General features: G+C 41.3%; 3 protein-coding genes across 11 annotated transcripts; all 3 read right to left on the bottom strand.

The window, feature by feature from the left end:
* Positions 1–8,736: 8,736 nt before the first annotated feature.
* On the bottom strand, positions 8,737–69,195 carry RHOT1 (ras homolog family member T1). 5 transcript variants are annotated; one of them, XM_069482270.1, is made up of 21 exons: positions 68,945–69,195; positions 50,545–50,603; positions 48,094–48,175; positions 45,887–45,930; positions 45,492–45,545; positions 45,286–45,338; positions 41,206–41,314; positions 40,786–40,887; positions 35,274–35,372; positions 34,621–34,729; positions 33,742–33,862; positions 31,498–31,582; positions 30,981–31,126; positions 29,884–29,984; positions 28,170–28,300; positions 27,401–27,484; positions 26,295–26,414; positions 24,726–24,928; positions 23,575–23,670; positions 21,792–21,914; positions 8,737–9,848 (listed from the first exon to the last, which is right to left on the bottom strand). In XM_069482270.1, exons 1-21 carry the CDS (start codon positions 69,018–69,020, stop codon positions 9,731–9,733), a joined length of 2,115 nt encoding a protein of 704 aa, XP_069338371.1. In that variant the 5' UTR covers positions 69,021–69,195; the 3' UTR covers positions 8,737–9,730. The 5 variants fall into 5 exon arrangements, with proteins under 5 accessions (XP_069338371.1, XP_069338374.1, XP_069338373.1 ...); XM_069482273.1 differs by lacking the exon at positions 21,792–21,914; XM_069482272.1 differs by lacking the exon at positions 23,575–23,670.
* A 9,975-nt stretch (positions 69,196–79,170) lies between these two features.
* Positions 79,171–92,357, bottom strand: RNF135 (ring finger protein 135). Of its 2 annotated transcripts, XM_069481003.1 has the most exons (5): positions 92,007–92,357; positions 86,202–86,345; positions 82,462–82,624; positions 81,536–81,625; positions 79,171–80,549 (listed from the first exon to the last, which is right to left on the bottom strand). In XM_069481003.1, the coding sequence occupies exons 1-5, from the start codon at positions 92,355–92,357 to the stop codon at positions 80,020–80,022; spliced, it is 1,278 nt and encodes a 425-aa protein (XP_069337104.1). In that variant the 3' UTR covers positions 79,171–80,019. The 2 variants fall into 2 exon arrangements, with proteins under 2 accessions (XP_069337104.1, XP_069337105.1); XM_069481004.1 differs by lacking the exon at positions 82,462–82,624 and having other exon boundaries at positions 80,414–80,549.
* A 10,713-nt stretch (positions 92,358–103,070) lies between these two features.
* Positions 103,071–125,856, bottom strand: ADAP2 (ArfGAP with dual PH domains 2). 4 transcript variants are annotated; one of them, XM_069482265.1, is made up of 11 exons: positions 125,683–125,856; positions 124,655–124,795; positions 123,238–123,346; positions 120,340–120,419; positions 119,257–119,369; positions 114,825–114,971; positions 109,913–109,996; positions 107,402–107,464; positions 106,088–106,165; positions 105,139–105,367; positions 103,071–104,133 (listed from the first exon to the last, which is right to left on the bottom strand). In XM_069482265.1, the coding sequence occupies exons 1-11, from the start codon at positions 125,774–125,776 to the stop codon at positions 104,099–104,101; spliced, it is 1,173 nt and encodes a 390-aa protein (XP_069338366.1). In that variant the 5' UTR covers positions 125,777–125,856; the 3' UTR covers positions 103,071–104,098. The 4 variants fall into 4 exon arrangements, with proteins under 4 accessions (XP_069338366.1, XP_069338367.1, XP_069338369.1 ...); XM_069482266.1 differs by having other exon boundaries at positions 123,238–123,329; positions 124,665–124,795; XM_069482268.1 differs by having other exon boundaries at positions 105,217–105,367; positions 123,238–123,329; positions 124,665–124,795.
* Positions 125,857–128,454: the final 2,598 nt, after the last annotated feature.

The following is a 128,454-nucleotide window of genomic DNA, read 5'->3' as shown; positions in this document are numbered from 1 at the left end:
CAGACCAGCCTGAGCAAGAGCTGAGACCCCGTCTCTACTAAAAATAGAAAGAAATTATCTGGCCAACTAAAATATATATAGGAAAAAATTAGCCGGGCATGGTGGTGCATGCCTGTAGTCCCAGCTACTCGGGAGGCTGAGGCAGTAGGATCACTTAAGCCCAGGAGTTTGAGGTTGCTGTGAGCTAGGCTGACGCCACGGCACTCACTCTAGCCAGGGCAACAACTCAAAAAAAAGAAAAAAAAAAAAAAGAAATTCCCCAAAGAGACAAATCCTGTTATTATTTTTGCAACTTTGTTTTCAATATTTCAAATTTTTCAACATAAAAAGTTAAAAAAATAAAATGAAGGTGCTGCATGAGATCACCTAGAGACAAAGTATAGATAGAAATGAAAAGGAAACTCAGAAAACTAGAGAACCTTGGCGTACTCTCACATTTTAGAGGTTGAGCAGAGGTCAAACAGCCAGTAAGAGGCTGAGAAGGCAACAAACGAGAGAGACAGGAAACTCAGCTGTTTGAGCTGCCTCCCAAGAGACTAAGGGCGAGGGACATTTAGTTGGTCCCTGCTATGGTCTGAATGTGTCCCCCAAATTCATATGTTGAAATCCTAACCCCAAGGCGATAATATTTGGAGGTGGGGCCTTCTGGGAGGTGATTAGGCCATGAGGACAAAGCCCTCATGAACGGGATTAGTGCCCTTATAAAACAGGCCCAAGGGAGCTTGTTCTCCCCTCCCATCATGTTGAGGACACAGTGAGAAGGCACAGTCTATGAACCAGGAGACGGAAATTCACCAGACACTAAATCTGCCAATGCCTTGACCTTAGACTCCACGCCCTCCAGAACTGTGAGAAATAAATTTCTGCTGTTTATAAGCTACCCACTTTATGGTATTTTGTTATCTTATTATAGCAATCCAAATAGACGAAGACAGCTCTAATTAATACTCAAAAGAATCAAGACATTTCTCAAATACATGCAGAACAAGCACTGGCTGTCACCCAGGCCTCTCCAGCTCACTCGGATGCAGTGGCTCAGCTCTGCCCAAGCGCAGAAAGAGGGGCAGGGGCTTGGTGCCGGGGACGCAGATCCACTCTCCCGGGGAAAAGAGGTGAAATAACACCCGTCAAGGACGGATCTCCGTGAATGTGCACAACGACCCTCATCTTCCTTTTGTAGGGGGAGAAAGAGAATCAGAAAGCTCAAGTAATTTGCACAAGGAACGTGGCAAAGTTGGGATTTAAACTCAGGTCTTAGCTCTTAAGTCGATGCTTTTCTACTCTCCCATCCACAACCTAGTGAATCCCCAATATCGCTAAGAGATCGTTTAGCTTCCAGGGCTGCTGGTCAGTATTTCCACGAGGGCTCAGTGACTGAGTAAAGTTGCTTCTCAAGCAAAGGTTGTGCAGATCAAGAAAACTAAGTTAGACACGGTACTCCCTCAATACGTTAAGAGTAGGCAGGCGCGTGGTTTGCAGGCGCAAAGATCCAGGAGCCAGTTCAGTGCCAGCAGGGCATGGGTGGCAGGATGGAGATGGGTTAGCTTCCCCAGAGCCAGTTCCTCAGGGACGGGGAAAGAGCAATTTGCTGAGACCTGACTGGTGTATCACTCCCCTGCTTAAAATTCTTTAATGGAATCTCTAGAAAGGATAGGAGAGAATCCTCTGGACAAGGCACAGGTGAGGGCAGGGGTGCCATACTGTGAACAGGGGGGTGAAGTGGAGAGAAGCACCCTAAATGCCAAGACTCATCTCCTGGACGCTGGCAGCCAGGCCTCGGGCCACCTGAGACCTAAAAGATGAAGAGCTGGGAGGACAGGGTTCTAGACAGAGGGAGCATTTTGCCAAGGGCCCAAAAGAGAATGAGCAACGTGCATTCTTAGAACTCAAAGAAGTATCTATGGCTAGGGTGTAGCTGGATCAGGGGAAGGCAGATTTGGCTACAAAGGTATGGGGCCAGGTCTGCAGGGACTTGGAAGCCACCTTAAGATCTGAATTTTATTCTAAGGGAAAGAAGGAAAGGGTTCTTTCTATTTTTAAGTCAAAATTATACCTATGCATAATTTAATTGTCTAAAAAATTTAACCACTGTACTGCTAGGAAATTTATAACTTAGTTGCCCAAACAGATTTGTAACCTCTTTGACTTCTTCAACATCTAGTGCAGCAGCTTTCAAACCTTAACACGCACCAGAATCATGGGGCAGGGGTGGGCAGAGCTGGTTACTAACACAGATTTTTGCTGGGTGCTATACTCCAAGTTTCTGATTCAGCAGGTCTGGGGGAGAGGGGATGAAAATTGTATTCCTTACAAGTTCCCAGGTGATGTGATCACACTTTGAGAATCTGGGAGAAAGGTTAAGAGATCTGAGACGGAGTCAGTAAAAATTGTGGATGTGCGAAGACACATTCAGCCACTTACGCTCTAGATAGTATATAGATAGAAGTGGCTGGGATGGAGGAGGCTGGAATTAGAGAAATCCCAGAGGCAGATTACAGAATCAAAGATGAAAACAGTTAAGTTAGGAACAAAATTTTATTCTAGGACTTTCCCCCCCATTAAAGCCCCTGACACAGGTACTTTTCCATTTATAAAATGTGAATAAATAAGAAGCAAGAGCTGGGCATGGTGGTTTATGCCTATGATCCCAGCACTTTGGGAAGCGAGGCAGTTTTGAACCTAGGAGTTTGAGACCAGCCTGGGCAACATAGTAAGACCCTTTCTCTACAAAAAAGGCCAAATTAGCCAGGCATGGTGGCGCATGCCTGTAGTCCCAGCTACCCAGGAGGCTGAGGCAGGAGGATCATTTGAGCCCAGGAGTTTGAGGTTGCTGTGAACTATGAGGACACCACTGCACTACAGCCTGGGTGGCAGAGCGAAACCCTGTCTCAAAAAAATTTTTTTTTTTTTTGGTTTGCCAACTTTAACCCTTTTTAGTAGTAATATAAATGTCAAAACTCTTTTGGGGTTTTTTTCTTCTTTTCTTCTCCCCTTAGGTCTGGTTTTTGAAATAGAATACACTACAGATTTCCTACAGGTAGAAAACAAAGCCAGGTCATTAAAGGCCGGCCCCTACAGAGAAAACAGTACTGAACTGGGAATCAGAACACCGGGCTCCGGTCCTAGCTCAGGGACAAAGTAATAGTGTGGCTTGCATAAGTCACTTTCACTCTTTGTGCTCAGTGTATGCTAAAAAAGGATGGAGTTGGACAGATGACTTTTATGGTATTTAAAGCTATTTATCCTCTGAAATTTTGACTTTAAAATCTAAAGAAATAAGAAACATTATCACATGGTCATAAACTCCTCAGATAACTAGAGTTCAAACTAAACATTCTCATGGGATTCTTTTACCTTCCCTATGTGCCATTACACAACTGGACAAATTGAAAACAAATGTGTGTAAACTAAAAATAAAATCCTAAGCTGTCCCGCCACCTCCAACTGAACGGATCTCCTCTTGGCCAAGGGGACCCCAGAATAACCTTAAGGCTGAGTTCTCCACCAGGAAGGGAATGAAGGTCGGACATGCCTCCTAATACTCCCCGCCTTTTGGAGTTTAGACTAATTGTAAACTGGACCTAAGGGCATACAAGGCAAAGGTTCAGTCATGCCTGCAGGCCATCAATTTACTTAACAGATCACTTGGAGTATTCTGATTCTATTATATCTTAACCCAATATTCCTGTCTACTGACTCCAAGTTTTCAGACAAAGCTTTCTTTCTTTCTTTCTTTTTCTTTTTCTTTTGTTTTTTTGAGATAGAGTCTCGCTCTGTAGCCCAGGCTAGAGTGCCGTGGCGTCAGCCTAGCTCACAGCAATCTCAAACTCCTGGGCTCAAGCAATTCAACTGCCTCAGCCTCCCAAGTAGCTGGGACTACAGGCATGCACCACCATGCCCGGCTAATTTTTTCTATATATTTTTAGTTGTCCAGCTAATTTCTTTCTATTTTTAATAGAGACAGGGTCTTGCTCTTGCTCAGGCTGGTCTTGAACTCCTGACCTTGAGCAATCCTCCAGCCTCAGCCTCCCAGAGTGCTAGGATTACAGGCATGAGCCACCACACCTGGCCAAAGCTTTATTTCTTTAACCAATAATAAATCAAAGAATCTCTGAACCCACTCATAACTTGTAAGCACCCCCTTCAAGATGTCCCACCTTTTCGGGCCAAACCAATGCATACCTTCCATGAACTGATTTATGATTTTACCTGCAATTCCCCTCTTCCTAAATTGTATAAAACCAAACTGTAACCTGACCTCAAGACCACTTGCTCAAGTGTTCTTGGATTTGTGGATCAAGAGCCATGGTCACTCAAAGAGACTCAGAGTAAACCACTTTAATTTATTTTATAGAGGTTCTTCCCTCCATTAAAACATAAAGTAACAAAAGAATAGCCCCATGTGAGTGCTCAGAAGTGGAACTGATGCTCCCTTTACCTTCTGAGTGTTAAACTGCCCTCTGAAGTTGGCCCCAGCATGGCCAGAGCACCATGATGTTGTGAACAACATGATCAGTAAAAGTGAAAAAAATCAAACACCTACTGCATGTCCAATCTTAGTTTCCATATAAACAAAACATGACTACAGTATTTTTAAGTTCTTCCTAGTATTGAAACTTCTCAAATCCTAAAACAATCAGGTAATTTTCTTTAACAATGAGTAACTGCTGCTGTGCATTTACTACTATATTCTCATCAGTTACACCAGGCATTGATCAAATCTGGCTGTCAGTTTTCGTATCATCTGTGAGCTAAGCATAGTTTCTTTTTAAAAAAAAAATAATATTTTAATTTAATTTTGTTTTTTAGAGATAGGGTCTTACTGTGATCACAGCTCACTGTAACCTCCAACTCGTGGGCTCAAGCAATCTCCTGCCTCAGCCTCCTGAGTAGCTGGGACTACAGTCATGCATCACCATGCCTGGCTAATTTTTAAATGTTTAAAAAGTTTTTCATTTTCATTTTATTTATTTATTTATTTATTTATTTTTTTGTAGAGTCAGGGCCTCTCAATGTTGCCCAGGCTGGTCTTCAACTGCTGGTCTCCAGTGAACCTCCTGCCTCATCCTCCCAAAGTGCTGGGATTACAGGCCTGAGCCACTGTGCTAGGCCTGGCTTCTACATTTTTAAATGGTTAAGAAAAAATCAAAATAAGAATATTTTGTGGGCTAGGTGCAGTGGCTCATACCCTACACTACTCTACAAAAAGTGGAAAAATTAGCCAGGCGTCATGGTACACTCCTGTAGTCCCAGCTACTTGGGAGGTTGAGGCAGGAGGATCACTAGAGCCCAGGAGTTGGAGGCTATGATGATGCCACTGCACTCTACCCAGCATGACAGAGTGAGACTCTGTCTCAAAAAAAAAAAAAAATTTTTTTTGGCACATAAAAATGATATGAAATACAAATTTCAGTGTCCATAAAGTTTTATTAGAATACAGTCATATTTATTTGTTTATATATTGTCTACGACTGCTTTCATGCTATGACATAGTTGAGTAGTTGCAAAAGTCTCCAATATTTACCATCGACCTTTTACAGAAAAAAATGTGTGACTCTAAACTACAGCATATGTACTCATACCATTCTAATAACAAATACTTCCAAGGGTTCTTTGATTATAAAACACTTATATGTAAACTATGAACAGAAAAATGCTGAAAAACAGCATTATTGTGGAATCTGGATTTTCCACTGGATGAAGACAATACTGGCAATGCCTCCCTGTGTATATGCAGCTGACACTCAGCTTTTAAACCCAGAAGGAATTACAATCTCTCAGTTTCACTGTTGGACCTCTGCAACTGTCTGCCAAAGAGGAAGATACAATCTACAGAGCAAAATACTATCATTAGGAAACACAGTCAGGAAACAGAATGGCACTATGAAGTTAGGAAGTGTTTCTTAATGATATCAAAAATCTCACCTTCTAGTAAGGTGTCCTTACTTTCTGAACCCAAAATAACTGGGACAAATGGTCTGACAAGTCTGAGTGTGTCACCAGAGCAAGGAAACACTTTTTGAAATTGGGACATACTAGAGAAATCTGAGGTACACAGCTGTGATACTCAGAGGTCAGAGACTTCCACAAAGCTGAGGGCCAAACAGGTTAACAGACACTCACTCTCACTGATAGTGACTTTTGATAAATACAGTTAAAAAGACAACTACTTGCAGCCTTAGGGGTTTATACAAGTGTGTTATTGGGCTGTGAAACTGGGGAGGAAGGCATTTGAATGGTCAGGCTACCTGTGTGGAACATTCTCATACTGTGAACATTAAATTTAGCGTCTTGAGGCCGAGGTGGGAGGATCACTCGAAGTCAGGCATTCGAGACCTGCCTGAGCAAGAGCGAGACCCTGTCTCTACTAAAAAATAGAAAAAAATTAACCGGACAACTAAAAATATATAGAAAAAGTTAGCCAGGCATGGTGGCGCATGCCTGTAGTCCCAGCTACTCGGGAGGCTGAGGCAGAAGGATTGCTTGAGCCCAGGAGTTTGAGGTTGCTGTGAGCTAGGCTGATGCCATGGCACTCTAGCCTGGGCAACAGAGCGAGACTCTGTCTCAAAAAATAAATAAATTTAGCATCTTGATGAGTGTTATTTCTCAGAAAGTATCTGGTCCCAAATCAGCTTCCAGGACACACACACTGTGTGTATGTATGTGTGTATATATATATATATATTTATATAAGTATTTTTTTTTTTTTTTTTTGAGACAGGGTCTTATTCTGTTACCCAGGCTGGAGTGAAGCAGCATGATCATAGCTCAGTATAACCTCAAACTCCTGGGTTCAAGTGATCCTCCCACCTCAGCCTCCAAAGTAGCTAGGACCACAGGCGTGTGCCACCACAAGGGTTGATTTTTAAAATTTTTGTTGTAGAGATGGGGTCTTGCTACGTTGCTCAGGCTGGTCTCGAACTCTTAGGATCAAGCGATCCTCCTGCCTTGGCCTCCCAAGGTGCTGAGATTACAGGAGTGTGCCATTGTGCCTGGGCTGGCCTGTTAAATATTAAAGTATAGTGTGGTGGCACAGGCCTGTGACCTCAGCTACTCAAGAAGCTGAGGTAAGAGGATTGCTTGAGCCCAGGAGTTCAAGGTCATAGTGAGCCCAGATTGTGCTGCTGCACTCCAGCCTGGGTGACACAGTGAGATCCTCTGAAAAATATAAAAATAATAAAGTATTATGCCAAATAAATAAACATGTTAATGAGAACCAGTTCACACACTTATTTTTAAGCTCTGCACATATAAAGACATCTATATTGACCCTTATCAGTGCAATTCAGACAAAGCTAACCCCAGTTGTCAAGACTGGCTCTTCAGTATATTTCTTCTTTGGTGCTTTCTCCTGACATCTAGGGGCAGGTGTGCACAGAAATCCACAGCCCCTCCTACTTCTCCTCTCATGGGCCATTTCGGAATGGTTATGTGCTCCCCAAACTGCTCCAACATTAGAGCCCACTCCTACTGCAGTATTGTTATCACCAACAACAATGTGGGGAATTTCTCATTTTTTGATCAAATGTGAAAGACACGAAGGGCAAGAAGCAACAGGCCCTTGATGTGCTAAGTCCGGCTAAGTTACTACATTATGCCACAGGACTACACACCTTCAAAGTGATGTTTCTTCACACGACTGCTTTATTATTCACTGAAGCCCTGTAGCAGCCTCAGAAGTGTCCATTTAAAAGATAATGCAATTGGTACAAAGTGAAAGATTTCCTTTCAATCCTCCAGTTCCTATTTTTCTCATTTTTCCTCAGTACTCTTACAGCTTGCATCTCCTGAGCAAACTGTAAAAGCCAGAAGAAACCTATTACTGTACTCACGTATTTTCCCACATTCATCTCTAAAGTGGACGTGAAATAAAGAAAAATAGCCATACGTGCCTGTGGGTTAAAGAGGAGAAAGCAGCGAGCTCTCCTTCTGCTAACCCGCCCCGCCCCGAGGGACAGAGGAAGGCAGCTGGGCTTGGCGAGGGGGTGCGCCCTGCCCTGGGGTAGGTGCAAGACAGGGCGCTGCCCCCTGCCTTCCTGTGAGAACTCAAGCCTATAAACACACCACTTCTCAGCTCCTGGTAAACAACCTTCTTTCCTCTGTTTCTCAAAATCATAACAGTCTATAAGGTATATTCATTTAAAGGAATATTTCAGTCAAAACAGAAAAGAACTTGGAAGGAAAGAATTAACTGTCATTGAAAGCTATACGACTAACAAATTTATTTGGTAAATGGGAAATTCTGAGAAAATAATAAAAATGAAGAGTAACCAGATTTCTGCTTCATTTTCCTTTTCCTCAAATATAGAAAGGAAATGGGGGGGAGAGGGGAGAGACAGGGAATATACAAGTAAATATGGCAAATATTATTTTACAAGCTTATAGCTGGTAAGTCACCCTGTTACTAGTTGCTCAAGAAGTGTGATCTTGCAAGAAAATGTCCCTCAGAACAACAAAGAGGAAAACTCACGTTAAAGGAGAAAATGAACTTGCACATTACGGCAGAAACCACATCAATCAGGTATGTGTAGGGGAAAACAATCGGCCTTTTCTAAGAATAGATTTCCCTACAACGTTTAAATAGATTTCCTCTTACATATATAAATCATACTTGACTTCTTTCCAGTATTACCTTTGTATGTAAAAAATAATTTTCAATGTAAGAAAGATAGAAACCAGAGGACTTTACTCACATCTATACAGTAATATTTACTTTGTATGACAAAAAACTCAAGGTCACAGTACACAGTAGTTATTTATTTAAATACTTGAAAAGGTTGATGATGGAAAAAATAGGTTTATCGTGAGAGTTTATATTCATTAGATTTATTTTATCATTAAAAAAAGTGCTGCCTCTAGGTTATCCTAGCCAGATAGAGAACACACTTCATGACACATGCAGCTACTGCAATCTACTGTAACAGACACAGCCATTATAGAATGATTTACACTTTGGGAGGAAATTCAACAGTAGTAGGGGTGACTCTTTATTTAAACTAAAAACATTGATAATATACAAATTGTTTTTCTCATTTGATTGAAAGGGCTATAAAATTCAACATACTGACAAAGGAAGCAACATAATCACATAGATAACACCTCTGCTAATTGCTTTTACCTTACTTCTTTCTTAAAAGAATCTTGCACTCAGCTATACAATTCTCTAGACTGAAGGATGGCTTCAAGGCTGGCCTACCAGAAGTGACTGAAAGAAAGTCATGTTGGTAAGCTGACACTGGCATGTGTATTTTCAAAAATGGAGAGAAAATGGCAAATTGTGCCTCATGTACTTATAGAACCCAAAGGATCATTCTGAGTAAATGTGAAATAAATAAGTGATCCATGAGTAAATACAATCTCTGGGCTGACTTAGAACTAGGAGATTGAGCCAAGTGAGCACTAATAATACCATGTAGAAACGTCTAGAAACGTCATTTCTAGTACTCAGTTTGGGAGACCATATCTTGCTTGAGTATGTACATTATTTACAAAATATTCCCTTTTGGCCTCTGAAATTTAGCCATTTTAGTTTGGCTGTTAGCTGTTTTCTTTCCATATGCTAGCCAATACTGCAGTTATAACTATCATTAAAATACTCTTATGCATGAATTACAAATATTAATAAAGTAACTCTGCATGTATAAATATCTCAATATTTCTAGCAGAATTTAAAGCATTCAGAATGTACATAAAAGTATTTGTTTTTGGTAGGGCCAGTATTTTTTTTTAATCATCGTTGTTTCAATAATGCTTTGTACATAGCAAAGCCCAAAACTGCAAAAACAGTAGCACCAAAACTTGCTCGAAGCCAAAATGTGGAGCTCTTGAGGTCAGCTTGTGTCACGTGCCTGTAGTCAGAAAATATAATTAATATTTAAAACATGATTAGTATGAAAATCTTACACCACTTATGTAACAGTCTACTTTAGGGAAGTATCAGCACACTTGTCAGGCTAATTGCATACAGTAATGCTTACCAAAAACATTTACCAATATAGCCATGTATACATTGCTTAATCATTACCTTAAGAAAATGATATAATGCAGATATTACTAAAGACAAATGTCTTTGCAATTAGCTATTACTTGGGAGTAGACATCTAAAATTTTACACATTTTCTTCACATGGGAAATGAAGATGTTAGACAAATCAACCTACCACTTTTTACTACCACCATGGTCCTTCATAATGAGTTCTCACAATTTTGAGGGTCTATTTATGGAACTTGGGTAATATGCAATCTCCTGTCCCCATAAACTGAAAGCTATTTTGTAAGCAGTTAAGCGACAAGTGATAATACTTTTCTAAGAGCAACAATTAAAGTTAACTTTGGAAATATTGAGCCCCATAAAAATTTACCAAAAAAATCCCAAAGTGGGAGGAAAAGGTTTATCAGTTTGCATTAATTTGGTTACTGCTAATTAAAGAGAAAAAAAACCAAACCCTGGTGTTAGTCAGACAGACAGTGATAATGGTGCCAACTAAAGGACATGATGTAACACGATGGATTGAAAGGTAATGACATAAAAGAAGCCAAATTATGCATGACAAGAACAGGGGCAGCCTGTACCACACACTGAGTTGTGAGCATGCTCAGTTAATAACACTGCTAAGCACCCTCAAGAGTCTCAAGTATGACAGCTTACCACCAAGAGGATAAAGCTTTAAAGCAAAGATTGGAACATTTTATTCAAATTGTCACTGATGTCTTAGATAAATGAACACAATTGAGGTGATGTAGAAAACTTACAGAATTAAGACCTTAGAGAGGCTGTCTAGTTTAGGTTATTTTACAACTAAGTTGAACAAACAGATTTGAAGCAAAAGTCAGACGTCATTAAAAGACCACGACACTGACACATGCAAGAGTTAAGAGCCAAGAATTCAAACTGCATAAAACTACTTTGCCTCAGTAATAGTCACAGAATGATGAGATTAGTTATCACAAAATTCAGTCTGTACAACCCTAGAAACAAATCTATTACACAACACAAGCCAGAGTGCTCCATGCTTATCACCCATGGCAAAGCAACACACAACACTCCAATTTCTTATCCTTACCAGTCTCTATTAAAGAAAAAAAAAATCACTCCTCACACAATTATTTTTAACAAAGCAAAGTGGTAACTCCTACCTTGCAAGTTAGTTCTTCTAACAGGCAATGTTTTATTAAAAAAAAAAAAAAGTTAGAGGAGAGAATACTTAGGTTTTTTTTTTCCAGTTGGAAAAACACCAACAAGGCCAACCCATTGGTTGTGGGAAATGTTACCTGGCTTCAAGAAAAAGTGGACCATGGGATGACTCCATGAAGATGGAATCTTCTACAGAGCTGACGGCGTGCACCTGATGAGTAATACTGCCTTCGTCGTCTGCTAACAGCATGGCACCCCACTCAGCTACCCGGGCTCTTAACCTTTTATACACATGCACACAGTTTGCGGTTCACAGCAGAGCTCACAAAAGAAGGGGACTCAAAATAACATCTCTCAATTATATATCCCACAGATAAATTGAGTTGCCACCCTATATGATGCATCTTATGCTTTCTATATTTAAAATAAATGTATTCTACAGCAAATTGCCAAACTTAAAAGAAATTCTATCTATATGTACTCTTTTAAAACATTCACACACCAGACAAGGAAACCTAAAGCTGTTATATACATTCTCTAAATATCCCTCTGAGGCTGGTCTTGATGTATCTAAAACACTAAGAGAAGTCCTTGAAACCAATACCATAGGCAGTACCCTACATGTGGTAAACCGTAAGTATTCATTTGAAATGAGGGTAACAACTGCTAGTCATGAAGTTTATAGATGCTTATAATTTCAAACTATCAAAAACTACAAATATATGTCTGTGAAAAATTGAGTCCAAAATCCCAAACTCAGACCAATATGGACCCTGAAGAAAGTAACCAAGGTTACAACTTCAAGTCAACAGAGATGTGTAGAATTTAAAGTGAGAACACAGGTTGGGAGCGGTGGCTCACGCCTGTAATCCTAGCACTCTGGGAGGCTGAGGCAGGAGGATCGCTCAAGGTCAGGAGTTCAAGACCAGCCTGAGCAAGAGCAGACCCCATCTCTACTAAAAATAGAAAGAAATTATCTGGACAGCTAAAATTATATATATAGAAAAAAATTAGCCGGGCACGGTGGCGCATGCCTGTAGTCCCAGCTACTCGGGAGGCTGAGGCAGAAGGATTGCTTGAGCCCAGGAGTTTGAGGTTGCTGTGAGCTTGATGCCACGGCACTCTAGCCCGGGCAACAGAGCAAGACTCTGTCTCAAAAAAAGAGTATAAAGTGAGAACACAGCCTAAAAGTACTAAGAGCTTTTGCTTCAGTTTTGGTCTCCCTTTGATTATCATGTATCTTCGTTGCTGGAGATTTTTCGTTTTGTTTTTGAATTTTTACTTTTTTAATCTTAGGGGGAGAAAGGAATTAGGATTTAAGCTAGCTGTAATCATCTTCAAATGAGTCAAAATGATTTCTCATAGTCTCCAAGTATGGATATTTGTTTCACACAACTCCCTTTGTTGTGTTTTAAAATGTATTATCATTCATGAACTAGTATATTCTGACTGACTTTATTGCTTAGTTTTCTTTAGCATTTCAAGATCAATCTAGATACATGTTCAAGATACAGCTAGTTTAAAACTTAAAGTAATTATTAACTCAAAATATATTCCAATGGCTCCATCAATGTTACAGTAGTTAGTTGTTTAAGACACTTTTAGACATAGAAAGCTACTTAGAGAACTATTTTATGCCTTTATCACGTGCATTTAAAAGCTGCGCTACCAGACTCTATTTATAAAAGAGAAAGCATTTATAATGGATGTCACACTTGTCATTGCTTAGCTAACTGACACCACCTGAATAGAGAATAATGTGATCCTAACTGTAACCCATGAGTATCAAAAATGGATTCATGTTTGTCATTTCAGTTCTCAAACAGAGGCAGAGTAACAGTTTTATAAAGCTGCTTTCCGGTTCATTTCTAAACTTAAGCAGAAATAATTCTTCCACAATTCAAAAGCATAATTCTTACAAAATGACAAACAAAATATCATCTTTGAGTAAATCATATTATTGCATAGTTTTTCTTTCTTTGTAAAGTTTACTGTCTTTTCAAATACAAAAAAGATAATATATACTTCTTAGAAAATTTATGGAAAAAAAGCAAAGTAAGAAGAGAAAGAAAATCACCAAGTCTTATCACCCAGGGCAACTAATTAAAATTTCAGTATTTCCTTTAGGCTTTTTCTATGTAGTTTTTACATAGCTGCAAACATAATGTGTGTAATTTATATATTGTTTTCCAAATTTGCTATATTGTAAGGACTTTTCCATCAATTATGGAAACTTTTTTTTTTTTTTTGAGACAGGGTCTTGCTCTGTTGCCCAGGCTAGAGTGCAGTGGCATGATCATAGCTCACTGCAGCTTCAAACTCCTGGGCCTAAGTGATCCTCCTCCCTTAGCCTCAGCCTCCCAAGAAGCTGGGACAACTGGCGCATACTACTATGCCTGGTTGATTTTTAAACTTTTTGAAGAGAGAGGGTCTTTCTATATTGCTCAGACTGGTTTCGAACTCCTGGCCTCAAGTGATCCTCCCACTTCAGCCTCCCAAAGTGCTAAGATTATAGGTATGAGCTACTGCACCCAGCCTGATTATGGAAACATTTTAAATAGCTGAATTATATTCCGTTCTCCTATTGTAGGCTATCTCCATTTATTGATGACTAGTAAAAAAGTGATGGAATATCTTTCTACATAAGATTTTTCTCTATATTTGGGATATTTTCCTTAGGATAAACTTCAGAAATGAATATTACAGGGTCAAAAATGTGTATTTCTGTGTATATGTGTAGAAGTTCTCTTTTTTACCTAGTAATGTATAGGAATCATCAAATTTTCCTATTCTATGTGGAATAAGATCATTTAATTCAGTAATATCTCTTTTTAGAATGTAAGAAATAGTGACTAAATGCTGGAATATAACACTAACTAATCATTTGCAACTTGTCAGAGTTATCAAGTTTTTAGGTGGAAAATTCCTGTGTCTGGGATGCTGGCCTTCTGGCTTAGAAGTGCTGAGGGCGCATACATATATCAGCCATCAAGATCTCCTTGACACAGGTGTGGGAGCCAACCGACATGTTTGGACTTGGTATTACTAAGGCTGCTGCTTAATAATGGTGAGAGAAGAAAATGTTTCAAAATTCAGCCAATAAAGAAGTAAATGAAGAATTGTTTGTGTGAATAGTCATACAAGGCATATGTAGGGTGACCAAAATTGCTGTGTACCTTTGCACCAAATACTTTAAAAAAGGCTTTTGATTAATTTTATAATTTATGGTGAATATAAGAACATGCATTAAAACCTTTATTGGCTTTATGTATTTAACCAATAAATAAAGCAAATGTTATCAATTGTAATATTTAGAAATGTAAAGTATCAAATCCTAAAGGGTTCAGGGAATTAAATCCATTCTAGTTATTCCCAAATAGGGTATTTTTAATACTCTAGTTGAAATTGTTTTTTATAATCTGTCACATGACTTTACATGTGAGGTATAAAAACTATATTGTAGAGATCTAAAAGTCTATAAAAATTAGAACTTGAAGAAGGGAAAGAATTCAGAAAGGTCCAGATATCAATTAACCTTATCTTAGACTGCAAGCAATTATAAAGAGGAAAAAAAACATAGAACTCAACAGCACCAAAGCTAAGAGACTTTCCTCAGAGTGGCTCCAGCCAAATAGTCACTTTTATCAGTCTTCCCATGTAACTTCTGAGAAATGAATTTGAATTTCCTATTTTTCATCCCTCTCATCTTGCCATGTTATCCTTTCCAATCAACTAAGAGATACACAAATGCACTAATATGAATTGTCTCCTAATTTTATAACTCTATCCGTATAAAAATCTCGGGTATAAACTTCTAAGATAATACTCTGAAACAGCCGATATAACTGTAATACATGTGTACCTAAAGTTACCGGGGCACAGAACTATCACATACAGGTCGCTCTTATTTGCAATTACATAACTCAAGTTGAAAACTGTACTGAGGTCATCAAAACTATAGTTAAGTTTTCTGTCTTTAAATATTCCATTTTTAAAAAACATCTTCTGGACCTCCCTGCTTTTTTATTCCTCTAAATGTTTCTATCTGGTAAAGTATTTTCTATTTTTTATTTCTAATAATAATACCACTACTGCTAGTAATAATTTTTATAATGACAATTTTCCTAATTGAACTAGTAGGCATGAATATTTTAATAAGATATTTCTCAAAATAGGCTAAGAAATCTATATACAGCATTTAGCAAAGATGAACTGCAACACAAATCATAAGCAAGCTGTTAACTGAGCATGCCTAAATAGTAACACACGTTGGAAAAGAACATAGGTGTGCACCAATGTCAAGGAATGCTTTACCAAGCATTAGGAAAATCTGAAATTATAGATAATAAAAGATACATAGAAAATGCTCTAATATCTGTATGTTAACTAGTGATGCTTAAAGATCAGATTAGGCAAACTCCACCCTCTCATGTCCTTTAATATACCAACCAGATAGCAAAAATTTAAAACTTATAAGCAGCAGCAGCTTACTTAATGAGAATCTATAAAAGAAACTCTTATATAATTTTAAATTTATGACTATGTATACAAATTCAAAGAACAGCCTTATAAGGACTTCCATACAAGGGAACATGGAAGTTTCATAAGAAATTAAAACAGGACTTCCTTGATACAATTATTTTACTATAACATAATATCCTAAGAACTCTTAGATTCTAAATACCTAACAACATTAAGATTCCCAGGACACTAACCTCTTCATAAGACAATACTACGAAAAAGCTGTTCTTTTTGGTCTGACAATAATAAAATCCTTTTTTCAAAAAAGGGCTCCTATATTAAGCAGCATGAGTTCAAAATGCATAAAGAAGGAACTTGGGTGACGAATGCAAGGGTACATGAAGTGCCTTAAAATAAATGTACATATATTCAATTAAAAATACATTAAAACAGGGTAAAAATTACAATGGGTACAATGACTGTCCATCATCCCTTTGAGTCTCTGTAAAAATTCAGTATGAATTATACACTTGGTTACCAAAGTAAAATGCTGCTACCAAACTTAAGAAGTAACATGAATATACAACTTATACAGTTAATGCAAATAATAAAATGGAATGTTAGAAATCCTAAAATCAAATATGCACCAAAGGAAATCACACCAAAATAGTAAATTATAAATAAATAATTTTAATTAAATTATAGGTTAGAAGAAGTGATGGGGTTACACACAGAAACCTAGCTGGGAAAGAGGTCGAGAGGATTAAAAAAGTGACCAAGTGGCACATACAAACAAATGAAAACAAACACCTAAAGGAAAGGACAAATTAAAGTTCACGGCACACTAAAATATAGTTAACATTCTCATGCAAAGTAGGAGTGTTCTCAAGTCAGAGTAATAAATACTTAATAAATAAAAATCCTGGGTAGTTCAAACCAACAATCAAGCTCATTCCTACATAATCGTTTTATCACTTTCAGATTTAAAAGGTATTCAAAAATTAAAATATATTGAAAAGGTATTTTCCCCCCAGTAACATGATTTATACCATTTGAAATGAAAGTATTCCCAAAGATTAAAATCATCTGACCACATTAATCATCCTCCAACTGAATTTAAATTCAAATAATTCCAATTATTCATAAATTATTCTAAAGAAAAACATAAACCTATCCAGATCTAAGAGTGAAACCATAATTAGCAAAGTACAAAGTTACATGTCAGACAGATGTGTGTTTAGTCTAACACTACTCTCACATGTTGAAATCAATATACATTCAATTAAATTGGAAAGAAAAAAAATATTAGTACAGACTTAAAATATGTAGTGTCAGTAAATAAACTCAAGAAAAGGCTTAATTTTTTCCAGCAAAAGAGTAAAAACAGTTTCAGAAATTAACCCATTGAAACTACCTAAACTCATGATCAGGTTACAGCACTTTTTTTTTTAGCATGGGGGACTAAGGTCACTGAAAATGTAACCACAGTTAGAAAAAAATTTTTTAGTGACATTATTTAGAAGGGCATTTAAAGGCAGGTATCATATCTTCTTCATCTTCAAAGTTTGTCTCAGTTCACAGCAAGGAGGTTCTTATCCAAAGTGGGTACTTAAATAGGTACTTAAATATTCTGAATGAATAAATCAAGGAGGGGGTTAGGGGCAGTAGGGTAGCAGGAGAATGTAGCCTCAAACATGTATTATATCCGGTAGAAACTTCTATTTCAGCAACCATAATTTTTACAAGCATACTAAAACAATGCATTAATTTGGGACAAGCATGCATCAATTTTTGTCTACTAATTTAATTCTTTTCAGATATTTAATGAAACTTTTTACTTAAAAATGGCAAACCTTTTAGAACTGCTCTTTCACAGTTGTAAATCAAACACTAAGCAAGGTAGTTCTGATTTCTAGAAACAAAGGCTTACAACTTATTGTTAAATTGGAACCCTCTCTATTGAATGAAGTACAGTGAAAAATTCCTTACTTAGCTAATCAATCTTTCTTCTGCTCATTTAACATTAAGATATGTCTAACATGGCAAACCAATAGTGACCAATCACCAAAGGGTGCCAAAACTTGAGAAGTAATAGGGAAAATTAGTTCCATTTTCACCCTACCACTCAATAATTTTTTCAAATTTTTCATGGGAAAGGAGAAAAATATTGGTGGGGGGGAAGCAGAGACATTTTCATTCCATAGGTGTTCTTTTTCAGGCCTCCACTGCCATGACTCTAGGCCATACCCTAAGACTGAGGTTGCAAACTGGTGGCCTATAAACATGCTTTGTTCTGATTAGTATTTTTTTTTTTTTTTGAGACAGAGACTCTGTTGCCTGGGCTAGAGTGCTGTGGCGTCAGCCTAGCTCACAGCAACCTCAAACTCCTGGGCTTAAGTGATCCTCCTGCCTCAGCCTCCCGAGTAGCTGGGACTACAGGCATGCGCCACCCACCATGCCCCGCTAATTTTTTCTATATTTTCAGTTGTCTAGCTAATTTCTATTTTTAGTAGAGACGGGGTCTCGCTCTTGCTCAGGCTGGTCTCGAACTCCTGACCTCGAGCGATCCTCGCGCCTTCGGCCTCCCAGAGTGCTAGGATTACAGGCATGAGCCACCGCGCCCGGCCCTGATTAGTACTTTTAAATAATTTTTAAAATTAATTGCTATTTCCTAAATATCAGGAAATTTCACATAAAAATCTTGATCTGCAGTCCTTGTAAAGTCAGAAAACCTGGCAACAGCAGGCCTGCACAAGAACACAACACCAGAGCTGGGTGGTGGCGGTGTCTTTTAGACCAGGCCTGTCACAGTCCCTCCCTCTCCTTCTTTCTTTAAGTTGGCCACTTTCATTCATTTACATTATCCATCCAGGCCCTGTGGGCACTGAGGTCTTGGCTCCCACCCATCTTTCATCAACTAGAAGAAACTTCAATATAGAACCCCTAAAATTCCACTGTACTTCTACTAAATAAATGATTGAAATACTCACAGGGATAAGGAAGGAGTTTTTTGAAAGGTACACTGGTTTCCCTACTCATCTTTTTCATTCTTTCTATTCTTGATTACCAGATATCAGTGATGTGTGCTGACACTACCATTAAATTATCTCTAGTTTATAAATAGGTATGACAAAATGTACTGACTTCTCTTTGAGGATCACTGTATAGAATAATTTACTATGAGCAAGCACATCTATTTAACACATTAACTGCCATGTGAGTTGTATTTAACTCATGCTAGCTTTGAGCCTGGGGCCTCATGAAGCATATGTAACTCACATGTCTCTTTACCTTGGGGAGCTACATAGTGCGTAGGCAAATCACGCTGCCATGCTATAGCATACGTGTTATACGATGGCTGGCCCCCTGGGCAAAACCCCACAGTTGGTTCATGAAAATCTTACTTGTTGATGTTCTCGTTACAATTAATATTGACAATTTAACTGCATATAATTCACATACAGAAAACAATAAAAAATGACAAATTTTTCATTAAATTAAAAAGGATTGTTTTGTTTTCAAAGTTTTTATTTTATTTTCTTAATAAAACACATTGGCCCCAAGGAAAAAATTTTTCTAGTGTGGCAGTCAATGTGTTAATGCACATCCACCCTATTTCATTTGGAAGCTGACTAAACTGACCTAGGAATAAAATTTTCACCAGAGATGCAGACAATGAATCAAGCTGTAATTACAGATAATCAAGAGCTTCTAGACTAGATAATAAAATAGGTGGTTTGTTATCAGCAATTACTGGGAGCCAAGGTGAGTTCACCAATAAGACATCAAATAGTATGACTTCCTATTTAAATAATGACTATACTGGTAGATCAGAGGAATGTGGTAGAAATCATATACTGGTTTTAGAAAAATCCTTCATGACATCTCTGATAAGACCTGAAGATAAAATGTGGGCTGGATAATACTATATTTTTAATTGACTGAAAAATCCTTCCCTAAGAATTCTGAACCTGACATTCGGAAGAGTTCTCTAATGGAATACTAAAGGACTTAACTTGCTTTAGCGCTCTTTCCTTCTCTCCAACTGCTGGGTATTCAACATTATTTTTTTTATCAGTAACTTGAAAGATAAGACATATCTACCAAATTTGCAAATAACACAATGCTGAGAGAGATATATAATGGGACAAATGACAGAAATAATGTTTGAAATGACTGATCTAGAACAAATGGATCAAAAAGAATATGACATTTAATAGAGATATATATGTATCTGTATTTAGATGCAAAGCGTCAACTAAAAATGTCAAATACATGATTAGAAAGGAGGGGACATCTCCCTCAGTTAACCCCAAGATAATATATGTTAACAGCGAGATGGGGCTGCTAAGTTAATTCATACACTGGACAGGTGCTGTCCTAACTGTGGAACACGATTGCCCACTGTTCTGGACTAGTCAGACCACATTTGGAGCACTGTTATTCATTCTCAGTGGTACCTGTTAAGAGGTACTCTGAAAACCTAAGGGGCTTTCAGATAAGGACAACCAGGAATGATGAGGTCACTAAACCATCTAATTTAAGAAAAGGCTGAAAGAAATGGGGAAGTTCTACCTGGAGAAGAGAAAATTAGGGGAGACATGATGGCCGTCTTCAAAAGTCTGAAGGATTGCTATGTTGAAGAGGGAGTAGAATAGTCGTATGTTGTTCTAAAGGGCAGAACTAAAACTAAAGGAGAGAAAGTTATAGGGAAAACATTTTAGTTAAAAAAAATAAAAGCAAAAGCAAAAACCCTCTCAAGTGAGGAAAGCCATGAGCAGACAAACAGCACTCTCTCAGGAAAGCTTGCAGGAAGGCATTCTAACAGGAGGTTAGGCCAGATGAATTCTAGAATCCCTTCCACTAATATTCCCGATGCTGGAGCTCCTGAACGTTGTTTGGTTTGAACTAGCCTTGCATTTTCTCAGTCAGTCATCATGAGGGAATCTGTCTGGGTTACTACTTTACAAGATGCCACTCGAAGGACAGAGGGAGAACTTTACCACCAAATGAATGTGGTGATTCCTTCAAAGCACTCACCTGAGAGGCTGCATTCTTATTCCAGAGCTGCTAGCACTCAAAACATCACTGAAACTCTCAGAATACCTTCAAAATCTGTTTCTGACTCACATAAGAAATAGACTCACTGTATCATAGACACATCTACCATAGTGCTGGTAGACACAAACTGTGTCATCACTTGATACAGTTGGAGTCTGGCCCTCAGTGAGTGTCCAATGGTGAACCAAATAACTGACCTATTTCTAACCAAAATCTATTATTTAGCTTGATCATCCATTTTAATCAAGCCCAGTTCCCAATGACTTTTAAAAGATTTTAAAAATCTAATTCATCCTTAGACACATACAAATTTGATGTCAGATATAAATTAATATTACATAGGCTCTTAAATGATCAAAAATGTAAAACTGATTTAACAAAGGTAGCATGAACAGAATAAGAATATAACCTTCCAAGTTCATTGCTTTGAGGGAATGTATATATCCTTTTTTTCTCTTTCTTTTTAAAAAGCATATTACTTTATAGGAATGTTTTTGGCTCAATTATGAAGACCTCAAAAGCCAGCAGTACAGATCTTTTTTTCTTTTCCATATTCCTGTGAGTCTTTAAAGTTACTATCTTCATTTCTAGAAACCATGTTCTTTCAAATAAACAGTCCAGGTACTTAAAAGTAGAAGTACGATTATGATTATAAATGGTTTCAAGAATAGCAATTTTTTTCAAACCCGAAATACTATTCATATTACTATGGTTTTAATAAGATATATTAATTGACTATAAGCTGAGTATAGTATAACACAATATCTTTTATTTGGGATCAGTGTGTCTTTTCCTTACTACAAAAGTCCTAATCTATTTTTACTACTCACAGCAAAAAGATTTTTATCTCCCTATACATATTATCATCTAATAATAAAAATACTCCATCTTCCTTATGAAAAAAAATCCAAAATCTTCTTTTATAGTCCTTTAAATATACCTATTAATTTAAAAACATTATTAAGGATGCTTCCAAAACTAAACATTGTCATCACAGTGAGAATTTTAGTGGAAATTAGTTGGGCATCAGTCAGCTTGTTGTCTCTGTAGTGAGCATCTGTATAATAAATAGTTATCCATTTTTTTCTTTTGTATTTTAACAGAATGCCTGGTACCCAGTAAATAAAGTTAAGAACCTGTTAAGAACTGCAGTGAAGATTTTGTTCTTTACAGATTGCAGCAAGTCTGAGTTGAGGAAGTTCTGACAGATGCAAAATGTACACCTGTTGCAGGTGCACATACAGCGTAACCGGGCATGGCTGCGAAAACACACAGAAGGACAGGAGTTGAGTTCTTACTTACAAATATGGCACAAGTCGGGGTGTGCCAACTTAAAAAAAAAATATTTAGGCATAAGCAACACTCTTTGTAGAAAGAAAAAGGACAGTGTGGGGCATGCTAAAGTTGTGCAGAATTCCACATTTACCAAAAACATAATAAAAAGTAACAGCTTCCTCCTCCCTCCCTATAGAAAAATCTAGGGAAAATTAGCTAACGCTTTTGCTTTTTTTGGAGGGGGGATGGAATTATTTTTACATGAGTTTTAGTGGAATAAATATGCACAGCAATAGATGGCACCCTCATCTAAATTAATAAAAAGAAAAACTGAGTAAGCCATAGCACCCGCCAAAAGGACAAAGTTTGCTAGCATTTAAAATAATATTCCCTCCTCCTCCTCCTCCTCCCTCAGCATATACACATGCCTGAAAACCAGGAAGGAGAAGAATGATAATACACAAAAGAGTCAAAAGACGAGTATATTCAACCCTAAGAAGATATGAACAACATCGTCTTTAATTCATCAAGCACCCTGGCTCCCAAAGGAAATCAAGATGCTTCATAAATTTCTCCTCGAACAAAATATAGGGTTAATTTCATCTGCTACCAAAACACAGCAGCTAAGTATGACAGTATGAAACTCTGGGTAAGGATGTAAAAATCAACAATGGATCCAATTGAAATTGGGTATGAAATTTGGGAAGGCTTTCTGACTCCTTTCTGGTTGAGTGGAGTTGCACTAGTTGGTGCAGGCACATGGACAACCCATTTCACCTCAGCTCTAACTACCAAAGTAGGGCGTCTCCAGTGACTGTTCAGTGGTCAGAGCCACTCATTCATACAAAGCCATCACACCACCCATGAAGAGATACTGGCGCAGAACCCACTCAGAAGAGCGCCACCTGATGAATCAATGCCATCACTTCCTGTAACACCTGAACATTTTTACAGGCTTCTCAGTCAAAGGACTGGCCCAATCTGACTTGGCTTAGCTTGTGAGATCTGATGAGACCACAGCACACGGTGGCATGGTTGTGGAGATTAGCAGCATCCCAATAATGCCTAATTCCCAACATGAAGAAAAACAAGAATTAATTTTTTTAAAAAACTTTTATAGGCTCAAGACATTCCTTTTTAAAATTTGACTTGTGATGATGAACATATCACTGCTACTAAGTCACTGCCAGCTGTCATACTGGAATCCATCTGTTATTTTATAGATTGAATCTGACTCTTCAACATACACCAGGCTCCACCCACCAAAAAGGAGAGATGCAAAGTATGCTTAGCAACAGGGAGATGCTTCATGAGAAGTAGTTTGGGATTAACCATATAAACAAGTGTCCATGTATGTACATTTATCATATACACACACACACACAAACACACACAAAGAATTAGAGTCAAATGTTCTTAAAGATGCAGATCTAAAAACATAGTTGCAGTTATTTACGAGATTTTAAAAGTACATTTACATAGCAAAGAAGACACCATAATATATAGTTAGGCAGTAAGCCTGACCAAGCAGTGCGTTTCTAGATGATTATTAAATGTTAATTATGGCAAGAAAGGAGATTTGGTCATCCTATAAGAAAACGTCAACAAAATCCCCACAGAAGTCATAAAGAAAAAGCAACTTACAAAGCAGTTTTTAGAAAGACCCAGATTTTTCTCAAATTCTCTATTCTATCAGTGTTGCCCGTGTCTCGGGAGAGTCTGTCTCTGTAATGATCCTCTCTGCAGATAACATACATGAGAGTTTTAAAGCAAAGGTAAAACATAAATAAGGTTTTGCTTATCTTATAGTAATAGGAATGACTTGTCTTCCAGTACAAATACAAATTCAAGGATTTGTTGCCTATTCTAAAAGTATTAGTTAATAGAAGAGCAGTAAAGTTAACTTTGATTTTAAAAATCTATACAAATTAATACCTTTCTTAAAAACTTCAGTGTTGGTTTATAGCAATGTTTATTACTCTATTTTATACTGTGGTTTTCATAAGAAGAAAAATAATTTAGAGATTAACATAAGAATAAATAGAATAAGCTATAAAGTCCTGAGAAACGCACTGCCTGAAAAACTATTAATATTTTGTTACAAAACAGATTTTATACAAACAAGCTACTTGAGGAGAATGCCATAAGAACCATGCAATTTTAAGGCAGTTAGTAAACTACAAAGATGACCACAGTTATGTGCTTGTGCATATGCATGTATAGATATATAATAAATGTACATGAAATTTGTGGCTCATAACACTTAATGCAAAACATTTACATAGTGGAAATTACAAATTACAACTACTTTTTACAGTACTTAAAAAAGACATACTGAACTCAAACATACCCATAATTTCCACATAAATTCATTAAAGATTTTAGAAACCTTCACATACCCAAGGTCAATTAATCAACAGAAAAATATAAAAACAAACTTTTTGTTCATATTGAAATGCTTTATAAGCATAAAGCAACATGATGACAAACCCACTTACTGTAGTAAGACTTTTTATGTTTGGTGGGGGGCTGTGTTTTATTGTACTATCCTTATTAAGATAGTTACAGCCTGCTCAAAAATATACAAATGTCATCAGAAGTATTGTTTACATAATTTTATTATGATAGCCAAACCAAACTTGCATTTACTCAAATTTGTACCTTCTCATTACAAAGTCTCTTTCTGTTGCTGAACAACTTCTATGTGACAAAGAATTCCCCCTCATGGCTAATAATGGCATGCAATGTTATTATGAACCATGCAACATGAAAATGAAGACAGAGCAAGTACTTACGGGTACATGGCCATTGTTGTCAATTTAACAAAGATATCCTTACTGGGTGCATCAGCAGTATTGCAAGTGAAGGCTTGTGGTGGAGGCATTTTATGTTTCCTGCAGAAATCAGTGGGTGAAATACTATATTCTTGTTTAACTTCATGCAGGTCTGACTTTGCAGCTATGATTAAGCAGGGTATTCTGCTGTCCATAAAATGTTGCTATGGAATTAAAAAATGAAATCAAAATCTGATAACAAGTTTAAAGACTACTATTAAATTAAAGTGAAAAAATTTTTCTCTGGATAGGCAAAGAAACAATAGTTTCAAAGAGAGAAAATGAACCAAAAGGCAAAGAATGGCAGTGGTCTAGGTCAGTATCATATAATAAATAAGACCAGGACCATTTTTCTAATGCTGATAACAAAATGGACCAATATTGATTCTTTAGATTATCTACAATTTTTAAAAATATACTTTTTAATTAAAAAGATACATTAAACATTTTGAAATATTAAAAAATCCATCTAAATTCTTCTAATGAAGACTACTTTCATGTTTTCATATTACCTCTAGTCCTTGAGCATATATATTTATACGTATGTCTATATAAATGCAGTCATACCAGATATAACCATTTAAAAATGCAATACCATATCTTCCATGTTCTTCAGAACCCAAAACTATTATTTTTAATGGCTGCTTAACATTCCACTAGATTATTTTATCTTACTTCAGTAAATCATCCTATTGTTAGCCATCTAGATTATTTCTAGTTTTTTGCTATTAAAAGCTATGCTAGGGCCGGGCGCGGTGGCTCACGCCTGTAATCCTAGCACTCTGGGAGGCCGAGGTGGGCGGATCGTTTGAGCTCAGGAGTTCGAGACCAGCCTGAGCAAGAGCGAGACCCCACCTCTACTAAAAATAGAAAGAAATTATATGGACAGCTAAAAATATATATAGAAAAAATTAGCCGGGCATGGTGGCGCATGCCTGTAGTCCCAGCTACTCGGGAGGCTGAGGCAGTAGGATCGCTTAAGCCCAGGAGTCTGAGGTTGCTGTGAGCTAAGCTGACGCCACGGCACTCACTCTAGCCTGGGCAACAGAGTGAGACTCTGTCTCAAAAAAAAAAAAAAAAAAAAAAAAGCTATGCTAGAATAAATACCTTTGTACATATAGCTCTGTACTCCTACTAAATCTTGTTGATAATCTCTAAGTGACTGGGTAGACTTTGCAAGTTTCTGGTTTATCCCCTTACTATGGCTGTAATTCTTGGTATAACTGGCAATATACAATCCATATGCATTTCTAACAGGCAAGAAGACCCTCCATTAATACAAAAGTTCTTAACCAGCAATGCACACCAGAATCATGTGGAAAATTTTTTTTAGAAATATATGTCTGGGACTCTACCACTTCAGAACAAAACTAGAACCTTTAGGGATAGGGTAGAGATGTATTTAATATATATTTTTAAAAAGCTCCACAAATGATTTTGTTGCATTTTTATGGTTAGGAAAGACCACACTGCAATTCCATTAAAACTACATATTTTATATTTAGTCTATAATCTGTAAGAGCAACAAACCTTAAAAATCCTGGCACAGTATTCAAAGGATTTGGGATTACTGACATCATATACCAGGCACACAACATCACAAATGATCTCAGCCTCAGTTAGAAATTCAGATTCTGAGATATCATGCAACTTGTAAAAAGAAAAAGATAATGAGAAATGTAAGTATCATAATATTGATGTGTAAAGCCATGATGTTTTATTACTTGCTCAACTGGACTTCCTAATAAACTTGTACTAGTTAAGCGTAACTTTCAGACCATTGTTAGGAGCAGAAAGTATGGATAAACAAGTATCTTCTGATTCTGTAGATTAAAAATGGTGATTAAGATTCTACAGATGCTAACATTTAGTGAGTGGCTCATTTGTGGCGATGGGCCCTTTGCATGCATCCTCTACATTCTACAGATAAAGATTCAGGCTAGAAGGATAAAGTCAACTGCCCATCTAATGACATCTAAGAAGTCATCAGACCAAAATCTGAACTCAGATGATCCCAAGTCTATTTTCGTTCTACCACACTACCTTTTCTCCCCACTAACTGAAAACACAAAGCAAATACATCTTTACACTAAAGTCATTTTGTTCTACTTCACTGCCTACTTTTTTCAATGTTTATTATAAAACCTCTTAAATATCCCATCTGTGATATGATAATGATCCAACAAGAGTAAAACTCAGTACTGAGTTATATAAGAGAGTGTGTCTTTGTTGAGAAGATAAAAGGGGACATGTAGAGTCAGAAATGACTCAATATATTCCAAATAAAACACTACTATAGCATGCATAGTCAGAGACATCAAACATATGAATTTGTAAAGAATAATGTGAGAATAAGAAAACAGGAAAACAGGCACCTGGCCTTAATTTTGTTTTTTTACTTTCTTATGGTGTAGCTAACATACAAGTAAGTGCACAAATAGATGAACTTTTACTTATATCTTTACCCATGTAATCACCACACAGATCAAAAGAATTAGAATTCCAATGTATAAACAAGGTGAAAAAAAAATACACAAGTTCTATGTATACCCATTAATTTAAAACCAATTTGTTTTCAGAGTCCTTAAAAATATACCCAATAATTAATAATCCTTTTATGCCATAGAATTTCTTACCAACAAGTATTTCTCTTGTCCATATACATACACAGTGTTAATCGCATAGTAGGATTTATGATCATCACGAATTTTCTTCTGCCTCTGAAAACAGAACCAAAAATCTCAATATTTACAGTAACTGGTTTTCATCAACACATACAGCTCTGTGTGTATATGTGGGTGTGTTATAAATAAAAGGGCATTCTTTCCTACACTATGTACTATTTACCAGTACAAAGGAGATATTGATTTTATGTTTCTTAGTTCTTAAGATCTAAGACAAAAGATGTATTTGTTCTGCATAAAGTGCAAGCAGTAGCTGACAGGGAAGGAAGCTATATGCATTATTGAAAATGTATTCTAGAGCCACCTACTGGCAATCCTCATTATACTCTAATTTGGTATGATATCAAACTAATCTGGAAACACATTAGTCTTCTTACTCAAGGAAGTAGTTAGAACTACTTATCAGTATTCAGTTCGAAATATTTACTGTGCATTTACTTCATGCCAAGGACTGTGTTAGGTGCTTTCACATGTGTAGTCATTTAATCCCCATCTAGACACTGGTTAAAAAAAAAAAAGACAAATGATAGCTAATACCAATGAAACAAAGATAAGACAGTTCAACAAGATTATTGTTACATTTAGATTGTACTTTACTAACATACTGCAGGCCACTGAGTTCTAGAAATCATCTAAAAATGTTAATAGCTATGAAAATATTATGTAAATTTGTGACTATAAAAATTTGTTGGACATAGTTCTATTTTCTGAGACCTCTTACCATTAAGTTTCTTCCAAGAAGAGCCTGAAGAACTCCACTTTTCCCACAGTTTTTCATTCCAATTACATTACATCTGAACACATTTCTTTGAGTCTGTTTTTTCTGCAGGTCTATTTTTTTATCTCTTGTTACTAAAAAGAAAAAAACCCACTAAATATGTACCACTTAGATTCACTGAACCTCTCTATTCTACCTTTTGCAAAATAGGGTATTGCTATGTATAACTTTCGTGGAGTGTCTGATCTATAAACAAACATATTGTACAATAGTTAAGCTGCATGTGAATAAAGTACTAAATATAATGTAGAAGGGCCTAACTTAGTAGAAAAGATGCATTTCTGAAAGTTGACTGTAAAGTGAATTTCTAGTAACCAAATATTTATATCACCATAAATAAAATATCCTATAAGTGAATGAAAATTACAATGAATATATCCAACATTATATCTCATCTAATTTCTTCTGTGATAAATTATTATAAATTACAAACTAAAAGAGGCCATTTCAAATCTGTACTCTCTTGGAGCCATATCTACGTATGGGAAAGAGACATACACTCTGGGTTAAACGGCCTTTCAAATGTAAACTGTAGAAGAGGCCAAAAAACAATGCTGTTATCAGGACAATGTGGCATCTCTTCCTGAGATAAAGAGACCTCCTTAAGTTATACTCAAAGACTCAACTACAACAGTCCTCACCAGAGGCTCTACTGATAGTAGCAAAAACTGAAAGTGATACAATATCTGTATAATGATACAGTATCTAACATTAAGATATATAAAAGTATACTTATTGATATAGAAAGATGTTCACGATACGTTTTTGAGTGAATGAACCTCACTGCTGGCTAGTGATTAGTTTCTTACCCTCTGATGCTAAATTAAATACTGTCTAATTGGTTAAGTACTTTAAAGCAGCGGTCCCCAACCTTTTTGGCACCAGGAACCAGTTTCATGGAAGACAATTTTTCCACGAGGTGGGGTGGGAGGTGGTGGAGCTCAGGCAGTGATGCAAGTGATGGGGAGCAGCTGTAAATACAGATGAAGCTTCCCTCACTCACAGATGGGGTGGGTAGGAGGAGCTCAGGCACTGATGCATGGCCTGGGGGTTGAGGGCTGCAGCTTTAAAGGGTATTTGCTCTGTCAATTTAAGAAAGGCTATTTTCTTGTGCTAGAGCTTCCTAATCAGATATGACAGATTTTCCACCAATTGGGATATAAGAAACTCTTGAAATGATCAGCTCCTTAATTTGTTATTTCCATACCCATGGGTTTTCTTTAAGTGAAGCACATTGCTTAGCAAGAATGCCTGGTTTACATTACAAGATCTGTGAAAGATTTATTAATATAGAAAAAGGTTATAAAGCTGAGAGAAGTACAATTAATTAAAGATCAGGATCACGTGTTAACAGGCTTGTTTGAAAAAAATTAAAATACAAGATAGACTGGTAAATCCTTAATAGCTGATAGTCCTCATTTTCATCAGTGGAGGACTGCCAGGGAGTAGACGGGAAGCAGAATATCCACTCTCTCTTTTTTGATAAACAATAAAATCAAGCATCTCAACTCAAAAGAAATTACTAAATCACAAGGAAAATGAATAGAGTATAAATGGAAGGCAAGAGGATGAGTTTATTGTTATTCTTCATTAGATTCGAAACTGGAATCTTAAAAAATGTCACCCATCATAAGGTGAATAGTATCCAGATACTGACCTGTAATGGCTGAAGCTTGAGACTCTTGTTCAGTCAATATTGAATAGCCTAGATAGCCCAAATACTCCAGGCACCGCTGTACATCTAAATACGTTGTGAGTCTATGAAAGGAATGAGTTTAAAATGTGAAAACTTCCTGAATGAACATCTACAAGGAAAAAAGTGCCAATAGCTCAAAATATTTTGTGCATCAGACCTGGAAAATTTTTGTCAGACTGCTTTAATTTCCTATGTGCCCAGCCATGGCTTTTCCTACACTGCCATTCTTAAGGCAGAGAAGAAAGGCAGGAGAATGCAAGGGGTAGGGGGCTGGAATTCCTTTATCTACTCCACCTGCCCAAAAAGCAAGGCCACACTGATGAGCAGTGAGTGGCAGGTAAAATCTAGAGTGGAAATATTTTATATAATCTGCTTCCCAAGTTAATATCCCACAAATATTGGCTAGTTGAGGACTTTAGTGATAATTAAACACATCTGAAAAGGTTTGACAAAGGCACAAAATAACTGACAGGCACGTGAAATTAATTAGCCTTTCTCATGTATTTCAAAAAAGAAAAGATCCTAATGATGAGAAAGTCTCACCAAGGCTAAAGCAATTATGTCATTTTGCAAGATCAGAGGATTCCCTTAATACCCTAGGAATAATGTTAACGATGCTATAACTAGGTTTGTAGACAAATCCTAAGTCTTATTAAGAATTCACTAAAAACAGTAACAAAAAATGCAAAATAAGTCTTCGGTTCCAAGTAAAATATGCTTCTTCCCATATTTTGAAGGAATAAGAACTGTGCAATAGCAATGACATTTCCAATTCCCTTAGTCAAACTAAAAAGTACTAAAATTTAGTACAGTTTTGATGTAAGACTTATTATTTTTTCCCTGTATGTCACCCAAAAGAAAACAATCCCTACTGGATAAATTTATAGAACATCTATAGTTCATCTTAGACATAGCAGCAGCACAATAAATCCTGCTTAGAGGCAGCTATGATCGAAGCATTTTATAAGATCTGATAAGCTTACAAAGTGACAAATGTAATACACCACGATTTTAAACCAGTTGTAACTCCAGAGGAAAGAGGTGAGCTCTATACTCACGTCCACTGGGAAAGGAATCCCTGGTACGTTATCCAGCCTCTTTCATTGGTACAAACTGTGTTATTCACATCTGGCCCCCATGGTATGTAAGGGAAAACTTTAAATAAATCTTTAAGCTCATCAGGGGACAAAGCACAGTCTCTATCCTGAAGATACACAAGGAAGCATACATAATATTTAGACACCAAAGAGAATAATTCCCAAACACAAAAGCCCCTCTAATCTAGTAAAGCCGTGCTTCTAAAAATTAACAAATGACAAGAAATATTATATTTTATCAAGAAAATTCCACACATGTATATAAGAAAACCTATGAAAGAATCTATCAGATACTAGACTTTTTTATCATGAGAAAACAAAAAAAGTAGATAGCAAAAAAAAAATGTTGCTAGTTTAAGAGAGTTTGAGTAATTTTTGGTGATATGACATAAGCATCCCATAGCTAAGAGAACAGAGTTAAATCATTCACAGAAAAATATTTGCCACATATCATGGAAAATTACAGCTAAATGCTTACCAAATCATGTTTGTCAAAGGTGCTTTGGAGAAACAAATATGCATGATGATTTAACTCAGTAGTGCAATCAGGAGGTATTTTTAGCCTGTTGATAAAAAAAAATTTAGGAGTAAAATAAATCATTAATCAAATATTAAAATTTAATTTAAAAATGAATATAAAATTCCAATGAGTCTTTCTGTGGGATGACATCATTTACAAAAATGTCTTCATTGGCACTATTTAGACTTCCCCAGGGAAAGTCTCTGGAGTGGTTACGGAACTCCTCCGAAGAGTCATAATAATGCTCATTCCAAAGTGACACATGATGTTTTCTTAATTATCAGAAGAGCAGGTTGAAATAAAAATTTTACCAATAATACCGATTAAACGGTAATGGGTTTGTTCTTCCTATGTATAAATTATAAGTCATAATTATGAGCTTTATATTAATTCCAACATTGTAATGAGTTGCAAATGATGTGAAGAGATGTAATTTTTACCCAATTTGACCTTCTAACCCACCTTAAATTCGGTTCAATAAACATTAACCAAATGCACTGAGCTAGGTACTCTGGAAACAAAAACAAGACAGGCTCCCCACTTCTAAGGAACCACATTCAGGTGGTTCAACAGAATGAAGCATATGCTAAGAATTGGTAAGCTAAGGACGGCAGGGGAGCCCACATGAACAGGGAGCCTGGGGATGGGAAGGCATCAACACTGCTGAAACACGGTCACTTGAATTGAAACTTGAAGGATGAAAGGCATTTATTAGGTTGGGGGAAGAGGGAGGGAGAGAGTGAAAATAGCATGGGCAAAACCCTGGAGTAGGAAACAACATATGTTTGGTGGACTATAAATAGTTCGATATTTACTTCCAGAATGAAGGCAGAGAGTGAGCATGAGCAGAACAGATCATGAATGACCTCGTACACCCATGTTAAGAAGCTTGGGCTTTATCCTGTGTCTTGAAGGGAAGTGACAGGGCCAAATCTGTATTTATCTATCTACTAATCTAGCAGCACTGTGAAGGACAGAGGCAGAGAGTTTAATAAGAAGACTAGAGAGATTCAAGTGGTGGCTACAGGGGGCTATTTTGCAGAAAATTAAAGGCAGAGAGCACAAAGAAACTGAAAGAGATGATTAGTGTAAGCCACAATGCCATAAGAGATGTAGTTTCCTAAATGTTATACTTAAGAAAGCAGTAAGAAACCTCCTGTAGAATTTATCTATTCACATAAACAGGACAGAAAAGAAAACTAGATGAAAGGGCCCTGGGACAAATTCGTTCATTCAGTACATATTTATTGAAAAATCTGGGAAATTAACTTGAGCCAAGATATGGTAACTTAGTCGAGGGAAATTTCAATTTAGAACTCATTAATGGACTAGGAATCTAATCAGAAAGAACTTTGCTTCCTCCATGATGGAGAAAGAAAAACAACAAAGTATTTCTCAACCATTACATAGCTAGCTGGAGGCGCTACGCTGAAAGAAAAAAGGATACAGGTAATGTACAACTGAAAATGTGAAGAAGAGAAGCTGAAGACTCCAAGGCCAGATCTTGGCAAATCACCATCCCTGAAAAGCCTGCTTCCCATGGATATAGAAGAGGCAGCCTGTGGCAAGTCAGTCTCCTGTTTGTGGGTGGCAGTAGGTCTGTTTTTAAACAAACAGAACTTAAACATAGCATTATCAAAGGAAATAACCACAAATAGACTGGTTGTTTAAGAAAAATACTTATTTCATCCTAAGAACAGGCTATAACACTGAGGGAGGAGAGGAACTGATGAAAGGAAAGAAAAAATGATAACCAACATATTTCTGATCTCTTTATTCCAAAACTAAGTTTGTCTAGCATCTTTTTCTCCTTCTTTAGTAAAATGCAATTTTAAAAGATACTAGTATTCTCCATGAAAAGAGGAAAAGTTTCAGCCATACTATAAAACAGTGGCTCTCAACTGATTTTGCTTTTAAGGGACATTTAGCAATTTCTGGAGACAGTTACACCTAATAGCCTCTGGGGGAGGAGGTGTTACTGGCACTAAGGTTGTGCCAAACATCCTACAATGCACAGGACAGGCTCCACAACAAAGAATTACCTGGTCCAAAATGTCAACAGTGCTAAGGTTGAGAAACTTTGCTAACGTCTGCTATAATTCCAAATTATTTCTGGGTAGCTTGAAGCCTACTTATCTATGTACTAAATAAACTTAAAAATACTTAGAAACTAAAATAAATTAGAAAACAAAAAGTACATACAGGGGGAATAAATATTCAGGTGTCAAATCCAGATCATCATCATAACCAAATCGTCGAAGCACAGTCCAAGTAGTTTCGTGTCTCCCTCTCTGGATAAAAAGTGTATGTAAAAAGAGAAAACCTGAAAATAAAGTAAATTAGTAAATACAGTTGATGTGAAGAAGGGTACAGAGTCACATGGGAGAAAAGCACATCACATAATGGCAAGAGCTAGATTTGTGAACATATATATGCTAGTTTTGCACAGTCAAGGTCAAAACAAAGTTCACAAGTGACTCAATGAAACAGAGCTGATTTCAGAGTCGTTTTACAAATACACCCAGCTCAGCAAGAGAGAGCTCTGGAGGAAAGGGCCAACATTACACCCCAAGGAATATACCCACATTCACAAAGTTATATGACAGAAACAAATGACAATGTTTTATAAATCTTTGAGCTTATTTCTATAATGGAAAATTCTAGTTTTCAATTTCATTTCTTATCTCACCGTGTCTCTGTAATATATTCCACAGGGAATATTCTATACTTGGTAAATTTGACTCAGACAAAATTCCCTAAAAATAGGTACTATTTAAAGGCTGTTTTTAAGTAGGAAGAATTTTAAGACATATTTGTTTATCCCAGATATCTCTTTACCTCAGATGGACCCTGCATCCCTGAGATCCAATTTCCCTACCTCTAATTTATACTGACAGTAAAGGATGATAATCCCCAACGATGGCCTATCTCTTCCAACTCTTCAATATCCAAGTCACATTTTAGGCATATTAGTAAATACTAACATTTCCTTAAAGTATAAATAATGCAATAAAGACCTTCACCTTCTGCCAAATTTTGAAAGTAGTAAGTTCAAAAGGGGGAAAAACACCATTCACCTACCTTTCAGTGTCAATCCACTGTCAGCCACACCATCGCTTATATGTTTTCTGACTACATTCTTGACATCTTCCAGAGCTTGCGGTGCTAATGGAGTGTTGAAACAAATTCTCTAGCAAAAAACATAAAAATAAATTTAAAAACAAAGCAGCATTAAAACCACAAATAATATAAAATAATCTACAGCTTTAAATCAAAAATTTGTAACCAAAAGAAACAAATTCTACATTCGGATAGTCTCCACTTTGTATTATGTATGTAAAACATGTCATACTTAGAAAGAAACTTTCCTAACTTCCCCCATCCTATTTCTAAAACATAGGGTTCTTTGTGTAGCTATGTTATATAAAACCCAGAAAGCAAATATAATTCAGGGTTCAGATTTCAAGCCATCCTTAACACATCCACTTTTATCACTTTATACCATGGAATGAAACCATCAAAAACTCCCCTCAATTCCTAAGCATACGAGAGTTTTATAGCTTAAGTAAAGGCTATTTAAGCTACTTAAGCTTGATGTGAAAGCTAGTTTTACATGAAACAGACATATGTTTCTCAATATATTATTTTTGTTGTTTACACCAATAAATTTTTTATAGCTTTTATCAGCAAAAAAGACAAAGATATACAAACATCTGAAATAAAAAGACAGCTACCTGAAAGAAGTTGAGTTCAGCATCATTGAGGGTACCATCATTATCTTGATCAGATATTTTAAATATTCGAGTAAGGGCTTTTATACAGGCTGGTTTCATCTATAAATCAATGAGCAAGGAAACAAGTGTTTTAATTAAACTAGGATTTTAAAATGTGATTTTCATAAGCAATGCTGGGAATATTATGATTGTTTTGACATAACATTAAATACACCCAACAGGAAAAATGAACTAAAGCAAAGCCATTTACTTTTATGCTCAAGCCTTTTTAAGTAAATTAGGCAATTTTTACTTGCACTGGTATTTGGAATGGTCAAACTCTCCTCTCATGACCACAAATCCTCTAAGGATGGGCAAAAGAGAAGTTCATCTTTAGGAGAGATTCATTCTTTCAGTCACATAAAGAAGAACTATTTATTTACTTATGTCCTCCCTCACTCCATAAAGAATTTGAGCTGAATTATAAAACTACTAAGGGCTTTTTCCTTCCCAATTTCTGGTTTCTGAGCATCAACCTTCTGGTAGCAGAATGGGACTTGTTTTGACCTGTCTCTTGTGTGTATATATTAAAGTTGGTATATAAAATGTGCTTATTTACTAATAAGTGGCAAAATATCACTGGCTATTAGGTGTAAAAGACTTTTATTACCTTCCTATTATAAGAATTATTTACATTTTTAAAAAGAGGCTTGCCTTTTATGACTCTAAAGCTTTTATAAGTAAATGCTGCTGGAAATACATTTGCCAACTTCCTTAATTTTTGTTTTAGGATTTATAATGGATAGAATGTTTCATTATTTAAAAATAAGGTCCACATGCTTCTACTCTGTATAACCACTATAGGGTAATCACTGCGAACAATTCTGAGAATAAAACTTTCAGGAATGTTTGATCTAAAAAACTTTCTTCATGGTGTCTGGGAGCTTAAAATAATGAGATCTTTGAACTTTGTGTAAGCTTGCAGGTAGATCTCTTACAGACCTATCTAAATCAGAGAAAGGAGATGGCAAGGTGAGGAAATGTGTCCTTATGAACTAAGAACTTCAGTCATATGGCCATCCGGAGCAGAACGGTAAGGACGACAGCTTTGATCATGCTTTCTAACTCAAACGCAGAAAAGAAATTCTTTAAAAAATAGGAAAGGAAATTGTTACTTTCCAAACATTTTTTGTTTGTTTGTTTTAAATGGGGTCTCTGGGAGAGCAATTTGATATAGTGAGAAAAAGGTAAAATGTAAGATATGAGATTAGAAGGAAATGAGAAAAAGAAGTCAAATATTTAGAGAGGATTTGACAGGGCCTCCTTTGCAAGAGTACTAAATGGAATATAACCTACAACATCTACAATCATGGTTATTTATATTTAAAAATAATGAATGGTAAGATATCACTTCTATAAATGTGATCCTTCTATTAGACATTCCAGATTGATTATATTCTTATATTTTACTTGCTCTAAAAAAGCCCATTATATAATAATCTAAATGTTTCCAAAAGTAGTAATAGCTAGAATGATGTAAAAAACAGAACCTAAAAATAACCTTTTATTTTATTTTTCCTCATATAATAAAAAGCTACATTAAAGAAAAATATTTGGAGACAGAAAAATAAACAGTGATGTATTTTTCATTAAAGCTTGATATGAATCAGCAGCTAAAGTGGTCTAAGGTATTGGCTCAATCTGATATTTAAATACTAATCACCTTAAAATATAACACCAAAAAATTACCACTATTAAAAAATTATACTCAATAAAGCTACAAAAATTTTTATAGTAATAAATTAAAAATATGTATATGAGTAATCTAAACCCTCACACAGGAAGCACAATTATTATATAACAGTCACATCTTTTTCATTAGTAGGTAAGCTGAGGGCACCATGGGTCACACAGAGTTCATCATCACTGGAAACATATTTATAGCTCAGGCTTTAATTTTGAATATGATCTTTTTGATGATTCCTCCTCAAATCCATATTAAAAGCTTATTATTGCAAAGATTCTGGTTTAAGCTTAGATTTAAAGTTTGTACTTCTTTGGTCCCCAACCCCTGGTACTTGTCCCTATGGCCTGTTAGGAACCAGGCTACACAGCAGGTGAGTGGTGGGCTGGTAAGGGAAGCTTCCCGTGTATTTACAGCTGCCCCCCATTGCTTGCATCACCGCCTGAGCTCTGCCTCCCCGCCCCACCCTCCCCCTGGTTCCGTGGAAAAATTGTCTTCCATGAAACCAGTCCTTGGTGCCAAAAAGGTTGGGGACCACCGTTGTACTTATGTAAAACAAAGTACAGTGTAAAAGTTTTTTTTTATTTTTAATGATGTCAGATAGATGTAAAAGTTGATAATTTTTACCTAAGAAATGAGTAACAGATGGTGGCAGATGTTTTACTCTTGTGGGACTGGGGGAGGGGAAGAAGGATTAGCAGATTAGCAGAACTAATAATAGGGCTGAGAACAAAGTAGCAATTAAAAAGTTGAGAACTAATAGAGGAGATTTAATATACTGCTAGGCTAAGGCCTCAGAGGTAAATCCTTACAGTCTAAGACTGTTTCCCAAATTTCCTTGATCACAAAATAAAATACCTGGCTGAATCAGAATAGACTCTATGTTTTTAACAGGTACCCCTGTTAAGAGGTGACCATTATAATGAGGCAGGTTTCAGAAATACTGGATTAAGAGAAAATTAGAAAGAAGTATCCTAATTAAGGAATAAGAGTAAAACAGGGTCAGATTAAGGGATAATTCAGATTAACTACTTATATCAGCAGTTGGCACTTTTTCTGTAAAGGACCAGGCAGTGAGTATTTAGGCTTTGGGGCCAACAGGCCAAATCAAGGATATCACGTAGGTACTTATATAGCAAGAAAGAAATAAAATTTCCACCAAATTTTTATTGACAAAATTCAAAGTATAATAACTGAGTATAACTCTACAATACAGATCTAGTAATGAGAAGAATGGAATTCTTTTTGGAAGGATAACATTTTGTTTAACGGGTTCAAAGTTAGTGTTCTCTATCATGACAATTAATTGCAATTGTTTATATGTTAATGCTGATCTAAAAAAACATTTTACATGTTTCATCTATGAAAATGTCTTTTTGCACAAATATATACTACCAATACTGATACATATCTACAAAACTATGAATTTAACAAAGTACATTCATTGCTTGGAAGGCATTTATAAAATTACATTAGATTCTTGATGTTTGCCTTTTAGCATGTTATTATACTGCAGATTAATCAGTTTCAACTGAGAGTTAGGTGGAAACTCAGCTACATAGTTAACTATGAAACTCAGTTTCATAGTTTCTTTATGAAATAAAGAAATTTTCTTTGGGCTTGCATCAAGGTCCAAAAAAATGATGCTGGAACTGTAGTTTGAGCTTGGAAAACATATCTGCTTTCCTATCTAAAAATCCACTTTTTTCTTTTCTTTTTTTTGGCATGATTGGTGTGCACTGAAAATAAATAAAATGTCAGGGCACAGTGATACACATGATGCTTGAAATGCTGTCAAGTCATAACTGTGTCAGTACAATTAGGAGTGCACTGAGCAGCAGTGAGAAGAGATGAGAGTACCACATATGAGCTATCTTGAAAATACTCAATTCTGTTTTTATAGCATGAAAACAGCCATAGACAGACAAATGAGCATGGTTGTGTTACAATAAAACTTTATGAAATGATAAAATTTGAATGCAATATAATATTCACATATCACAAAATATTTCTTTTCGTGTTTTTTCAATAATTTAAAAAATGTTAAAATGTAGGTGTGGTGGCTCATACCTGTATTCCCAGCTACTGAGGTGGCTGAAGCAGGAGGATCACTTGAGCATAGGAGTTGGAGAGCTGCAATGAGCTATGATTACGCCACTGCAGCCTGGGCGACAGAGTGAGACCCTGTCTCTTAAAAAAAAATGTAAACTGTATTTTTAGCCTATAGGCTATACAAAAATAGGTGGCATGCCAAGTTGGGTCATAGTTTGCCAACCATTCATGTGTACTATAAACATCTCTTGAAAGAAATCTGCAACTTTTTATTTCTTAAAAACAAAACCTCAAGCTGGGTGCAGTGGCACACTTCTGGAGTCCCTGATACTCAGGAGGCTGAGGCAGGAGGATTGCGTTAGCCCAGGAACCTGAGCAACAGTCTGGTATTAAAAAAAAAAAAAAAAAATCAAATAATAAAAAGACAAATAACCCAATTAAAAACTGGGCAAAGGACCTGAATAGACATTTCTCTAAAGAGGATATAAGCACATGAAAAATGTGCAATGTCATTAGTTATCAGGGAAATGCAAATCAAAACTAGATACCAATCACATCCACTAGGATGGCCATAATAAACCAAAAAAAAAAAAAAAAGGAAAACAACAAGTGTTGACAAAGACGTGAAGGAACTGGAGCCTTGATACATTGCTAGTGGGAATGTAAAATGGTTCAGTCATTGTGGAAAACAGTTGGTGGTTCCTCAATAAGTTAAAAATACAATTACCATGGGACTCAGCAATTCCACTACTAAACATATACTCAAAAGAACTGAAGACAGGTGTTCAAACAAAAACTTGTATATGAATGTTGACGGAAGTTTATTCTTAATAACCAAAAAGTAGAAACTGCCCAAATGTCCATCAACAGTTAAGGGGATAAACAAAATGTACTGTATCTATACAATAAAGTATTATTTGGCCACGAGAAGAAATGAAACGCTAACACATGCTAAAATGTGGCTGCATCTTGAAAACATTATGCTAGGTGAAAGAAGCCAGAAACAAAAGGTCACATATTCCATTTATATGAAATGACCATAAGAGGCAAATCCATAGAGGCAGAAAGTAGATTAGTGCTTGCTAGGCGCTGGGCAAAGGGAAGAATGGGGAGTGACTGCTAATGGATACAGGGTTTCTCTCTGGGGTGATGAAATATTCTAAAATTAGTGGTGATGGTTGAATAACTTTGTGAATATACTAAAAATCCCTGAATTGTATACTTCAAAGGGATTGATTTTATGGTACTTGAGTTGTATCTCAATAAATTTAGTTTTTAAAGTCTATGGCAAAATATTAAATTTTAGATATTTCAATAAGGAAGTATTGTGTTTCTTAGCTATAAAACAAAAGGGAGCATTCAAGTTGTATTACATGTTGTACCTATCTCAAAAAGTACGCAAATTTTTTGTTTGTGTTTTTAAGTTTGTATTTTATAAGAACAAAGCAGGTAGACCATTAGCTAAGCCTTTGAATTTTTTTGTTATTGTTGTCTATTCTTCTGTTTACTTTAATGGCACTTCCTGCAATAGTATTTGATGTGGAAAATAGTCTAAGTATTTAATGTGAATGTCATTGAAGAAAAGTATCTTGAAAATGTAACCATTTAGAGTAAGCAATAAATTTAAATTTCAACAGTTTCATCTTCACAAAAATACTTAAAAGTTAATAAATCACTCTCATACTAGAGTTACTACCTACACATTCTAGCCCCTATAAATACAACTTGGGAGGTTACCTCCTTCTCCTCTGGGCAGTACAGGGGCCCTGTAGGATGAAGAACAGCTTTCTGTGCATAATAAAAGAGCTCTGATATGTTCTTCAGGTTTTTTGCTGAACACTGAAAAATAAAGTTTAAATTTTACACTCAGAAGTCAATTACGACAGCTAAAAACAATTTTCAAACTATCAACATAAGGTAATAGTAAAATTTCTGGAAGAAAATGAAAAATGCATTTTTCTTTGTAGACATCACAATGTGAATGTCTACGAAGAACTCAGACGCCAGCTCCAAGTTCCCTGTTTTATTTGGTTTACAGGACTTCACAAAGAAAAGGAAATTTATTCTATCCCACCTTGTCCCCCCACTCCTATTCAGAATCTTAATTTAGTGAGAATTCACCAAAAATAAATTTTCAAATCAAATGATGAGGCATACCTCCACACAGGTTTCTATTTCTGTATACTGGTTCATAATAGGAAGGATGGTCTCCATACTACTATATTCCACCAAATCAGATTTGTTCCCAACCAATATTAAAGGCAGCCTGAAATAAACAGGGAACATTGTAATGAGGAAGGCGAAAGACATTAGGTTTACACTGTTATTTACATAGTAACCCATTCTTCCCACTGTAAAATGGGAAGCCATTGAATGGTTTTAAGTAGGGGGTTAACATTTTTAAGAGCAGTGATTTGTTATCTTTCAGGGATATATACTGAAATATTTATAGCATGATATAATATCTCAATTTGCTTCAAAATGGTACATATGGGATGGGTAATAGATGAAATAAGACTGGACATTAGTTAATAATTGTTAAAGCTAGATGACAAATACACAGGGATTCATTATACTATTCTCTCCACCTTAGTATATGTTTCTTTTTCTTTCCCTTTGGATCATTTACAACAAGATCTACCTTGGTACATTTTTTTATTAGGAAAAAAATTCTTTAAATGTGGTGACTTGACTTTAAATTCTTTAAGTACAGTGACAGTGAAGACAGAAAATATTCAGATTTGAGATGTATTTTAGAAGAACTGATAGGAACAGTTGGTAGATTAGATGTGAAGATTGAGGGAAAGGCAGAAATTAAGAAAAATATACAGGTTTTAGCTGAACAAAATGGGCAGATCTCCTAAGACTGAGAAGATTGAGAGGGATTTTTTTTTCCCTTTGGCAGCAGGTAGGCAGGGAATTAAAAATTTTGTTTCACACAAGTTAAATCTGAGAAGCCCATGGGGAAATTGGGAATATAAAGAAGGACCAGCCTAACAGAGAACTGATGTGAATCCTGCAAGAGAGCTTGGAGGGGAAGCAGATCATCTTGCTTGAACTCCAGACTGCAACAGAAAGACCTGAACGCATTTAGCTTACCTAACCCTTGGTGTGACCATTATGCTTAAAAGGACTGACTCACCATATGCCCCAAATAGAGAATTTTTTTTTTTTTTTTTTTTTTGAGACAGGGTCTTACTTTGTCACCCAGGCTAAGTGCAGGATGACAGCTCACTACAACCTCAAACCCCTGGGCTCAACAATCTTCCTTCTTTCAGCCTTCGGAATAGTTGGAACTACAGGCGTGTTCCAACCACACCCAGCAAATTTTTGTATTTTTTGTAGAGACAGGGTCTCGTTATGTTGCCCGGGTTGGTCTCTAACTCTTGAACTCAAACAATTCTCCTGCCTCGGCATCCCAAAGTACTAGGATTACAGGCATGAATCACTATGCCCAGCCCCTAAATATAGATTCTTAACAGAACCAAGAGGTTTTCCAAAAATGTAGTGGTTTGTAACCAAAGGTATACAACCAGGATAATTTATGGAGCTTAAAAATATATACATATATATACACACACACATCCAAGTCCTAAACCTAAACCTGCTGATTTTAAAATTCTAGGAGTGGAGGCCAGGCACAGTGGTTCATCTTGTAATCCTAGCACTTTGCGAGGTGGAGGCAGGAGGATTGCTTGAGGCCAGGAGTTTGAGGTTGCAGTGAGCTATGATGATGCCACTGTACTCTGGCCAGGGCAAAAGACAAGACCTTGCCTCAAGAAAATAAAAATAAAAAATAAATAAAATACCAGGGGTGGGACAAAGGCATCTATATTTTTTTGAAAGTGCCTCCTGTGATTATGATGGGTATGCCTGATAAAGAACCACTGTGACAGCTGGGCGTGTACCTACAGTCCCAGCTATTTGGGAGGCTGAGACAGGAGGATCACTTCAGCCCAGAAGTTCAAATCCAGCCTGGACAACATAGTGAGACTCTGTCTCTTAAAATAAAAAAAATTAAAATAAATAAATAGATTGATTAACGTTCTGAAGCTGAGATGACCTTTAAAAACAAAACAAAAAATAAAAAAAAAAAAAAAAAAGTAAACTGGGGCTGGGCTCAGTGGCTCATGCTTATAATCCTAACACTTTGGGACGCCAAGGCAGGAGGATTGCTTGAGGCCAGGAGGTCCAGATCAGCCTGAGCAAGAGTGAAACCTTATGCCTACAAAAAATAAAAAAATAAGCCAGGCACGGTGGTATGCACCTGTAGTCCCAGCTACTCGGGAGGCTGAGGCAAGAGGATGGCTTGAGCCCAAGGGTTTGAGGTTACAGTGAGCTATGATGCCACCACTGCACTCTAGCCAGGGAAAAAGAGCAAGATCCTGTCTCAATCAATCAATCAATACTGAAGGTATGAGGCCTGGGGAAGAAGGTATTGGAAGTATAAGGTTCACATACTAAAAAAATATATTACCTTGGGAAAAGTCAACAAGAAAAATAAGTACGCTCATGTGATTCAGGGATGGAAAAATGAAAGTCCAGGGATAAGCTGGAGCATGACTATGGACCACAGCCACACCTGAGAATGCTAAATTAGATTTTCAAGTGTCAAAAGTCATTTCCAGATGGTACTGAAAGGGCCACCAAACAAGCCAGAGCATTTTAGGAAGCTGTTATAGTAAAGCCAAAATTTCTTGATTTGGTGGCCGAAGATGGTGCTTAATAGAGCCTGGCAAAACTACCTTCTCTGAAGCGTCCCTCCCAGAAATGCCTCAAGCAATGGGTGTTTGATCCTCCAAGGCAACTCTGTTTAATACAACATTCTGTGGTGGTGGAAATGCTCTTTGTCTGTACCATCCATTATTGTAACCACTCCATGTTGCTACCAAGCACTTGAAATGCAGCTAAGTGTATCTGAGGAACTGAATTTTTGGTTTTATAATATTTAATTTTAATTTAAAGTTAAATCGCCAAAACTGATTAGACGCTACTGCACTGGACAGCATAGCTCCAGAGGGTCATTCTCTCCTTTCCACCTTGTCAATAAGCCAACACAGAGTTCAAACCACCATGAAGAGGAGACCTAGGAACTGCAAGGCACAGCACACACAATGCTTCCATAAATATGTAAGGCAGAGGGTATATGACCATAGTCATCTGTTTAGAACCAGATCTTTGGAGTTTCAAGGCACAAAAATGCCTAACTAAAAGAGAAACCTAAAACATTGAGTAAAGGACCAAATGCATACAATACATAGATATTAGTCTGATTTTCCTAACATATAAAAAGACTCAAATACTTTGTAAATAATTTATTTTTGATTAAATAATATTGCAAGAAAAATGTTTTGTTTCCATTTTGATTTAACTCTAGCCTGGGCAACAGAGTGAGATCCTGTCCAACAACAACAACAATAAAAAACACCAAAAACTAAAACCTCAAAACATTAAAACCTAGTACTGCCATTCTGCTCAGAAAAGTACAGAATATGTTTTCTCTTGTTTTTTCTCTATCACACATGTATTTCTTTCGAAGAACTGCAAAGAAATTTCTCTGCATGAATTCCTAAATGAAGATCTCTACAGAGTCTTTTAGAGAACTTAAGTGCTTACACATGTATTATTTCATTTGCTTCTCAAAACAGCCACATGTAGCCAAGACAGGTATTATCCTCATCTTCACATACAGATGAGGAGACTAAGAAGCCAAAGGAAATTGAAGTCATAAGTGGAAAACTAGATTTCAAAGGTTGTTCATTTTTCTCCAAGTCTGTGCCCTCACACAGGCCGCACTGTGAACAATCAATGACAATGGGGAAGAAGACTATACCTCATCAAAGGGGCATCTCAAGAGAGAGGCACATACAATACAGGTGGAAGACGTATTTGAAAGATGAGAGACTAAGCAGTTTGAGTTTCTCTTACATTTGAAAAAAAAATATAAGATTTATGATCAAAATATTTAATGTTCGAAGTGAATCATTATAGTATCAGAGCTCTGTTTCCTGCTTTAGTCATGAATATATTTATTACCTCAAATGATTCCCTCGAAAAAGGTGTGTGTGGGTATGTGTGAACAGGAAGATAAACCAACAGATAAAGCAAATGTGGCAAAATGTTAACAACTGCTGGATCTATGTGAAAGGTTTACAGAAGTTCAATGTACTATTTCTTGTACCTTTTCTGTAAGTTTGGAATTTTTCAATACACAAAGTTTGAGGGAGGAAAAAATACCTGCTGTCTTTGTCCGTTCTTTCATTTATGAGAGGAATCCATCGACTTGTTACCTAAAATGAAAATTAACAAGAGCTAAACCATGATGAGGATCTTCTTTGAAAAGCACTCTGCCCTTAGACCCATGAAATTCTAAACTGAGGATCAACTTTGAAAGTGCCCCATTGAAATTTAAATATAGTGGAAAAAAGATCACATATTCATACCTTATCAATAGAATGCTTGTTGTTAACGGCATAAACTATGCAGATGACATTAGCCTAGAAGGAAATTTAAGAAATTAATGGCATTTTTAAATCATAAAAATGTAAACAGTAGCATTTAATTACCAAAGTTAATATATCTGAGGCAAGGGAAGAAAACACTTTAAAAACTCATAAAAAAAAAAAAAAAAAAAAGCTTGCCTCTAAGAGGAAACAGGCCCTAAGGACTTACAGCAAAAATGCATACTCAGTATCAGCACTAACAACAAACAACTGAAAAAGCCCTCTTGGCAAGTGAGAGAACGAAAAAGGTAGACTTACAGGATCATCACTGTTTTTCCACAAAAAAAAAAAAAAAAAAAACAAACAAACCTACAACTATTTCTTTTGAAACTCACCTGTGATATTTCTTGATGAAGTTGTTCATCACTTTGTTCTGCTTCTACAAATGACAAAAAGTCAATGCTCCATATTGTAAATACTTTCATAAAAACTAATGGTCACGTTAAATAAAATATATGCAACACTCATCCAACATCCTTCAAAATGACATGGTACAGTGGACACAAGGTGGCAAACACAAGGGCAAGCCAAGGGAAGGAAATAGTTAAACTATGATAAGGTAGCTGGCTAGCACTAAAAGACGAGTCTACAAGGGGATAACTCGGGCCCAGAAAAGCAGAGGCATTGTGTAATATAATAAATCTAGGCCGACATCTGATCAAGAGTTGAAAAGAGTCAGACAAAAGAGATCAGAAACCCAAGCAAGACGACTAGGTGCTGAAGAGTGAGAAGCTTGGACAAAGAGTCTATACACACAGAGTCAAAAGGCCAGATGAAAATCTGGGTAATACAAGCTTAAGATCTAGATAGCAGATGGGAGTAATAATAACCATGGCCCAGAAGCAAAACTGTAGCATAATAATGAAGAGTCAAGAATTCTCTCATAGACCTCTAGTTAGAACTGGTCTCAATGAGTGGACGTGTCTGCAATTCTATAGGTGCAGGGGATATGGACGATACAGCTAGGATGAGGAAATAAAGAATTGATAAGCAAAGCAATTATTGACATATTTAGACTATCTTAGGTTACATATGTTTCCCCATAAATGCCTCTTATTTCTGACATATAAACTAAGATATATATGAGTTCAATGGTATTTTATATGATGCTAAATAACAGGCTATATAGTTAATATCTTTCCACATGTTGCATAATCAATGGGTTAAGGCTTCAAGTCTAATACTGAAGTGAATCTAATTATGTGGCTATATGTATTGAAAAAGAATAATTCTGCAAATAAAAGTAGTTATGAGACTGACTGTAACAGAAGACATTCATCCTCCCTCAGTTTATAATACACAGTACTGTCCAACAAAAATGCAAGCCATGTAAGTAATTTTTTTTTTTTAAAGAGAGAAGGTCTCGCTCTGTTGCCCAGACTGGAATGCAGCGACCTGATCATAGCTCATTATAACCTCAAACTCCTGGACTCCAGCAATCCTCCCACCTCAGTCTCCCGAGTAGCTAAGACTATAGGTGTGCACCACCATGCCCAGCTAATTTTTTAATTTTTTGTAGAGACAGCCTATATTGCCTAGCCTGGTCTCAAACTCCTGGCCTCAAGTGATTCTCCCATATTGGCCTCCCAAAGTGCTGGGATTATAGGTATGAGCCACCATGCCCAGCCTCACATCTGTAATTTTTAATTTTCTAGTAGTAACCTTTAAAATAGGTAAGTAAACAGGTAAACTTAATTTTTTATTTAACCCAGTATCAAAAATATTTAAATTTCAACATGTACTCAATAGAAAAATGACTAATGAGATATTTTACACCCTTTTTTCATTCTAAGTCTTGAAAATCCAGTTGTATTTTACACTTACAACACATTTCAATTTAGAATAGTCACATTCAAGTGTTTAATAGCCACAGGTATCTAACAGTGTAGTTCTAGTGTTTCTTTTTTAGAATATATGGAATACTAGCTAAGCAAACAAAGTATTATCAATGATTTATGCCCATTTTTAAAAAAAGAAGTTCTAGAACAAAACAAAATAATTTAATAGTTCAGTAGTATGTAAAAAAATTTTCAGTTATTGAAAGCAATATTGATATGCTTCTAATATCATATATTAATAATAGGAGTAAGCTGACAATTGTTTTAATTATTATCTTATTTGGAACAAAAATATTGACAAATTAAAGAGCAAATTCAGAACTCAACAAATTCTCAAATTCAGAACTCCTTCTAAATCATAAGAGCATGCTTGAATGCCTGATAACAAAACTGACCCAGAACTTCTCTCTGCAAACATGTCAATTCAAGGAGGGTAATGACTGCTGGTCATTTACCATTCCTCCTTCCTTTGTATTATTATGGAACCCAACTTAGTAATTTGGGGACAGAGAATTGCCAGACAGAGGCTTTGGATGGGGTGTGGGGTTTGTCAGAGAGACATATATGAGACAAGAATCGTAAAGGATCATTTACTGCTACAAAGAAAGGACGACTTTTCTTTGAACATTTTTAAAATCTCAGTAAGTATCTTTTCCCAAGAGTAGTTAATCCTACACTTTTACCTACAAGAGGATATTTATTACCTGAGTAATCTACAATGTGTGTTGGAACTCTCTCAGGGGTGACATCAGCTGGAATGGTTATTTCTTCTGCCCGAGGAGGAACCTTCATTTGCAAACAAATATAGAAAAGGAAAAACCTTTGGATATTATCAGTCAAACTTGTGAACAGATTATATAAATTTATCTGTACAGGTTGAATATCCCTAATCCAAAATGCCAAAAACCAGCCAGGTGCAGTGGCACACACCTATAATCCCAGCACTTTGGGAAGCTAAGGCAAGAGGGTTGTTTGAGGCCAGGAGTTTGAGACCAGCAGAGGCAACATAGTGAGAGACACCATCTCTAAAAAAAAAAAAAAAATTTAGCCAGGTGTGGTAGCACACACCTGGAATTCTAGCTACTCAAGAGGCTGAGTTCAAGGCTGTAGTGAGCTGTGATTACATTACTGGGACTACAGGCGTGAGCCACCAAGCCTGGCTAATATTTTTATTTTATTTTTTTGTAGAGATGGGGGTCTCACTATATTGCCTAGGCTGGTCTCGAATTCCTGGCCTCAAGCGATCATCCTACCTGAGCCTCCCAAAGTGCTAGGATTACAGGTGTGAGCCATTGTACCCAGTGTAGATTTTATATATGTTGTTTTCTTTTTTTCTTTTTCTTTCTTTCTTTTTGTTTTAAAGATAGAGTCTCACTCTGTCACCTGGGGTAGAATGTGGTGGCCACATCATAGTTCACTGCAACCTCAAACTCCTAGGCTCAAGTAATCCTCTTGCCTTAGCCTCTCAAGTAGGTGGGATTACAGACGCATACCACCATGCCCAACTAATTTTTCTATTTTTAGTAGAGACGGGGTCTCACTCTTGCTCAGGTTGGTCTGGAGGCCCTGAGCTCAAGCAATCCTCCTGCCAAGGCCTCCCAGGGTGCTAGAATTATAGGAATGCTCTTTTTTTTTTTTTTTAAAAGAGACAAGGTCTCCCCATATTACCCAGGCTGGTCTTGAACTCTTGGCCTCAAGCTGTACTCCCACCTCAACTTCCCAAATCACTAGGATTATAGGCGCGAGCCATCACACCCAGCTCATTCTATTTTTTGTTTGTTTTAAGCTAACACACAAAGTATTGATCATTCTATTTTGCTGAAGGCTTAAGATACTCTGCAAATCAGGAGCTAAATTAATTCAAAATAATTTCAAATAAACCAATAAATTATCAAAATTTATTTCTTCTAGGAGATAACTGATTTGCTACATGAGCCTGATATTTAATGATTCCATTTTTCAGAAAGGGTATATGATTTTTTAATTAATTAAAAAACCTTACCAACACTCAAGAGGACTATGCTAAAACAATTTTGATCTAAGTTAAACTATCACAGAAAACTTTTAGGTATTATACCGAGTGATTATAAATTAACATTACTGATTCCACAAACAACACATGAAAATATACATTTCTTAAATTAAGTAATTACTTATGTAACTATCTCATCTAAGAAAAAAAGCAAAACATCAATAAATAGTCATGTGGTAGCTATAAATGTTGAAAACACTACTACATAACACATCATATTCCTGTCTGAACAAGAAATTATACAGATATTCCTACATAATGTAAAGACAGGGTAAATGTAAACTGTGACACTAATAATACCTCCTATGTAAGAAATCCATGGAAATCATTTTTATCCCATTGCCTGGATCCCATTCCCTATAACAATATCTTAAATTTACATAAAGATTTAGCCAATAGCCCCTCACTAGAATTTCCAAAATATAATATACTGCCAGTAATAATAAAACCACTTACTACTTTTGTTGGCACTTCACTACTATTAAGCTCATTTCATTTGAGACCCACAATAATCCTTTGTGGTAGGCAAAGGTGGAATCAATTAGTTTCATCACTTGTAAAGCAAAGCAGGCAGATAATATCAAAGGTTTTCAAATATATGTGTCAGAATTTTAGTGGTTCTGACCAAAACACCTCAAAGATTGGGGAGTGTCAGGCAGAAGTCAAGCGGGGATCCACATCTTTCACCCTAATTTCAACTGGAACACTCATCATATCTTTTATATTTTGAATCTATGAGCAACATTTTATTTTTAAGAAAGGGTTGTACAGCTTAGATAGATCATATCCCCTCCATTCCCATTTTACAGATGAGACAACTAAGTCACAGAGAGAATAAATATCCTAGATAAGGTCAAAGGTAGGAAATGCAAAGGACTTAGGCAAACTTAGATGTAGTTTGGTTCTTTCTTCTACACCATATTTCGTAGATGTCCTCTATAAACTAATATGAGCCTTTTAAAAGGTCACAACTGTCCTCGCCAAAGCATTTCCTTCAGTTAAAAAAAAGTCACATCTGTCAGAAAGGAAACACGTGCAACAAAAAGGTAGAGTTTATTTCATTTTAACTCAATTTTGATAAATTTAAAAAATTTTAAATATGGAAAAGAAATAAAATGTTTACCTCTTCTGGAAATTCCTCACTGACGAGAGACATAATCAGTGATGTCTTCCCAACTCTAGCTGTGAAAAGAAAAATCATTACTTTAATAAAGTGTTTAGATTCTACATAAGCTCAAATTCAGCAACCACATAAGGAAGTCTGTTATTTGTTACCTAAAATCAAATGAATCCAAATTACCAAGTTTTAGTATAATGCTTAAAAGTATATCTTTTTTCCTGCTTAGAAAAGTTAACACATAGTTGGCCAGGTGTGGTGGCTCACATCTGTAATCCTAGCACTCTGGGAGGCCGAGGAGGGAAGATTGCTTGAGCTCAGGAATTCAAGACCAGCCTGAGCAAGAGCAAGATCTGGTCTATACTAAAAATAGAAAAATTAGCCAGGTGTCATGGCGCACACCTGTAGTCCCAGCTACTTGGGAGGCTGAGGCAGGAGGATTGCTTGAGCCCAGGGGTTTGACGTTCCAGTAAGCTAGGATGATGCTACTGCACTCTAGCCAGGGTCACAGTCCAAGACTCTGTCTCCTCCCACAAAAAAAAAGTAACACATATTCATTGTTTTTTAAAAAATTACCAAAATATATAATGTGAAAGTAAAAGTCTTCCATTAAATCCCCCACTAACAGTTTAATATATATAGTCTCCCAGATTTTTCCTATACTTATGCTAACTTATAATAGTTTACCACAGTGGAATCAGAGTATTCACACTACTATGCAGTTATTCTTTATCAATTAATTATGCATTTAGGCAGTATTCCATGTCAATACATAAAAACCTCCTGGGAGGGGAGAAGGGAAGAGTTATTGAATAATGGGTACAGAGTTTTTGTTGGGGATGATTAAAAAGTTTTAGGTACAGATAGTGGTGATGATTACACACATTGTGAATGTACTTCCTGCCACCGAATTGTATACTTATGAATAGTTAAAATGATAAATATTATGTTATATATATTTAGCACAATTTTTAAAAATAGCAATAATAAACTCATTTTATACTAGCATTAAAAAATTTCTCCCAGTCCGAGCAAGAACAAGACCCTGTCTCTACTAAAAATAAAAAATTATCTGGGCACAGTGGCGCATGCCTGTAGTCCCAGCTACTGGGGAGGCTGAGGCAGGAGGATCACTTGAGTCCAGGAGTTTAAGGCTGCAGTGAGCTATGATAGTGCCACTGCATTGCAGCCTGAGTAACAGATCAAGACCCTGCCTCAAAAAAGAAAAAAAGGTTAGTTGCAAACTGACTCATCTCTGGCTGGCCAAACCAATGCATTCTGTTTACTATGTCATACTTTAAAAAATATCACTAACAGTTAATAATATCGAAAGGGAATGGTGACCCCTAAAGACAGCATGGATCGCATACACACGCACTGTTTTTTAAACAGCTAATTAATCTTCAGGTCATATATAGAGAAAAAAAAAAAGAAAAAATAATAAACATCTAATTAAAATATTTACTGATTCACTGGTGACTAATTCATCAGCTCTGGCTCAGTTTTACTTTTTTTTTCTTTAACTTATTTTGAGAAAATTTCAGACTTACAGAGAAATTTCAAAAATAATACAAAGGATTCATGTCTATCCTTTACGAAGATTCCCCACAGGTTAACATTTTACCATATTTGCATATAATTATCTCCCCTCATATATATACACATATATTTTTAAAACATTTGAGAGTAAGTATAACCTTAGTGTATATTTCCTAAAAACAAGATCATTCTTTTACATAACCATACTATAGCATCAAGAGTAGGAAATTAACACCAATACAATCCTACAGACCTTATTCACATCTTATCATTTGTCCCACTATTATCCTCTATAGAAAAGAAAAAAAAAATTTTTTTTCTGGTCCAGGATCAAATACTGCACTTGGTTGTCATGTTTCTTTAGCTTTCTTTAATCTGGAAGAGTTTCTTATTCTTTCTGTCTTTCATGACCTTAACATTTTTTAATGTTTTTGCATATTTTGCATGAATAATCCAGAAGTGATACTGTGTCCCTCTCAGTGCATCACAGCAAAAGGCAGATAACATCAATTTGTCCCATTACTGGTGATGTCAGCTGTGATCACTTGGATGGGGTGGTTTCCCAGGTTTCTATATTCTGAAGTTATTATTTTTCCCTTTATATTTAATAAGCATCTTATAAGGATGTTATGTAAATATCCTATTTCTCATCAAACTTTTGCCTACAAGTCTCAGCACTCATTGATGATTCTTGCTTGAAACAAACATTGCTGTAGTAGTTACTAGATAGTGATTTTCTATTTCTATCAATAGTTCTACAACACTTCACATTCTACTATGAGGAAAAACTTTCTGATTCTCTCTCTCACATACACATACACACACGCACACAGGCGTACTTTGTTTCACTTTATTGCACTTTGCAGATACTGTGTTTTTTACAAATTGAAGGTTTGTGGCAACCCTGTTTTGAGCAAGTCTATTGGTGCCATTTTTCCAGTAATGTATGCTCACTTTCTGTCTCTGGGTTACATTTTGGTAATTCTCGCAATAGTTCAAGCTTTTTCATTATTATTATATCTGTTATAGTGATCTGTGATCAGTGATCTTATTTTTTTTTTTAAGAGACAGGGTCTTGCTATGTTGCCCAGGCTGGAGTGTGCAGTGGCTATTCATAGGCACCCTCCCACTACTAATCAGCACAGGAGTTTTGACCTGCTCCATTTCCAACCTGGGCCAGTTCACCCCTCGTTAGGCAACCTGGTGGTCTCCCGTTCCCAGAAGGTCACCATATTGATGCCAAAATTAGTGCAGACACCAGAAAGGCATAGCACACTACAGCCCAGAATTCCTGGGGTCAAGCAATCCTCCCACCTCAGCCTCCTAAGTAGCTGGTACTACAGGCACCTGCACCTGTTAGTACTGTAATTGTTTTGGGGCACCATGAACCATGCTCATATTAGACAATGAATTTAATTTATAAATGTTGTATGTGTTCTGACTGCTCCAGTGACCAGCTGTTCTCCTGTCTCTCTCTCTCTCTCTCTCTCTCTCTCTCTCTCTCATCTTGGGCTTCCTTATTCCCGGAGACACAACAATACTGAAATTAGGCCAATTTATAACCCTACAGTAGCCTCTTAGTGTTCAAGTAAAAGGAAGAGTTGCACATCTCTCATTTTAAATCAAAAGCTAGAAATGATTAAGCTTAGTGAGAAAGGCATGTTGAAAGCTGAGATCGATGGATAGTACCAGTTAGCCAAGTTGTGAATGCAAAGGAAATGTTCTTGAAGAAAATTAAAAGTGCTACTTCAGTGAATACACCAATGACAAGAAAGTGAAACAGCTTTATTGTTGATATGGAGAAAGTTTTAGTGGTCTGGATAGAAGATCAAACCAGCCACAACATTCCCTTAAGCCAAAGCCTAATCCAGAGCAGACCCTAACTCCCTTCAATTCTGTGAAGCTGAGAGAGGTGAGAAAGCTGCAGAAGAAAGGGTTTAAGGAAAGAAGCCATCACCATAACATAAAAGTGCAAGGTGAAGCAGCAAATACTGTAACAAGTTATCCAGAAGATCTAGCTAAGATCATTGATGAAGGTGGCTACACTAAACAAGATTTTCAGTGTAGATGGAAGCCTTATATTGGAAGAAGATGCCATCTAGGACTTTCAGAGCTAGAAAGAAGTCAATACCTGGCTTCAAAGCTTCAAAGGACAGGCTGACTCTCGTAAGGGACTAATGGAGCTGGTGACCTTAAGTTGAAGCCAATGTTCCTGTACCATTCTGAATATCTTAGGGCCCTTAAGTATTATGCTAAATCTATCCTGCCTGTGCTTTACAAGTGGAACAACAAAGCCTGGATGACAACACTTCTGTTTACTGAATGGCTTACTGAATACTTTAAGCCCCCTGTTGAGACCCACTGCTCACAAAAAAGATTCCTTTCAAAACATTGCTGCTCATTGACAATGCACCCAAGATCACCCAAGACTCTAATGGAGATGTACAAGGAAATTAATGTTGTTTTCATGCCTGCTAATACAACATCCATTCTTCAGCCCACAGATCAAGAAGTAATTTCAACTTTCAAGTCATATTATTAATATTTAAGAAACACATTTCATAAGGCTATAGCTGCCATAAATAGTGATTCATCTGATGTATCTGGGCAAAGTAAACTGAAAACTCTCTAGAAAGAATTCACCTATCTATGTTTTTTTCTTTATAACTATTTTTAAAATTTTTTCCTTCCTTTCTCTCTCTCTAGGAATAAATAAAACGCCAAAGAATTCACCATTATAAATCTGTGATTCATGAAAGGAGGTCAAAATATCAACATTAACAGGAGTTTAGAAGAAGTTAATTCCAACCTTTATGGATGACTTTGAGGGGTTCAACACTGCAGTGGAGGAAGTAACTGCAGATGTGGTGGGAAGAGCAAGAGAACCAGAATTAAAAGTGTAGTCTAAAGATGTGACTAAATTGCTGCAATCTCAAGATAAAACTTGAACAGATGAGGAGTTACTTATAATGCATGAACAAAGAAAGTGGTTTCTTGAGATGTGGTTCTGGTGAAAATGCTGTGAACATTGTTGAAATGACAACAAAGGATTTGGAGAATTACATAAACTTAGCTGATAAAAGCAGTGGCAGGGTTTGAGAGGATTGATTCTAACTTTGAAAGAAGTTCTACTGTGGGAAAATGCTATCAAACAGCATCACATGCTACAGAGAAATCTTTTATGAAAGGAAGAGTCAATCAATGTTGCCTTATTTTTAACAATTGCCACAGCCACCCCAACCTCCAGCAGCAACCACCTTGACCATTCAGCAGCCATCAACACTGAGGTAGGACCCTTCACCAGCAAATAAAATTATGACTCACTGTGAAGGCTCAGACGATGGTTGGCATTTCTTTTAGCAATAAGGTATATTTAAACTAAGGTAACTACATTTTTTTAAGACATGATATTGCACACTTAATAGACTATAGTACAGTGTAGTTTCCCAGTGCATATAACTTTTTTATTGCTGTGGTGTAGAACAAAATTTGCAATATCTCCAAGGTATGCCTGTATATATGAGCATGGACTGGATAGATTCTCATATTATCCTATTATTTTATAGGTTGTAATCTACTGTTGTCATTATTTGGAGGCTCAAATTTTTCCATTTTCCATTTATTTATGTATTTATTTTAGATAGGGTCTTGCTCTGGCGCCCAGGCTGAAGTGCAGTGGCATGATCACAGCTCACTACAGCCTCAGACTCCTGGGATCAAAGCGAACCTCTTGCTTCAGTCGCCCAAGTAGCTGGGATTACAAGTATAAGCTACCGTGTCTGGACCATTTTACTTTTAAAAATGACCTTTATACAGGTATAAATCAACGTGTACAATATGATCCCATTTTATAAATAAATATGTAAGTACATAGAAAAAAACCCTGGAAAACATATACACCAACTGTGGTTACCTCTGAAGTAAATGTAATTGCAATTTTCTTTTTTGTACTTTTCCATATTTTCAAGATTTTTTTCTTTTTTTTCTCAGCGTGAATTTCCAAGTCATAGATTTTCTAAAATAAAGAAAATTTTTGCTACTAGAAAAGATCAATAAATATTATTTTAAAAGTCATTTTTTGGTAGTAAAAATTGGCATGTTCTAAATTAACACAAGGCAACTGAAATTCACCCAAAGGTTGACAGGTTAAATGCATTCTTTCATCATTTCAACAAATATTTCTGGAACACGTCTACATGCCAGGCACCACTACTGATGATGGGGAAACCACTGATCATGGCGACTACGTCTTCCCTACTTTTATGCATACTACATTCTAATAGACTTACATAGTTATTTAACACCATCTACACATCAGGATAAAAAGAAAAATTCAAAAACTGTAACCATCTCTGATTCATGTTTCCTCTATATTTAGCAGTCAAGATCTGCCAAATTTTCCTTTAAAATTTCTAATATTCATTTCTTCCTCTTTGTTCCTCTATTTCCCTAATTATGGTACTTTTATTAAAATAACTCCCAGTTGCCAACTTTCTACCCCCTGCTTCAGTCTCTTCCCTTATTAATCTACCAACAATACAAATACCAGTCCATTTTTCTTACACACTCTTCTCATTTTCTAACTCACCTAATCAAAAGACTTCTTTGACTCTCAATTACCTACCACAGCACGGTGAAACCATTCTACTGGCCTTTGAAAATCATATATAATCTGACTCCAACTCACCTATCTAATCTCATTTCCCACTATTCCTCACAGGCACAATTTGCTCAAATAAGGCCATTCTGCTACAATGAATCCTGTCCCCCTCACATGGTTTTCCTCATCTAAAATGTCCTTCCCTTCCTCTCTACTTTTCCAAATCCTAATCACCTTTCAAAGGCAGTTCAAATCTACCTCATCCTTGAAGACATTCCAGACATACTGTAGCTCTCAATTCTTCTACTTCCTCCTTTGAACTACTCCTGTGCCACATAATTTTTATTGAATTATAATTTATATATAAGGTATATATTGAAGGTATGAGTCACATTAACACAATAACCAAATATTTGGAAACACTTGGATAATGAACTAAATTTCCTAATTTTATAGGAATGGAAGAAGGACCTCTGACACTTCAATCAGACTGAAGTTTGTGACTTGCTTTCACTTTCCTGAAGCACAACAGTAGTATTGCTATAGCTTCAGCACTACTGCTAGGGAAATCGGTCCCACCTCCTGGAGCTTCTGGAACTCCCATTAAAAGCTTTCCTTAAAAGCAATTGGAGAGCTGTGAATAGCAGGTAACTGCTGAGGCAATTCAAAAAAAGTTCTAAAATTACTTTGTTTGATTAGTTTTTAGTAAAAAAAAAAAAATGTTGAAATTTCAAATAATATTAAGGAGAGTGTGATATAATAAATACATCTGGTCTTTGTCCCCAGTTCCTGGCATAGAGCTACAGAATCCCATGGAATTTCCTGAATGATAGGAGCGTCTTTTGTTATGAATAATGAGCCCCTTTCAGCCGCACTAGAGTTCATCATCCTAATGAGGTGACTCAGGGAGGAGGGGGAATGGAGCAAGATAGCTTAAGGATGGGGGCTGGTCACCAGAAAAGCCAACTACATGATCAGAAGCTTGGAACTTTCAGCCCCAACTCAAAACCTCCAAAGACAAAACAGGGACTGAGTTCAAGCACATGGCCAATGATTTACTAAATCATCCCTACAAAATGAAACCCCATATAAAAACTCTAGACATCAAAGCTCAGGAAAGCTTCCTGTCAATGAACCAGGAAGATGGTGCGCCTTGACTGGATGGGGGAGTGCTCTTGCACTCAGGGCCCTTCCAGACCTTTCCCTATGTGTGCCTTCATCTGGCTGTTCATTTGTATAATTTTAAGTATACCACTTTCCTGAGTTCTATGAGTTATTCTAGGGAATAACTGAACTTGAGGGGTTGTGGGAAACCCTGAATTTGGACTCAGCCAGGCTGAAGTGCAGGTAACTTAAGGGCACTTAAGGGTCCCACTTGCACCTGGCGTCTGAAGTAAGGGCAATCTTTTTGGGAAACTTGCTCTTTGGTGAAATCTGATGCTAACTGTGGGTAGTGTTAGAATGGAACTGAGTTGTAGGACACTCAGTGTCAGAGGGCATGAAAGGTTTTTAAGTTATAGCTTAAAAAAAACAGAAACACTGTAATAGGTTTTCTACCCAAGATCACTATTTCCACCCAGATACATCTGCACCCTGCCTGGATCAAACTAGGAAAAACATTAGAAGAACATACAGAGTATTAATTTACACTTCTATATGACCTATCTTTTTTGTGCAGACTTCTACTATTAGTTCATTTGATAATTATTTACCTGATTGTCTTATATGTACGAAGTTTAGTTTTAGACACTATGTGGGGATAAGACAAAAAAATGTATTAAATAAGACAAAATTTCCATAAATGCATGGATCAAGTGCTACGTTCAATTATGCATGTAATTTAAAAATGAAGGAGGGGAGGGGAAGGAGGAAAGAGAAGGGAAGAGAAGGAAAAGGAAGGGAAGAAAAGAAAGAAAGGTATCTATTTCTTCCAGAAGTCTCTAAACATAAATTAATAATCAGTGATCCAGTTAAGTAGTGTGTACTCTTAAGACAGTGTTTCACCTGTGAGATATCTAGGCAACCTTCTGGCATACCACCAGTGATCTCCTCTAGGACTTCTTAGACCTCCTTGATGAAAGTATGACATTTCCAACCAGCCACTGAGCATCTCCAGAAAGATTAAGGAACAAGTATTTCACTGTCACCTATAGGAAAATCCTCGAGGGCAGAGAACATAACTTATTGTTCATTGTTGAATCCCTAGCTCCCAGAAAATCATAAGGCACTTAATAAATGCAGCTGTATAGCTCAGTGGTTAAGAGCACAGATTTGAAACTCAGGAAAGTGGATGATTACTTCTGAGGGAAAAAGAGGACAATAAAATGGGAAGGGAGTGTCAACTGGTAATATTTTACTTCTTCAGCTGAGTGATGGGTAGTTGTTTTATTATTCTTTTTACCTTTTATATAAATGATTCATCAAAAAAGAAGAAAAAACACAGTCTTTGGAATCAGACAGAATTGGGTTGAAACCTTAGTTCTAGTACTTAATAGCTGTGTTTCCTTGGGCAAGTAATCAAGTTTCAGTTTGTTCATCCATAAAATATAGCAGAGGAAGCAGGGGTGGGAAGGTGCAGGAAGTAAAAAAATAAAAAAATTTTAAAAATTAAAAAAAAAAACATAAATCAGCCTCACAGAATTGTTAAGAGGATTACTTAAAACGAGAACTGTACAATGCTTAGCACGATACCTGGAACATATTAAGTAAACAAATGGTAGTTGCTGTGATGATGATGATGATGATGATGAGTTTGAATTAAAGGAGTTAAGTGAGCACAGGCATGGGCCAAAAAATCTCGATTCAGGAACAAGCTTTTGCCTTTAACAGTATGACCCTAAGTTGTCACTGACTCTCCCTAGACCTTAGTTTTCTCATCAGTTAAATCAGTTTAAAAGAAAAAGATGGGGGGTTGGACTAGATGTTATCTAAATGTTTATAGTATATGCTTAACTACCATGTAGCATACCTAGAAAACAGGTCTGGGCTGGGCACAGTGGCTCAGGCCTATAATCCTAGCACTCGGGGAGGCCAAGGCAGGAGGATTGCTTGAGCTCAGGAGTTTGAGATCAGCCTGAGCAAGAGTGAGACCCTGTCTCTACTAAAAATAGAAAAATTAGCTGAGCATCTTGGCTCGCCTGTAGTCCCAGCTACTCCGGAGGCAGAGGCAGGAAAATGGCTTGAGCCCAAGAGTTTGAGGTTGCAGTGAGGTACGGTGATGCCACTGCACTCTACCCGGGGCTACAGAGGGAAACTTTGACTCAAAAAAAAAAAAAAAAAGAAAGAAAAGAAAGAAAACAGGTCTGTAGCACACACACACACAATGCATGTTAATGTTAGATAAGATACAGTACCCTAGGACAGGCATGGTGGCTCACGCCTGTAATCTTAGCACTCTGGGAGGCCGAGGCGGGAGGATCACTCGAGGTCAGGAGTTCGAGACCAGCCTGAGCAAGAGCGAGACCCTGTCTCTACTAAAAAATAGAAAGGAATTAGCTGGACAACTAAAAATATACATAGAAAAAATTAGCCGGGCACGGTGGCACATGCCTGTAGTCCCAGCTACTCGGGAGGCTGAGGCAGGAGGATTGCTTGAGCCCAGGAGTTTGAGGTTGCTGTGCGCTAGGCTGATGCCACAGCACTTGAGCATGGGCAACACAGTGAGACTCTGTCTCAAAAAAAAAAAAAAAAAAAAAGATACAGTACTCTAGAAATGGCAGAAAGATCTGCAAATTGTATCTGTTTTAATTATGTATGGAAAAGTGATTTGGCAGAAACATTTGTCTAGCTACAAGAACAAAGTAGGACTTCACAAGGGTCCAGGAACTTCTAGATCTTGCTGACTTACATGCAACATTTTATAACCTTTCTTCCTTAATAACTCCATTCATCGTGGCTTTGTTTAAGGTCCCAGCAACCCCAAACCTTCAGCTAACTCAAGATAGTATTCCTCTCAACATCCATAGCAGTCCATCCTAATTCCACATGACCATATACAATGGCAGCAAAATATAGATGCTTCTTGACTTACCATGAGATTACTTCCCCATAAACCCATCATAAATCAAAAATATCATAAGTTGAAAATGTATTTAATGCTGGCAATACAGCAGATGGTCCCTGACTCACAATGGTTCTTCTTGAGACTCTTCTACTTTAACAGTTGGTTTATACAAATAACATACAGCAGACAGAATGCTTCTGTGAAGTCTCCTCAAGTCTATCAGGCCCTGTACTTTATGTCATTTATTTTAGCAGTACTATAACTCCCAGGTACTCAAAACAACAAGCCTTTTAAGGGATCCAATGCCTTTATAATTCTTATGACCTTTGAACTTCTGGGCCTTTCTGGTCCCAGTAGAGATGTCTGCTTTTTCCCTAGTGTCTCCAAAATTCCACAACTACCACCAGCACATACGTTCCCAGACACACAAGACGGTGCTACCAAAGAGTAGGAACAATCCAGTTTAAGTTACTTATATCAGCTATTACATTTTAAGGTGTGATACGTTTATTTATTTATTCATTCATATCCTGTCTTATCTGGAAAAGAATTTGAGGCAATTTAGCACTGACTATGACATAAAAAATACCACCTAGTTTGCAAAGTAATTGCATAATAAAAGATCCTTTAAAAATCAAAGAACATGGCCAGACACAGTGGCCCATGATTATAGTTCTAGCTACTTGGGAGGCTGAAATTCCCACTGGATTGCTTGAGTCCAGGAGTTTTGAGATCAGCATGGGCAACACAGCAAGACCTGGTCTCTTAAAAAAAAAAAAAAAAATCAAAGGACATGAATCTCTTCCACATAAAAATCCAACAGTAATTTTCTTTTTTAAAAAAGTTCAAAATTGGAGCAAGAAGACTGACTACAGTGAACTTAGGGGAAAAAATCTGGCATGTTTTCATCAGTAGCCTTTTGGAAGGCTAGTGACATGACAGCTACTTTAATAAAGGATTATACAGATGTGACTGAGTTAAGAAATGCTTCAGTGAATCTAAACTAGAGCTTTTTGCTTCCCCTAAGGCCTGCCTACCTAACTTTGAGAGAGGCGATCAAAGAAATAATGAAGCAGCAAGTTTAAAATTAAAACAGGCCATTTTTTTTTTTTTTTTTTTTTAACAGTCTTGCTCTGTTGCCCCATAGAGTGCAGTGGTGCCGTGGCATCATCATAGCTCAGTACAACCTCAAACTCCTGGGCTCAAGCAATCCTCCTGCCTCAGCCTTCCAAGTAGCTGGGACTATAGGTATGCCACAATGCTCAGCTAGTTTTTCTATTTTTGGTAGAGACAGGGTCCCGCTCTTGGTCAGGCTGGTCTCAACTCCTGAACTCAAGCAATCCTCCTGCCTCAGCCTCCAAGAGTGCTAGGATTATAGGTGTAAGCCACCATACCCAGCTGAAATAGGCCACTTTTAAAGCAAATTTAACAAATTAATTAATTTTTGTGTGGGGTTTTTTTTTATTTCAGCATATTACGGGGGTACAAATGTTTAGGTTACACGTATTACCTTTGCCCCACCCAAGTCAGAGCTTCAAGTGTGTCCATTCTCCAGATGGTACGTACTGCACCCATTAGGTGTGAATATACCCTTCCCCTCCTCCCCACTTAAGCGAATTTTAATTGAGATATAAATAAGAGTGCCTTAAAGATAATGAAACATTTTAGAATATTAAATTTTAAAAACTATTTGAATAAGCCTTATAATCAAAAAAGTCCCTTAACAATGAATGATCGATATGAATATAAAGATTAGATACATTTATTAATGAGCGCTGCAGAAAATAAAAATTATTACTTCCATGAGAGAACAAAATCCCAAGCTCTTTTTTAGTTATTATATCAATTTTATATTTAATAAAAAAGTTATAGAACAACTACATATAAAATATATTTTATAATAATAAAATGTATGACAAATTATTATAAATGAAAATTATATATAAAAATGTAATATAAACATATTTTAAATAAATTTTAGTTTAAATATAAATATTAATATGGAGGGGGGAAAAGTATCCTTTGTTAGCCAGCCATCTAATGGTCTCTATTTCTTCTATTTTGCCTGAGAAATACTGAAGCGATCTATAAAAACTAAAAGCAAGGCCATAATTATCCCCAAGGACAGAAGACCTTCTGATCCAGTTCAACACAACATGCCACAATTTTGTCTGAGACTCCATGCTTCTAAGTAGGTCATCCATGGAAAACATAATTCATCACTACAGAACAAATTATCTAGATTTATCCAAGCTATAAATTTCTTTGTCTTTGCATCACATCTTTTGAATATCCAGTTCCAAATGACAGCAAATTCCTAATATTCATGAAGCAGAAATCACATTCTCTGGTTCCAATTACCACCCTACCACCCATATTGGCTATTTTTCTTGATAACAAACACCCCTTCCTTCAAGTAGCAAAGGGAACTACTCCTCATTTTTTATCTGCTTCTTTATTAAGAAGCTTTGTTGGCTCTTCCTAAATTATTGTAATTAGAATACACTAGGGGGAAGACGGTGACTGTGGAATTATATTTCTAACTGGAAACTTTTAGCATTTGGGGAAATAGCTAAACATTGTTCCAAAGGAAAACTTCACTGACCATATGCAGACGATGTGGCCTGCAGGACAAATGCTGTCGCACAGCTACAACCTAACCGTCCCCTTCAAACCAGATCAACACTGGTACCCACCTGGTGCCAGAGGAGCAAGAACAACAAAGGAGAATAGGCTTCAATACACACGTGAGGATGATATAGAAAAGACTCTATTTATGAATAGAATGGACTCTTTAGGCAGAATGGCCATGCAGACGTCCAAACATTCTTGGCCACAGAATATCACCCAGGTGGTAAACAATAGTATAATTGAAACTGGAGCAGTTTAATCTTTAAATATCATCCCAACAAAGACGAGAATGAAAAGTAGTATGGCCTTAAAATGACCCTAGAGAGTTTTTTTCTAAAATAAATGCTGGCTTATACCTAAGTCTCTTTGACTCTTACACCTAGTTGATACATGAAGATCCTTCCCCCGACCCCTTCAATCCTCTAAGATGGCCTCTCTTGTTTCAAGGCGAAGTTGACCTCTTGGCAAGACTATGATTCTGGCAGCCAAGACATGACACAGACATGGCATTATCATCCTAAATCACTGTTCTGCTTTACTGCCAGAACACAGGAATCTCTCAAACAAAACCAAGCTAAGGACACAAAATAAGAGAATGAATGAATGCCGCCCCTTCAAATCCTAACAATGACCACATCAGACTGGATTTAAGACAAGAGAATGGGCTGGGCATGGTGACTCATGTCTGTAATCCCAGCACTTTGCGAGGCTGAGGCGGGAAGATTGCTTGAAGCCAGGAGTTCAAGACCAGCCTAGGCAACCTAGTGAGACCTGTCTCTAACAAAAATAAATAAATAAGGAAAGGAAAAAAGGAAGGAAGGGAGAGAGGGAAGGGAGGGAGAAATGGAAGGAGGGAGGGAAAGAGGGAGGGAGAAAGGAGAATGATCACATTTTTATGACTGAGAGGAGCAGTTTGGAAAACAAGTCTAAACAAACTGAACTAGCTTGAACTCATTTATTCTTGCAAGAAACACTTGAGTGCCCACTTTGTGCCAGACCTCCTCTAGCCACTGGGGATATAGCAACAAATAAGACAAATTCTCTGCCTTTATGAAGCTTCTTTTCTAGCCTGAGAGACAGGAAAACAAATGGACATCCAAGACCAAGGCATCAGCAAAAGAAAAATAAAAGAAAAGAGAAACAAATGAACAAATAAGCACAGTAATGGAGATAATGACTAAATTGGGGCCTTCTTGTAGAGAGAGGAATGCAGGACAGAGTAGTTACACAGTTATTATATGATCACAATTAAAAATAAAAAATTGGCCACGTGGGCGCAGTGGCTTAAGCCTGTAATCCTAGCACTCTGGGAGGCTGAGGCGGGAGGATTGCTTGAGGTCAGGAGTTCAAGACCAGCCTGAGAAAGAGTGCCTGTAGTCTCAGCTACTAGGGAGGCTGAGGCAGGAGGATTGCTTGAACCCAGGAGTTTGAGGTTGCTGTGAGCTAGGCTGATGCCAGGGCACTCTAGCCTGGGCAACAGAGTGAGACTCTGTCTCCAAAAAAATAACAATAAAATTAAAAAAATTAAAAATTGGAAGGAAAAAAGAAGAAAGTAGTATAAAAGAGAAGCAAGGGCCTCCTTTTGTGGGCCTACATTGAAAAGCTTGGACTCTAAGTGAAAGTAGAAATCATTGGATAATTTTTAAAGTGGGTAATAGGATCTGAGATATTTTTTAAAGGTGGATCTGCCTGTACATGAAAAATGATGAAAGGAGAAACAGAGAGACCGATTAAGGGGATATTGCAAAAGTCTCGGCCAGAGCCAAAGTTTGAACTAGTTTATCAGAGGTTGCAGTGAAAATCACAGTTAGACAAACCAGGTAAGAGCTACCAGATTCATTTAAAAAGAGGATATTGGTTCCATTTTCTTAATGAATATGACCACTAGAAAACAAATATATCTCTAATTTAATTTAAAAATAAGACTTTATTAAAACTAAAACTATCCTGTATATTTTTAATGTAGCTAAAAGATTTAGATAAAAGGATAAAAAGGCTTTTGTGAATTTTATCTCAACAGGGACATTTGTTAAGCACACTAAAGCAAATCTAGTTAAATATAAATTTAGGCCAGTGAATTCGACCATAAAAATTATGACCTGAAGAACTAAGTTTTGGGTGGGTGCATTTTTAAAGACTTTTAAAATTTTGTTTTGTTTAAAGAATAGTAATTGACTTTTGATTTGGCCTGAATGGCATTGATATTTTCAATAATTAAGATGCACATATTTAAGACACTTTGGCTTTCTCTTCAAATAAATACCTTAAAATTTATAGACAGCTTAACTTCTTTGATCTAAGCACTAAGTAGTCATTAAGCAATTAGCATTAAAGCCTGGCTGGATGAGAAGTGAGCCAAGAAAAGATACATTTCACCTCAATAGTATAGATAATGGTTTAGCAGACAGAATGTTGAAACCATTCACAACTATTTCAGAGTTTCAGTGAATGAAGCTGCTACTATGTGATTCAGGGACAGACTGACAACAATAAAATGTACTGAAGTGACAGAGAATGAATGAACAGGCTTTACAACAATAACACCAGAGATGACACTTCTCTTTCTTGGCTTTTCCCGTTCCCCTCAGTCAACCATCTTAAAATGACAACTGAAAACCAAACTTGTTCAAATAAGCAAGTAATAACTCACATTGCTACCTTTTTTCCCTAATATCAGTGGTGTAGATAAATTCATGTATCAGATCACTATTAAAAAAAGCCTTGGTTGCACTTATGTGTAATGTGTGACCAAGCGTTTAAAAGTAATACAGCTAGGCTAACGGTTGTCAAATATTTACATTAAATCTCAAAAAGTAAAGACTCAAACAATTCCCCCCAAAATATCATCCTTTAAAATAATAATTAAGGCTGCGCATGGTGGTTTAAGCCTGTAATCTCAGCACTTTGGGAGGCTGAAGCAGGAGGATGGCTTGAGGCCAGGAGTTCAAGACCAGCCTGGGCAACATGGTGAGACTGTCTCTATAAAAATAAATTTTTTTAAACGGCTGGGCATGGTAGCCCATGCCTATAGTTCTAGGCACTCAGGAGGCTCTGCCTAGGAATTCCAGATCACAGTGAGCTATGATCTGACCACTGCACTCCAGCCTGTGCACTCTAGTCTGGGAGACAGAGTGAGAACCTGTCTCTAAAAAAATAAAAACACTAAAAAAAAAAAAAAATTTTAAATTATATATTCTGATTAAGTATAATTCTATTTCTAATATTTTTAAATGTGAAAAAAATCATATATATGGGAGATGGCTAAAGCTTCAGGTACCATACTTTTAAGAAAAATGTCTTCCTATGGCCAGGCACAGTGGTTTACACCTGTCATCCCAGCTACTTGGGAGGCTGAGACAGGAGGAATCGCTTGAGCCCAGGAGCTGGAGGCTGTAGTGCATTTAGATTCTGCCTGTGACCAGCCACTGCACTCCAGCCTGGGCAATACACCAAGATCCTGTCTCTTTAAAAAAAAAAAAAAAAAGTTTCTTTCTCAAAAACTAAGGCTTTCTCCTGTGTCAAGTTGCTCAATGTGATCAGAAAATTCTTGCACATACATACAGTTTTATCAACTCTCTTAATAGCTTTCATTTCTACAGAACATGGCTTGTAATTTTTCTAACAAATTTTAAATTATTGGCAGGGCACGGTGGCTCATGCTTGTAATCCTAGCACTCTGGGAGGCCGATGGAGGAGGATGGCTCGAGGTCAGGAGTTCGAGACCAGCCTGAGCAAGAGCAAGACCCTCTCTCTACTAAAAATAGAAAGAAATGATCTGGACAGCTAAAAAAATATATATAGAAAAAAAATTAGCCAGGCATGGTGGCACATGCCTGTAGTCCCAGCTACTCGGGAGGCTGAGGCAGAAGGATTGCTTGAGCCCAGGAGTTGGAGGTTGCTGTGAGGTAGGCTGATGCCACGGCACTCTAGCCAGGCAACAGAGCAAGACTCTGTCTCCAAAAAAAAAAAAAGTTAAATTATTTTATGCATTCCTATATAAATAATACTGTTAATATTTTAACTTAAATGTCCTAATGCTGAATTGTACATATGTATAGCATTTCTATTAGATGTTTTAAAAACTAATGATATGTAATTGCTTCCTACATTAAAAACTAACCCCCAAATATGGGATCTTTTTTTAAAAAATATTAGTATAAAAATTACTATAAAACTATTTTCTCATACATTTAAGGATCAGTTTTTTAAGCAGGTCATCTAGTCACTTTCCCTACCTTGCTCCAAAAGCATCAGTATGAATCATAACATCTTCATGAACAAAGCTTTGTCAAGGAAGTCCATGCAAAATGGTGATTAAGATATAGTCAGTTATAAAAACTAAAATTTGCAACTGCAAACCAAAAAGTAAACTATTAGTTTGTCTGGCTAAGCTTACTTCTAAATTCTAATTCTAAAGGAGTTTTCTCCAAACAACAGGTGAACAGAGATTTCAATAAACATCAAAAAACACTACAGAAGAGGGTAAAAATGTGTTAACTTTCTTCCTGGTGAGTTCAACACAGCGATCTGGAGGGGCTACTCAAGAATGGAATGCCATTTAGAATAGAATGCTTCAAAACAGCAATGGCAGAGCATTAACTAATGTACTTGAAAACGAACAATCCAGTCCTCTCAGTCCACTTTCTTATTTTAGTCCTAGCAATGAAGTCACATAACTTGCACACTGATATCAAGTCCTGCTGTTCTGTCCTCATGTCAGTGAACAGAGGCATTTCTCCTTTATTATAACTTCAAAAGGTGAAATCTAAGACTCGCTAGGGGTGTCTCATGCATCTGTTTGGGTCTCGCGCCCATTGTTATTTATGAATTAACTACCAAGTAACTATGGAACAATAATGCTTAAAAAGAGGGCGAAAATTAGGCTTTAGGGTAACAACAATTGCCTCAACTAAAGGACCCTCCCGGATAATTATCATTCATTGAGCACTTGCATAACTTGAAGTTGAGACTAAATTTTTGAGGAAATTACACGAGTGCCAGTAGTTATTCCAACGCAAGGTACAATCATCGCTTTAAAAGCTCCCTCTCTTGATGTCAATGCGTAGAGGGAGCGAAGACCGCGAGCGCAAAAAAATCCAGAAACCTGACCTTGTCCACAAGTCGAATAGTTCTGCACCCCTCCCCCTAGCTTTCCCGGGAGCCAGTTCAGGCAATCCCAATTCGTCAGTCTGCCTATTCCAGCACCTGCCTGGCAGTGACAAGGGGATCTCCAGGGAAGACAAGAGGGTCTGACAGCAGGCAGCCTGGGAGACGGTGAGGCCCAGGAGGAAAGGAGTCGAAGAAGAAAGGGAGGAAAGGATCTTCGGACAGATGCGGTCGAGCAGTTAGGAGCTAATGGGGACATAGCTTGGGAGCCGACTGGGGAAAAGGGAAGAAAGGTCTTAGGAGGCCCCAGGTGAGGTGAAGGGATGAGGGCCGCCGGCAGGCAGCTGAAAGGGCAGAGCGAAGCGGCTGGGAGGCCTGGGGAGACGCGGAGAGAGGGGATGCAGAGAGGAGGGCTGCGAGGGGCGAGAAGGACTCAGACTGCAGGACCGGGGGCTGCAGGGGTTTCCGGGGACGCAGGGGCAGGGAAGACCGGGGCTGCAGCGGCCAGGCCGGGCGTGCGGACTCACGTTCTCCCACCAGCAGGATCCGCACGTCTTTCTTCATGTCGGTGGCTCGCAGGGGCCGGCCTCGGCCCGCACGCATGGAGTGGACTCCTCTCGCCGGGTGCGCCCACTCCACGGCGGCGCTCTCCTCGCGCTGCCGGCGCCACCTGCCAGCCTCTTCGGCCGTCGGAGCCCGCCGCGCCGCCTACTCGGCTGCTTCCCCGCACCGGAGCCCGGACAGCGCCAGCTCCGCCTCCTCCGGCCCAGCGGGCGGTGGCGGGGACGACGGCGCGCGGCGAGGGACATGCGCTTCCGGAACGCGAACGCTCTCCGTGCCTGAATGGCGCTCCTGCGGTCAGGCTCGCCGCCGCGCCGAGCCGGAGAGTCTTGCCCACCTGCCCCCGGGCACAGCGGCTGGGGGTACGCTTTGGGCCCGTAATTTGAGTAACACATTCCCTAGTCCAAACCCATTTATTTTACGGATCGGGGCAGGAGAAGTTTCTTGTCCAAGATCACATAGCTAGAGGTTGACAGTGACTCAGAGCAAGGATCTAAGAGTGGTCTCACCAGACTATAAATTCCGGGACGGCAGCCACCTGCCTACCTGGTTTTCGGCTGTGTCACCACCGTGTTGGACATTGCCCTGAGAAAATGCTTGATGAGTAGGATGGCTGGCTCCCAGGGTCGGGCCCTTTTCCACTACCCAAAGCTCATCATCTTAGTTGCTTTTTGCCTGTGGTGCTTATAAAATATAATTATAAAGTAATGTTAGTTGTTATATTGTGTGAACGGACTCATTTCCTCGTAACCAAACTAAGTGACTTTCTTCTGTCTACGTGGCTTATTTTATGGCAGGGTCTTCTGATGTTTCTCTTTACTGAGGCTTACCCAGCCTAATGCTACACACACAGGAGGCGCTGGATAATAAACTCTGATTTTCCTAAGGTTGCCTTAATGTTCTCCTGACCCTCTCCATCTGGAGGAATTTGTTGCTACATCCCTAATGCTTGGCACACAGTGGGAAGTAATTAAGTAAATAAATAAATTTTATATATATATATATATTTTTTTTTTTAAGTAAAGAGGAAGCACTTTCTGTGCACAATGTACCTTTCTTCTATCTTAAATATTACATAATAAATTTTTAACGGGAATAAAATGTGCATAACACCAATCTCCCTCTCTCCTAGGAGAAGCCATGTGGTCTCCTGCAGCAGTTAAGAGCTGCTGGCAAATTTCCGGGGTTTGAATCCAGATTCCATCATGCCTAATAGCTACGTGATCCTAAGTAAGTTCTTTTACTTATCTCAGCCTGTTCCTCCTTCTGTAGCATGGCAATAATGATAATAATACCTACCCCTTAAGGTGGTTGTGAGGAATAAATAAGATAATACACATCAAGCATTTGGTACAGTGCCAGGCTCGGAGTGTGTGCTTTACTGATCTCAGCTATCATTATCACAAAAGTTCACCGGAAAGTTGTACTGCACAGGTTTTGAGGCAAATATGTTGTGTTTACTACAATATTTCACCATCTTCATTATATGATGTTCCAAAGGAGCACAGGAGAGTTAGCCCTTTCAAAAACCATTCTGGCTAGGCGCATTGGCTCACACTTGTAATCCCAGTGCTTTGGGAGGCTGAGGCAGGAAGATGGCTTGAGGCAGGAAGATGGCTTGAGGCCAGGAATTCGAGACCAGCCTAGGAAACATAGCAATACCATCATCTCTATAAGAAAATTTTTAAAAAATTTGCCCAGTGTGGTAGTGCACACCTGTAGTCCCAGCTACTCGGGAAGCTGAGGCAGGAGGATCACTTGAGCCCAGGAGTTCAAGGTTAAAGTGAGCTATGAATGGGCCACTGCACTCCAGCCTGGGCAACAGAGTGAGACCCTGTCTCTAAGAAAGTAATGAATTAATTTAAAAGAAAAACCAAACCACTCTGTCCCTGTCCATGACAGGATAGGATAAGGATAGAGACGAGAAAGACACACTCCTTGTTCACTGGGAGATAATGAAATCATATTCCAAGGTGGATGCAAGATGCAGATAAGGTACTTTAGTCTCCCTTCTCTCACCCATACCTCAATGAGTGGAAATGTGAAATTGAGGAGGCTTGATTACCTAATTTTTCAGGGAAAAGTATTCCTCAGAATTTTAGTGTTACAAAATGTTTAGGTTAGGAGAACTCTTATAGAACACCTTTTCCAATCCCTTTACTCTGTAGGTAAGAAAAGCAAGGTAGAGGCCAGGCACCGTGGCTCACACCGGTAATCCTAGTACTCTGGGAGGCTGAGGCAGAAGGAGTGCTTGAGACCAGGAGTTTGAGACCAGCCTGAAATAGAGCAAGACCCCATCTCTACAAAAAACAGAAAAAACTAACAGGGCATAGTGGCACTTGCCTGTAGTCCCAGCTACTTGGGAGGCTGAGGCAGGAAGATGGATTGAGCCCAGGAGTTTGAGGCTGCAGCGGGCGATGATCACACCACTGTCCTCTAGCCCAGGTGACAGCAAGACCCTGTCTCAAAAAATGTATAAATAAATACATAAAATAAATTATGAGGGAGGTGACTTCTGTACACCTCTCTGAGCCTGAGGATAGAGCTTCATTATGACACACACTGCAGCAAAACATAAGCCAGAGAATAGAGTTGTTGGCAGTAAATTTACTGTTGGGATTTTACAGATTGATTATAATATATTAAATAGATTGGCTAAGGCCAAAAAGATAGATTGGTATCTAGAAGGCACGGATGGAATTTTCCTCTAGAGTGCTGGGAAGAAGCTCTGCCCTCACTATACAGGTTTCATGACTCCTCAACTGTCCAGGTGGCACCAGGAAGTCAGAGCAAAATACTTTTGACAGGAGATAAGAGAATCCAGCCTTTATGCATATCAACAGGGAAACTTGCAACATAGCCTCTCTGAGTCTCTGGACAGCAGAACACCCAAGGCCAGTGGCAGGCCTGCTGGGTAGAGGATACGGTGTGTGTGAAATGACTGACATTGGGTGGAACACGGGCCTGTCTCTGATTGGTGACTTAGACACAGTCCTGGGCAGGAGGCCAAATAAGACTGGGTTTGGCATCAGTCCCGCTCTTCAGACCCATCTATCTTTGGTCTCTCAAGTTAAACCCAAAGCAGCATCCATTATCTGCCTTTTCTTCACTTTTGTCTCCCATTCCTTCCAGGACGCCTTCCTCCTTTTCGTACCAAGTGCAACTCTGGTGGAGCGGAAAGGTCCAGTGCCTTAATACCAGGTAAATACTGAATTTTATCTTGCCTTTTAATGCACTTGTTCTTGGTTAATTGTTTAAACATCCATGTCCTCTACATAGTCACAAGGGTCGGTCTCTAGAGGACATGGATTCTGTTTGCTTGATTTGGCTTGAAGGTACCTCACTCAGCACAATTACTTACTACAAGGCGTTTGATTATAACTAACTGCGTTGAAAGAACATTTCCAGACAGGAGCCTCATCTGTTGATGAGGTTGCATCCAGTTTTCCTTTTCATTTCCTCAAGTTCTTTCCAGATACGTTGGAAAACGAATACCCTCAATTAAGAAATAATTGGTATTGAGAAGCCTCCCTGACCATGCTCTCCCCAAATGGCCTGAATTCCCTGTGGAGTGGCTAAGAGCATAGGCGCTGGAGTCTACATTTTATCTCGAATATTTTGCTAGCTGTGCAACATTGGGCCAATGACATAACTTCTCTGAAAAATATAAACCTCATCTGCAAAATGGAGCTGTCTCATAGGGCTCTTTTGAGAATAAAATAAAATAACACAGGTAAAGGATTCCTCACATTCCTTACCACACAGTGCATGCTCATGTATCACCCTTAACAGCTGCATTTTAAATTTGGAATTCATTTTCTGATTTGCATTATCTTTCCAAGGCAAATTGATTAGCCTGCCCACCATATTGTAAACTCTGAAAGGCAAAAATGCATTTGATTTTTAATCACTTTAGAGATATTAAAAATTTTGCTGACTTATATATATAACAACCAGTGATTCTCAAAACTTCTTAGGCCACAGGCTATTTTTGCAAAACAAAAAAAAATTCTATAGAATAGTAAATTTATAGTTTCTCTTTACCTCTGCAAAGAAATCACCAGAATTAAATATATCCCAAGAAAATAATTCAAAAGAATTATACAGATAGATAGATATGATATATACAGTCAGCCCTCCCCATCCACAGGTTCTACATCCTTGCATTCAACTAGCCAGGGGTGGAAAATACAGTTTTCCCAGAATTTGGAACCCGTGATTACAGAGGGCCTACTCTTCATATTTGGGGATTCAGCAACTGCAGGATTTGAGCATTTTGGTATCTATGGGGGTCCTGAAACTAATCCCCTGTGGATACCAAGGGATGGCTCTGTGTGTGTGTGCGTGTGTATGTGTGTGTATATACTGTATTTTTACTATACTTTTTCTATGTTTAGATATGTTTACATACACAAATACTTACCATTGTGTTACAATTGCCTACAGTATTCAGTACAGTAACATGATGTCCAGGTTTGTAGCCTAGGAGCAATGGGGAGACAGTCTTGTGGGACTGAGCCCTTAACCTGTGGGATCTCCAGGTAGATAGTATCAAAACTGAATTGAATTAAAGGACACCCAGCTGGTGTCTGCTGCAGAATTGCTTACTTGGTGTACAGTGGAAAACCCACACACATCTGCTATCAAAAGTATTGTGACTATGTAAGATTTTGTTTTTTTTCCCTGATATCTCAGATAGATATATTTTGTTTATACCAATACTACACAATAGTAAAAAAAAAAAAAAATAGAAAAATGTACACTTGTAGGGTAATAGCTAAATTAATTATGATAGAATGATTGGAATTTTTATGATCATTAAAATTAGTGACTATTAATGATAGGAAAAGTATAAAATGAGTGAAAAAATAGTTATACATACAACTATGACTATGTAAAAACTATGTGATATATTCATTCATGCAACTTTAACCCTCTATACTTTTTAAATTTTGAACTTTTACAAGTATGCGCATGTGTCACTTGGGTAATTAAAAACTAATGGATGGGCCAGATCTTGTGACTCACGCTTACAATCCCACCACTTTGGGAGGCAAGGTGGGAAGAACGCTTGAGGCCAGGAGTTTGAGACCAGCCTGGGCAATAGTGAGAACTTGTCTCTACAAAAAAATTTAAAAAATGAGCTGGGCATAGTAGTGCACGCTTGTAGTCCCAGCTACTCAGAAGGCTGAGACAGGAGGATCGCTTGAGCCCAGGAATTTGTGATTAAAATAAGCTATGATCATGCCACTGCACTCTATCCTGGGCAACAGAGCAAGACTCTGTCTCCAAAAAAAGAAAACCTAATGGTTGTATATAAATATATAAATATTAGATGATGAGAGCAGTACAAAGAAAAGAATGTGTTAAATATTATGAATTCATTTTTAGTACAACCATCTTTTGTAAATTTTCAAAGTTAATCTAATAATTATATATCCCTTAAACAAGATAAATAGAACCATTTAGAATGTTAGCAATGCTTTAAGTGAGATGTTAATGTAGGACATCATGTTTATTAAGTCATTCAACAAATATTTACCAAGTTCTATCATGTGCAAGGCACTGTGCTAGATTCTAGGGACATAGTAATGAACAACACAGATTTATTAAGAGAGGCAAGTTGTGAACAAGAAAGTTCATCTTTAGGCATCCATGTTTCTTCTCACCAGAATCCTCCAAATGATTCCCTATCTACCCAAACTGCCCCTTTCAAAAACCATTTATATGAGGTGTGTCTCATAATCTACATCTCTACCTTCTCGGCCCTCACCCCATCTATAGCCCAAACCACCCTGGCCCATGGACTGTGTTCCATTCCTTCTACCAATCTGCTCCCCCTGCTTGGCTGTGTTACTAGATGACCTCCCAGACAACACAATGCTTTAACCCCACAAAAATGCAAATATCACCAGAAAGGTCCTAGGCAAGTGAGCAGCCTTCTTGTCCCTGCTTCTACTCTTATGGGTCAGCTTTGATCTGATCTAAACTTGCTGTGCGCACAGTCCCATGTTAGAGTGTCAGTGAAAGATGCCAGTCCCCGTAGAAACCAGTTCTGTATATACACTCTGGGGAAATATAGTTTGCAACTGTGACTTCTTTCTGGACAAGGAGAGGACACTATAGGCAAAGCAAACTGGAGATGCAAAAGTACATGGTGTGCCAGGTGCGGTGGCTCACACTTGTAATCCAGCTACTCAGGAGGCTGAGGTAGGAAAATCGCTTGAGACCAGGAGATTGAGGCTGCAGTGAGCTGTGATTGTGCTACTGCACTCTAGCCTGGGCAACAAAGCAAGACCCTATCTCTTCAAAAAAAATTTTTTTTGAAGTATGAAGTGTGAGGCAAAGCAAGGTAGCTAAGATCAAGGGTATAGGGAGAATGACAGGAAATGAGGACTGGGGGCAGAAAGAGTAGAGAAGTAGGGAAGCTGAACATGAAAACTGGTGGTGAGTCTTAACCAGACAAGTAACATAATCTGATTTGTGCTTTGGAAAGTTCATATTAGCAGGATTAGGAGAATAGACAGGGAAGGGGTTCTGACTAGAGCTAGAGGGGCTCTGTGATATTGTAAAATATATACAAGGGAACTTCAAAACGTTCATGGAAAATACATATTATGAAAAAAACATGCACGGATTTCAAAAAATGTTTGCACCAAAATAACTCGTGTTAACTTGTTATAACATGTCTGAACAGGTTCTAGTTTGAGGCACTAAGAAGGATAAGACATCAGTTTGAAAAGATCCCCCATTAGAGCAACATGAATTCTGTTAAAATTGAAGTAAGAACAAACATAAATTTATGGTGGAGCTTGGGTGGAAGAATGGTGAAATCATTGATACTTTACAAAAGTTTATAGGGAAAATGCCCCAAAGAAACCAGCAGTTTACAAATGAATAACTCGTTTTAAGAAAGGACAAGACAAGCAATGTTTTTGTTTGTTTTGAGACAGGATCTTGCTCTGTCACCCAGGCTAGAGTGCAGTGGCGTTATCACAGCTCCCTATAAACTCCTAGGCTCAAGGGATCTTCCCACCTCAGCCTCCTGAGTAGCTGGGTCTATAGGCACCTGCCCCCATGCCCAGCTAAGATGATGTTAAAGATGAAGCCTGCAGTGGCAAACCACTCACATCAATTTGCAAGGAAAAAATGCATCTTGTTCATGCCCTAATTGAAGAGGACCAATGATTGACAGCAGAAACAATAGCCACCACCACAGACATCTCAATTGGCTCAGGTTACACAATTCTGATTAAGAAATTAAAGCTGAGCAAACTTTCCAAAAGCGGAGCCAAAAGTGATAACCACCTTCCCTGCTTTCAGGACTCCCATGCTTTGGCTCTAGTATGGGGAAATCATGTGGCCAGCAGATAAACCCCATACTCCTGGGGGCCCCATTATTCAAACTGAGAGACAATATTTAACCAAAGAACCTAAAGAGGCTAAGACCCTGGACTCTAAATTCTGACTCTTGGCACAAAAGGCAAACATCACGGTAACTCTGGGTGAGAAGATAAAAACTCCACAATGCCGAAAAGTGAGGGCAGAGAGCCTCTTACTGGTCTCCCGGAACAAAGAGAGAAGCCGTGTCTCTGCTTAGACAACCCAAGGCCACAGTACTAACTGGGGATGACCACCAACAATCAGATAAAGAGTACCTCATGACTTTAGGGCTAGCTGTGTCCCATCCACGTGGAAGGTCAGGTCCTGGTCTCAGCGTGGGACCTTATCAGAGGGTAATAAGAAGGTTAGAGACTTGATAGCGGGAAAACTGATCTGGTCCCGGCTCTGCCATGACCAGCTGGTTGGCCCTGGACAAACCACCAAACCCGTCCCGGCCTCTGCTTCCTTGATAATAATGCCCATCCTGCAGCACGGTCTTGAGGCCCAGAGAGCAGATCAGTAGATCATGTGGTAGAATTCTTCTTGCCCCTGTTTTGAAGGCTATGTATAGCAATCAGGTGTGACTCTCGAGATGTTAGAGGCCAAGGTGCATGATATTAAAATGTAGTTTTCATCGCTGCTGTGGTTATAATCATGCTTGTATGCTTCAGATGTCCTTACCTGCTACTTTATTTTTATTTTTATTTTTATTTTTTTTTTGAGACAGAGTCTCACTCTGTTGCCCAGGCTAGAGTGAGTGCCATGGCGTCAGCCTAGCTCACAGCAACCTCAAACTCCTGAGCTCAAGCGATCCTCCTGTCTCAGCCTCCCGAGTAGCTGGGACTACAGGCATGCGCCACCATGCCCGGCTAATTTTTTTCTATATATATTTTTAGCTGTCCATATAATTTCTTTCTATTTTTAGTAGAGGTGGGGTCTCGCTCTTGCTCAGGCTGGTCTCGAACTCCTGAGCTCAAACGATCCGCCCACCTCGGCCTCCCAGAGTGCTAGGATTACAGGCGTGAGCCACCGCGCCCGGCCTCCCTGCTACTTTATTTAATTCTTTCAGCAACCCTGTGAGGAAGGTTAGGAAGGGCAAAGAATAATTATCTCCATTTTACGTGGGAAAGAGAGGCAAAGAGAGGTTAGATGTACTGTCAAAAGTTGCCTGGCTGGTTTGTGTGACAGGGCTTTCTGATCAATCCGGTCCTACAGAACTAAATTTCCGCATCTCCAAAACAGGTGCTGCTCCAGACTGGGGTCCTTCTACAGACGAATTGTAAGTGGAAAAAGAGGGAGAGATGTGTAGATTAGGAGACGTAAGGGACATGTCAATTGATAATGGGTAGGAGGGTTCTTTCTGGGGCGATGAAAATATCCTAGATTAGGGTGATGGTTTCACAACTCTGTAAATATACTAAAAAACATATATTTGTACACTTTTTAAATAAGTGAATTTCATAGTATATAAATTATATCTCAACAAATGTTTAAAAAAGGGCATGCCAATTTTTTAAAAAATGGGCAAGACTAATCTATTACGGCTATGAATGCATATTTGGGTGAATAAAACTCTAAAGAAATGCAAGGCAGTGATTAGTTTGGAAGTCAGGATTCCTTTCAGGTGGAGGGAGGGTTTCTTGATTGCAACGGGACACAGGAAGGAGCTTCTGGAGTGGGGAGCAGGTTTTATTTCTTGACCTGAATAGTAGTTACAAGGGCATTTACCTTATAATAACTCATTAAGCTCTACATGTGTCTTGTATAGTTTTCTGGAGCTGTTTTGTTATATAATAAAACGGTTTTAAAAAATAGAGGAAACCAAGTATACATAACACCCTGTGCCAGACATACTCTAAGGTGGCCCCCAGGAACCCCATGTGCTGGCGCTCATGCCCTTGTGTAATCCCCTCCCCTTGAGTGTGGGTGGAACCCATGACTTGCTTCTAACCAACAGAAGGAGGCAAAGGCAATGGGATGTAAGCAATTCCATGTTTATGTGATTATGTTATATAAGATTTTGTGTCCATCGTGCTAGAAGATGCCCTCTCCCTTGTTGGTTTTGGAGAAGCACACCGCTGTGTTGCAAGGGCCCATGGGGCAAGGAACTGAGGGTGGTCTTCAGCTGACAGCCAGCAAGATACTGAGGCCCTCATTCCAACAACCCGCAAAGAGCTGAATGCTGCCAACAACTACGTGAGTTTGGAAGTGGATCCTTCCCCAGTTGAGCCTCCAATGACACTGAGGGCCCCAGCTGAAATGTTGGTTATAGCTTGTGAAACTCTAAAGCAGAAGCCTTAGCTAAGCTGTGCCCTGATGTCTGACCCAAAGAAACTGTGAGATAATAAATGGTTTTTTGTTTTTTTTTTTTTGAAGATAGAATCTCACTCTGTCGCCAGGGCTAGAGGGCAGTAGCGTCATCACAGCTGATTGCAACCTGGGCTCAAGCGATCCTCCTGCCCCAGCCTCCCGAGTAGCTGGGACTACAGGTGCACACCACCACCCCTGGCTAATTTTTCTAGTTTTTATAAATATGGGGTCTTATTCTTGCTCAGGCTGGTCTCAAATTCCTGACCTCAAGCAATCCTCCCGCCTTGGCCTCCCAGAGTGCTAGGATTACAGGGGTGAGCCACTGCACCTAGACATAAATGTGTAGTTTTTCAAACCACTACATTTGTGGTAATATTATTACACAGCAATTGATAAGTAACACATGATCCTTATGTTTGGGGGTCCCTAAGACCACCCTCAGGTTCAGTGACTCGCTAGAAGGACTCAGAGAACTCGGCAAAACTGTTATACTCACAGTTATAATTTATTATAGTAAAAAGCTACAGATTAAAATCAGCAATGGAAAAAGGCACACAGGGCAGGGTCTAGGAGAAATTCCAATTATCCTCTCCCATTGCAGTCATGAGGATGATGCTTAATTCTCCCAGCAATGACATGTGGCAATATGCATGGACTATCACCAACCAGGAAAGCTCACCCAGGCCTTGATGTCCACGGCTTTTATTGGGGTCAGTCATGTAGGCACACCTCACTGCTCACATGGCTGGCTTAGTCTCCACCCCCTGCTGAGGACAAGCTAATACTGCATGGCCCAAGGACCCTAGGTAAACAAGGACACTCTAATCAGCCAGAATATTCCAAGTGCTTAAAGATTATCTCCCAGGAGCCAGTCCTTTCTTTGGAATGTGCAGGGTTCAAACACCCAGTGTAACTGCTGAGTTAATCCTGTACTGTACAAAAGAATTAACTTTTTTTTTTTTTGAGACAGGGTCTTGCTTTGTTGCCCAGGCTGAAGTATAGTGGCATGATCACAGCTCACTGCAGCCTCAAACTCTCGGCCTCAAGTGATCCTCCTGTCTCAGTCTCCCCAATAGCTAGGACTACAGGCACACGACACCACACTGTGCTGATTTTTTAAAATTTTTTGTAGAGATAGCATCTCACTATGTTGCCCATGCTGTTCTCAAACTCCTGGCCTCAAGCAATCCTCCTGCTTTGGCCTCCGAAAGTACTGGGATTACCTGAGCCACTGTGCCTGGCCAAGAGGATTAACTTCAGAAGTGGTTTTCTTAAGCCAAGTTACCACTCTGCTTGAAGGCAAGGAAAGAGACCAGGAAGTCACTGTGCTTTAACCCCTGAGGAACCCTTACACCCTTACTTGCTTTAGGATCAGGGAATTTCCAGGATGTAAGCCATACAGCCAGAAGGCAGGGTGCAGAGGAGCGGAGGCAGAGACCGGGCACTCATATAGAAGTTTCTCCTGATTGGCTACTGAATAGAAAGCAAGCTTCCCCTCCTCAAGGTCCAGCCAGATGCCCACCACCCCAGGTCTGTCTGAGCCAAGGACAGTTTCCTTGACCATGTGCCAGGCAGAGAGCTGGTTAGTCCCCTTCCATTCTACACAGCAAGAGTCTATGGTCCTTCCCAGGATCCCGTCACGGCTCATCCCCCAGGAAGCCACTCCAACTGCCCAGTGGCTGCAATGCCTGGTGTCCACTTCCCAGTACTGCTGCCCAGAAGAGAAGGCCTGGGAACATAAGACCTGGCTGGTTGAAAACCTTTTACAGCTCCGGGGATAGGATTGTGGGTGGTGAGACACAGTCACTATCTGGCAATTCTTGGACACCTCCAGGGTACAGGAGAGGGTCTGCAGGTCAAAGGTTGGATTGATGGCCCCTGGGTGGGGGGGAAACAAGAACATAGCCCGTCAGCTTTTGATTGTCCATGCTAAGAGGTCCTCAAATAGCACAATGCACCTTTGCTTTTGGTGTGATAATGTTTTACTCATATTGGCATTAAATCAATACACCAACTTGCAATTTTCTATATGTATCCCTGAGGTTGTTATATCAACAAAATCCCTTTCCCACCTTAATTTTTACCTACCCATTAGCCATCTTTCAGGAAGCCCCCTCTAAATCTCACCGAGGAAAAGTCATCTCTTGCTTTTCTCAATTCTAGGGCTTTATATGTTCTCTCAAGATACTTACCATCTTCTACCTATTGCATGGTGATTTATGACCATTTATCTCTCCAGTTAAATTGAAGCTTCCTGATAAAGAACCATATCTTTTTCTTTTTATATATTTCATACTGTTTCCTATAGAGTGAATAAATAATTGCTAACACTTATACAGCATAACTATGCCAGGTGCTTTATACACATTCACTCATTTAACCCTCATGGCAATCCCACAAAAAAAGTACTATTATCTCCATTTTACTGATGAGGGAACCAAGGCTTTAGGGGGTTAAGTGGCTTATCCAAGATCCCACACCCAGTGAGCAGAGCTGTTGGAAGTCAAACCCAAGCAGTCTAGCTCCAAGATCCATGCTCTTAAGGACTGCCCCAGACTGGGAACAGGCAGTTGGGGAACAGGCAATTGGCTGTAATTAATTGGTGGCCCCAGCACAGACGCCCAAAGGTTGCCTGGGCTCTGAGTGCTCATGGATCTGGTGAGCCTGGAATTTGGGAGTCTCAGCCTGTTTTGCCTTTGTAATCAGCTCCCCCCTGTGGAGGAACCTGGTCTGGGGAAGAAATTCAGGGACAGTAAGGCAAGGAGAGGCCCTAGCAGCAGGAGGATGGACACAGCCTGTTCTCACAGCTCCTCTCTGCACCAAGCCAAACCCAAGTCGTAAGTGGATCACATATTATTACTTACATGGAGCAAATCGAGAGGCTCTCTTGGGTGCAGGGAGGCTCTGGTTAGGCAGTGGGCATGAGGAGGAAGATGGAGCTTCTGGGAGTTCCACTAAGGAATCAGAGAAATTGGAAGGAGAAAGTCCCATCAGAAAAAGGCAAACTGAAGGTATCCAAACGTCATGCCCAAGGCACATGGCTTGTCTTCCTCATTACTGGCACATTTTTGAGCATCAGGCCTTGATCGGGCAATACATGCAGCCCAGGAACATCCAGCCCCATGTTCTCACTGTGGACTTTTTTAGGCTGGGCGCAGTGGCTCATGCCTGTAATCCTAGCACTCTGGGAGACCAAGGCGGGTGGATCGTTTGAGCTCAGGAGTTCAAGACCAGCCTGAGCAAGAGCAAGATCCCGTCTCTACTAAAAATAGAAAGAAATTATATGTACAGCTAAAAATATATGTAGAAAAAATTAGCCGGGCATGGTGGTGCATGCCTGTAGTCCCAGCTACTCGGGAGGCTGAGGCAGGAGGATCGCTTGAGCCCAGGAGTTTGAGGTTGCTGTGAGCTAGGCTGACGCCACGGCACTCTAGCCCGGACAACAGAGTGAGACTCTGTCTCAAAAAAAAAAGACATTTGCTAGTTAAAAATGAAAAAGCAGCCTCCAGGAAGATAACACAGATGATCTGTAAGGTTCTAGGTTTATGAGTCTTAGAAAATGAGTTTCCATTTATTAAGGGCCTGTGATACATCACACCTCCAGTCATTTCCAAAAACGTATCCAGCCACAAAAACACCTTAGCCCACTCCTACTTGGTTTACAAACACCACAATGATAATGCAACTAAGCTCTGGGATCCTGTCCCTAAAGAACAAAACCATGGAGCACTTTACCATTTCCCCCCAACTTCTCTATTTAATCCTCCTCCATTAAATAAAATCAACTCACTCTGTATTTGTTCTTCAGAAGCCTCTTTCCACGTGAGGTTTTCTCGTAATTTTTCCTGAATTTCTTCTAGATCATGGAGAACATCTTTCATTTTTCCCTCAGATGTGTTGGAAGTCACTAGCTTTGGAGAAGCCAAGGAAAGGTCCACCCCAGAAGAAAAAGTCTATTGAAAAATCATTAAAAATAAATAAATAAATGCAAGTTCCCTATGAAACCTTCATATAAATAGTATATTCAAGTCCTGTCATCCATCTTTAATTTTCCATTTAACTCCTAGCAAGTTTTAAAAACAAAATTAGGCCCTTAAAGTTGTGCCTTGGAAACAATCTGGAATAACACATGGTTCCACAAAAATATCAGAGTGGTTATTTCTGGGTGATGGGCTTATGGAGGATCTTAATTTGTTTTCTCTAAACTGCTATGTATTTTCTAATATTTTGTACAACAGACATGGATCTCTTAGGTAATACCAAAAACAGTTTAACATTTGTAGGCCCATCTTATAGGGGTTTACAAAATAAATAATACAGATGGTCACTGAGATAAGCCACAGAGGTGAGAATAATGTCACTTCTCAAGAGCCACCTCTCACGTTGCCTGCATCCAGCCCTGCTTTCTGGGGACTCCAACACATGCTCCCTGATTTTCTTTAGTCCCAGGTCCTGTTATTCCTCAATGCAGCCCTGCATGTGCTCCCCAATTTCAACCCTTGACTTTCCTTCCCAGGTTTACATGATCCATTCCCCATTCTTTTCACCAATCATAATACAGTAATAGGCGGCACTACACTTACTGAGTGTTTTCCACATGCTAGGTATCCCCCACCTAGCGATACCTATATGTAATTTGCACAATAGCCTCACAATGTAGGTTAAAAAACACCTGTTAAAAAATCCTCACATTACAGGCCAGGTGTGGTGGTGTGCACCTGTAGTTCCAGCTATTCAGGAGGCTGAGGCAGGAGAATCACTTGAGCCCAGGAGTTTGAGGTTACAGTGAGCTATGATGATGCCACTGCACTCTAGCTTGGGTGACAGAGTCTCTGTCTCAAAAAAAAAAAATCTCCTCACATTATAAAAGAAGTTGACTTGCATGGAGGTTAACTAGTAATTGCCATCATTAATTGTATCATTCTACATTTTCACCTTCCCCAAGCACTTTTTTATGCAAGACCTCCTTTAATCCTCACAACAAACCAATGACGTGGCTATAATGTCATTATTTCTATATTATAGATTGGAACCTGAGACTCAGAAAGATGAAATGACTTGCCCAAGGTCCTAATACAAATGAGTGGTGATGTCAGTTCTGAAAGTCAGTCTCCCACGCTTTCTAACCCAACATGTTGCATCCCTGAAGATGCATTTATCACTCATTCAGTGGGTATTTATTGAGCACTTACTGCATGTGCCAACTACTGTGCTAAGGCCTGGGGATGCAATGATGAACAAAAGAACAAAAGCATCAGAGTCCCTATCCTCATGAAGCTGAGTCCAGTGCGGGGGGGAAAGGAGGAGATAACCATTAATAAAGTATGGCACAAATCATTACAGAGTTGCAAATGTGATAACTACTACAATGGAAAGGTACACGGAATTCCAAGAACCTCTGATGGGGGGTTTGATTTGTTGAGGGAAATCAGTTGAGGATTCTCTTCAAGGAAGTGATGATCTGGCTAGGATCTGAAGGATCAGCAAGCACTACCTAGGTGATGGGTGAAGGAAGAGCATCCCATGAAGGGTGCCCTGCAGTGGGAAGAAGCAAGCCACACTGGAGGGACTGAGGTGGCTGGAGCTCACAGAGCCAGGAGGAGGAGGGATGAGATGCGATGAGAGAGGCAGAAAGGGATGGGATCCCACAGGGCCTGGTTGGTCCTGTGAGGATTTGGGTCTTAATCCTAAGCAAACTGACGTCACTGGAGTGTTTTAAGCAGATGAGTTCCATGATCAGATTTGTGTTGGAGAAGGTTGCTCTGATGACCATGGGGAGAACAGACTAGACGGGGTAGAGTGGAGCATTTAGAAGGCAATTATGGCAATGCAGACAAGAAATTATCAGAGGCTTGGATTAGAGAAATCTTAAGGGAGCTCAAGAGTAGTGCTGTCCAAAAGACCACCAGGATAGCCAACTGGTAGAAAGGAGAGTTTTATTAGTGGTATCATTTTGCAAACCAGGAAGAGACAGTCTCCAGCATGTATCAAAGGTGCTCTCTCTTCAAAGAAGGAAAGGGCGGTTGGTTTGTATGCCTCACAAGATTTATATTATACAATAGAGTTATAGATATGCAGCAGGTATGGGGGGAAAACTATACATATTTATGAGGGGAGTTGAGCACATGTGCAATGGGTAAACACACATGTAACATACATCCCATGTTCACTTTAGGACAGGATTTTACCATTAAAATGAGGTGGAATTTGGCTCTCTATGTCAAAAGGTGAACTATAGGACACAAAGACAGTTCATGCACAGTTACTTTTCCTTTTCCTTTTTTTTTTTTTTTTAAGAGAGAAAATCTCACTCTGTTGTCTGTTGCCTGGGCATGAGGGCAGTGGTGTGATCGTAGCTCACTGCAACCTCTAACTCCTGGGCTCAAGCGATCCTCCTGCCTCAGCCTCCAGAGTAGCTGGGACTACAGGAGCTGCACTGCCACGCCAGGCCTTGTGTGCGGTTCCTATAAGGTGACTGAAACTGGCCTGAGGTCTGCAGTTGCTTATCAGGAAAGAATGTTTGTAAGGCTGGTCCTCTGCCTAATCAGAGTTGTAGCGGTCCTGGTTGTCAATCTGCCTGATAGCGCCTATTGTTAGGGAGTTTAGCAAGCATGTTTTTCTTGTAGGAAGTTGCCACGCCAGCTAAGCCCTGAACTCCTGACTCCTAGGTAACATTTATTTCCTTAGCCTTAGGGTCCATCTTAGTTGATAAAGAGACATCTATTTTGGTCTCTCAGATCACATTAGTAAATAGATTTGAGAGATATTCAGGCAGGTCTTGGAACTACAATATGCTGCACATTAGGGTGAGGGAGAAGAAGGCGCCATCACTCCCAGGTCTCAGGCTAGTGTACTTGGAAGGGTAATGGGGCCACTATTGAGATGGAAAATCCCAGAGGAGGAGCAGTTTGGGACATGTTAAGTGTGATCTGCCTTCGAGACATCCAAGAGGAAAAGTTGAGAAGGAACATACCAGCTTAGTGCTCAGAGAAGGTTCCAGTCTGGAGCTGTATTTGTACCCAGAGGTGGTAATTAAAGGTACAGGTGTGAGGAAGACAACTCAGAGGGGAAGACGAAGGGATCTACAACTCAGCCTTGCGGATTCCGGCACTTAATTGCTGAGCAGAGGAGAGTGAGCTTGCAAACAGACTGAGAAGGATCAGTCAGGAAAACCAGAAGACTTGTGTCCCAAAAGCTAAGGCAAGAGGAAGGTTCAAGAATGAAGATGAGGTCAACTGTGTCATAGGGCTGCTGAGGAAAGGTCAGTGAAGAGAAGGTCTGAAATGTCTATAGGATTTACACAGAGGAGAGAGAGCTGGTTAGGCAGAGTGATCCTAGCTCACTTGAACCTTCCAGACCCTACCTCAAGCATTCCAAACTTTGAATCATCCATGTTTTATAGTAAAGAGAATGATAAAAGATTGTGACTTATTGCATCTTTCGACTTCAAACATATTCATGTTGCTCCACTTGAAAGCTGTCCCTAGCCCCATCCCCTCCCACATCCTTCCCTCTCCCAGCTGAGTTTACCGTGCCCAGGATGCCCAGTTCATTGTCTGGTCCAGATTCTGTGAGGCGTCTCTGATTCTGAAGGCTCCTAACAATGTCTACAAGCTGTTCCACCAGCTCTGTCAGCTTCTGACCAACTTCCGTGATGCTCTTCTGTACTGCCACCTTTAAAAGAGCAAAATTTGGTTCCTGGGGTCCATAAAACTGGACAGAGGGAGCCATAAACATGGTGGTACTGACATGAGGACAGACATATAGACTGACGGAACAGAATAGACAGCCCAGAAATAATCCCTCACCTTTATGTTCAAATGATTTTTGACAACGGTGCCAAAACCATTCAATGGAGAAAGGACATTCTTTTCAGCAAAAGGTACTAGGAAAACTGGATATCTACATGCAAAAGAATAAATTGAACCCTTAACTAAGACCATATACAAAAATTAACTCAAAATGGATTAAAGGGTGGGGCGCAGTGGCTCATGCCTATAATCCCAGCACTTTGGGCAGTCAAGGCAGGAGGATTCCTTGAGGCAGCCTGGAGTTCAAGACCAGCCTGGGCAACATAGTGAGACCCTGTCTTCTCCAGGTGTGGTGGTGGTGTGTGCCTGCAGCCCTAGCTACTTCGGAGGCTGAGGTGAGAAGATTGCTTGAGCCCAAGAGTTCAAGGTTATAGTGAGCTATGATTGAGCCATTGCACCCTGGGACACAGCAAGACCACCTTGTTCCTAAAAAAAAAAAAAAAAAAAACAAAGAATGGGAGAAAATATTTGCAAATCATACATCTGATAGGGGGTTAATATTAATATCCAAAGTATTATATAGAGAGAATTCCTAAAACTCAACAACAAACCACAAAAACAATTTAAAAATGGGCAAAGGAGGTTGGACACAGTGGCTCATGCCTGTAATCCTAGCACTTTGGGAGGTCAAGGCAGGAGGATGGCTTGAGGCCAGGAGTTCAAGACCAGCCTGAGCAAGAGCAAGACCCTATCTTTACAAAAAATACAAAAATTAACTAGGTGTGGTGGTGTGTGCCTGTAGTCCTAGGTACTTGGGAGGCTGAGGCAAGAGGTTTGCTTGAGTCCAGGAGTTTGAGGTTGCAGTGAGCTATGATGGTTCCACTGCACTCTAGCCTGGGTGACAGAGCAAGACCCTGTCTCAAAAAAAAACATGGGCAAAGGACTTGAACAGACATTTCTCCAAAGAAGACATACAAATAGCCATGAAAAGTACATGAAAAGATGGTCAAGATCACTAATCCCTAGGGAAATACAAATCAAAACTACAATGAGACACCACTTCACACCAATTAGGATGGTTACTATAAAAAAAAATAGAACATAACAAGTGTTGGTAAGGATGTGGGAAGACTGGAAACCTTGCACACTGTTGGTGGGGATGTTATACACTACGGCCACTGTGGAAAACAGAATGGTGTTGCTCAAAATATTAAAAATAGAATTACCATATGATCTAGCAATTCTACTTCTGGGTATATACACAAAAGGACTGAAAACAAGATCTCAAAAAGATATCTGTAAACTCATGTTCATAGCAACGTTATTTACGATAGCTAAAACCTGGAAACAACCAAAGTGTCCACACCCGGATGAATGGATAAGCAAATATGGCATATACACACAATGCAATATTATTCAGCCCTAAAAAGGAAGGAAATTCTGACATATGCTACAACATGTATAAACCTTGAAGACATTATGCCAAGTGAAATAAGACAGTCACAAAAAGACAAATACCGTATAATTCCACTTATATGAGGTATTTAGAGTAGCCAAAATCAGAGACAGAAAATACAATGGTGGTTGCCATTGTAGACCTAACAGACATACACAGAATATTCCACCTAACAACAGCAAAATACATATCCTTATCAACTATACATGGGCTGGTCCGAGTGCAGTGGTATTTACAACTAATTGATCACAAATAGTTACAGGTTCCTTTGTTCCTTCTCCACTCCCACTGCTTCACTTTACTAGTTTTAAAAAAATAAAAAATAAAAATTTAAAAAGAAAAAAAACCTATACATAGAACATTCTCCAGGATAGACCATCTGGCCACAAAATAAGCCTCAATAAATTTAAAAATCATAGAGTTATACAAAGTATCTTTTCCAATCATAATGGAATGAGGCTAGAAATCAGTAACAGAAAAAATAAAAACTTCAAACACATGTAGTTAGTAAACAACACACTGGTTTTTTTTTTTCCCTTAAAGAGATGGAGCCTCACTCTGTCACCCAGGTAGGAATGCAGTGCCATGATCACAGCTCGCTGCAGCCTCGAACTTCTGGCCTTAAGAGATCCTCAGCCTCTGGAGTAGCTGGGACCTCAGGTGCGCACCACCACACCTGACTTAATACATTTTCCAATAACAAGTGGATCAAAGATGAAATCATAAAAGAAGTTAGAAAATACTCAGAGATGAATGAAAATAAAAACAACATACCAAAACTTATGGGATGTAGTTAAGGCAGTCCTCAGAGGGAAATTAATAACTATCAAAGACTATATTACTTATTTTGAAGAAAAAAATCTCAAATTAATAACCTAAATTTATACCTTGAGAAACTAGAAAAAGAGCAAAACTAAACCCAAACTAGCAGAAAGAAGGAAATAATAAAGATTAGAACATTTTATTGCCCTTACTTTCTGTTTGATAGTTTATTTTCCTCTGTTAGATAGGTTATTAGTAAGGCCACCTTTCGTGGGTGCAGTGGCTCACACTTGTAATCTTAGCACTTTGGGGGGCTGAGCAGGAGGATTGCTTGGGGTGAGGAGTTCAAGACCAGCCAGAACAACATAGCTAGACCCTATCTCTACAAAATAAAATAGAAAAATTAGCTGGGTGTGGTGGCATGCACCTGTAGTCCCAGCTACTCAGAAGGCTGAGGATGAGGCAGAAGGATCTTTAAACTAAATTTATTGTAATACTGCCTTTTGACATAACAATTATAAATATTTATGTACCAAACCAGAGTCCTTAAATATATGAAGCCTCTGCATTCTAGCCTGGACAACAGATAAAGACTCTGTTTCAATAAAATAAAATAGAATAATAAAATAAAATAAAATACTATGCTTCTATTTAAAAAAAAAAAAAGACATCACAAGAAAACACAGACCAATATCCCTTATAAATAGTGATGCAAAAATCCTCAAGAACATATTAGCAAACCATATCCACCAGCATATTAACAGGATGATACACCATGACCAAGTGGGATTTATCCAGGAATGTAAAGGTGAGTCAACCTAAGAAAACCAATGTAATATATCACATTAACAGAATGAAGGAAAAAAAACACATGATCATCTTAAGTGATGCAGAAAAGGCATTTGACAAAATCCAACATCCTTTCAAGATAAAAAACAAACAAACAAACAAACCACTGGGAAAACTGGGAATAGAAGGGAGAAGGGTATTTCCTCAATGTGATAAAAGAAACTTATGAAAAACGCACAGCTGATATCATACTTAATGGTGAAAGACTGAAAGCTTTCCCCCTAAGATTGAAAACAAGACAAAGTTGCCTGCATTTGCCACTATTATGCAATATTGCACTAGAAATTTTAGTCAGAGCAATTAGACAAGAAAAAGAAATAAAGGCATCCAAATTAGAAAGGAAGAAGTAAAATTATCTCTATTTGGCATGTGACAAACTCATAAGGAGAAAATCCCAAAGAATCCACAAGAAAGCTAATAGAACTAATAAATGAATTGGGCATAGTTGCAGGGCACAAGATAAATACACAAAAGTGGTTGTGTTTTTATACACCTGCAGTGAATAATCTGAGAAGGAAATTAAGAAAGCAATTCCATTTATAATAGCATCTAAAAGAATGAAAGACCTAGGGATAAATTTAACCAAAGAGGTTAAAGACTTTATACCTTGAAAATTACAAAACATCACCAAAAGAAATTAAAGATCCAAATAAATGGAAAGACATTCTGTGTTTTAGGGAAAGACAACTTAATATTGTCAAGACATCAATACCACCCAAAGTGATCTACGGATTCAACACAATCCTTATCAAAATTCCAATAGCCTTTTTTGTAGAAATGGAAAAGCCAATTCTCAAATTCGTGTGGAATTGTAAGGGACCTTGAATAGCCAAAACAATCTTGAAAAAGAACAAGTCAAAGGACTCATAGTTCCCAATTTTAAAATTTACTACAAAGCAATAGTAATCAAAATAGTGAAATATTGGCATACGGACAGACAGATAAACCAATGGAATACAATTGAGAGTCCAGAAATAAACCCATACATCTATGGCCAGTTGATTTTTGACAAGGCAATGGAGAAGAACAGCTTCTTTATCAAATGGTGCTGGGACAGCCAGATTTTCACATACAAAAGAATGAAGTTGGACCCCTACCTTACACCACATACAAAAAATTAACTCAAAATGGACCAATGACCTGAATATGAGTTAAAAACCATAAAACTCTTAGGAGAAAACATAGGGGTCAATTTTCATGAACCAGGATTTGACCATGGATTTGTAAATATGACAGCAGAAGCACAAGCAACAAAAGAAAGAATTGGACATCATGAAAAATTGATTTAAAACTTTTATACATCAAAGGACACTACCAAGAAAGTGACAAAGCGACAAGACAACTTCTAGAATGGGAGAATATAAGTAAGTCATATATTTGATAGTATACCTGTAAGTCTGATTTAATATCCAAAATATATAAAGAATCCCTAAAACTCAACAACAAAAAGACAACCCAATTTTAAAAATGGTCAATAGACATTTTTCCAGTGAAGATATACAAATGACCAATAAGTACATGAAAACATCATTAGTCTTTAGTCACTAGGGAAATGCAAATCAAACCACAATGAGATACCACTTCACACCTATACTAAGGTATGAAGGCTGTACTAAACAAACAAAAACAAAAACACCCAGAAAATAACAAGTGCTCACAGAATGTGGAAAAACTGGAACCCTCGTACACCGCTGGTGGGAATATAAAAAGGTGCAGCCATTGTGGAAAATAGTTGGGCCATTCTTCAGTAAGTTAAACATAAAATTACCATACAGTGTAGCAATTCTACTCCTACATACATACCAAAAGGATTGAAATATGGACTCAGATACTTGCACAATTTCCCCTGCAGCATTATTCACAATAACCAAAAGGTGGAAACAATCCAAATGTCCATGATAGATGAATGGATTTTTTTAATGTGGTATATCCATATAATGGAATATAATTCAACCATAAAAAGCAATAAAGTTCTGATACATGCTACAACTTGAATGAACCTTGAAAACATCATGCTAAGTGAAAGAAGCTAGACACAAAGGGACAAACATTGAATGATTCCACTTACATGAAATTTCTAGAATAGAAAAATTCAGATACAGAAAGTAGATCAGATGTTACCAGGGCTTGGAGGGAGGGGCAATGAGGAGTTTCTGTTTGTGTTGATGAAAAGGTTTTGGAAACAAATAGTGGTGATAGTTGCATGGCATTGGAAATGTAACCAATGTCACTGAATTGTACACTGAAAAATGGTTAAAATGGCAAACTTTATGTTATATATATTTTATACCAATAAAAAACTTTTCAAAATAGAGAGACCGCAGAAAGAGTGGGAAGAAGTGGAAATATGCCAAGGTGTGTAGCAGCTAGGCTTTCCGGAGATTTGGAATTTTATTTTTTCTGTTTCTTCATACTTTTCTGAACTTGATTCTCCCAAGAGCAGGAGTCGACTTTTGGACTGAGAAGTGTAATGTAAAAGTAGAACGGATGGGAAAGCCGGGACGGGAGCCTCCCTACCTGCTGCCGTGCTGGGTGGTGTGGGGGCCCGGGGGCCGCGGCCGGGGCGGGGGCCCGGGAGGAGGCCGGGGCGGGGTCCTCCCCCAGCTCGCGCACCGCCCGGCTGTACTTGTCCGCCAGCTCCTGCAGCAGCGTGTTTTTCCGCAGCTGCGGCTGCTGCCCCGCGCCCTCGCGGCAGGTGGGGCAGGCCCAGGGGCGCCTGGCGCCCCGCGCGCCCCACAGGTCCTTCAGGCAGTCGCGGCAGAAGGTGTGGCCGCAGGGCAGCGTGGCGGGCCAGTTCAGCAGCCCTTGGCAGATGATGCAGCCCAGGTCATCCTCGGCCAGCCACACGGGGACCCCCAGGCCCGCCATGGTGAGCAGGCCTCCGGGGATCCGGGGCGCGGAAGTCGGGGCAGAGGCTGGGCCCGCCCTCGGCCAAGTCTCCTCCCTCGCTCTTCCTCTCCCCTCCTCTTCCTCCTCGCTTCGGTTCACCCTTTTTTGTCTTCTCCGGTCCTTCTGGAAGCTGACTCACAGCCCACAGCGCTCTGGGCAGAGCTGACCTTCAGTAACGGCCTCTTGCCCTGGGAAATTGGCTCGTCCCACGCCACTAGGAACCCGCTGATGTCCCCAAGATTCCCTTTGACTTGATGTCACCCCATTACGATGCAACCCGGAAAACTCCTGGGAAGAGAAAGAGAATTCGATTCAGGCACTCACGTATGAGAATGTGCCCACTAGGTGTCATCCACTCCTCTAACAAGCAGTGAGGGACTGAAGAGCGCCTGGCGCGCATCACCTGGAGCGCTCTTTTAAAATGCTGATATTCGGGCCCCACTCCCCGAGAGTCTGATTTTATCGTCTGGGGTTCAGCCCCGGCACGAGTATTTTATAAAACTTCCCCACCCCCCCCCCGAAGTGATTCTAAAGGGCAGTCAAGTGAATTAACTGACTCCTCGTCGTTTAAAATCGGTATTATAATGCAGAATCGTGCCGCGCTCTCCTTACTGCCCTCTGCGGGCTGAAAGCACGTTCCCCAGCGGGCACCCGGACAAAAATACGGGAAAGTGTTTTCCTGAGATGGCACGCCTGGCGCTCGCTGGGCTTGCCTTCTCCCCACTCGCCTCCTATTCCAGTCCTCAGCGCACTACAGCAGAAAACGTTAGAGCTGGAAGAGCACCGAGTCCTCCCCAAAGAGGTAAAGGAACTTCCAGGCTCGCATAGCAATAGCGAACCACAATTCTCTAATCTGTTGAAATGAGCTGACAATGGCTTATGCTTTACTTTACCCCATCTTGCCTGGGCTCAAAGTAGGTACTAGATAATACAAGTCTGTGGCTATTTCCCATACGGGAAATGACATGGAGTAGTCATTATCGCTGCTCAGCAAAGTTTCCAGAAGTTTCCTTTTCAAGGCACTTGGTACGATTGGCGCTCCTCTGACCCACTTAAAATAACAGAGGTAATACATGTCACTTCCCCATCTACTTTAAAAGCTAGTAGACGAGTCGTTGTATCCCTTTCTGCCAACTGCCCCAGCTATGGGCATGAAACCATCTTCTGGTGATCTGGGTCATTGAGTGACCAAGATGAGCAGACTCCCTGCCAACCCACCCTAGGACATGTAAGGGAGAGAAATAAACTTGTGATGTGTTAAGCTTAGCGAGATATAGTGAGTGCTTGTTACTACAGCATAACCTAGCCTATCCTGACTGATACAATTACCTGAATCTTGTTCCAGGGTGTCCACATTGTAGTAAACTCATAGCCTTTCTGTGCCTCTTTTCTTTTCTGTAAAATAGGCATGATATTAAACATTTAAACATGTTCAAGTCTTCCATCTTTATTTTTTTAAGACAGGGTCTCGCTCGCTCTGCCACCGGGGCTAGAGTGCAGTGGTGTCATCATAGCTCACTGCAACCTCAAATCCTAGGCTCAAGCGATCCTCCTGCCTCAGCCTCCTGAGCAGCTGGGGCACCCACCACCGCACCCAGATAATTTTTCTATTTTTTCTAGAGACAGGTTCTCACTCTTGTTCAGACTGGTCTCAAACTCCTGACCTCAAGCTCTCTTTTGCCTCGGCCTCCCAAAGTGCTAGGATTACAGGTGTGAGCCACCGCACCCGGCCCTCAAATCTTCCATCTTAAAAAATAAAATCACGTTTGACCTAAGCCTCCCTCCAGCCAGCTCTCCTTCTCTTCTCCAGTTCACAACCAAGTTTCCAGAAAGAGTGGTCTTCACACTTTTTTTTCCTGGACACCCTCTTTAAGTTTTATGCAAAATCATGCGGTGGTTACAAGAAGGGAGGAGGGATGGGAATGGTCACTCCTAGCGTAAAAATACATTAAGAAATTTTTCATTTCCATCATAATTTTATCATTCTTTTATGTTCTTGAACTTGTATTTCCATTCCATTTTCTCCACAAAACTATACTCCAAGGTAATATATTTTATGCATGAAAATATTTTATTTATCACTTTGTAATACTTCTTTGCAACAAAAATTATGTATACGTATTGAAATTTTCATTTTTTACTTCTTATGACAAAAAGACTCTTATTAAATTTTTTTCTTGATTGAATTATAATTATTAGCAGTCAATCAAGACAAAAGTATATTATAAATTTATATAAATAACTTTTAAACAAAAACTATTTTATTGGAACCACAGCTATTAATAAGATGGTTGGGCTGGTTTCTTTAAAAATGCATTTATCTGCGAATAAATATTACTAATGCTTGAATCAGACAAAGTTCAGCAATAAATTATGTTTTCCTTTTTTTGTTTTTTATAAATGTTAGTGCTGAGAAGCCTTGTTCACATATATAAATAGATGACAACAATGTCACACATTTTGTTGAACACTTTCTGAGTTCTATGCAAAAACTGGGAGGTATGCCAAAGAGACTTTGCCAAAGTTTATCAAATGACTATCAATTATAAACAGTTACACTTTTACTTAGAGACACCTTGTTTATTGGCATACTCAGAAAGGGGTAGGAAAATTAGAATATTGTTCATTTCAATACACTTTTGATTAGCCTAGCTCACAGCAACCTCAAACTCCTGGGCTTAAGCGATCCTTCTGCCTCAGCCTCCCGAGTAGCTGGGACTACAGGCATGTGCCACCATGCCCGGCTAATTTTTTTTCTATATATATTTTAGTTGGCCAGATAATTTATTTCTATTTTTAGTAGAGATGGGGTCTCACTTTTGCTCAGGCTGGTCTCGAACTCCTCACCTCGAGTGATCCACCCGCCTCGGCCTCCCAGAGTGCTAGGATTACAGGCGTGAACCACCGCGCCTGGCCCTTTCTTACATTCTTGAAATATATTTTCTTCAAAGGGTTGGGGCTATCAATTGAGCTCTTTCAATTTATGTAAAATATTTGCTTTATAACCAACCTAATTGGCAAAGCCAGTTCTCATTGTAAAACCAGTCAAATCATACACATTTTCTATCAGAGAGTCTGACATTTTTCAGTTCTAACAAATGTGTTAATACACATCCCTGTGACACTGGGTTCTAATACTGGCTTAGATAAGAGATGGCAAGTTGTTGAGCATGTGTGCCCAGTGAAATAAGGCACAACTGCCATTAACATATTCTATCAGTGCTCTCTGTGCTCTGCTCCTACTAGATTCCTGCAGGGACAAAGCTTTTGTTTTTGTCATGGAAAGAAAGAGGTCATTAAACTTACATCGCCCTTACTTCCACTTCACTTTGTAATAGGTGAATTTAAACATCCAAACATAAGCCAAAACACTCTATTTCTAATGCCAAACTTTGTCAGCAACAAAACCTGCATAAAACAAAGCCATGAACCCTGACCTCTATGCCTTGATTAAAGAAGGTTTTGCTGACACTGTTAGAAAATGAAAAACTATGACTTGGGGGACTATATCTTCAAATCCCTTGTCTGTCAAAGAGCTAGTATCAAGAATATATAAAGAACTCTGAGGATTCAATGATAAGAAAATAAACCACCCAATTAAAAAAAAAAAGGCAATGGGGCAAGGCATGGTGGCACATGCCTGTAATCCCAGTGCTTCATCATCAGCCACTAGAGAAATGCAAATTAAAACCATGACATGATATCACTACATACCTATTAGAACAGTTAAAATTTAAAATATTGACAATACTAAGTGTTGACAATGATGCAGAGTAACTGGAACTCTCATATATTGCCAGTGGAAAGGTAAACCAGTACAGCCATTTTGATAGTTTGTTATTAAATTAAGCATACACTTACCATAAGATGCAGCAATCTGATTCCTGGATATTGTTGCATGTATGAATAACTTTTTCCTTTTTGTTGCTAAATACCATTGCATCAAATAAACAAACTGTGGAACATCTGTATGATGGAATACTACTCAGCAATAAAAAGGAAAGGAATACTGATACATGCAATGACTTGGATGAATGTCAAAGGCAGGATGCCCTGTGGAAGAAACCAGTCTCAGAAGATTATATATTGAATGACTCCCTTTACATGGCATTCTTGAAATACAAATCCATAGTGATCAAAAACATATCAGTGGTTGCCAGAGGACAGAGGAAGGGTGTGTCTATAAAGAAATAGCACAAGGGAGTTTTTTGGGGTGATGTAACTATTCTTTATTCTGATTGTGGTGGTGGTGACATGAATCTATATATGTATTAAAATTCATAGAATAGTACAAAAAATAAAAATTAAATTTTAGTATATGATAATTCAAAAATAAAATTTAGAAAAGAAGGCTTGTCATTAGTGTTTTTTAAAATTTTTTATTTTTAATTATCATGGATACATAAGAGTTGTACATCTTTATAGGGTACATGTGATGTTTTGGTACAGGCATACAAAGTAAATTAATCCAATCAGGGTAATTGGGGTATCCATCGCCTGAGGCATTTAACATTTCTTTGTGTTAGGAACATTCCAATTCCACTCTTTTAGTTATTTTAAAGTCTACCCTAACTTAGTATATTATTGATTACAGTCACTTTGTTGTACTACCAAATATTGTCCATTTTATCTATCTATCTACATTTTTGTACCCATTAACCATCGCCACTTTATGCCCCCTTCACTGACACCCTTTCCAGCCTCTGGTAACTGTCATACTACTCTCTGTCTCCTGGAGATCAATTGTTTTTAATATTTAGCTCCCACATATGAGTGAGAACATGTGAGATTTGTCTTTCTGTGCTTGGCTTATTTCACTTAACATAATGGTCTCCAGTTCCATCCATGCTGTTGCAAATAGCAGGATTTAATTCTTTTTGTGGTGATATAATATTCCATAGTGTATATGTACCACAGTTTCTTTATCCATTTATCTGTTGATGGGCACTTAGGTTGATTCCATATCTTGGCTATTGTGACTAGTGCTTTGATAAACATGGGAGTGCAGATATCTTTTCAATATACTGAATTCCCATCCTTTGGATATATACCCAGCAGTGGGATTGCTGGATCATATGGTAGTTCTGTTTTTAGTTTTTTGAGGAACCTCCATACTGTTTTCCATAGTGGTTGCACTAATTTACATTCCTACCAACAGTGTACGAGGATTCCCCTTTCTCCACATCCTCGACAGCATTCGTATTGCCTGTCTTTTTGATAAAAGCCATTTTAACTGGGGTGAGATGATATCTCACTGTAGTTTTGATTCGCATTTCTCTGATGACTAATGATCTTGAGCATTATTTCATATACCTGTTGGCCATTTGTATGTCTTCTTCTTTTTTCCTTTTTTCTTTTTCTTTCTTTCTTTTTTTTTTTTTTGAGACAGAGTCGTGCTCTGTTGCCTAGGCTAGAGTGCCGTGGCATCAGCCTAGCTCACAGCAGCTGCAAACTCCTGGGCTCAAGTGATCCTCCTGCCTCAGCCTCCCAAGTAGCTGGGACTACAGGCATGCGCCACCATGCCCGGCTAATATTTTTTCTATATATTTTTAGGTGTCCAGCTAATTTCTTTCTATTTCTTTTAGTAGAGATGGGGTCTCACTCTTGCTCAGGCTGGTCTTGAACTCCTGAGCTCAAACGATCCTCCTGCCTCGGCCTCCCAGAGTGTTAGGATTACAGGCGTGAGCCACCACGCCCGGAGAGCTTTTCCTTTCTTTGGAGCTTCATAATTAGCTCATTTATAAATGGTGTGGTCTCAGTGAGAAAATATTATCTCATTGCCTATTAATATCTTTGCGTTTTGGTAAGCATCCCTTTGGTTTCAAGAAAATCTTGAATTGGAATTAATGGTACATTAAATCATTATACAACTTATCCAAAACTCAACCAAAAGCATTGCCAAATAAGATCGCTAAATTATCTTCCATTTCTTTCAACAGTTTCATAGCATTTGCATGAATACACTGAATAACAACTGTATCCATGACAATTTATTTCATAGAATCTGCTTCAGAAAACTGAGCACAAATATTTTCACTATGTATCATACAATAGCACAACCCCATAAGGGAATCTTTAGTCTCTTGTTTTAAAATTTCAACATATTTGATTTTCTTAACCTAACATAGCTTAAAGAACCATCTTTCACAATAGAAATTAAGTTTTCTATATCTACCTGAAATTCTTCCTTCCGTCTCTACCAAAAAGAAAAAAAAAAAAAAAAGAAGTAGAGTTTCTGTCTGGTTTCATTTCCCTTCATACCAAAGAACTTCCTTTATCATGTCTTATATTTCAGGTCTCCTGAAAACAAGTTATTATTTTTGTCTGGAAATATTTATTTTGTCTTTTAAAAACAATCTCTACTTTTTTTTTTTTTTTTTTTGAGACAGAGTCTCGCTCTGTTGCCTGGGCTAGAGTGCCGTGGCATCAGCCTAGCTCACAGCAACCTCAAACTCCTGGGCCCAAGTGATCCTCCTGCCTCAGCCTCCTGAGTAGCTAGGACTACAGGCACAGGTCACCATGCCTGGCTAATTTTTTTTTTCTATTTTTAGTTGTTTGGCTAATTTCTTTCTATTTTTGGTAGAGACAGGCTCTCGCTCTTGCTCAGGCTGGTCTTGAACTCCTGAGCTCAAGCAATCCTCCCACCAGAGCCTCCCAGAGTGCTGGGATTTCAGGCCTGAGTCACCACACCCAGTCTACTTTTTTTTTTTTTTTTGAGACAGAGTCTCATTACTCTATCACCCTAGGTAGAGTGCAGTGGTGTCATCAAAGCTCACTGGACCCTCACACTCCTGGGCTCAAACAATCCTCCTGCCTCAGCCTCCCGAGTAGCTGGGACTATAGGCATGCACCACCAAGCCCGGCTAACTTTTCCATTTTTATTAGAGATGGGGTCTTATTCTTGCTCAGGCTGGTCTTGAACTCCTGAGCTCCAGGTATCCTCTTGCCTTGGCCTCCCAGAGTGCTAGGATTATAGGCGTGAGCCACCTCACTTTCCCTAGATTGGTAAATTTTCATTGATCTATCTTCAAATTCACAGACTCTTCTGTCATCTCCAATTTACTGTTAAGCTGAATGATTTCTTCACATTGTTATTTTTCAGTTTTAGAATTCCCATTTGGTTCCTTTTTAGAGTTTTGATTTCTCTGCTGAAGTTTCATATCTGTTCATTCAAAGGGAGCATATTTTCCTTTACATAGTGAGCATAGTTATAATAGCTGCTTTAAAATTCTTGCCTGCTATTTCTAACATCTGAGACATCTTGGACATCAGTCTCCATCGATTAACTTTTCTCTTGAGTATTGTGATGGTCAATTTTTGTGTGAACTTGACTGGGCTGAGATGCCCATGTAGCTGCCAAAACATTGTTTCTGGGTGTGTCTGAGAGGTGTTTCTGGAAGACATTAGCATTTGCATTGGTAGAGTGAGTAAAGATTGCCTTCATCAGTGTGGGTGGGCATCATCCACTCCACTGAAGGCCTGAATAAATAATACAGGGAAGGGCAGCGCCAATCCACTCTCTCTGCTTGGGCTATGACATCCATCTAGCCTTTAGACATGGGCACTCCTGGTTCAGGCTTGAACTGGAATAACACCACTGGATTTCTTGGGCCTTCAGCTTGTAAATAGCAGATTGAGGGACTTCTCAGCTCCATAATCACCTGGGCCAATCCCTCATAATAAATTTCTTTGTGTATATCTATATATATCCTATTGGTTCTATTTCTCTGGAGGACCCCAATACAAGCATGATTCATATTTTCTTGTTTCTTCATATGTCAAGAAATTTAGGGTTATATCCTGATAATTTGAAAGATACATTATAGACATTCTGGATTCTATTGTTACTTGAGCAATTAGGCAGTTCATATACAGAATTTAGGGCTCCCCTTCTGTGGCCCTCTCCTCCCAAACTTTCCCCTTTAATTTTCCCTTAACCTCTATCCTCTGTAAAAGAAAATAAAAATCTCAGGACCAGCCCCACTCCCGCCAACTCCTTATGCAGAAGAGAAGGTAAAGTCTTCAGGTTCCTGCGAAGGACTGGCCCCACAGATCATCCATTAAGGAAATTGCTTGCTGGCCTCCCATTAGCAAGGACATGCAAATTGTCACTTTAGGTCTGCAGGCTACATCTAGCTCCTAAAACTAAAGTCTGTTTGATTCTACACTGATAACCAACTATAAGTTTATCTTCACAGGTGAAGAACAGAGACTAGACAGGATCAGACATTCTTCCACCTACCCAGGGACATCTACAAAATTGATGCTTCCTCCGCTCCCTTCTTCTCTTCTAACATTCGCCTTATCTTATGTAAAAGGTAAATGTTTTGGCATCTCACAAGAATGTCATCATTTTTTCTCACCACCCACCCAGGCTCTGCCATATTCAATTGTTTGAAGTTTCCAGAACAAGCCATGTTCTCTCTTGTCTCTGGGCCTTTGTACATGCTTCTTTGTCTGCCTGACCCCACCCCTGCCCCCCAACCCAAGTATCTTCTACTCATTCTTCAGGATTCAGCATGGATATCATCTCTTTTGGAGAACTTTATCAATCGGAACTGATTTCAAGTAACTTCCATGCACTAACAGGCCAAAAAGGAAGAAGAGGATTTAATGCAAAGGTAGGGAGGTATCTCTGGGGAAGGAGCTAACCAACCAGGCGCTCTGTTTCACTGGGACTTTATCTCCTGTCTGTTCTCTATCCCTCTCAGGAGCTCCCACTCTTTTTTTTTTTTTTTTTTTGAGACAGAGTCTCGCTCTATTGCTTGGGGCTAGAGTGCCGTGGTTTCAGCCTAGCTCACAGCAACCTCCAACTCCTGGGCTTGAGCAATCCTCCTGCCTCAGCCTCCCGAGTAGCTGGGACTACAGGCATGCGCCACCATGCCTGGCTAATTTTTCCATTTTTAGTCGAGACAGGGTCTCGCTCTTGCTCAGGCTGGTCTCAAACACATGACCTCAAGTGATCCTCCCGCCTCAACCTCCCAGAGTGCTAGGATTACAGGCGTGAGCCACCGTGCCTGGCCTGCTCCCACCTTTAGAATCCCAGTTTCCCTCCTCGAGTAGCTTTGTTCCTGCTTGCTTACTTCTCTTCCTGCCTCTCTAAACTGTAAGTTCCTTAAGGTTGGGACTATGCCTTTATTAATTTCCTCACCTCCAGAATTTAGCAGAGTACACCCAACAGAGATCACAAGTGGTGAAAAAGGCAGACAAGTAAACTGACCCTTCATACTTAACCTAGCAAGTGTTGAAACAGGCATTTTCAAGGTGCTTTAGGAGCCAGAGGAGATGGAGGACTCACGCCTCCATCTGGGCAGCCAGCAAGCTTCAGGAGGAGACACCCTGGTGTGTTGCTTGTCCTTTGATTGATTCCTTTGATCAAAGGAGAGTCTCATAAAATGCAGAGAATCTCTTACAGCCTCTCCCACCCCTCTGAGTCTCCACCTATGTAAAGAGAGAACACAGAGGCTGTTTCTGCATGTCACTTGAAGGGAGGGGAAAGGAACATCGAATCACAGAGCGGGGACCTTCATGATCTGTTTCTCTAACATTTCAGCCATTTGAGATTTCTTCCAGTCCCTCTTTCCCATCTGGGGGTCTTTGAATATTTTCTTCCCTCAGCTTTGAGTGTCTTCCTTATCCTCTTCCCTTTGACTAACCTCTAAACAGCTTGAAGGTTTCACTCTCTGGAGAGGAAGGAGGCTCGCCTCTCCCCATCAATTAGGGTGAACCCTATCGCCACACCCTCCGGCAGCAGTCTGCTCTTCCCCTTTCTGAACACTCACCTCATTGTGCTGCCCTTCTGAAGGGCTGCCACCCCAGCAGTCCGTGATCTGTGACAGCAGGACCGCGTCTTCTCATTCCTGCCTATTCACAGGGCTTGGCACAGAGCGTGGCACCCGGGAGGTGGTCAAAAACACTTGTTACTTACTTTGGATCTCAAGAGTTAGTGCAGCTTCCTCATTTTAAAGAGAAGAACCAAGGCACAGAGGTAAGGAAGTGAATTTTCCAACAGTCTCAAGTTAGTAGTAGGGCCACACAGAGCTGGGCTGGATGGATCTCCGCCCTGTGGTCCAATGAAGCTGTGTCTCCTCAGCTTTCTTCTTCCCTTCCCGATCACTGGGATGATCAATTTTTTATATTATCTAGGCTTTTATTTCTTCTAAAATGTGCACAATGATGGCACTCTCCCAGGAACTTTTGAGACAGGGTCTTGCCCTGTTGTCCAGGCTAGAGTGCAGTGGCATCATCATAGCTCACTGCAGCCTCCAACTCCTGGTCTCAAGTGATCTTCCTGTCCCAGCCTCCTAACAGGAACATTTTTTTTGAGACAGAGTCTTGCTCTGTCACCCAGGCTAGAGTGCCATGGTGTCAGCCTAGCTCACAGCAACCTCCAACTCCTGGGCTCAAGTGATTTTCCTGCCTCAGCCTCCTGAGTAGCTGGGACTACAGGTGCATGCCACCACGCCCGGCTAATTTATCTATTTTTAGTAGAGACCAGGTCTCGCTCTTGCTCAGGCTGGTCTCAAACTCCTGACCTCAAGTGATCCTCCTGCCTTGGGCTCCCAGAGTGCTAGGATTACAGGCGTGAGCCACCATGCCCAGCCAGAAACATTTCTGACTCATGCAGAAATACCACTGCTTGTGAAGAATGAAAAATTGGTGTTTATTTCCCCCAATGTGTTAATCTGAAAACTTTCAAATCTATATAAAATTTGCATGAATAGGACAATAAACACCCATCTGTACTTCATCTAGATTCATCAGTTGCTAACATTTTGCACAATGGTGTGCACTCTCTCTCTCTCTCTACATATATATGTACACGCACATACATATATACTCTATACATATACATGTACACATAAACTTATTTTTTGCTAAACCATTTAAGAATCAATTGTAGACATCATTATATTTTACCCCTAAATTTAACTTCAGCATGTATCTCCTAAGAACAAGAACATTCTCCTATACAAATACAGCATAATCATCAGAATCTTACAATTCTATTAACTAATATACATCCATATTCAAATGTCCCCAGTTATCTCAGTTATGTCCTTTACAGCTGTTCTTTGAAAGGATAGGGTCCAGGATCCAATGGAGAATCAAGAATTGCATTTGGTTGCTGTGTTTAGTCTCCTTTAATCTAGAACAGTTCCCAGACTACTTTAACTTCCATGATCTTGACATGTTTGAAGAGTCCATCCCAGTTGTTTAGCAGAATGTGGATTTGTCTGATTATTTCCTCATGGTGAGATTCAGATTAAAAAATTTTTTTTTGGCAAGATGCCACTTGCATGGTGCCATGGGGGCCTTTTCATGGCAATGCCTCCATTTCAGATGTGAGAAAGCTCTGGGACTTGTTGTTTTTATTTTATTTTATTTTCATTTTTTTATATGTTTACTCTACACCTCTTTCGGTGCCACACCTCTGGAAGTTCTGGGCCTTAAGGATGTTTCAAGCCTGGATGCATATGGGAGGAAGGCATACGTGTTCATCCATGTACCAGATCCCCAGACCGCTAGGGCTGGGCAGCACGGAAGGCCCAAGGAGCTGGCGGATAAAGCCACAGCTTCAGTGTTGGCAGAGTTCACTGCCAGGCATGGCTGCTGACTGCGGGGCACTAATGCTGGGCAACCAGGACCGAGGTGAGAACCTCTCCTTCCCACCGGGAGCTCCAGGGCTTTGGTGGCCAGCCGGTTCCTCAGCGGATGGGTCACCTGGCGCTGCAGCCGCTCTCTGTTGATGCCGCTGCAAGAGAAACAAGAAGAGGGCTGAGGGAGGTGGCCATGCCAGTGCAGTCCTACTGGAGGGAAGGGACAGCGAGGGGACAGGCATAGAAAGACAGAGGGAGCCAGAATGAAGAAGTGAGAGACAGAGGGGACACACACACCAGAGAGAAAATCCTAGAGACACACACACAGAGACAGAGAGAAACCAAGAAAGACTCCGACACAGAGGCCCACAGAACAAAGAAAACACTAGCTGATAAGCTTCACTAACAATTTACAAGTCTGTTTCTGAGGCTCTTTGGCTTTGGAATTTGGGACCGTGAAGAATGTCTGTGTTTACACTGGTCAGACTCCAGGGCCACAAGGGTTTCCCCCAAGGGGCTGTGTGGGGTCACCTGCTCAGTTTGTACTTTTCCAAACAAACAACTTCTCTTTTGTGCCCAGAAGCCAGGCCCTGGGCCAGCAGTTCCCTGCTCCAGCTCAGCATCTCTGTCCTTTTTTCACCGGGCTGTCAGCAGAGAGAGAAGTCTACTCATGATACAGCTGCGGTGAAGGGGAGGACCAGGACAGAGGCAGACAGAAGAGAGGGTCCAGAGAAAAGAAGGCACTAAAAATAGCCTTCCCTCTGGGGTGGGGAGGAATCCAAAATCCCAGGAGCTGCCCAGCGGGTGTGACCTTAGCTAATAATAACAGGCCAGGGTTTTCTCACGAGAACGGAGATCAGGGAGGAGGAGGAGTGAGGGAGAGAGGCTGCTCAGCCCCTAGACGGAGCGGGGTACACACAACATCAAGGGTTCTGCCAGCGCCAGTCTCCTCTGGAAGCTCTTGGGGCAGGGCTCTGTTAGGGAACTGAGCGTGGGCAGTGATGCTCCCTGTCCTGTGCTTTTCCTTGGCAGGAAGAGAAGGCCATGGAAAGAGCATGGACAGGGCACTCTTTTGGCATCACAGGTGAACCTAAGTGAAGAGGCCCCTTTCTGCCCTCTACCCTTGGCCAAAAGAACAACCCCCAGTTCGTGCTTCTTACTGATGAGGTTGAAGGGTGTTAAGGGGCGAGACAGGACATCCCGCAAACTCTCCAGCCATTCCCGCTGCTCCTTCTCGCTGGGACAGGTGAGGACGAATCTCCGCTCTGGGGTGACAATAGTGATGCCGGCTTTCCAGCGATTCCCTCGGATGCCCTTGGGGAGGTCTTCATATATTTCATATCCCTGCTCATTGCTCCCGAGAAAAACCTGGCCCTGCTCAAAAGCATCCTGAAAATAGAGGGTACATAGTCATCAGAGGCCACCCCGGGGTGGGGAGCAGAGGGGCCCCTGCAGCCCTGATAACCCTCAAGTTTTATTTTGGGAAAGGGGATGTATCTGTGTCCTTGCCAGGATTTCTGCTAGGTGGGACCCAGAATTTGGAAGATTAAAAAACCCTAGAATAAATCACACACATCATCTGTTAAAAAGACACTTAAACATTTACAGAGAGCTTATGAAATTAAGCACCGGGAATTTAAGTGCTTTATATGTAGTAACTCATGTAGTCATCACGGCAGCCTCTGAGAAAGGCATTCTTGTGAAGCCTATTTTTCAGAGGAGGAAACTGAGGCACAGGGAGCTAAGTGCTCTTGCCCAGGGCACACCATTACAAGTGGCAGGGCTGAGACCAGAGCCCAGACAGCCCACACTCCTAAGCACTATGCTTCACAGGACTCAAGGAGGGAATACACCTTGTTTAACTACAACTGGCAGCATTTTGGATCCTACACATGGACTCCCTGAAGGTGAGCGGTGAGAAAGGCCTCCTATTGGAAAAGCCGCAAGCACAGGAGATGCAAGGGGTAGAGGTCTTCCCTCAACCCCGGATTTCTCTAGCCCTGGGGCTCTGGGAGGCGTGTTCGTCTGTACCTTCGCCAGAGTCCCACACAAGCACTGACGCAGCTTCATGTGGGGGCGCCCTGGGGAGGGACCCCGTGTGGCTCTTACCAGTGGGTGCTTGTAATAGAGTAGCCTCCGCTCCTGGGAATCCAGAGCGAACCACCTTTTCTTGAAAGGTTCTCTCTGCTGCAAAAGAGGGAACCTTTTACCAGGGATGACAAGATCTCTTTCTGAGGACAGAGGTCAGGGGCCAGCCCAGGCCAAGCCAAAGGAGCTGGCCAGTCCCACTGGTTCTCCAGCTGAGCTTCCAGAGTCAGAGAACCTAATACTTCTCCCCAGGGCCTGGGCCGGGGCCCCTGGGCTCTGAAGGCTCTGCCCAGCCCCCTCCCCACCGCCCACCTCGCACCCCACCCCTGCCAGCTTCACCCTGCTGCCGCCAGGTGCTGCCTTGAGTTGGAAGATGGGCTTCCCTCTTTTTCAGGCTGTGGACAAAGAAGTCTCAGAAAAAGGAAGTTGGGGAAATCAGAAGTGACTACTTCTCAGCAAGGCTGAAAGTGCTGGCTTTGGCCAAATTCTAACCTAGGTCAAGGGAGAGACAAAGCCCTGGGACGAGAACCACAGGGAGGGGCTGTGCCCTTGGCTAGTAAAGGAAGGGAACCTAAAACAACCTCAAACTGCTTTTTCAGCCTGCCTAAGGCTTTCTTTCACACTGATCGCCCAACACCTTTCACTGTCCTCTTATCAACCATCCTATAGACATATCAAACCTTTTTTTTAAAAAAGCACTGGAATACTGTGCTTCTGGGGAAATTTTTAGGGAGCTCCCTCTGCCATTCCCCTCCTTTTCCCTTCTCCTCCTTCCCCACCTCCCCTCGACAGACAGACGACAGATGCCCCACCCAGCATCCAGGCTCCGCCCCTCTGGACCCTCCATGGGAAGGGAGGCCCTGGGACAGCGTTCCCCTCCTCCATAGGTAAATGGGGATTGAACAGCCACTAGGGAGGGTGTGCACGCAGCCCCTGGGTGCACATGTGTGTTTTCTCAGACCTGTCACCAGCCCCTTTCTCCCTTGGACAGTCCTGGAACGCTCCAGGCACACAGCACACAGGGTCCTGGAAAGCCCAGAAGCTGTCAGCTCAGGGAGTCCCTTTTCAGCTCTGCTTTCCCAGGGGCAGGGCCAGATAGATGGAGCTAGGATGGAAGAAGCTGCTGTGGGGTCCCTAACACTGGGGAGAAGCACCATGGCTCACACGTCAGCTAACGCCCAGTCTCCACCGCTCAGTCCAGGAACATCGCTGTACTCAACAACCATCTGTTCACCTCCCCCAACCGTACCCATTTCCCCACCTCCCAGGTTCTGCCCTCCTGCTGGCTGGGCGGGGGCGGGGCATATAAGTCCTCCAGGGAGTGCTAGAATGTACCTTTGGGCCAGTCTTTTCCATGAAGCCTTGTTTGAGGTAGTTCCTGGTGAGGAGGGGCACGAGCTGGGGGAAAAGAGACAGACATTGACCCTCCACTCACACCCCAGGGGCTCAAGGTTCCCCGCCGAGCTTGGCTCCCCGACAAAGGGGAAGTTTGGAATGGGGAAGGATATGTGTTCATGGTTCACAGGGTTATATTTGGAAAGTGGAATGAATGTAATGTTAATATTTCAACAACGCCAGTGAAGAGCACCCCAGATGTTTGCAGAGCTTACTGGCATGGCTGAGCCTTGGTCTAAGGAGTCCTTCAGTAACCCCTGGGCATGGACACAGGCAAGGCTCAGAGGAGACCCTCTTGGTGTCAGGGAGCATATACTGAGGCTCTACCATGTGTCAGGCTCTGGGTACAATTCTCAGCCACCCTGTGAGGTGGGTATTGTTAGCCTCATTGTACGTCTGAAGAAACCTCAGGGAAGTGGTCAGGATTTTCCCAAAGTCACAGAGCTGGTGCAGAAAGCACTGGGATTCACACCTAGGGACAGTGGACGCTAGAACGTACCCCTACCCCTACCCCTACCCCTACACTGCGATGCTAAAGTATAAACATGCCAGAGCCCTCCGAGCAGGCCCCTGGCCAAGACCTGGTCGCTGGTGGGGATTCTGACACGGGGCCACGAGGAGGTGACAGCACAGTGGGCACACAGAGCTCTGGACCAGGAGTCAGGCGTCAGGGCTCCAGCTCCAGTTCTGGCCTCTACCAGCTGTGGCCTCGGTAAGACCCGACATCTCTCTGGGCCTGTTTCCTCCTGTAACACGGAGACTGGACCCTGTGACCCCTAGGATCCCTGCCGGCCTGCCATCCTGTGCTCAGAGAAGCTTCCAGGGATAGGCGCTGGCCTCCTGTGCTCCAGGGGGTCCACCTGGAAAGGTAAGAGCTTCAAATAATGGTCCTGGTTTCCAAGAACAGAGGAGGTTCCCCAGAGCTCCAGGGCCCAGGGCAGGGGCAGAGGGGAAGTGAGGTCTGGGGAATAGCAATGGGAAATCTGAAAGGGGGAAAACTGTGAGCTGAAAATGAAAATATAAATCATACCATCCCTCTTTCCCTAAAATATGTTCACTAGGCTTCAAGTCCTCCATTTGGAGAAAATAGAGTCCCTAACTGCTCAATATTCTGAACTTGAGCCAACGCAGGGCTACTCAAGGCTGCTTGGGAAACAAATGGAAGAAGAAGGAAAATCATCACATGGTTGGAGTGCTCCTTCCTGCACTCAGATGCCTTGGTACACTCGATTCTCGCAATAGGCATTGTCCCCACGGTGACAGATGGGTACACTGAGGCTCAGAGAGGTGAGGTGACTGCCCCAGGTAACACGTCGGCTCCTCTGACTTCCATATGCCTTTCCTACTGCAAGGCCACCACCCCACGGGCACTCCCTGGGCTTCCAGCATCTGGAGCCCGAAGCCTGGGCCAGGCCAGGTGATTGCCCAGAGTCTCACACCGTACCATGACACAGGGTGGCAGGAAAGCAGAGGAAGAGGCGAGCTGGGAGGATACTGGAGAAGAGGTCATGATGGTGGAGGAGTGGGGCAAGGCAACGTTGAGGATGTTGGCCAAAGACCAATTTCCTCTACTCGGGTGAGCAAAGATGGGAAGCGAGCCCGGATTAACGAGGCTGAGGTCTGCACTTTGTCCTCCCTTCATGCCCGTCAGCAGTCAGCACTCTCAACTGCCGCCCATGGGAGCCTGCGTTCACCAGTTCTGGGTGCTGACTCAGCAGGCCGACCTCGAGGCCTGGCCCGGGCCTTGCTGAGACTGCTCCCAGAGAGCTGCCATCTCACTTCGTCACTGAGAGGTCGACAGAGGCTCCAGAAGTCTGGGGACAATCAAAATGACGTTCTCAGGCTAACCATTACCTTGGCCATAGGAGGCAGACCGGGTCCTGTGACAGTTGTAATGAGAAGGACCCCGTGGCCTTCCGGAGCCCAGAACACCACAGGGCAAAGGGAGGATGGTAGAGAGGGAAGAGCACCTTTGGTTACGCACTTGACCTTCCTGGGACTCAGTTTCTCATCAGTAACATGGGAATCACCCCGCCCTCACTGCCCATGTTAAGAGATTACTAGATAAAAGGGATTATAAGGTAAGATGGGCCCCAAAGCACTTTGGAAGCAGTATGTTAGGGATCATTTGTACATTTCAGTGGGAGAAGGGGTCAGAAAGAGACGCCCAAATGCTGAGTCCCTTGCCACCATGGATAGCAGCCAGGCATCCTCGGGAGAGACTGGCCTGCTTTGGGGAGGTGGCGGGTTAACAGCAGCTCCCGTGTGTGAGGCTGTAATCCGCCAGCTCCCCAAGAGATCGCTTTTGGTTTCCTTCTGTGCCCACCCCTCGAGTCTAAGGCCTTGCCTGCAAACACATCTGGCTTGGCCTCTGAGTGTCTTCAGGGTCAGCAGGCAGAGAAGGAGGTGGCAGAGAGGAGGCTGAGAAACTGGGGTCCACATTTAGCTCACCTCAGACTCCGGGAGCTCAGGAAAGGCCACTTTTAGGTACTGCAGACGGGCCGCGCGGAGGGCGTTGAACCAGTCCACTATCTCCTGCCGAGAAAAATGCAAAGGACACACAGACAGCTGGTGAGGCGGCTGAGTCGGTGGCAGGAAGCTGGCGGGGCCCGCGGGTGTGGGGCAGCAGTGCACCCAGCACATGTAGACACCCCGCAGCTCCACGCAGGGGAATCCGGAAGGCCTCCGTCAGAGCCCCGGGGGCTAAAGCGGGAAGCCACTGACATGGAGAACCGCAGAGCCACGGGAAAGGCTTGGGGTGAACTGCACCGGCATTCCCAAATGGCCTAGGACAGAGCTTTTCATTTTCTAACGTGTGCATGAACCCCCCAGGGATCTTGTTAAAGTGCAGTTCAGTAGGTTTGGGGCGGGCCTGAGACTCTGCTTTCCTAACAAGCTCTCAGGCCATGGAACACACTTTGAGGAGCAAGGGTCTAGGAAAGTGCTGTTCTCAGATGTCAAAGCCCGGCCTTTGGGGACGGGGCAGGTGCTCCTGGAGATGCCCCTCCAATAGGCATTTGCCCGTGGCCTGGAGCGCAGCTTAGGCCACAGCTGGCTTGACCCTTTCTGCTGTCCCTCTGTGAGAAGGCATCCCTCGGCAGTGCGGGCCCCACCGTCTCCCACCTAGACAACCACGCATCCGGCTGGCCTTGATCTTCTGCTCGCAGTTGGCCCTCCCACGGCAGCCAGAGTGATTTTCTAATCACAGATCTAACGCAGTCTGGCTTGGAGTTCTCTCGACTACCCTCAGGAAAAAAGTCTGAGTTCTTTAGTATGACTTGCTTTGTCCTCTGAGCTCCTTCCACCCCAAACTTTTTGCAACCCCTCAACACATGCTGTTCCCTCGCCTTGGGACATTCTGGGTCCCCCACCTCCTTGCCACACACACCTTTTCCCTAGAACATTTTACTCACCCTGCAGGTTCGTTTAGACGTTGTAATAGATAGATTTTTGGGTGCTTGCTCAGCCAAACCCCTGCTTCTGTGGGAACTGCCTCACCCGTCCTCACCCGCCCCCAGCTGCAACCCCGTTCACCACTGTGATCCTGCCCCTCCTTGGCCACAGCAACTGGACCAGGGCTGGACCAATACAGAGCCTCCCCTGGGCCTATCAGATTCTTTCTCCCAGGAATTTGGAATTGGGAGGCCAAAAGACTTGTTCAAATAGCTGCCGTGCTGGACTTTGGTGTAGGACGGTGATTGGGAAAGTCATCTGAATATGGTTCCTTTGAAACCATTTCCTGTCCTCTCCCACAGGTCAAACACACAGGCCAGTATTCCAGGGTTCTGAGCTCTCTCCCTGCAGGGGTTTGTTAAGAACCTTCTTAGGTCTCAGGCACTAAGGGAATGGGGCCAGCCCAGAAAAGATGCCCCCAGGCCTTCACTTTAGAAGGTTCTCCTCTCACAAACTGGTGACCTTGGGGCCATGTTTGTTTGGCTCCTGAAGTTTTGTTTGTTTCAATCCTTGATTCAGGTTTTCCTGTTTGCCGCAGCCCCCACCACTCCGTATTCCTGTCCACTTCACTTTGGAATGACCCACCTGGCTGCTGAGGGCATGAGTTTGCAGCCCCCGTGATGCCATCTGACAGAGGCTGCAGCGTAAAGTGAACGAGGAGCACGGCCAGCCCCGGACTGCCAGATGCACCGAAACTGGGCCAGTGAGAGGGAGCCAGGTCTCCTAAGAGTCAGAGACCTTGGGCACCTCAACAAAAGTCTTCATGGCAGTGATTGGCATGGAGGGGTGGCCACCAGTGTCCACCCAGTCTGGACATGGGGCAACAGCAGAGAGCCCACCATGGACTGAGAACCAGGGTTCCCCTCAGGTCTCCCAGATGGCATAAGACCCAAGATTCTGGTAAAACCAAGTAAGGGAGCCAAGGAAGGGAGCCAAGGGAATTACCAAGGAGATTTCTTGCTAATTTTAGGAATGGAGGCCTTGAATTTAGAGAAACAAAGAAGTATGACATTATTTGTATCCCTGGTGTTATAGAATAGTTTGTTAGAAAGAGAGAGTGTCCTTTCTCTTTCTCCTTCTCTTCTCTCTCTCAAAAACATACACAGAGTATGATTCTAATCCCTCATGAGTCCCAACCATACTTTTTGCCCTTGAAGTAAATATCTCTGTATTTTTCCCATCTATGCCCCACCTTTTTTTTTTTTAAGAGATGGGGTCTCACTATATTGCCCAGGCTGGTCTTTTTTTTTTTTTTTTTTTGAGACAGAGTCTCTCTCTGTTGCCCAGGCTAGAGTGAGTGCCGTGGCATCAGCCTAGCTCACAGCAACCTCAAACTCCTGAGCTCAAGCGATCCTCCTGTCTCAGCCTCCCGAGTAGCTGGGACTACAGGCATGCGCCACTATGCCCGGCTAATTTTTTCTATATATATTTTTAGCTGTCCATATAATTTCTTTCTATTTTTAGTAGAGATGGGGTCTCGCTCTTGCTCAGGCTGGTCTCGAACTCCTGAGCTCAAACGATCCGCCCACCTCGGCCTCCCAGAGTGCTAGGATTACAGGCGTGAGCCACCGCGCCCGGCCCAGGCTGGTCTTAAACTCCTGAGCTCAAGAGATCCTTCTGCCTCAGTCTCCTGAGTAGCTGGGACTATAAGCACGCACCACCACACCTGGCTCCTCCATGCCCCCTTTAAGCAGGTTGAAGTGTGTTCCTATTTAGTGTATTCACATAATTATTATTATTATTATTTTTTGAGATGGAGTCACACTCTGTTGCCTAGGGCTAGTGTACAGTGGCACAATCTTACCGCATATCTTACATATCTTACCGCAGCCTCAAACTCCTGGGCTCAAGCCATCCTCCTGCATAAGCCTCCTGAGTAGCTGGGACTAGAGCTACATACCACCACACTCAGCTAATTTTTAACTTATTTTTTGTAGACAGGGTCTCACTATGTTGCCAAGGCTGGTCTTGAACTCCTGGCCTCAACCCATCCTCCCACCCTGCCCCTCCCAAAGTGCTGGGATTACAGGCATGAGCCACTATACCTAGCCACACAATTCTTAAATAGCAACCACTTCCTACAGAAAGCCTTTTTGACCTTATCCACCCCCCCACTATGCCACTTCCATGTCTTCTGGGTGTCCACAGCATGACCACCACCCATCACATGGCATCTTCAGCACCTGCTTCCCTGTCTGTGTCCCTCCCTAGACTGCGAGATCGTTGAGGCCCACAGCTCTGCCCCATCCACTGCCACACTCCCTAGAACCTAGCACAGCGCTTTGCACATTACAGGGGCTCAATAAGGACTTGTGAATTTCAAGAGTGGATTTATAAATTAATAAATGATACAGGTGTGAAATTGGCTGCAAGAATTTGCCTCTTACATCTGCTACAATCATGAGCAAATAGTAACTGCAGCAACTAACATTTGCAGTGCACTCCACGGTTATGAAATATTCATGGTTCATGTTGACTCAATCCTCAACACCCCTCTGAAAGGTGGGTATTATAATCTACAAACAAGCAAACTCAGGAGGGCAGGGGCCTGCCCCAGTAACACGGCCGAGAGCAGCAGAGCCAGGTCTCCAGCTCTGACTCCAACCCCCTGCTCTTCAGGTTGTCCTATCAGGAACTCTGCCCTGACTAGGAAGAAAGCATGAAGCCTGCTGGGAGGGCGACCATGGTCGCCACCTTGGTCCTGGGGCCCCTTGGGAAGGTCTAGTCCCTGCACCTGGTTCCTGTCTCCTGCTGCCAAGGGCTCTCCCTGTAGCAGAGGGACATAGGGTAGAACAATGGGTGCAGAGCTCAGGAACCATCACCTGTGTGGCCTGGAGCAAGTTACTTAACACGTCCATGCCTCAGTAACAGGGGTGTTGTTTTGAGGATTAAGAAATGGCAGATAGCAATCACCAAGAACAGTGTCCAGAGGAGACTGTAGACTATCACAGAACATCAGCCCCCACCTTCACCCCACCCCCACTTAGCATCTCTGGCCCCTGTGCAGTCACGTGACCCTGCCCAGGCTCTGACCCAGCTTATTTTCTTGGCCTGCCTGGACTGGCTTCCCAAACAATTAAGTGTGCTCCTCAAACTTTAACATGCATAGGGATCACTGGAAATCCTATTAAAATGCAGTTTCTAATTCAGTAGGTCAGAGGTAGGCCTGAGACTCCATTTCTTGTTTTTTTTTTTTTTTTTTGAGACAAGGTCTCACTTGGCCCCCCAGACTGGAGTGCAGTGGCATCATCATAGCTCACTGCAACCTCAAAGTCCTGGGCTCGAGCGATCCTCCTGCTTCAGCCTCCCGAGTAGCTGGGACTACAGGTGCACACCACCATGCCCAGCTAAATTTTCTGGTTTTTGTAGCAACGGGCTCTTGCTTTTGCTCAGGCTGGTCTCGAACTCCTGGCCTCAAGCAATCTTCTCTTCTCATCTCAGCCTCCCAGAGTTCTAGGACTACAGGCGTGAGCCACTGTGCCCAGCCCTGAGACTCCATTTCTAACAAGCTTCTGTGTGATGCCAGTGGTTAGTCCAGGACCACACACTGAGAAGCAAGGTGCCCTTGCACTGCCACCTGATCCTCTATCCATTCCTCCCCCCATATTTGGAATCTCTGGCCCTACCTAGTTTGCCATCCCTGGGCATAGTTGCTTCTGCTAACTGGACTCCCACGGGTGGCTGTGCACTGCCAGATATATCCCTGGCACCGGTCAAGTTCTTCTCCCTGATCTTGCTCTGCCTTCCTCCTACCTCTGTCTCAGGCTGGGAAGTGACAATAAATAAAGCAAACAGCAGCGGCGAATCTCAAGAGGCAGCTGAGCACATCACCAAATGAGTAAGGCAGGTGGCGAGCTGGGCCTGCCGAGTCCTGGGGTGCTGAGCTGCGGTGGTGCTCCTGTCATCTCACCTTCCCATTTTCATGGTACACGAACAGGTTCCTGATGTGGCCGTCTCTCCTGTAGGTGATCTGCAGCCCGTGGGGGTGCCCTATCTTCTCTGTCTGGAAGGTGGCATTCAAGTCCTTGATGCTGATGACAGCTTTAGGGCTTTTTCCCTGAAAGAGACAAAGAGGATACTCAGGACGCTGACAGTCAGCAGGGTGACTTCTAGTCAACCTTCACCAAATGCAAACAAAAACCAATGTGTAACTTTGTAGGTTCTTGCTCTCATATCAAAATGCACTGGCCAGGCCTGAGGCTCATGCTTGTAATCTTAGCACTTTGGAAAGCTGAGGTGGGAGGATCACTTGAGCCCAGGAGTTTGAGGTTGCAGTGAGCTAGGATGATGCCACTGCACTCATGCCTGGGCAACAAAGTGAGACCCTATCTCCAAAAAGAAAAAGAATAATTTAGATCAATATTACTAATATGAAAAAATGTAAAATTGTCCATGATATTCATGAGTGAGAAATACCAAATCCCAGAACAGGAGGTATAGCAGGAAACTATTAATATAAAATTTATACACAAAGGCACATATACACATAAATATATTAATACATAGATATATATAATGAATACTTGTATGTATATTTGAACACAAGCATAAAAAGTATAAACAAATTTACAACAATACTCTTAACAATAGTTTTCTTGGAAGATTTTCCTTTTTAAAAATTTCTATGAGAGAGGCCAAGTGTGGTGGCTCATGCCTATAACCCCAGCACTTTGGGAGGCTGAGGCAGGAGGATCGCTTGAGCCTGGGAGTTTGAGGTTGCAGTGAGCCTTGATGAAGCCACTGTGCTCCAGCCTGGGCAACAGAGTGAGACTTTGTCTCAAAAAAAAAATTTACTATGAGAAATACTAAAAATACAGGAAGTACATCTAATATTGTTAATATTCCTCCTAACTTTTTTAAAAAAAAATATGACACTGCTAATAAAACCAATCCTTTAACTGAGACTCACCCATCCCATTCTCTTCCTCTGTTCTCCATGGGAAAGCACTGTCATGAGTTTGATGTTTATTCTTTTTTTTTTTTTTTTTTTTTTTTTTGAGACAGAGTCTCACTCCGTTGCCCAGGCTAGAGTGAGTGCCGTGGCGTCAGCCTAGCTCACAGCAACCTCAAACTCCTGAGCTCAAGTGATCCTTCTGTCTCAGCCTCCCGAGTAGCTGGGACTACAGGCATGCACCACCATGTCCGGCTAATTTTTTCTATATATGTATTTTTAGCTGTCCATATAATTTCTATTTTTAGTAGAGATGGGGTCTCGCTCTTGCTCAGGCTGGTCTCGAACTCCTGAGCTCAAACGATCCGCCCACCTCGGCCTCCCAGAGTGCTAGGATTACAGGCGTGAGCCACCGCGCCCGGCCTGATATTTATTCTTCTAGTTCACTTTGTATACTTTTATACACATACACACCTATGTATATATCTATGAACAATATATAGTATTTTTATTTTACATAAATGGTATCATACTATATGGATCATTCTCTATCTTGCTTTTGTCACTCAACATTATATTTCTGAGGTCTATCCATGTTGAGATACACCAATCTAGTTTGCTCTTGTAAATGACTATACCAAAAGTTATCAGTCTATTTTCCTGTTGACCTATATTGAGATTGTTTTTTATTTTTTGCTATTGTAAGTAATGCTGCCATCAGTATGTATCCCTGGTACACATATGTGAGAACTTCTGTAGGTCACAAGACACACCTACGAGTGGAATTGCTAGATGACAGCTGCATATATCTTCAACTTGCTAGAAACTGACAAATTATTCTGCTGAATGGCTCCACAGTGGTTGTACCAATATTTACTTCAATCAATAACACAGAACAGTTTCCCTTTCCTCATACCATCACCAACACTTGACATTGCCAGATTTAAATTTTTTTGCCAATATGGTGGGTATGAAATTGTATCTCATTGTTAATTTTTATTTAATCAACTTTGTTGAGGTATAATTTATAAACAATAAACTGTACTCATTTTAAGAGAACTGTTTGATTTTTTCTTTTCTTTTCTTTTTTTTTTCTGGAGACAGGGTCTCACTCTGTTGCCCAGGCTAAAGTGCCCTGGTGTCAGACTAGCTCACAGCAACCTCAAGCTCCTGGGCTCAAGCAATCCTCCTGCCTCAGCCTCCCAAGTAGCTGGGACTACAGGCACCACCACACCAGACTAATTTTTTTACTTTTTGTAGAGATGAGGTCTCACTCTTGCTCAGGCTGGTCTCAAACTCTTGATCTCAAGTGATCCTCCTGCCTTGGCCTCCCAGAGTGTTAGAATTACAGGCGTGAGCCACCATACGTGGCCAAACTGTTGGATTTTTGACAAATGTATATACCCATAACCACCACAACCATCAAGGTATAAAATATTATTGAATCGAAACTGACTCAGAAAAAAATAAAAATTAAGAAAGATATAAAACATTACTATTCCTCCTCCAGCTCTGCCGGATCCCCAGCAAAGTGCGGCAGAGTTAGGGGCCCAGCTCACGGGGAGTGAGCACACTGGAGCAGCCAAGGCCTGCCCGAGTCCCTGACCCGCAGGATTGGGAGAAATAGAAGTTGATGTTTTAACTCAGCAACAAACAACCAAACTACTCAGTCCTGGGACTTCCTTTCTCTGCTGAGGTGACCCCAGCCAGTCCCGTTGCTAAACCAGCCTACGTGCCAATGACTCCAGCTCCAAACTCTCCCCAAACCTCCACACTCATATATCTAACTTCTCTCTCAGTGTCTCCACTGGATGACTAATATGCATCGCAAAATACAGAGGACTCCTGATCACCCCCGTAGAGGGCTAAGTCTTTGCCATCTCAGCAAATGGCAAATCTGTCCTTTTAGTTTCATAGGGCAAAAACCTGGGAATCATCCTTGATTCCTCTTACTCTTACAACCCAGAGGTTGGGTGGCATGAGGGATTACAGCTAAGGGGTACGGGGTTTCTTTTGGGGCTATGAAAAAGTTATAAAACTGATTGTGATGATAGTTGTACAACTCTGTGAATATATGATAAGCCATTCACTGTATATTTTCTTCTTTTGTTTTTGACTGTATACTTTAAATGGGTGAATTGTATGGTATATGAATTATATCTCAATAAAGATGTTACTAAAAAATTCCCAAGTCTTACTGTGGCCTACAAGGTCCTCCACTCTGAGACTTCATCCTCCTCCATCTTTTTCCTTGCATGCTCTGCACAAGTCACTTTGTCCTCCTTGGTGCCCTGCAGACCCACCACACACACGCCTAGCTCAGAGCCGGGCTGTGGCTTATGTCAAGTAGTCTGTGCACTGCACACAAAGCTCCTGGCTGAATGATAACTGCAATCCAGGCTTCTGGTTTCTGAGACTGGGGGCCAGGAGTGGCACCCTCTCAGAGGGGCCATCTTTTCCTAGTTGGTGCAGAGGTGTATGTGCCATCCATGACTATGCTCAGGGCTTCTGCACATTCTGTTCCCTCCGCCTCTTCTGCTCTTCCCGCACATATCCATGCAACTCACTCCTCACGTGTTTTCAGTTATCTGCTCAAAAGTTACCAGAGAGGCCCTCCCTGACCACTCTGTGACAGCACCCCCGTCACATCCCCATCATTCTCTACCCCTCCCCTTCTTCTATTTTGCTTCACAGAACTCACTGCCACCTGGTATAGTATATATTGATGTGTGTTCTGGTTACCGGCTTATCTCCTTCTACTAGACTGAAAGCTCCATAAGCACAGGAGCTTCGTTTAGTTCATTGCTGTATCCCCAGTGCCTAGAATAATGTCTAGCACATAGTAGGTGCTCAATAAATATGTCTTAAGTGAATGAATAAATGGAGTAAAACCAAGTGGTCATCATAAGTTTAAACATGGACCAGTCTAAGCTGCTTCTAGGCGAACAGAGAGTGTCATTTATTTATTCTTTTGAGACAGGGTCTTGCTCTGTTGCCTGGGCTAGAGTGCAGTGGCATCATCATAGCTCCCTGCAACCTCAAACTCCCAGGCTCAAGTGATTCCCCTGCCTCAGCCTCCCAAGTAGCTGGATTACAGGCATGCGCCACCATGCCTGGCTAATTTTTCCATTTTTTTGTAGTGATGGGGGTCTTGCTTTTGCTCAGGCTGGTCTCAAACTCTTGGCCTCAAGCAATCCGCCTGCCTTGGCCTCCCAGAGTGCTAGGATTACAGGTGTGAGCCACCGTGCCCACCTTCTAGGTGAACAGAGAGTGTTATTTCTTAGTAAACTGGATTGATTGTATAGCCAAGGAAAAGTAGCAGAATGCTGTGCCTAACTCTCAGTGGCTGAGATTATCCACAAAACAAGGCACCATTGATTAAAATGCAGACCTTAGTGGGGTGACAGCCCAGTGCTCAGGGAGGGAACCGCTTGCCGGGCTGACCTCTTACCTCTTCCTTAGTGTAGTACTTCAGGAGGCCCTCTCTTGCCAGAAGGACAAACCTCCTTCTCAGGAACTGTGCGTTGTCCCTTCCCCGTTTCCACAGGAATCCTTCTCGGTTACCTTAACCACCAACAATCAGAAAAATTGAACACCCATGACCTTGAGGCGCATGAGCAGCTCACAAAACTCATAGGGTCTCAGGGTGGAAAGAGCCCTCCACCAGCTGCCCAAATATCTGCAACTAAACTTGGCTATTTCAGCTTCAGGACACAAGGGTCCCATCGGGGCCAATTCTGCGATGTCTCACCATTGCAGTTGGACTTCCCCCACTGTGCAAAACCTTTCTTCTTTGGCTCTCCATGGCCCCAGGCTATCTCATAAGAAGACATAACAAACCCTTAAGAAGGCTAAATCCTGAGAGACTGGACTGATTCTAAATATATATGTTTCTCCCCAACTTCACATTAACATAAGCCTAACGTAACTTCAGGAATAATGAATGATTTCTAGGCATCTCTGGTTTGAGGAATAACTTGTACTCCTGGTAGCCAGGAGAGCTGAGCATTGGCTGCCTCGTGTCTTCCAAGAGTGGTTTTGAATACTTTGTTCTCTGGGTCAGTCTCAGTCTCAGCTTGGACTCAGGACAGCAGGGTGAAGCTGCCACAGGTCCATGGCCACTAAGGAGGTTGTACCCTGCACAGTGGCAAAAAGGGAGGCTGAAATCCAGCCCATGCTCCCCACCCCAAGCCTCGAGCTGCACTGGGAGCGACATTAGCCAGGGGCAGGGGTGCCTTTTTCTAATCGGTCTGCCCAGTGGAGGCGTCTTCTTGCAATTTATACCAAAACTCTGTACGTGCCTGTGGCCCTACAAGGACTTGTGAAAAATATGCTTCTCTGCTGCTCAAACCATAAAACCCCACCAGCTGATGTGTTGCTATTTCAAAGTCAGAGGAACTCACGCCTTGCCCTCTGTGGCCAAAGCTAGGGCAGCAGGTATCTCTTGGGTAGATCTTGCTTTTAACATGCTGGCATTCTATTTTTTAAAACTCATTAGAACAGAGATCTCAAAAGATGATGAAAATAACTTTACCTGGGGGTGAGATGGTTTTCCCATCAGCCATAAATTCCTGTCTCTCATACTTAGCTCGAATCCATTGTTCCTTTAAGACCCTACAGAGAGAGAGCCTTTGGTCAGCTGTGTCTGATGCACTCTTTTCCCACTGTAATGTTCCAAGACTCTGCAGCTGAGAGTGGGAACATCACAGCTGCTGCCTTGCTGCCTGCTCAGGCTATCCGGGGTTTCTCAGCCTCGGTACTATTAACATTTGGTGCTGGAGAATTCTCTGGTGTGGGGGGCTGTCCTGTGTGTTATAGAATGTTTAGCAGCCTCTCTGGCCTCTACCCATTAGATGCCAGTAGCACACCCTCCCCAGTTGTGACACCCAAAAATGTCTTCAGACATGGCCAAGTGTCTCTCCTGGGGGAACTATTTCTCCCAGGGAGCTATAAGAGAGCCACTGTGCTGGGCTTTTCCAACCCCAGCCTCAGCTCTCTAGGTCAATGAGACAGGTACCGACTCCCCTGGGCCATCTACACTATCCCCTCCCACTGCCCGTTGATGAGGTTAAGCCATGAGAGTCCAAGAGCCTCTTCCTGTGGCCTGCCCATGACATCTGGGCACGCCACACTGGACACAGCAGTGGTCTTGGGGTCTGACCACCTCGGACTAGGTTTCACTCCATCATTTATCCACTGTGTGACTAAGAGCAGCTCACTTAACTCCTCCGAATTTGGGGAATATATGCCTACCCCCCAGAGTTGTTGAGGTGTTTAAATGTATGCAAAGGGCCCAGCACTATGCTCGGCACATAGTATGTATTTAATGCTACCCCAATGAGATATTGTCATCTGTGACCCCTGCAGAAAAACCATGCAGCCAAGAGTAAACTTAATTTAATTGTTTGATTCCCCCTCATCTTTTCCAGGTAAATGTTCCAAGGTTGACATGACCTCACCCCATACCTATGAGAATGATCTAGACCAGGGCATATGGCATTCAGAGCTCTGGGTGCCCCTGGATTGTGGGACCGAAAGGACCAGAACTGTAGGAGAGACTGATTGGAAGCCCCCTCCAGGGCCACGCTGGGAGGTGTAGCCTGGCAACGGGAAGTGGCCTTCCTGCTGGTGGCATGAAGCCAGCCTGGCCACTGATCACATTTGAGCTCCTGGCTTGGTCTTCCTGAGGCCGGCTCTACCTCTGTCCTTCCTGTGGTCTGATCCCCAGAACCCATAAGATCCTCTTTTGCCTAAGTTAGTTTAAATTGTGTTTCTGTCACTTACAATCAGAAGTCCTTCCTAATCCCCAGCCCTCACACCCCAGACAGGGAGGAGAGTCACCAGGCCCACCATGGGTTGGGAACCCTGGGTTGCAGGATCAGAGCTGGGAGAGGGAATGAGGACCAAGGGACACCAATCCCGGTCCTGGGCATGGGGATTTAGAGAAGTTTTGGAACTGGGGGGAGGCAGCCATTAGTACTCAGCTAAAAAAGGTTAAGGTGCAGGGCTGCTGTTAGAGTGATGGCAAGTAATGTCTACGTGGTGCCAGCAGAAATCCTAGCACATAGTAGACGCTCACCGGGAGCTTGGAACAAAGAGCAGAGTGGCAGCAGTGAGACAGGAGGAGACAGGCCCGCTCGCGTTGAGCCAGCACTTCCTGCAGCTGGGCCAGGCCCTGGCAGTGTTCTGAAGCTGACACTGAGAAACGGATTAAAACTATTAATAGTATGTCGGGTGGCATGTGAGAGGTTTTACATAAGTTATTTCATGTGATCTCTACAACCATGCTACATGGTTGGGCAACATGATCTGCATTTCAGAGATGAGGATGCTGACAATCAGAGAAGTCTGGTAACCTTGTCCACCTCCTTACAGCTGGCTAGGGTAGAGTCGGGAAACAAAACCAAGGTCTTCCGAGTAGAAAGCTATGCCTCCCCCGCCACTCCATCTGCATCAGTAGCCCTTGGGTTGACTGAGTCCTGAGAACTTGCAACACTACCAGGTACAGTTGTGTAGTTTGTGCACTGCCCAAAAGCACCCTACTGAGGCTAGGAAGCTGCGATGCAGCTTGCTGTCTGCTTGCCAGCCGTGCCCCTAGAGGGTTACCTTCTCCTCATTTACACAAGGTACTGTCTAGTGGCCCTGGTGGTGAGGCTGAGTCCCTGGGAAGAAGTCTTAGGCTCAGGCAGTCTAGTTCTACAGAGGTCCAGTGTCACACTGACCCCCATCTCCAGGGCACCTTAACCTCCTGCTGCTTCACAACCATCCCCCCACCCCCGTCATATTAGATTCTCCCAATGCCATGATACAGTCCCCCAGGCCCTGGTGTGTGATGGACTAGACTCAGGTCTGCCTCTATAAAGCTCAGGTTTTCATCTATGTCATGGGGATAATACTAATAGTGGTACTTATAGGGTTGTGAGAGAATTAAACTAATGCACATAAGCATTTAGCACAGAGCCTGGTACATAGCCAAAGCTCAATAAATATCAGTAGCTACTATTAGGTTTATGGTTATTATTTAGGGATCTGCAGCTCAGTTACGTGAAACCAACTTGAGCTTGGGTGGGACAGTCCTAGAACATGACTCGATAGCAACTAACTGAAACACACTTGTTCTATTAAAATAGCAGCATTTCTCCCCTCTATTTGAAGGCTACAAGAATGTCAGAGGCAGAGGCATAGATCATAGAGAAAACCCCCCATTTCACAGCTGCGGAAACTGAGGCCCAGAGAGGGGATGTGACACACCCAGTAGAAAGAGGCTTAACCCAGGTGTTCCACATGCTCTCCATGCTGGTACCGAAGGCTGTCCTGGATCTTTCTCTTCCACAGAAGAGACCACCACAGACAAAGGCACCAGAGACAGGCAGGGCTGGGGAAGGAGGAACCGGGAAGACCCCTCACCCAGCCCCTCAGGATCACCACTCACAGGCAGTCGTTGGCCTGGGGGATGTAGTAGAAAGCTGGAACTCTGGCTTCAAACTTGGCCTTTACACGGAGGTTCCCGTTGTGAGTCATAAACTGCAAGACAAGAGCAACTGGAAGTAATATTAGAACTCGAAAAACTGTGAAATGAAACTATGGTCTACCCAGAAGGCTGTTGGTCTCACTGACTCCTAGGCTGAGTCAGTGAGAAACTGCCCCCAAGGAGGAGATGTCCCCCCGGGCTTGTCCATCCACACTGCTGGGCAGCCCCAGCCTGCATCAAGGAGGGCAGTAATAACTGGACCTCACATAGGCATGGCACTTGACAGTTCTCATTGGATCCTCAACTATTAAATAGCACCATTCTCATTTGAGAGAGGAGAAAACTGAGGCTCAGAGAGGTTAGGTTACTTGCCTAAGGAAACACAGCTATAAGCGGAGAGCTGAGATCTGAACCCAGATCTGTCTGACTCCAAAGCTCATGTTCTTTCTCCAAGTCCCTCCACAGATGGCCAGGACCCCCTGCAGCCCTGAAAGTCTGCAGGAGACCAGTGTAGCTGGAGGAAGGGAGAAGTGGGTGCTGGCCCCATAGAGCACACAGGTCCGGATGATTAGTGGGGCCCCTTGGCACCTAAGAGACCCAGAGGCTGATGTGCCAAGAGTGGCCTTGGCAGCAGTGTCATATCTGGGGCGAGGGCAGGAATGGGAAGAAACACCAGGTTATTAATTCACATCCCTTGGGCAGAGTGAACCCTACTCTCCTCCCCTGTAGGGGCTGCTGGGCTGTGTCACAGGATTTGCACCAGCTTTGGACCCAACAGAGCAGAGTTCAAATCCCGACTCTGCCATTTATTCACTGAGTGACCTGTGGGACCTCATCTGGAAAAAGGAAGAAAATATAACAGGGGAGTTAGGAGGCACAAATAAAAACCCTTCAGGTGCATGTGCTGATTTGCTGGTTCCCCCTGAGGAGAGCAACGTGGTCCTCTTCCTGGCTGGGGGAGGGGAGCAGGACCACAGACCGTGAAGTAGGATATATCCCTCCCCTGTTCCAGGACTTCCACTAATGAAAACAGCAATTGTTAATTGACTACTTGGTGCTTGTACTAAGCCTACATTGAATCCTGACAGCCCTGTGAAGGGGCGGTGGCTTCCCTGTAATCCAGACGTGGAAACTGAGGGTTCGCAGCTGGGATTAAGTAACTAGTTCAAGGCCCTCACAGCTTGCAAGTAAGCAACTGATGGAGTCCAAATTTGAACTCAGGGCCTCTGTCTCAGCCGCCTTGTAAGAGGCTGTGTTCCCTTTTGCTAGAAGAATTGCCCCGCTCTGGGCCTCAGTTTTCCTCCTCTGTAGAATGGGAGCGTCCCGCCCACCACCTCCCCCCCAGCTCCGCGTTCCAGGGCTCTCCACACGCACGCACGCCCTTCTACCTCCACAATACTGTCGTCCCAGAAGTCAAGTCTCACGGATTTAACTTTGCTGATGTCCGGGAAGTTGCGGTGGACGCCGGAGCAGTTGAGGCAGATGAAGATGCCCAGCTTGTAAGAGGCCCAGTCGGGATCTGCGGGGCAAGAGGGCAGGAGGGGAGCTGAGCCGAGCAAGGCGAGGAAACCAAGTCCAGGCTAGGGGCGCAGGGACAGGCAGGGCCCGACAGGATTCTGGGGGCGGTGGCCAGCTCTGCCCACCCCGGGAACCCCTTCTCTCTCGGTCTCCCCACCTAGGGGTAACTAGGCTCCCAGCGTGGAACCTTTTGGTCAGCCCACCGGCCGTGGCACGGTGGCGACCAGGGTGAAGATCTCGGAGGGAGTCCAGGAGCTGGAGGCCAGAGTCTGAGGCGGCGGCAAAGTGGAAGTTACAGGACTCAGGGGAACCGAGAGAAGGACGGGGAGGGCGGGACCCGCAGGTGGGGAGGTCTGAGTCAGGGCCACTGGGCGTCCGCGGGGTCGCAGCGCTGTGCAGTGGCAGCTGGGGGAGGACCTTGGGCGTCCGGGGCCAGGCAGGGACACAGGACGGTCAGGGGGCCTGGGTGCGAGGTCTGGGGTCCCTCGCGTGCGGGATGTCTGTGTCCGAGGGCGTGGGGCGCGCCTGGGTGGGAGGGAAGACACCGAGAACCCGGGCCCGGGGAGCAGGACGGTCAGGGGTTCCGGCTGTGGCATCCAGCGTCGGGGTCCAAGGACACGGAAAGGTCCGTGTCTGCTCCAGAGTGGGGAGGCAGGGGCCTGGCTTCGGGGGGTGGGGGACGGGGTGCCGGATGCCCCGGGGACTGTCTGGGCCCGGGTCGGAGGTTCCCGGTCTGGGTGACAGAGGGTCCCGGCCCGACGGCGTCGTGAGGGTCACGTCTGGGTCCCGCGGGGCCGGGGGCGGGACTCCGCGCGGTGCGAGGGAGGAGTCTGGCGGCCCGGGGCTCCGGCTGGGGGTCCCGGGCTGCCCGCGCCGCCGCGCCCTTACCCGCCGCCCCGCAGTCGGCGCAGTGCGCGTTGCCGGTGCCCGCCGCCTGCAGCAGCTCCAGCAGCCGCTTCTTGTTGCGCTCGCGGTCGCCCATGGCCCGCTCGGCGGGGCTCAGCGGGGCTCAGCCCTGCAGCCCCCCGACCCGCGGCCGCCCATGGCCCGTGCGCTCGGCCGGGCAGCGGGACAGGGACCCAGCCCGCGGCGCCCAGCCCCGCCTCTCCAGGACGTTCCGCCCCTCCCTCGGCCAACCCAGCCGGAGCTCCGCCGACCGGCGGGGAGGGACAGGAGCCTGGGACTTGGGGTTGGGCACCTGGCCCGATATCAAAAATCCTGGCCCGCCACTTGCTAGCTGCTAGACCATGGACAACCTATTCAACCTCTCTGGACCTCAGGTTCCACCTCTGTAAAAGAGGAACAAGGGCATATGTCTGCATCTCAGAGCTCCTTGGAAAATTAAACAGAATCTAACTTCTACTAAAGCGTTCTCCGAGGTAGGATCTTACAACCACTGAGAGACATAGCTATATGCAATGCCACCTCCTCAGGAAGCCCTCCTTGATACCCAGTCTTGAGCAATCTCGACATCCTCTCCTCCTCCTAGAACACTGATATAGGATCTGTCCGTTTCTTTTGGCCTTCTGCACTTTTTTTTTTTTTTTTGCGGGGGGTGTCTAGCTCTGTCACCTAGGCTGGATGCATAGCTCCCTGCATAGTGGTCTATGCAGGGAGCCCTGACCGTCCTGCTCCCCAGGGCCAGGGTCTTGGTGTCTTCCCTCCCACCCAGGCGTGCCCCACGGCCTTCGGACACAGACATCACACACGCGAGGGACCCCAGACCTCCCTACATAGTGGCAGGTTTCATAGCTTCCTGCAGCCTCGAACTCCTGGGCTCAAGTGATCCTCCTGCCTCAGCCTCCCGAGTAGCTGGGACTACACGAACCGCGTGCCACCACACCCAGCTAATTTTTCTTATTTTTTTTGTAGAGACAGGGGTCTGTGTTGCCCAGGCTGGTCTCAAGCTATCCTCCCACCTCTGCTTCCCAAAGCGTTGGGATTACAGACCTGAGCCTGGGCACCGGCCATGGTCCTGAGTACTTTTTTTTTTTTAAGCAAGAAAATGAGGTTTATTGAGGAGAGAAAGATAGGATTATAGAGCAAGAGGGAGATACAGGTTTACAGAGCAAGATACATCGGCCACAGATGACCGGACCCATTGTTGTAGCAAAAGAGCCTGAGCACTTTCTATGTATCTTGCATCACAGTTATTTATAAACTTGTGTTAATTTCACCCCTTGCCACCAAACACATGGCCACACTAGAAATTTTCACCTCAGCAATTTTATTTCTGTATCTTTCATAGCTGCTAGAAACAGCACCTGCACATTTTTAGAAATCCAATAAATAGTTGCATGGTTGTGTTCACCAGGAAGTGTGGTTTCACGGAGGTGGACACAGCTGGGCACGTTGATCTGTGGCATTCTATCACCATGAGGTGACAGCAGGGTGTAGGTGTCTTGAATTTGGGCATTTCATTGATCCCCTTCCTCTGTTCTGGAACCTTGTCACTCCTTGACATCATCCTTGGTGACTCCTGGAACTCCTGGTAAAATATATACTGTGCATCCTTGCTCTCTCCTCTGCAGGTAAACACCCATCTATTATATGCACATGGCTTAATGCACACAGATGAAGGGTTTCCATCTCGATAAATTGCAGCTGATCTTCTAGCTGACCTGCCCACCTCTCCTTTCAACACACATGCATAGGGCCACCTGGCATAACGGAATAAATCCAGGAATCCAGAAATTCAGGCTTTAAGTGTTGGCTCCATCACTGACCAGCTGTTTGTCCTTTGGCAAGTTCCTTCACTTCTTTGAGCCTTGAACTCCTCATTTGTAAAATGAGGACTGTGAGATCCACTAACAGGGTTGTTGAGATGGCACACAAAGCCCTCAAAACACAGTGGTTCCCTTGCTTCCCCTACCCCTCTGGTCAGCTCGTGGAATTGCCATTTGGAATGCTGTGTGTTATTTCCCGTCCTCCCCAGGGTGGAGGAGGTCAAGCTGCCAGGACTGCAGGGGGCAGGGGAGGGGGCAGAACATTCCCAAGAATAACCAGCCCTGAAGGGTCTTGCTTGTGAGGGGGTAAGGCCTCGCTCTGGAGCAGCCACAGAGGAAGCAGTGGGACCGCTGGGGTCAGGGGGCATGGGGCTGTTTACTAAACAGGCTGAAAGATGATTCATTTCCGTTGCTTTAGATGAAAAAAGAGACAGAAATAAATCTCCCAGGAGAAAGACGGGAAAGGCAACCTAAGGTGGGGATCGGGGGAGAGGGGACACGCCAAGGGCATTTCTCCTCTGCCTAATGCTGGGGAAAATTGTGATGTTGGCGGTGGCTCTTCCTCGGTGCCTCAGCCTTCCTGTTTCTGCTCCTTTGCTCCTCTAAGCTGCTCTCCTCTACACCTTGAGTCTCATCGTCTCCTCCCTGGGAGTCCCACAAAAGCCAACGCAAAAGAAAATACAGCATCTCGTTTATGGAGAGGAGCCAGAGCTTGGGAGGTTCCTTTAGTTTCCCCTTTCCCCTTCCTTATTTCTGGAGGTTTCCATTTAATAGTAATCCAAGCCTCAAGGTGGAATTTCAGGTATCCTCAGAGCAAAAGAACGGTACTCTGGTGTTTTGATTATGATGTGTTTCTTCCTTTCTTTCCTTCTTTCTTTTTTTTGGTGGTGATGGGGTGACAATGGTAATTAATTATTGAGGCCAGTCGAGGTGG

The sequence above is a fragment of the Eulemur rufifrons genome, chromosome 9, assembly GCF_041146395.1.
Source record: "Eulemur rufifrons isolate Redbay chromosome 9, OSU_ERuf_1, whole genome shotgun sequence".
NCBI classification, from domain to species: domain Eukaryota; kingdom Metazoa; phylum Chordata; class Mammalia; order Primates; family Lemuridae; genus Eulemur; species Eulemur rufifrons.
This window is presented reverse-complemented; position numbering and strand designations above follow the sequence as displayed.

Bases quoted from the DNA above. Each gene is read 5' to 3' on its own strand.
- RHOT1 (XM_069482270.1), bottom strand. From the start codon at position 69,020: ATGCGTGCGGGCCGAGGCCGGCCCCTGCGAGCCACCGACATGAAGAAA. The intron at 45,931-48,093 runs GTAATAAATATC...TGTCATTTGTAG, and splicing joins ACACATTGTAGATTACTCAG to AAGCAGAACAAAGTGATGAA. The intron at 33,863-34,620 runs GTAGGTGAATGG...CTTTATTTTCAG, and splicing joins CAGTGGATTGACACTGAAAG to GTTTTCTCTTTTTACATACA.
- RNF135 (XM_069481003.1), bottom strand. From the start codon at position 92,357: ATGGCGGGCCTGGGGGTCCCCGTGTGGCTGGCCGAGGATGACCTGGGC. The intron at 86,346-92,006 runs GTAGGGAGGCTC...GCTCTTTTAAAG, and splicing joins ACCACCCAGCACGGCAGCAG to GTGGCAGTACAGAAGAGCAT. The intron at 82,625-86,201 runs GTAAACTCAGCT...ATTTTTCAATAG, and splicing joins AACTGGGCATCCTGGGCACG to ACTTTTTCTTCTGGGGTGGA.
- ADAP2 (XM_069482265.1), bottom strand. From the start codon at position 125,776: ATGGGCGACCGCGAGCGCAACAAGAAGCGGCTGCTGGAGCTGCTGCAG. The intron at 123,347-124,654 runs GTGCGTGCGTGT...TATTACTTCCAG, and splicing joins TATTGTGGAGGTAGAAGGGC to TTGCTCTTGTCTTGCAGTTT. The intron at 105,368-106,087 runs GTAAGAGCCACA...CTCTATTTTCAG, and splicing joins TCTATTACAAGCACCCACTG to GATGCTTTTGAGCAGGGCCA.